The sequence below is a fragment of the Cibotium barometz genome, chromosome 44 (assembly GCF_041138505.1).
Source record: "Cibotium barometz isolate CiBa-2024 chromosome 44, ASM4113850v1, whole genome shotgun sequence".
Lineage (NCBI taxonomy): Eukaryota > Viridiplantae > Streptophyta > Polypodiopsida > Cyatheales > Cibotiaceae > Cibotium > Cibotium barometz.
The window spans coordinates 27,378,417-27,522,595 of record NC_141089.1 but is presented as its reverse complement, the minus strand read 5'-3'; the positions used below and the strand labels follow the sequence as shown (position 1 = coordinate 27,522,595).

At 43.0% G+C, this 144,179-nt stretch overlaps 2 protein-coding genes across 2 annotated transcripts; one reads left to right on the top strand and one right to left on the bottom strand.

The window, feature by feature from the left end:
- Positions 1-33,186: 33,186 nt before the first annotated feature.
- LOC147613143 (uncharacterized) lies at positions 33,187-34,785 on the top strand. Its single transcript, XM_086782426.1, has one exon. The coding sequence runs from the start codon at positions 33,384-33,386 to the stop codon at positions 34,668-34,670; it is 1,287 nt and encodes a 428-aa protein (XP_086638552.1). The 5' UTR covers positions 33,187-33,383; the 3' UTR covers positions 34,671-34,785.
- Positions 34,786-53,048: 18,263 nt separating this feature from the next.
- Positions 53,049-135,365, bottom strand: LOC147613142 (suppressor-like protein). Its single transcript, XM_086782425.1, has 5 exons — positions 133,984-135,365; positions 133,478-133,822; positions 74,167-74,327; positions 54,543-54,793; positions 53,049-53,441 (listed from the first exon to the last, which is right to left on the bottom strand). Exons 1-5 carry the CDS (start codon positions 135,228-135,230, stop codon positions 53,277-53,279), a joined length of 2,169 nt encoding a protein of 722 aa, XP_086638551.1. The 5' UTR covers positions 135,231-135,365; the 3' UTR covers positions 53,049-53,276.
- Between the last annotated feature and the right edge of the window lie 8,814 nt (positions 135,366-144,179).

Sequence of the window (144,179 nt, the reverse complement as noted above, 5' to 3'; positions counted from 1 at the left end):
AAAACAGAGTTTCTATGCAAGTAAGAATTTCCCATTGAGTTTGGTTTCAGGAGACTCCCTTATTTTCAACCCAGGCTTTCTCAATGAAAATCACGAATCTCGTATCTTGGTGATCCACCCATCAATTTCAACAAATTGATAACTTATTTCTTGACGATTTCGGGTCTTCGGGAAAACTTCTCTAAATTAGCCGGTTATCCATTCTTCGTACTGATGAAGAAATGGGAATGGTCACAAGACTTGGTTTAATTTCTGATTCAAGAGATGGGTAGGCATCTTACTGACCCCCCGTTCTCACACGATCATGGTCTATAACCCTGAATTACTCAGATTTAATCCTACATTTATTTCCTAAAGATTTTTCTCCTATTTACGTGATAAAATAACTGTGATTTCTAATCATAATGGTAAAAATCCAAAATTATGAAAATTCATTCTTTCTTGGATATAATAGAATTATAAATAATTTTATTCGTAAATAATAGAATTTAACAAGAATATTTCTTTTTCCAATGATCCTTTTTGTGAATATGTATACATCATTTATTTAAAATGTTCACATAGAATTATACTAAAATTTTCTTTTCTCTATTTGAACCTCGGCATCGACATGCCCTAAATTATCTACGTAAAATATGGTGAAACCTTCTCTTTTGTTACCAATTATAATTTATGCATTTTCTTCATTAAAAGTATGATAAAGTTTTTTCTTTTTGATAAAAATACCCATGTATATACATACCATGAATATACTTATTTTGAAATATGAAAATTATTCCTCTTTTGATATTTAAAATGTTTGTACATAGAATATTTTGAAAATTCCTCTTTTTGCATTTAAATTTTTATGCATGTATATATAAAAATAATTATAACAAAAATTTCTCTTTTCTCCATTTAAATATTTATGCATAAATACTATAAAAGTATTTTCAAAAAATGTAACAAAATCCTTCTTTAAGAATTAAAATGCTTATGCATAGAATATGATGAGAATTCCTCTTTCTGCATTATCAAATTTATGCATAGAATTAAATTCATTTTTAAAAAAAATTACCATAGCTTCGCTGCATTTTTTGAGAGTTCTCAAAATTCTACTTCTAAATATTTATACATAATTATGAAATATGGTGAGACTTTCTCTTTTTAAACTAAAAATTTATTATGCATACCTAAGCATAATTACATTTAAACCTCTTGATTATTCTTAAAAATATCCATTTATCATTCCTATATGAAAATACTTACAAAAATGTTAGCATAACTCTCTTTCAACTTAAAATGAATTAATACAAATTTTCTTAATCATAAACAAGCTTAAAGGAATTAATCCTAGATTAAAAATCATAAATATGCTTAATCTTCTTCTCTAGCTTCTCAAGCCTAGAGTTTTGTTTAAGAAAATGAGATTAACACTAAGATCCATCCTTCCAAGAAGGATTCAACCATAAAGATGAGTAATCTTTCTAAAAGAGAGATTTACTAATCAAAACATTATATTTAAGCATAAAAGATTAGCATTAAACCATTTAAACAATATGAATCACTAGAAGCTTGGTTTTTTTAAGAAAAAAACCATAAAGATGAGTAATCTTTCTAAAAGAGAGATTTACTAATCAAAACATTATATTTAAGCATAAAAGATTAGCATTAAACCATTTAAACAATATGAATCACTAGAAGCTTGGTTTTTTTAAGAAAAAAACCATTGATTAAAATGCTTCCTAAGCATTAGAGAGGTTGGAAAGAAGATTACCATTGAAAAAGATAGAAAAACACCATTGATTTAGGCTTACCCTTGGTTTTTGGCTTGATTCTTTTTAGAGAGAAGTGAATCCCCCAAGAGAAAGCTTTGCCACCAAGATGTAGAGGGTAATCTCCAAGAGAGGATGAAGATTAATGAAGCTCCAAAGCTTCCCAAGAAGAGGCAAAATAGAGGGATAATAAAATTACACTAATTTGAAGATTATAATGGTATGTAAATACACAAAGATGAAAATACAAAGGAATGAGGGTCTATTTAAAAGTGAGGGAGGCCACCAACCAAGTCCAACTAGGATCGAGAGGCTTCCAGCTTCAGTTTGATCCATTTTGGACAAGTTTTGGACTAGTTTGGCTCACTTTTTGATCCAGTTTGAAAGAGAAGAGATGAAATATCGTAATTTTTTTGAATAAAAAATGTGGAGTAATGATGTGAAATAGGCGCCTCCTTCATGAGCCCCCTCCCTCCTTACTGAGGTGTCAAAAATTCATTTTTTTACTAATAAACCTCCTTTTTTAAACTAATAAACCGAGTTCTTAGTCAACTCTTCATTTTATGTGAGAATTTACTCATTTTTGGGGGATTTTCTATTATTCTTTGAATTTTTCTTATTGAAACACTTGGATTAATCCTATTGGCCCTTTTGAACACTCTTTGGATCTTAATCAAAAGTTTTTGAAAATGTGGACCCTTAGGCTAAGGTCCCTAATACACATGTTCATTTAATTTCTAATGCACATTGGAAAAATCTTTTTGAACTTCTGTTTCAGGGGAATTCATAATAAATAAAGGAGATAAATTTATATCCAAAATATCTCAAAACTATATTATCTCTCTCTAGACTAAAACAAAGGAAAACAATGTTTTCTTGCATTCTAAAATAGGGGATTATTATAGGGGACTAAGAGGAGAGCTTATACATCTTTTATTAGGGCTGAGGAGGAACCTTACAACCCCCTCACTAAGGGTGACATCTCCCTTAGTAAGAGTAATATAGGGTTACTCTCACTAAGAGAGACGTCTCCCTTAGTAAGGTGCTGCCCCTATCTCCCTCCCTCTCTCTCTCTCTCTCTCTCTCTCTCTCTCTCTCTCTCTCTCTCTCTCTCTCTCTATCTATCTATCTATCTAGTTTGGGTGCTATGCCTTCTAGATCCATTTTTTATTATCTCTATGGTAATCAACTCTAACGTTGAAATTTTATTATTATCTCTAAGGTAATCAACTCTCTCTCTCTCTCTCTCTCTCTCTCTCTCTCTCTCAAGTTTGGGTGCTATGCCTTCTAGATCCATTTTTATTATCTTTTTGGTATCAACTTTAACGTTGAAAAATTGTTCAATCAAATCTTCATTTCACTTGGAATTTTGTTTACAAAATAATGATTGTTACTTTTGGAAATAATTATTTTATCCCACTCTTGGAATTAATTATGCCTAGATCTCAGATAAATGATTATTAGATCTCACATTCCACTTATTTTTAGATTAATCAAGGTTACAAAAAAAGGATATATTTGATGATATGGAAAGGAAAATTTATTACAAAAAAGAAGATATTATTATTTAAAATTTTATATTATAAATAGAATAGATAGTTATTCAAAATCACGATTTTAATCATAATAATGTGATCATTACGTATAATTATATATATTCATGAAAATTAAAGGTAGTTAGAAAATTAATTATTAATGAGAGTTAGTTATGTAAGTATTTATTATTAAATATAATTCTTGAAAATAGATTTTAGATTTCATACATTAATGATACTATTTATAATGATTAAAAAATATTTTTATGTTTGTCAAAATTAATTATTTTTAAAAAATAATATGTATTTTAAAATTAAGCTTGATATTTTTAGATTTAGTGTTTAAAATTCGAATTCATTTTCATTAGTTTGTTGTTTGTTTGTGAGTTGATTTTGTGAGATATAGTGCTTGACAAATAAAAATCTTTTTCTTTCCTATCTTCTTTTGGTCTATTTTTTTCTTCATTGACACACGGAGAACAAAACTTTCACATTTTTGTAAGAGGTTTGGAGAATGATCCCATTGTTAGAACTATGCAGGGACATTTTTATATTACTAAACCTGATGATTTGAATGGAATGCTATATCTGTATTTTGGATTGAAGGTTTTTGCAATCAAATCACAAGATGATGGTGTAGATCATCTTATATCTATCGAGTCAGCTAGACCCACTAGAGAGGAACCATGTTATATATTTGATAAAGATATAACAACTGAATACCTAGTTGTTCCAATAATAGGAGAGTCAAGCAACACTACACAAGCATACCAAAGCAAGTCATTATTGATCTTACAATGAAAGATTCTCCCACAAGTACACCACTTCAAAAGAGTGTGGTCAAATACTTATTGTATGAGGAATATCATGTAGGTGTTCTTCGTAGAATGTTATTAGAAATCACGTATATTGAGAGGATAGAAGAGATTCCTCAAATATATAATGGCAAAGTGGCTTTTGAGTTAACGAATGTACGTGATCCTTCAGTCTCTCCAATGCAAGGAATGGAGCAAGCAAATGATGGCCATTGTTGGATGAAACCTATAGAAAGCCATGTGAAGTTTCCTGGAGTAGTATGAAATAGTTCTTATGGAGGCTTTGTGAGTGCACTTATGCCATGTGTGGAAGCAGAACTATGAATGGCACACCAAATATAGCATCATGGATTGGTAATATTATTCTCTTGGCTTAATTTTAGTAAATCATGATTAATAAGAGTATTTATTGGGACTTTTGTATTTTTTCCAGATAATAGGCAAGCTCACAGAGAAGCTTCTGTCGTCCACTGGGCTTAACACGGATGGCTATGGATCTCTAGTTTCTTTCTACTGCAAGAACAAACCTGTATGTAGAAGAATGTGTGGTACTATGGTGTACTATTGTATGCCTGCTGACCCACATATGATGAGATTGATGATACATCAAGGGGAACATTTGCATGTGGTGCAAAGAGGCACATCAAGACAGGCATTGCAAAAGATAAGAGAACTTGTGCAAGAGGTTGTTTTAGAGGTGGCTACTACAAGTGGTCCAAGGAAGATACAAATAGATATCACCAAACAACTTATATTGGATGCAGTTTGTCAGGGGGCAGATGAAGGATGGATCAAATATTAGTTGCATGGAGTTGTCGTGATTATTGGAACACATGTATCCCCCAAAGGTAATGCGTATTCTATAAATTCTTTGATGAAGGTCAAAATCTTTAAAATTATGCACTTGTTTTTGGCTGCTTTCCAACTATTATATGATGGCATGCAGCCTGCAAGATCTCATGACAATTGTGACATGTGAAATGAAAGAGGAGGACATAGTGGCACAAGTTCTTTTCTACGAAATGATCAACAATGTTGTGGTGCAAAAAGGCTTTTCCAAATTTGAATTTTTTGGCTTCATGGCTGATGAGGTGGGAGCCAACTGGAGGGCAGTCAAGACAATTTATAATAATGGACCACAGAATATAATGGAAGGTCATGATGAGCATTCCTGCCTTTTTCATTGGGAACAAAGCTTGAACATCCATATAGTACAATATGTAGTCTCGGGAATTTTCAAGAAGAGCACAAGAAACTATGTCGTAGTTGCTTTGTGCATTGAGTGAAGAAGAGGCACTCTTGAAATACAGCACATTAGATCATGGTGGATGAATGGTAAAGTTAGTGATGCAAAATTACCAGCCATGGATTGTTGGCTTATTTGGTGGCATACTAGATATCCCCATTGGAGGAGTCATCTTGTAGGGGGGGTAAGTAAAACTTTCTTGGATTTGAAAACCAATAGCTTGCATTTGGAATCTGGATTGTAAATCTAGTCTTTTGTTATGGAATGTGGATGGAGCTTACAACTTCAATTCTTATCAGTTTTACTATTTTGTTATAGGAGGTGGACGATGCTACTTTGTCATACATGCCGACCACCAATCTAGTAGAAATGAAACATGCAAATTGGTTAGCAGGAGAGGGTTTCAAGGGAACCATCTCTTTATATGATGTTGCTATTTCAGATCTCACTAATGTTCTCTTGTAATCCATGAAGAAGCATGCAGTCATGCAAGGTAAATATAATGGAGCAGGTCCTACAATAACAAAGTTGATGGAGAAGGCCAAAACATCAAAAGCTCCAAGTCCGTCAAGCACCAACAAATTGGTGACGAAGCAGTGAGTGGCACTCCAATGCATGTACAACCAAACTATATTAGTGATAACATTACAGTTAGCCGGTGTCAAAAACCCACAGTTATAAATAAGGAAGAGTTTGCCAAAAGGATGGTCAGATTGCCAATATGGCAAGTGTGTAAGAAGATAATAAAGAACTGCCTGCAAGGTGTTCCAGCTCCATCTTTCTATGGTATGAGAGAGTGGTCAGGGGGCAGAGACATTAGTTCATCTGGTTTTACAACAACAACATGGGTCATACTTAGAGAGTATATAATACCATGTTTCAATCACTTGCCACACCCCCAATTGTATGGCCAATTGGACGAGGTATAACCTTACTGTGGATGAGGTCCGAGCATTATAGGCTAATGGATTTGTGTTTCAAAAGGGACTACGCAAAGAAGCAAATGATGTAGCCAATCGGTCAACAAAGTACAAAAGTGGCATATCGGATATGTAAGAGAATAGATTCATCAATTTCAAATATAGCTATGGTCTTTTGAGCATTTGGTGATTAAGGCTGAACAGATGGAAGTGTTTGTAATTGAGATTGAGGAATCCCTACTATGCAGCAATGAAAAATACCAAGTGACTATGAGAAAAAATACCAGGTGACTATGAGAAAAAATCCATCATGCACATGTCCCAAGTTTCAAATCAAGGTAGGTGCTGGTAGCCCATATTATGCATGCAAGCACCTTTATTTTGTATATTTTCCATCTTTGGATTAGATGTAAACTATAATATGTTTATACATTAACCCACTCTAAAAAACAAGGACCTATTGAGAATGTTCAGCAGGAGAACAATTTAAAAAGGACCTTGTACTGTTGATGACATTATACTATAGTTTTGAAAAGGTCCTTCATGTTGCAATAATAAAATGTCCTTTGTCTCAACTCTCTAGCAAGGTCTATTCACTTTTTGTTTTTTAAATGTTTTAGCAGGACAATCAATATGGTTTTATGTCAATGGCTAGAATATGTTCATTTATTATTTCAAGGTCTTCTCAATGTTGATGTCTACGTAGATTTTCTTGAATATATTACTTATTCATGCAATTCCTCTTTTTACACGCATCACTTATTCATGCATCTACTTTTCTAAATTTAGGGAATAGCCATATATCTACTTTTCTAAATTTAGGAAATATCCATGCAAAATCCCTTTTTGATTTTATCTTTATGTATCTATAAATATGACCCCCCCAGCTCTTACTCTAATCCTCACTTCCAATTCTTATTGCCCTCCCTCCCTCTCTTATTGTATTTCTCTCCCTCACCATCATTCTCTTCCTTAACAACCTTCACCATCATCAACTAACCTTTGTTACAATCAAAGGTTGCTCTTCTTTGGTCTATTCGTTCTACTCGAAAATGACGTCCATGTGACCAAAACGCCCCATATTTGTGATACTACAAATAGCACAAAAAGATTGTTGATGGAGAATCAAACACTGAGACATGTAGAGAAATAAAAGAGAGACATGTAGAACTTAAACACTTACATGCCAATCGCATCCTTTTGTAAGCTCCTCCTCCTCCTCTGTTATAGTTAAACCACCACGTTTGGCTTCTAAAATTGTAGCTTCTAGCCATCTACCTATGGGAAAGTCCGGAAGAGCTTGCATACCTTCTGGATATGGGAGATTTCTTGTAGTGCGATTCCTTCTGAAACTTAAACGATCTTGTACTCGCTGTCGCTTGAGAGCTTCATATGTCTCAATCCACTTCTCCATTACATGAGAGTTCAAGATGCAAAATTTGTTGATTTTTTCCCTCAAATTGTTATCCATCTTTCTCTTAATGCCTTGGCCTTGAGGTTCCTCACCAATGACTCGCCTGTTAGACTCTTGAGACCATAGTCGAGGTATCTCTGGATCTGAGGAACTTAAATATTCAGTGATGTAAACAAGGGACTCTTGTATCAGCCACCCTTCTGACATACTACCCTCTGGGCGAGCCATTTGGCGAACAAATCCCTTTAATGTCTTCATAAACCTCTCCAAAAAGAATATCCATCTTGAATGGACTGTTCCAGCAACTGCAACCTCATCTACAACATGAACTAGCAGATGCATCTGGATTGTTAATAAACTTGTAGGGAAAAAGCTTATCTTCTCTCCATACAAAATTAAGATGAATTTGAACAAGGATGGAGAGAGAAGCTATCTCTATTCATAAATAGCTATTTATAAAAGCCTTATGCAAAAATCTATATGCATAGATTCTGTAAATAGAGCCTACACATTGAGCTCTATATGTAAGTCTTATGCAAGCTTTATGAATAAGGTTTATGCAATCGTATGCATAGTAAGGCTTGTAAGCCTTAAGTATAAGCTTGCATAATAAGGCTGCAAGACTTATGCATAAGCTCTATGCATAAGCCAACTGCATAAGTCTTATGCATAAGCTCTATGCATAAGCTCTATGCATAAGTCTTATGCATACGCTCTATGCATAAGCCATATGCATAAGCTCTATGCATAAGCCATATGCATAAGTCTTATGCATACGCTCTATGCATAAGTCTTATGCATAAGCTCTATGCAAGACTTATGCATAAGCTCTATGCATAAGCTCTATGCTATAAGCCTTATGCATAAGCTCTATGCTATAAGCCTTATGCACTATGCTAACCCTTAATCCCATCACCCAATGGTGTAATAAACATGATCTTGTTTTACATGGATAAGAGATCTTACCTTGATAACATATATAAACTCTATGAGTAAAGAGAATACCTTATGCATAGAAAAACAGAGCATAAGAAATATATGTTATATGTATAAGAGAGTATAAACATTCAAAAAGCTTATGCTTTCCATCCATGTAAGGCACTCTACATCAAAAAAAGCTTTATGCATAAAAACATAACGCATGTGAAGCCTTATGCATAAAGCTCATCCATAAGATTTATACATAAAACATTATGTATTAAGCTTTATGCATAGATCTTAATTCATGCATCAGCTAGATTCATATAGCTCTATGCATAAACTCTATGTATAGAGCTTGCATAAGCTTACAAGCCCTCAGTGTATAGAGCTTTCATAATCTTACAACCTCTATGTATAAAGCCTATACATAGAGCATATGCATTGAGCTTTTACAAGAAGGCTATGCATAGAGCTTTCAACAAGAAGGCTATGCAAGCTCTATGTACAATGTCCATGCAAGCTTTCAAGAAACCTATGCATAGAGATTTTATAAGCTTGCAAACTCTATGCATAAAGCCTATGCATAGAGCTTATGCATAGAGATTTCACAAGCTCGCAAGCTCTATGAATAGAGCTTATGCATAAAGCTTGCAAGAAGGCTATGCATAGAGATTGCAAGCTTATGATAGGTTTTATGCATAGATATTGAATTAATCCTATGTATAAGCTTACAAGAACCCTAAACTAACCCTAAACCATAAAACAGGGATGCAATAATACGTAGAAAAAAGCATAAACAAGAAAAATCGAAAGAGGATCTACCTCTTTTTTGCGAAGCTGAAGGAGAGGATTGGTGAAAGATTGGTGAAAGAGATGCAAACAAAATAATTAGTAAATTAAACACAAGAATAAAAACTAATACAAAACCCTAAAATCTCTATGCATGCATTAGGAGATCTATGCATACATAGAGAGCTCTCAACATGCATATAGAGAGCCAAAAAAACACAAAACCCTAAACGTCCTAATTCCTAAATTAAAAAGTAAAAGCAAGAACATATTAGGAGAAGGAGAAGAGGAGAAAAGAAGAAAGAAGGAGAAAAGAGGAGAGAGGAAAAAAGAGGAGAGGGAGAGAAAGAGACGTTGCATACCTTCTCTGCAACGTTGCGGAAAACAGATAAAATACGCTCTCGGCTGTAAAAAACTTACGAGCGTCGGTATATACTTCGGAATATGCGTCGGTATATGCTACGGAATAAGCGTCGGTATATGCTTTGGAATAAACGTCGGTATGTGCTTCGGTATACGCGTCGATAAATGAAAATTTGAAAAAACCCCGCCCGACTTGTCTCCTCCAACGTTACGACGGGCATTACCGACGTTCGCCATTTGCATCGGTATTTTAGCGTCGGTATGCCCTCAAGCTCTTGTAGTGTATGGCTTATTCTCCTTTCTTTGCATTTTCAAAAGACTCACTATTTTTCTCTCATCTGTGAGCTTCTATGGCGTCCTCACGTCGTCCTTCTCATAATATAACTTCTTGTGATTTTCATAACACCAGAGAGGATGGTGTTTGGAAACCCATGTCTTTTCATGTGAATGATTGGGTAACAATGCTTCCCTCTTGCAAAGGTGCCCATAGGGTGAAAAGAACCAAGCGAAATGAAGTGAAATCCCATTGGAAAGGTCGTGTTCTTGCCTTCAAAGTGACCGACAATGGCTGGCTTGCAAAAGTTCAACATGTCTACATGGCCAAAGACATGGTATTGAACTTGGAACATCCAATTCTCCATTCTTATTGTAATTTAACAAAACTTTATCTATTTGATACAACACAATATTTCTCCTTCTGATATATTTATTGTTTGTTTAATTTCAGTTATCTTTCCATCAACAGCTGTGGAGTGGCAGCCTGTTGAGAGCTTAAGTGGCACATTCAAAGCAATTCACAAGGGGGTTGCAGATGTAATGTATGCAGACAAACCACCTTCATTTTATAAATCACTGGATATATTTGTGTATTTTACAGAATACAGGGTTCCATCAAGAGAAGGTGTTCATGGAGAATTATATGACATACCTATTCCCACATTAATGTCACTGGAATGGGAAGTTCCTGATCCAAATACCATAACAAGCTTCAAATCCAAAATCAAAGATGATATTCTTAAAGCTATGTCTCCTGGAAGGATTTCAAGAAGGATAAAAATTCAATGGTTCTTTGCCTATACATGTCTTTGTGTGGCATGTTTCAATACAATGGAATTGGAGAGGACAAGAACGATGTGGCTTAATAGAAGACTATCTATGACTGATCTGGACACTGTACTTGGAGAAGGATGGAGTACCAAGGAAACTTTTCATATTGGCGACAATATCAGTTGTAGAGTAAGCCCAAATTCTATGTCTATCTCATACCAACTATGTCGTCAATCCCTAGTTTTGGGCTATGACTATAGGAGATGGAAAAGCAAGCTTGGTAGTTGGGTCCCTTTGGATTCTGAAGAGAATTGTCCAGAGTTTGAATTTAACATCATAGTCCATCCATTCATAGATCCTAGGAACCTCATAGTAACATCAAACTAGAGACAACAACATGTAAGAGAGTTGCTTGAGTTTCTGGACGAAACATCACCTGAATATAGATTCAAAGTAGATGATATTGTTGTCAGTACAAGGATAGAGAGTGTAACCTCATGCATCACATGTCTCCCCCCAAAAAAGTTGTATTTGAGCCACTTGTTGCAAGGGGAAGTTTGTAAAGCTGAAAAGGATTTCTCCAATAATGTAATCAATATATTCTGCTAAATTTCGTCTTGACTTCTTCACAAAAATGGTCAACATATTGTTCGCAACACAAAACAAGGTTTAACAGTTGAATATCAAATTATTGATACTGAATTTAAGTACAGAATATAGTCCCAAAAAGGGTGTGTTCATATGGACAAAATGAACAAAACAAAAGCCAATTTGTGGAATCACTCAACAAAATCAACTTTTCTTTTGGCATGGGATGACCCTGGTTCTTTAGAGAATCTTTCTCTCTTCTGTTTGCTTCGATCAAATTTGGCTGATTGAGGTTCAAGTTCCGGTGTTTTGAGCTCTTGAGGTGTTGGAAAGGAAGACTTTGCAGTGGATTCCTCAACTGGTGGTAAGTTGGACTCTTCTCTGAGATCTTTAGGTGTTGGCGAGGGAGATTTGGCAGTGGGGTCTGGTTTTGGAGAAGGTTCTTTTGAGGTTGGCTTTGGAGACTTGGCAGTCTTCTTGGGGAACATGAAAAGGAAATTGAATGGATAGCCAACATTTGCCCTCTTACTTTCTTTGTTGGATGAACGACGCTTCTGAATTTTAAATTTCACTGGTGAGTGAAACGGAAGACCTTTAGTAGCACTCTTCTCTTTGACAGGGGTCTTCTCTTTGCTTGGGGTTTTCTCTTTGACAGGGGTCTTCTCTTTGATAGGAGTCTTCTCTTGAGCTGGTGAAGAGCTCTTCTCTTTGGCAGGAGGGCTAGGGGTCTTCTCTTTGATAGGAGTCTTCTCTTGAGCTGGTGAAGAGCTCTTCTCTTTGGCAGGAGGGCTAGGGGTCTTCTCTTTAGCAGGAGGGCTAGGGGTCTTCTCTTTAGCAGGAGGGCTAGGGCTCTTCTCTTTAGTAGGAGGGCTAGGGCTCTTCTCTGTAGCCTGAGGGCTCTTTCCTTTAGAATGGGTCTTCTCTTTAGTAGTGCTCTTTTTCCCCTTGGAAGATCTGCTCTTAGTAGGGCTCTTCTTTCTTTTCTTCTTCTCTTTGGCAGAGGTCTTTTTCTTTTTGGATGAGCCATCCCCTTGACATGGCTTTCCTTCTCCTCCTTTTTTCTTTTCTTTGAAGTTGTACCCTTGGCTCCTTTATTAGGTGGAAAGGGGGAATCAGGATCAACTGGATTGATAGATCTGTCCAAAACCATAGACACTGCCTTCTCCCTTACCCAGCTTACCCAAGAATCTGGATATTCATGCAACTAAGGCAAAAGAAAATAAGAAAATTTCTTAATATGAGAAAGTCACTAAATGTATTGACCCAATCAATCAATGCTATTATTACATGAACTTACAGTAAGTGTTGTCATTCTAAATCTTGACTCAAGATATCTCCAAGCATTAGCAAGCACCATCCATCCACAAGATGTTGAGTCTTTCTGCAAAGGAACTTCCTGATTGTAGTACTTAAAATCTTCAAGTTTGTAGTCTTCATAGGTGGAACCTAGAAAACTCAAGATAAGTTTGGCAGCACTGCAAGCATAAAATATTGAGGGTCAACCAAACAATTGAAAACATACAAAATATTGCTCTAGAACATAAACCATGGTAAAGTTGATTCTTACATTTTACTTCTCCCATGAATGGATGCTAAAGAATTCATAAAGATTACATCTCTATCCAATAGATTGAAGATAATAAGACTCCAATGGCCTCTGTGATAAGATGAATACTGCAATTAGTTGTGAATATTGTAATGATGGATAAAAGATAATTGAGTGTGAGTCTTACACTTCAACATAAGGGTATACAATGTAATTGCATGTCAGAATATCAAAGTTTTTGAGAAAACTTGCAAGATCCCCTTGCCTATTGAAAAGGCACTGTGTAACAAGGGGATCAAGAATGGTCACTTGCATAGCCATTGAGTCAAGAAGATCCCTCATAAGACATCTGGAGACATAAACAAAACATATCAACAAAATATGGAATTTGAGAAATTCATCAAGAAAGCAAAAGGAAATCCACACAAACCTCAGACAGATGAAGAGGACTGTGTCAGATATCTCAATATTGTGATTCACAAGCATACTTGTGTCTTCAGGGGCAATGTCACAATAAACCTCATCCTCTCCATGCATGGAGACATCTACTATCATTTGACCTGTTACATTCTGATATAGTTCTGAATTGGATGCATGAAGAATTTCAGCTTGCTGAGAAAGAATGGCATCCTCTGTAATCTTCTCCTGCTCTCTCTCTTTCTCCACTTCGTCTTTAATATCCTGAGCTTTTCTTGTACTATAAGTATATGAAATATCTTCAATAACAACTGATTGTTTAGGTTGTCTTGCTGGAGGAATATTTAGAATTTCAAAAGCCCTCATATCTTGACTTGGAATGGGTTCCAAAGCTTTGTCAAACTTGTATCTAAGTCTGGACACAAGCACAAAATCTTTGCTCATAAGAGTGATCCTATGAGCAAATGCAGCAGCAATGTATCATCATTCATAAAGTTGATTAAAAAATCTTCAGCAGCCTCTTAAAGACACATAAGGGCCTGTGACTCCCATCGGACTTTATCAAGATTTGTGTTTCTCATTTTGCCAACTAACCTTTCTGATATGTCCTTGACAACCCGAATAAATGGCAATCGAGGGATGAGAAGACTAGTAGATTTCTGTGCCGCTCTGATCTCTCTTAATGACTTCACCTGATAGTTTAATCTCTTTCTTGCTGTTGCCCTAGCACGAGGCTTTGGAGGAGGCTTTTCTTGTTTTTCATCGATAACTGGCTTTTTGAAAGATCCTGGTTTGTCTTCAGCTTTTTAAGTCTCCAAAGAGGGGTAGACTTTCCTTGCAGTCTGTTTTGTCCTCGCCATTGAAGTTAAATAAAAAAAAGAGACCCGATCGAGGTGATTTGTGTGTTGAGATAAAAAAAACTTACAGTGGCCCGAACGAAGCGATGGGGCGGATCCAAAGTGGTTGGATAAGCACTATCGCTTGATTCGGGCAATGACAAATGGAGATGGAACTAAGCGATTGAAAGCTTCCAAAAGTATTGGAAATGCGCAATCGCTTGGTTCTAGCTATGTCCGAAACAAGGTGAAAATATAGATCTCTTGCTTGATTCGGTATGGCCAAGTGATAGGGGAGGATCCGGAACGAAGCGATGAAGAAGGTTCGATTGATATGGATGAGATCTATCGCTTGATATGTGTGAGAAGGGTAAAAGGAGATTCTGGGAATTTCGGAGGAGTGATCTTGCTTGATACCGTGTCGGTGAAAAATAGAAATGTTTTCAAGAAAATTAACTTTTTATACCTCGAATCCGTCGTACATAGGACCGTTGGATACACGTGTCATGCAATCATTTTTGCCATGTGGCACAAACGGTCACTATTTAAGGTGTTTTTGCCACGCTCCACGTGCTCCATCGGATATTCTCAAAAACTCTCTCTCAAATTTTTTCTAAACTTTTGGACCACTTATTTTCGCTTAGTCGGCGGGCTGTGCCATATAGTGACTTCCAAGCCCTATTTTGCAAAACCCTCTCTTTTTTTTTTCGAACCTTCAAATTGCCAAAGCCCGCACCAAGCGATAGAAGCATTCCAAAACTTTTGGACCACTTATTTTCGCTTCGTTCGGCCTCTTTCATATCAAGACTTCTAAGCCTTCTTCAGAATTATTCTAGCGTTTTTCTCAAATATCACAATGAGTAAAAGTGTTGAGGGACGACATGAACTTGTTGAAGAAAGCCCAAGTGAAAGACTCTTGAATGCTATTTTGCAAGATGGTCATGACATGAAGGTATACATAGATGCAGTGGAGATATTCAATCCAAGGTTTGTTCTTTCAGATGTTTTGATGAAGCTTAAGGACATTCTTGAAGAGGAGTACAAACAATTTGAAATGTCAATTGAAGCTCATTGTTTTCATATCGGAGACAATGACTTTTGTCACCTTACCGATTTTACTTAGCTGTCAGTGGTGGAGAAAGCCAAAGTTACAAAGAGGTTCAGTAGATTTTCAAATAGAATCTCTTTCACATGCCCTTCATCCATTTCTTGTCCAATTCATAAAAAGATTTGTAGCCTTGTCCCCAAGGATGTCTCCTTTCTTTTCTTTCTATTTTTGAGAGTAGAAATACAAGATAAAGAGCAAGAATCAGAAATTGATGCAGAGAAGGAGGAAGAAAACTTAAACGTCACCACAGTCTCAAAGCTAGAGAAAAGTGAGATTTTAGAAGAGAAAATTGATGTTCAAGCTGAGGAGAAAGAAAGTGAGATTTTAGAAGAGGAAGAAATTGATGTTCAAGCTGAGGAGAAAGAAAGTGCCAATCTTGATGTTGCTGAATTTAGGGCTTTCACTGTTACTGAAGAGCCCTCAGAGGAAGCAAGCATATCTGAATCCTCTGTTACTGTTCCAAGCCTTCCTTTCTTCTATATCAATGAGAAAGATTTTATTCCTTTGTCCTATCTTCAATGTCTCTTCAATATCAGGGAAGACTACTGTATTGCAGCAATTTCAGAAGCTTGTGAGGTGACTAAAGACTTTATTGATACAGAAGTAGAGTCAAAGGAAGAGTTTTTGGCACTTGATTTGCAAACATCTGACCACTCATTTATCCCTGCTCCTGATGCACTTGCCTTGTGCCTTAAAAGAGTGGATGAGGAGAAACCTTCCCTTAGAGATGAGGATTTTGAGAACAGGCTTATTGAGTTAGGTGTAGAGTCTTTTGGCAGAGATTTCAAGCTTCAGGCAGATTCTGATAAAGTGGAAAGGGTTGGCTCATGCAACTTGATGAAAGACAAAGTAGTAATTGAGGATGAGTTGCAGAAGGTAGTTTCCATTTAATCTTTTGCAAAATGTTATTGTGATTGTAATTTTTTTAAAGTGACGTTTTTGTCTTGCAGATTGAATTGCTTGTTGATAAGGATGATTTTCTAGGAAGAGCTAAATGCAGCAGAGTGAAAGCTACAGAGACTAGGTCAAGAAGGCCTTCATCTGCTCTCATGCACTACTTACCTACATTGGATAAGGCTGTGTTCTGTGCATTCCACATGAACTTCTCTGAAGATGCTGAGTTTCCAATATTTGCCTTGAAGGTGTTGTCAGGGTTCATGGGATACACTCCCCTTCAAATAAATGCTAACAAGGTCTTGCTTCTAGAGAGAGCTGCTGCTCTTAGAATCTTTGGATATGCTGCAGATTTCAATGCCTCAAGAGCAGGATACTTTCTTTGCTACTCTAGCTATGCAGCTGCAGCAGCTGAGGAGTCAGATATCAATCTTCTTGGAGGTTATAAAAGGAGAAAATTTTTGAGATACAGAGGTGACATGCCAAATAGTCCCAAGAGAATCAAAAACTAATGTACACACAATATTTTGCAAGGACTGATTATAATTCAGCAAATATTTTGTAAGAGGTTGTGTTAGTAAATCATTAGTCTCTATCTTGAGGTGTTTGTGTAGTTTCAGATTGCTGGTTCTTTGATCTCATCCTTTGTAATTGCCTCCTGTAGAACCAATTGAATAATTCTTTAAGTGCATTGCTTCTTCTTTGACCACCTCCTCTTCTGGTACATCTGAAAAAGGAAGTTCTCGCTTGATAGTGAGACTTTTCCATTCCTTGTGTGTTCCATGTTGCAAGGGGTCCTTCTGTAGCAAAATATGGTCCATGCAAGTAAAGAATATGCTACAAAGACAATTCTTTGTTAGTAAATTTAAGAAATTACACTTTAATTTTAACTGTTTTGATAAGTCTGAACACTCACCAAGTAATAAGTTATGTCTTTTTCTCCCCAGGCATCTATGATAGCTTTTATTAAAAACTTTATTGCTTTTTTGAAGTCATCTGCATAAGTATTTGAACCAACTTGTTGTCTTAGGACTTTGAAAAAATTATCGAGTTTTTTCCAAACTTCCATATGTTTGTTGGCTACATCTGGTCTACTTTTGACATTTGTGGTGATGACACATAGATGTTTCTAGCAGTTCCACATTGCATTGACTTGTTTGGTGTCATGGTTGCTCAAAAATCTTCTTGCTTTTGCTCCTCCCATTGAAACATCTTGCAGAACATCACCTGTACCTCTAGAAAGAACAGGATCTTTTTTAAGATGCACTTCGCCACCATGGAAACCCATTTGAGAGAGCAAGGCTTCGCATTTTTCTATGCACTCATCTGCAAGTTTAGTCGGCTTAATAGAATATGCATAGTCCAGATGAAGTCGGAGCAATTTGTCCAAGATTCTTATCTCTACATGCAATGTACATATATGCACATTTTTTAAATGTATTGGTAGAATTGGATCCCAAATTTTAACAGAAGTTGGATAATCGACAACATTCACATTATTTCTGGATGGTGGTTTTCCAATCTCATTTTCTGCAAGCCATTCTCTTGTCCCTGTGCTTGCCATGCAATAAAGACATGGATATTTGGTATTTGCTCCTCCACATACACCAAACATACACTTCAACGCCTTGAGGTCGGCACTCAAATGCCATTCCACAATGAAATCACCTATGTCGTCTACATGAAGGTGTTCACCTGCATTTTGGCTCTGAATAACTGAAGGAATGTCTGTATGTGAGAAGAGCCACTTTAATGTTTCATGACTCTCTACTGGCACATGAGCTGATCCAATCCACCATAGCTCCATTTTTGATTGAGTTTTGTGGTATGGAGAATCAAGCTTACCTTGACTATAGTCCAATGCTTTATTCATTAGGGATATAGATATTCTTTCTATTTTTTGACATTTTTGGATTTGAGCTTCATCTAATTTTATAACAAATACAAGTTTTCCTTCACAATCTATTTCTCGAATGTTGTAATATCTCACCATAAAAGATTGGATTTTCTAATGTTCATCCAAATATTATTATAAACGTTGTATTCAAAAGATGATTTTTTTTTGTCTCTCATATGGCATTGTTCCCTCAATATAGAAATACTCTCCGAAATGTTTGGAAATTTTCTCATTTAACAGAGTTCTATATTTTCCAACATTGTGAGGTCTAGGCAACCCAAAAGCTTTGATTTTGTAATACTTAAGGACCCTGAACCAGGTTTTAGAGATGGCTTTGTATCCCTTTCTACTCACTCCCACTGTGTCACAAACTTCTTGCATTTGGGAAGGCTGGACCAATAAGTCCATATCTTTTAGTAGATGTTGAAAGACTAGTTTTTTTTGAGTTTGATTTTCAGGAAGTTTCAAAAGTTTCAAGATATCCGACCTATCATAAGCTCATTTAAAAATCTTACCCTTTCCTGAGCATTAGACATGTCAAATCCTAGAAGGGTAGTAACATGATCTCTTACAAGTTTTAACCTTTTTTTCCTTTGTCCGGATCTCTCTGTCAAGTTAACTACATCCCGCATTCGTTTTACTCGTGCTCTTAACCCTATTGGAGTTTCTTTTAAGGTTTTCAATTGATCATTTTCTTGTTTCAAAGACACTATTTTGTTTTCAAGTTCTATAATTTTTGTTGCATTCAAAGATAAAGTATTTTGAATTTTGAAGATATGTAATATATTCTGCATGTGATTTCGGATAGTCTTGAACTATAACCAAGTAAGCCATCCACCCCATCACCAACAAATCTAATCAAATCATGTGGTGTGTGAAAAGAAGGATACTGTCCTGTTCTGGGATCCGGTGGATATAGACTTCCATCTGTCCATAGGTCAATATGCTTCTTTCCTTCGTTTTGCGAAGATGTTGAGCTTCATTCGCACATGAAAGGGGTCTTTGGTAGACACTCCGTGTAGTTGCATACTCTTGGTTGAGCTTGATATTCAAATGAAACTTACGATTAGATGTATCACTCATTACTAAACAGAGCTAAAAATATAAGCAGAGCTATTAGAACATTGGAGACGTAGAAGAATGAGAATGAGATGTAGCTTGTGAAATTCTTAGAGAAGCAGAGGAGTGAAATTTTTTGGAGAATGGATGAGAGCGCGTTCGGAGGGAATGGTCATTCAAAAGTAAGAGAAATAAGTATTTGTCGTGAAGTCACTAAAAGAGGACAAATTTCGAGACGAGCCATTAAAGAGTAGCATGAAAACGATATATTTTTTTAGATTTTAAAATATGTACTTAGATACGTGTTCAATCACATAGATACGCTTTAAATATCCAAAACGGCCAAATTTGGAGCCGTTTTGACCGTCAACATTCTACTGATTAGCAAGTTAGCGAAATTCCTTACACACCCCATTTTGAGACGTTTTTGGCCCTAATGAAACTAAGGGTAACAAATCTGTACGGAATGGTTGGAGTGTCAAACCATCTCCGAATTTTAATATGAAGTTATATGGATCTGTATCAGATACCTAATGGTTAATTTAAATCCTCAATTGTACCAAAAAATAGTGATTAGTGCTGATTAATCACTTATTAGCAAATTAATCCTTTATTTTGTGTGCAAAAAACAGAGTTCAAATGAGCTTAAATCCTTTCAAGGCCATCAATAGCAATTAGTCTAGTAGAGGATTAATCCAAGAAAAACAAGATTTGACCAAACATTGAATGCTTAATCTCTATTTTACCAAAGTCACTTGTAGATTTAATGAAGAGCTTGGATCTCACTGTAGACTTGATAAAATCAAAATCTATCTTCACCAGCTTGTAGATCACCCTTGAAAACCCCTAGGGCAAAGAGGAATTAGAGCCACTTTATCTAGAGAAGACAAGATCTCATTTTTCCCTCAGAAAAACCATGCTGGAAAACTAGCAAAAATCAGTAGATGTAGATGGTGGTTTGGCGATTTGTTTGAATGGGCTGAAGCCTTGGGAGTACGACTATGTATGGCTAAGATCTTGGAGGCTATTATTAAGCCTAGAGGGAGATCAAGCCCCTCCACCAGCTGGGGGTACAGAAGCTCTTTGAAAAGAAGAGGTAAAATTTGATTATCTACTAATCCTAATTAGCTAGGTGATTAGCAAGATAATGGGCTCATAAATTTGATGGATTCTAGGCTAGGCTCTGATACCATGTTAAATTTGCAGCAATGTGATGAGCTATGGTGGATCAAATGCTAGAATCAACATCATTAAAAAAGAGATTAAACGATAATCAAGACATGATTAGTGAGCAATTAACTAATAGCTTAATGTAGACATGGATAATCAAAAACCAACAAATTCTCATTAGGCCAATGCCTTAATTTATAGAGTTTACATCCAAGCATCCAAACCCACTGATTTCTCCTTGATTCACTCCACCTCTTTTGCTTGATTCTCTCCACCTCTCCCAGAATATCTCCACACCTCCTAAATCTCCTCATGCTACCCTTTATTCTCTCCCAGTAGATACTTCTCACCTTTTCATAGCTTCTCTCACATTTATAGATTCTCTTTTACAGCCTCTTGCCAAGGGCTTATTCCCGCACACACCCTATTCACTTGTATATTTCAACACATAGATGTTTGTAGCCCAAGAGGATGATGCAATAACCTTTTTGGAATAAAGTGGTCTTTCAACTATAATTTGCCTAGTCTTTTTTATTAATTACCTTATCAAATTTTTGATCCGTTGTTGTTTTGAGTAAACAATATATGATCCAAATGAATTTTCTTTTTGGAGTAAAATTTTCTCTTGCCCACAATTGGCAACTATGTTAGCTATTCAATTTTGTATTATTCATTGTTCTTTATGACATACTAGCTCTTCCCTAAAAAACAAAGAAAAGATGCCTCATTATTGGGGTGTAGGATTTTGAGGGAAGATCCCTTTATTATTGACATTAAAAAAGAAGAAAGGTATCTTTTTTTGTTTGGTGGAAAAGAAGAGCACACCTCTCCCACTAATATAAATATACAGATATCGTATATACAAGCTCTTTGCCCATCATTTAGCTTAGCATTCTTAGTAGAGTACACCACCCACAACCCTCCTTTGTATTGTTTGTGATGGCGTCATAAAAAATTAGCATTGAAGGTGTTGTTGCACATATCACTAGGGAGGCCACCAATCCGGAGCTCAAGCAAAAGACCATAGATGGTGCACAAGCATGGAAATCTCTCACATCCTTACCACTTCATTAGTGATGATGATATTTCTCTAGTGCAGACCAAAGTGGTGGGATTAATTGCTATATGGCAAGCCCATGGTTTTATTGGTGATGTATCCGAGCATCTCTTACTCTTGGGAGGTGCACTTCTAAAAAATCATATGTATCACGTGCGTTCAAGGGGCATTTAAAAAACCCCTTAACTAAAATTTTCCCCCCAATAAAACCACCCCTCTTTACTTATGAACTGATGGATTATTTTTTGAAGTTGACTTAAAATACCCCTCCTGTTATTGTAATCATGTTAAAATTTTTCCAATGTTTGAATTAAAATACCCCTCCTTTTGATCGCACGTGGTATACTAAATTTTTTTGAGGTGAACCCCCCGAGCTCTTACTAGAAGTGCAAAAGGGAACGGACGTCGTTCACTTACTTTGTGCCTACACCACCTGGAAGATAAGCAATGCCCATAGAACTCTCAATGGAACTGAATAATAGTTGTGATAGAAGAGTTGTATTTGGAAGTTGTATGTGAATAAAATTTATTTTATTTGTAATTGAAAGCAGTATTTTTGATCCTAAGGATGTAATGTTGTCATGTTGTTCTCTTTCTCACTCCTCTCTCTCCCTCTTCCTCTTAAATAATTATGCCATGACCTTAATATTAATTGTAAAATTATTAACCTTAATAATTTTACATTGTTCACTATTTTTTATGAAACAGTATGCAAGTCATATTAGATATCTTTCCTAGAATGAAATTATCTTGTATATATAATTGTGTAAATTATTCACTTTGTCAATTGTACTCGCATGCAATGATATGAAGTCACATGCAAAGGCTTAAAATGACGTACAATCACATGTAAAGGTATGCAACACTATGAAATTGACATGCAACACTATGCAAAGGGCAAGTAGTACCATGTAATGACATGCACATGTAATAACATCCAAATGCAATGCCATGTATTGTAATGGCACATACACGCATTGACATACAAAAGGATAATTAAGAGTAGGCAATGTCATGCAAATGCAAAAATACAAATGTAAAAAATAAACTCAAATGAAATGCTATGAAAAGCCACGTGAAGATGAGAGAGAGAGAGAGAGAGAGAGAGAGAGAGAGAGAGAGAGAGAGAGAGAGAGAGAGAGATGAGGTGAAAGAGAGTCAGGGGGAAAAAGGGACAGAGAAGGGTTGACGATGATCGTGAGACATGGAAGAAGAGATTATGCATAGGGAGGGTGAGAGAGAGAGAGAGAGAGAGAGAGAGAGAGAGAGAGAGAGAGAGAGAGAGAGAGAGAGAGAGAGAGAGAGGATGGAGGGGAGGGTGGGAGTGTGAAAGGGAGGGAGGGAGAGGAAAACAAAGGAGAGAGAGAGAGAGAGAGAGAGAGAGAGAGAGAGAGAGAGAGAGAGAGAGAAGGGGAGGGAAGAGGGTGGGAGAAGGACAGAGGGGGAGGGTGGGAGTGTGAAGGGGAGGGAGGGAGAAGAAAACAAAGGAGAGAGAGAGAAGGGGAGGGAAGAGGGTGGGAGAAGGAGAGAGAGTGAGGGTGAGAGAGTGAAAGGGAGGGAGGGAGAGGGAAATGAAGGAGAGAGAGAAAGAGAGGAGAGGCTGGGAGATGGAAAAATAAAGGGAAGAGCGTGGGAGAGGGGGGAGGAGAGAGTCAGTGGGAGGGTGGGAAAGTTATCATGAAGGTCTCTAATATACAACTTTAAGTAAGAAAGGGTGAGAGAGAGGAAAGGAGAGATTATGCATAGGAAGAGTGGGAGAGGGAGAGGGAGAGGGCAAGGAAGGAGAGAGGAAAGAGGGTGGTAGAGGGAGAGGAAGGAGAGAGAGAGAGAGAGAGAGAGAGAGAGAGAGAGGACAGGGAGATAGGGGTTGAAAGGAAGAGAGTGGGAGAGAGAGAGAGAGAGGGAGGGAGAGGGAGATAGGGGTTGAAAGGAAGAGAGTGGGAGAGAGAGAAGTTGGGCTAGAGGGGAGAAAGTGGACTGGGCTGAGAGGTGGCAGTGGAGGTAGTTGTTGGAGGAGGTAGTGGTGGAGGGGCTGGAGAGAGAATGTCCACATTTTAAAGAGAGGAGTTTCTGTAAAACAAAGCTCCCTCCACTAAGCTCCCTAAAAAATCACACTCCACCAATGGAACCTAGTGTAAAGATCAGTTTGTCAGATCCTAGAGAATCATTCGACATAATCACTTATGATCAGGCTATTAGATGCCTTATATGTTTGTGTAGCTCATATCTAGACATTCAATTTGTTTTGTCATCATGCACTTTCAAAGTTTCCGACACCTCTTTTTTTCACAAAAGGATAAATTTTAGAATTCTCCAATTTGCAGGATTTATAATAGCCTTCCATTATACAAGTTGAGGAGCAACTAGATTTAGCAATTCTGACTATGGCTCTGCGTGCTCCTCTCGTTGTTGATTCAATCTGTACGGACAGATTATGAAGAGGATTAGTGTTGAGGAAGGTTGTTTTGTGGTTTTAGGAAACCCACTAATGGTTTTCCACCTAGCTTTACCCTTTGGAAAATAGATTGATGGAAATTGGTTATCTAATGGTTAAAAACAAGTCTTCTTTCAACCATACATAAACATAAATCCATAAGCGTGTTCTTCTACAATTTAAATTCATAGCAAATTTCCAAAATCACTTGTGCCTTTGTCTCTTTCACCTCTTTATCCACAAGTCTTTGACTGCCTTCAAGAAGATTAAATTAAACCAAAGCTCTGATACCACTGTCACACGGGACCCTTTTGTACTTCTTAAAGAAATAATTAAAAACTCATAAAATATATAAAAATTTAAACAAAGACTTGAATTAAATTTAAATCAAATAACATACCATAACACAAGAAGGCAAGGGAAATAAAATAACATCACCATCAAGACAAGATTAGGTACAATCTCCCCCCCCATGCCGTGTAGCTCCACTCCCACAACATGAGTATTTAGAGAATTTTATTCATAAAAATTAGCCCAAGGAGCTAAGAATAGATGTGCGTACAATTTGGGCTTGATTTTTTCACTTTTGGGGAATTGCTTTACATATTTTTAACCATATCAAAATCCCTAAGGTTTGTATAAATAAAAACCTTTGCCCAAATATAATTGCTAATGGGCCTTGTTACATAAAATAACTTTGTGCACATATATTAATCTTGTGCTCATAAAATAACTTTGTGTACATTTGCACATATATTAATCTTGTGCTCACTTACATTCCATTAAGCCGAATCTTGCATAAATTAAATTAAATATATTTTTGAATGATTATTAATTCATCAAAAATATGATAAAATATATACCTGTAGCATAGATATGTTTGAAGCTTTTCGCAATTTGAGGATTGATCACCCACATGATTCCTATATATGTTCCACATCATCACATAGGCAAGATTTGTAGCCATTTATATGGTAGTGATGTGTGGACGAAGGCTAATAATGGGCCATGGCACTTTCTCCATCTTTAGGAGGCTTTTTCCCCCGAGCATATATACGCACTCTTATGAGTGTGTGTAAGTGACCATATCATGTCACTTCACTTGTACTTCACCCATTATCATCAATCTACTTTGAGTGTTGTGCTCCCGTCTATCTCTCCTTGCTTTTTGCATCTATGTGTGTATTGCTCTACATTGATCTCCACTCCAATAGGGTAAGCTTGGCTTGGCCCCATCCCCATTCTTTCTTCTAATTGGATCTAATGGTTTGAGTCGCCATCTCCTTTTCATGGGGTTAGCTCTTTATCTATATTTTTTATGAGATGAGACCGTGTCTCGATTCTTGCCCAAGTTTTCCAGTTATTCTTCCCATGAAGTCCCATAATTCAACCCATTTATGAAGGAAGTAGGCCCATTTCGTATTAACTTTTTTTTTTTTATAAGGGCATGTTCTGTGTGAGTAGATGTACTAATGTGTACTTCAATATGATGGTTATTGGGTGTGTAGAAAACATGGAGGATGAAGATAATGGGAAAACGTGGAGGATCAAGATAATGGGAAAGGTTATTGGGTGTGTGGAAAAAATGTGGAGGATAAAGAAAATGGGAAAGGTTATTGGGTGTGTGGGCAAACCACCCAAAAAAAAGAGGGGGTTTGGTTTTGACCCCTCACTTTTCATTGAGTTTGTTCATCAAAATTTTTTGAAAAGAAGTCTTGAGGGTTTACGGACATGGGCCTCAGCTCCATTCTTTCTTCTAATTGGATGTAACGGCTTGAATCACCATCTCCTTGCCCTGGGGGGGGGGCTAGCTCTAGATTCTTTGTGAGGTAATGTCTCTATCCATATTTTTGAGATAAGATCGTGTTTTGATTCTCGCCCAAGTTTTCTAGTTACTCTTTGTGAGAAGTCCCATAATTCAACCCATTTATGAAGGGAGTAGGCCCATTTTCTATTAACTTTTTTAAAAAAAGGCACGTTTTATGTGAGTAGATATACTAATGTGTACTTCAATATGGTGGTTATTGGGTGTGTGCAAAAACCACATATACATGGAGGATGAAGATAATGGGAAAGGTGATAGACTCACTTTACTCACATAAAAAATAGGGTTTGATTAGCTAATTACACATAGAAAAGTTGGCGGCTTGGTGCGAAACCGATGAAAGGAGAGATCAATGCTCGAAAAACCCGGTTTGTAGTGTATTTTTTTGGGGTGAAATTAAAGATCCCAGTTGCAATTTGACATGGCCTTTATGTCCAAGGGATAAAAATTATACATTTTAATTACATACCCGTATTTATCCATTTTTAAAGCAACAAACAAATCCTGGTTACTTTTAAGAATTACCTTTATTTTGATTGGTGGGGAGTTGCAATTTGGCATGGCCTTTATGTTCAAGGCAGTGTTCAAAGAATATTTTTCTTCTCAGATCTTAAAACTTGCAATTTTAAAATTTACAAGTTTTTCTTCAATAATTTCAAAATTTTCCACTAAAATATAACTAAAATGCTTAAAATTTTATCAATCTTTAAAATTGCAAAAAAAAACAAGTGAAATCATGAATTTTGCAGGTGCGTTGTAAGGGTTTGCGGGTTTTCTGTGAACACTGGTTCAAGGGACAAAAATTATACATTTTCGTTAAATGCCCGTATTTGTCCATTTTTAAAGCAACAAACAAATCTTGGTTACTTTTAAGAATTACCTTTATTTTGATTGGTGGGAGGAAACCTTTTTTTTGGAGCACTTGGAGACAATGCTCACATAACTCGGTTCATAGTGTAATTTTCCCGATTGAAATTCAGAAATCCCGATTGGAATCTCACATTGATTTTAATTTTAAGGGATGAAATTTGAACATTTTAGTTATAAATCCCGGCATCTGTATAATTTTTAGTGATTTTTATGCCTAAATCTTGGTTGAGCCTAAGCATTGCCCTTAATGTTAAGGGTCGAAAAAAAGGTTTTTTTCGAGCAGTGCTTGGAGAGAGAAAGAGATGCTTGTGTGAAAGGGATTAGTTGTTGCCATTGCTTGCTTCCTAGCTTGTCAATAACATCGGCCGTACGTGTGCCGCGTGCATTTTAGGGCGGAAAGTTATATATATAAATATAATACGTGGCTTGTCTTATCTAGACCACATGTCTACATACGAACAGTTTGGAGGGCGAAAAAATCGAGAGATTCGAGTATGCATGTAACGTATTTATAATATATTCACATTAATTCTATGTAATTGCAATTGCAAACTGAAAGAAAAATAACTGAAAAATAAAAAAACGCTAATTTACATATATATATATAAAACCTTCGCGTGCATGCAAGCTCAATTTATGCAACAACTGGGAGTATATATATATATATGTATATATATATATATGAAAAATAAAAAACGCATATATGTATTTACATATATATATATAACCTTCGCGTGCATGCAAGCTCAATTTATGCAACAACTGGGAATATATATATATATATATACATACATACATACATACATACGCGTGCGTGCAAGCTATGTAACGAAACAACAAATGACAATAAAGCTATGTATACCACGCGTTTATCTTCACCACGAAGACAAAATACCTCGTGGCAGAACACTTGCTAATATTATTTATATATTGTTGGAACTCTAATTAATGTGTAGTAGTACACTAATGGAATTTTAATATTTGGAAGTTAAAACAAACTTGTATGAGGATTCCATTATTATTATTATTATTATGTATTCGGTTGGGACTCCAATGTCTTGGAAAAATGGAAAAAGAAGTACTATAAATTAAAGGTTGTAATTAACTGTGTGTAAACCACCTACTAGACAGCCCTAAGTGCCCACAACTTTGTGGAGATACTACCTTTAGTCTATCTTTTTCTTTTGAGTTGATCTTTTGGGTTGTTGTTGATGTTGGACAGGGGTGGTGTTCTTAACCTGTAATTATAATATCAATTAATACTTTATAGTATAAACCTATACGGTCAAACTAGGGTATAATTATTCCTATATGCTTGTTGTCATGAGCACATTACGCGTAACCTTGCCAACGAACTAATTAGAGGTTGCAATTGCTGCCACCTAAGGGTTGGAAAAAATCAGGGTGCTTTTCAATAGCTTTCACGAAACCAAGTTTGCAATAGACTACACTAAGGTTGTCTCATCAATCTCCTTTAAAAAGCCATGGTGCAATTTGCTTTGGATATAAAGAGAGAAAGCAAAGTCTACTTGTGCTTACAGACGCAACCTTTTTTAACCTTTTAAGAAAGAAGTAAAATGTGAAACGAACACCATTGTACCCTTTAAAGTGAAAGGCTAGCCTTCCTTTGATTTATTCATAAAGTTTTAGTGGAAGTAGTTAACACATTGCTCTTATTCATGCAAAATCCATCATGGCTTTGACAAGTTTATCTCTTAAACCTTAAAGTGATGCTTTAAGTCTCCCTACAAGACTAGGTTGTTCAAAGAATTTGGAAAACACACTAAGTTTCATGATGGGTTATGTGACTTAATAAAGGGGAGTTTGATTTTCAACAAAGTTATTAAAGCATATAAAATTGTTAATTGTGCAAAGATTAGGTAGTGATTAGCTAGTCCTACATGGACGTAGAAAGGGAGGATGCAAAGATTAGCTAGTCCTACATGGCAAATTGACTGTTGATGTAGGAAAGGTCAAAGAGAGAGGAGAACAGTTGAGTGGATAAGTCGGCGACATTTCCTCACCAACCCCAACCCCCCCTCCCCCCTGATTTTGGCCTCTCTCTCACCCTCTCTACAAAGGGTTGAAAAAAAGTGTGTGTTCCTCCTCAAAAAAAAAACATGGCATGTAGTGATTGGACGCTATGAAGTGTGGGAGTAATGTTTTGGAATTCTATACACTTTCGACCTCATGAGGCCGAATGCCAAACAATTGTAGCAAAAATCAACGAGCCTGACAAGAATTGAATCCATGCCATTGGCTTGGCAAGCTCACAACCTACTACTATGAAGTGTGGGAGTGATGATTTGGAATTCTATGCACTTTTGACCTCATGAGGCCAAATGCCAAAAATTGTAGCAAAAATCAATGACCCTAGCAAGAATCAAATCCATGCCATTGGCTTGGCAAGCTTACAATCTACTACTAGGGTAGGCCCCTTCTTTGAAACTACTATGATATCAGTATAATTTCAATCTTGATGTGTGGACCAACACTTGAAAGCTTGCATGCACAATGTTGGATAAGATCATGTTGGAAACATGTCAAAATTTGGCTTGGCAAGCTTACAATCTACTACTAGGGTAGGCCCCTTCTTTGAAACTACTATGATATCAGTATAATTTCAATCTTGATGTGTGGACCAACACTTGAAAGCTTGCATGCACAATGTTGGATAAGATCATGTTGGAAGCATGTCAAAATTTGGCCCTTAAACATGGCATATTCTAGTAAGGATGTGATGTGACATAGCAAGGTATTGGTGATGGTTGGTCAGAGAAACCTAGATGGTAGAATGAAGTAGTCAAACAATAGAAACTAATTTTGCATGATTTGTGGGGGTTTCTCGTCGCCCCCTGATGCCCCCTGATGCCCCCTGATGGTGCTACAAAAGAGACATGTCTTGATTATGTTGCAAGAGGAAAAATGGGGCTCTTGGACTACCAGCTAGAGGCATTCTTAACTTTGTATATCAATGCCCATAGTTTCAAAAAGTGTGGTGTCCGACATGATTTAAACACTTACGACTAGGGAGAGCCTTGATGGCACTAGTCCTGGTCATGTCCCTTACTGGAGCTTTACCCAAAGAGAGGATAGTTCTACACTCTTTTTAGAAAATGCATGGTGCTACTTGCTGGTGAATTTGGGGCTTTGAAGATTGTAGGACTTCTCGTTTCTAGGGGTTCCACGATTCCTTCACCCATAACTGCATTTGTCTTATTTCTCCCCAAAGATCCTTGCTTGAGGTAGACTTGAAGGAGTCTTTTCTTCTTTAATAGTAAGCAAGCCCTCCCTTGAGTGTTGGCCATTTCATCGGACCAAAGATGGTTTGGTTTGAGGATATACAATTTGATGCACTATATTCAAAGAGTTTCTCTCATGTTAATTAGTCTCTAGCACTCTGTGAGCAGTTCTGAATGGATTCAAACACATGTGTATACTAACCAAATAACAAAAATTGAAAGTTTTCTTTTGTCAATTTTGGTTTTTAAAACTTCTATTTTTTGGGGGGTTTTTTCGAGGCTGCACTTAGACAATAGGTCACATATAGTAGGTTAGTACTACAATTCTGAGCCATTTACATCAACAAACATAAGCATTAGGTAAAATATGGACTCTCATTTTTTCCCCTTAAGGATTTTCACACCTCCTCTCTCTAGAGAAATGGGCTCATGGTGAAATTTTTGCAAATCAAATCAAAAGTTGATGGAGATTGCACATTTGGAATCTACTCATCAAGACCTTTCTAATGATATATAGTATGATGGAAAATTTTGATTATTCAAGAAGTCCCCAAATTGGTGATGACGTTACATACCACGTCATCACCAATTTGGGGATTTCTTGAATATTCAAAATTGCTTATCATGCTATATATCATTGGAAAGGTCTCGAAGAGTAGATTCCAAATGTCCAAACTCCACTCACTTTTGAGTTGATTTGCAAAAATTTCACCATGAGCCCATTTTTCTAGAGAGAGGACGTGTGGAAATCCTTAAGGGCGAAAATGAGAGTGCATTTTCTGCCTACTGAGTCACTGCACTAAGGCTCAGGATGAGTGAGCTCAAGAAAAATAAGAAATGTAAGTATCAACCGAGTTGGCTAAGTCTACAAACATAAAATATATTTGTGGTTTCTGTTTAGCCTCCCAGCCATCTTGTGGGGTTGGGGAGAAGTAGTTATCTTACAAAGTTTGTGATGACCTTTTCTATGGCTATGATTGTGTCACCTTCCCTACTCGCACTAATCTAGGTCCTAGCAACATTTGTTCTTCCATTGTTGCAAGTGTTCATGCAAGCACCACACCTTTCTGGCCAAGGGGTTATTTGTGATGGAAATATTTAACTTTTAAAAACGTCTCTCCCACCCTCTTTATAATTTTTGCTTACGAAATGAAGAAGAAGAAGAAGCAACAAGAAAATCTTACCAACAAACCTCTCCCCCCTCATCCCCTCCACACATAAAGCCAAGCCCCCACCTCCAACCAACACACCACAAAAAAGAAAAAAGAAGAGAGAGAGAGAGAGAGAGAGAGAGAGAGAGAGAGAGAGAGAGAGAGAGAGAGAGAGAGAGAGAGAGAGAGAGAGATTCTCACCACCGAAACAACCATCCTCACTTGTGTAAGGCACATGGGAAAGGTAAGGTTTACGGATACTTTCGATTAATAAATGAATGATGACACATGTATAACTGATGAGAGATAACTAGAAGACAGCTTTGAGTATTTTAAATATAAAGATATTTGCTCATTTCCATGCTTGCAAAAATCCAAAACATGTAAGATTTCATTTGAACTTGCAAGTTTTGAAAACTAGTGGTGGCTGGTCAACTACGCGTTAGTACAGTGGTAAGGAAGGAGTTTGAGAGTCCTTAGGTGGTGGGTTCAAATCTGCCCCTATGCAAGTGATGGCATCTAGTGTGTGTGAGTAGTGTACTTTAAAATTTCTACCCAAGCTAAAGAAGAAATGGAAAAAAGAAAACCATTTGCTTGTTCTCAAAGATGCGCAAATTTCCCATAAATTTGGAGGGCTAAGTTATTTTGCAAGAGAAAAGACAGCAATATGTTGTATTGGCTAAGCAATGGATAAGGTGAATTTTGGAAATTCAATCTTTAAGCTTTTTTTTGAGAGAAAAACCTCTAGAAATTACACACACACACACACACACACACACATGCACGCACGCACGTGTGTGTGCGCACGCACACACAGAGTTTAGTAGGGAGTTGAAATTTCTCCTCTGTGTGTGTGTATGTGTGTAGATTGTTGCCATTGTCCTTTACCCATTGGCTCTTGAGAGATTTTAGACTTCCCTTTAGTGGCATCATAGGGATTTATTAGCTTGGCTTTCATGTTAAAAGACTCATCATCGAGTCCTCTCTCTCTCTCTCCTCTCTCTCTCTCTCTCTCATGGCAGTCATTCTAAATCTTATTATTATAGAAAAGAAGGCTCAAATTTTTGAGGGAAGGCCTACGCATGGAACTTAAAGCCAAAAAAAGAGAGTGAGGTTTTCCACCTTTATAAAAGGCCCAAAATCTTGCAGCTTTCTGAAACTTGGTGAGTGTAACACTTCTTGTCAATGCATCATTGAGAGGTGCTCTCATTAAAAACACTTCGATCTCTCAATGATGTTTTTGAAAAGAAATTTAGGTGAATGAGTGTAACCATAAAGATTGAAATGGAGACCTTTTCTTTATTTGTAGAACGGGCAACCCTCTCTCTTTATGTGTGTGTGTGTGTGTGTGTGTCTCATCTTTTGTGACTTTATTAAAGATCTAAGTGAGTTTTGAAAATCAGCTAAATAATTTTAGGCCAGATTCACAAACGTCCTTCAAACAAGGTGGGTGTGTGACACGACAAATTAAAATGTACTTTTTCTTCTTCAGCATGTCGAAGCTATACACACCTGGACATCAAAAAAAAAGTTCTCAACATAGAACTAAGACCGAGACCATCACAATGTGCGAGAAAAATACATTTTTCAACCAATCAAAATAAGGACAACCCTTACATCTATTTGGTTTTTGTTTCCAAAACCACCACTATATGCCAATTTTATAACTAGAACATATGAAAAATCATTCCTTAAAATAAGGGTTACTTAAAATTTCAGCCGTTTTTTTAAAATTATGGCTGGTAAAATAAATACACTAGAATGCCGAATGCATATCTTTGTTGTCTTGTATGCTATGTTATCTGAACCTTGTGAAAGGCCCCCAAACGTGCGGCGGAGTCCGGACGGCCTGTAACTACGAGGAGCGCTGGCCCTTACAGACTCACATGAATGACTTGGCAAAGTAGTTTGCTGTAAGAACGTACAGGGGCGTATTATGACGGAGAGGGTGGGTTCTCTTGGTTGGGCGAAACGTTGTGGCGCAGCGGCTGGTTGACAGTTGCGCAGAAGGCTTCAAACCGCGCCAGTCAACTGTTGTCACGTGGACGGTGCAAAAATCCAAGAACCTCACCAGTCAACTGTTGGCACGTGAAGTTTTTCAGAAAAAACTCTGTAATTTTATTGAAGGAGTCCGTTTACAAAGGCGAATCAAAGGGGTTTTGGATCACATCGTTGGTGGGTGATCATCCCTCTTTCAGCCGTGTGGCTGCCCCCCCCCCCCCCCCCCCCCCCCCCCCCCCCCCCTCTCTCTTTTTAAGTCTCTCCCTTGCTTAATACTCCTCTAATCACCCCCTCAATACATAGCACCACCCCCCTCCCCTTAATAATCCCTCCCCCAGGCCTTGCATTTATATCTAACCCTCCTGCTGCATCCCTACCCTTATAATCCCTCTCCTCATATCACTCTGGTCTCATAGATCTTGAAAACAGTGCTATGATACCTTCCACTGCCTTGAACTCTTGTCCGGCTGCTTACTAGTCTCCCATGTCTATCTCACACGAGCCTGCTTTAGAAGCTTCAACAAGCTCATCCGGACTCAGAAGCAAGTCCAATGATGTTCACCTGGAGGCCGATTGCTTTCACAATGAAGCTTGCAGCAAGCTATCAGAAGACCACAAGCCAGGCCTTATGGCCGCAAAAGAGGTTAGTGTTTTAGTTAAGGATCATGTTTATCATTCACACACCAGCTTGGAGAATTCAACCGAGATTAGCGAGGAGATTAAAGAGGTATACAGTATATCCCAAGATCAGAGTGAAAGCCAAGATTCGCAACGTCATACGGTTTCTTCTTCTGATCAGCTGCAACACACACGTGTTGTTGAGGGGCTCACACGCGTTAAACTAGAAGGGATTCAAGATGGGCGACTGGAGGCTAATGATAACACAAGCCCTAGAGTAGTGAAGTTGTTTGGGATAGATGTGCAAGAATCTATGCCGGAGGCTGGTGACGGGTCACAGTCAAACGCGAGCTTGGAGGACGATACTCGATCCTCAAGCAAATGCAGCGTGGGTTATCTGCAGCTAAAGCGAGGCAGGTCAAGCGCACTTGGAGACGAACCTTGGCGTGTGAAGGTTGGTAAAGAGAGTGAATTAAGTGCAGATAATTCTGGACGGCAGCCAAACAATGATAGCGCTGTCACAGGCGACCAACAGAGCGGTTGCTCGGGATCTTCTTCGGGCGCACAACAGCAGCAATTGATGGGAAACCGTCTTGTCCACCCCAAGTATGAATGCCATTTCTGTCAAAGAAAGTTTGCAAGCTCGCAAGCTTTGGGTGGTCACCAGAATGCTCACAAGCGGCAGAGGCAACAAGCCAAGAGAGCACAGATGCAAGCCAATTACAGAAGCAAGGTAAACCCCCATATATTGCCAAATCCTAACCAATTACAAGCTGGCTGCAGAATTTGGGGAGGGCAGGGTGGCGGCGGCTTTCCGGGTTTATATGGGCATCAGCGCCACCGTCTTTCTTATGGAGGTATTAATTCTCCACCACAACCGCCTAGTGGAATCTTGGCGGCGCCACCATATTGTAGTCCTAAGCATGTTAATCGGATTTATCAAAATATAAAGCTGCAGGAATCTCAACCCAGCTCAATGAGCGCCGCCAGGAGGCCAGTTACATCAACGGCGCCCTTGCCTGCAACGCAAAATCAACTGCACCTCCCCAATAACCTTCAAAACAAAGATGATATTTCATGGAGCCCTGCAATGGATGGTGGTGGAAACGATGGCTATGACGATCCGTCATTGGACCTACGCCTTAGCCTGTAAATCTCAGTCCCCCCTCTAAGCCGACGCCTTGTTTGAGAGTCCGCAAAAGTAAGCCTAGGATTAATCCACACTATCAAGAAAATTTTATTAACATGGAAATCACAATTTGTACGAATTCCTGTCGTCTTTGTCGTTTAGAATTAATTTCTCAACTAGTTTCTTGGTGACTGGATTACCGAGAATTCACGCCGCCCACCTGCATGGAATAGATATTACATTTCAAAGTGCCAAAACTGTATGATAAACGCGAAGTTTAACTACTAGCGCTGTCTCTTCATCACGTTCTCTTGCTTTTTCCTTCTTTTTTTTTTGGGGGAATATACTGCAGGAGTCAGGACTAGGAACCTCACATAAATGCTTTTCACTGTAGATTTAAAGATGATAATAAACTTTTGAGAGCATTCTCAACAGGATTTACTTGCTCTAAAGAAAACATTTGGAACCCTACATGTGGTTTTGGAAGGACTACACGATCTTGTATGCATCACCTAAGTGAGAAATTACACGTCCATAAATAGATTAATTGAAGAGACAAAACCAAAATGGTCCATGCCTGGCTCTAAACCTCTCAACATTTGGTTTTTCTCAGTTTTGAGTTTGCACCTATATTATCATCAGTGAGGACTACCCTCAATACTAAATTTGGTTCTCAAAAACTGACATTGTCAAGTCCTTGCCTATTTTTAGGAGTCCTTGCTAAAATTAGTAGTTATTCTCAAAAAAGTGGGTTTGAAGTATCCATTGTGTTGTTGACACTCTAAGAAACCCAGTCTTATTAGGACTAGTTTTGGACAAGTTAAAAGCTGTTTTTGGCTTCTTCTTTTTTAGTAAAAAGCCTAAATTTTTCCAAGTTTGAAACCTAGAAAACCTTGTAGAAGAGCACTTTTGGCAAGGCTATAACTCCTAGTCTAAGAGTCTATTTGCAAATGAGGTTTTGAGCAGAGCTAGTTTGTACTTTAGAGTCCAAGCCTGTCAACTTGCTTTTTTAAGGCAAGATTCTGAGAGCAGCTTACACAGATCAGACAACTACTTCTTTGAGGCAAGATTCTAAGAGCTTACATGGATTAGTCAAAGAAACTGTCAAGTGAGGTCAGTTTTCTTTACCTAGATCTAGAACACAAATTGTGAACGGATTTTTAAAATTGAGCATAGGGCCGTGCTTATGGCACCTTGTCTACACACCAAGTTTAAGCCTCTTCTAAAAACTTGGTATACTAGCTATTTTTATAGCGAGTCCAGCCCTAACTTGGCTTAAACCAGTGTATTTGTAATAAGAGTGAGCTTATAAGCAAGCTAATCTTATTAAGAACAACAGTTTCATAGCTTTGCTATACTAGCTATTTTTATAGCGAGTCCAGCCCTAACTTGGCTTAAACCAGTGTATTTGTAATAAGAGTGAGCTTATAAGCAAGCTAATCTTATTAAGAACAACAGTTTCATAGCTTTGGATAGCACGAAAAACATATAGGTGTATTCAAAATAAAATAACTCGAAATAAAATAATGGGCATCCCTATAGAGGTTATGACTAACATCCCTCTTGCTCGGGTTGCAATTGATCTCAATTGCATGGATAGTATGAGTGGATGAGGCTTTGTTAAGAATGGAAAAACTTTTGTGGCATCCATTTGGCATCTTTAATAGGATGATTCTTGAATGTCACAAGATAGTTAATATAAGTGTTGCCTATGCATGTAGTGATAGTCTCATGGTCAATGATAGACTTAGGTATAAGATATTTTTCTTGTATAATGTTAAAAGGTCCATAAAATAAAGGATATAATTTTAGCATATGTTACTTCCTTGTTATTTATTTGTCCTTTTATTTATTTTTATTTATTTATTTATAGAAGCATATGAGGTGAAACTTTATTTTCAATAGGTTTAGGCATACGTAGATCATTGATTTTTTTAAATGTTTGGAATTACCCTCTTGCTCGTTAGAAAAGTCATCATCATCATGATTGACTCATGCAGAAAAAGATGTCAAAGAAGCGTAAAATCTTATTGCTGAAATTGTCCTTGAAGCTTTGATTTAATGTGCAAAAGAAACCTTCGAGAAAAACTTTTGAAATTGTCATCTTGCTTGTACCTCTTGATTCTCTTGATTTGCTAGAGATCTAGCACTTTGGTTGTACCCCTTTGGAAGCTTTTGAGGGTATAAGATTTCTTAATTTTGAGAAAGAAGTGTCAAAGAAGTTCGAAAAATGAAGGTTGTTGATGATAAATTGCCTTTGAAACCCTTTGAAGAAGCTTTGAGGGGATAAAAATTTTAAGCTTGTATGGCTTTTATTTTGAAAACTTTTAGAAGTTGCCAAGGATGTTGAGATTTTGGAACTTGAGTACTGGGGATTGAATGGCTTTTAAAAAGTTTTTAATGCTTTATAGTTTAAAGATTTTATTGTGAAAGCTTCAAAGCTTTTGTTAGGTGGAAAAAAAGGGTTTTAAGCTTTAATTAATAAAGCTTATGCTAGCAAGGCTAGCTAAGCAAAAGAAAAAACGGCGGCCAAGCGCAACAATGAAGAGGAGAGATGAAAAATAGTCGAAATCGGTGCAAATCAACGAAGTGAGAAAGATGAAAGAGAGGGAGGTGGTGGCAATTGGTGGCCAGTAGCGCACGGTAAAGAGAGAGAAGAGAAGGAAAAAGGAATAACGACGTGATTCACGAAGAGAGAGAGTAGGGGAATATCAAATAAAGGCCCTTGTACCACTCACCCATATTTATATGTATTAGAAAAATCTTGCTTTTCAAAAAGATAACTTTCAAAAACAAAGCACAAGTGCTTTTGATTTTTTTAGTGTAAAATATCTACAAAAATATAGCAAGCTACAATTAAAAGTATTGGGCCTACCAAAAGTATTAAATACTAATTGGTATGTACAAAGGTATGAGGACTTGGCCTTATAAAAATATTAATGCCTAAATGTAAAACCATAAAAGGTATTCACATATCTTCCAAAAAATCTCATAGTGGTCCAACACATGTTCCACACCCCTGATTAAAACATAATCTGCCACTCAATCATCACCTATGTCCAAAATAGTATTAGTTAGTGCACACAGCTAATTAAACACATTAATCTTGACTATATCACATCATACCAGTGCACACAACTGATTAAACACATTAATCTTGGTAGATGTTATAAAAAAAGACGCATCCAAAATAAAATAATATTAGTCAGTGCACACAGTTGATTAAACACACTAATCATAGCTATATCATATCATACCAGTGCACATAGCTGGTTAAACACATTAATCTTGGTAGATGATATATATAAAAGGTGCATCCAAAAAAATTTGTGGATGTCCCCATAGAGGTTATGACTAATAACTTAAGTAGTTCCAATACTTGGATCTCACTTAAATTGGAACCTAGACTCATGAATAGTGTGATTATAGATCCATTGTTTGCATATATAAACAATTTGCATGAGAGTATCCAATTCAGAATATCGTAGTTGATTATATTCCATAGTTGAGCTAAGAGAAACCACCTTGTTAGTAAATTACTACCAATAAACTACTTGGGATTAAGGTTGGGAAGAAAATCTTATGTACATCCAACTATGTTGTATCCTTGGAATTGCAGAGCATACAGAATTTGTTACTACTTGGATATTCCCGAGAGTGGTATACAGAAGAGTACTTTTCTAACCTAAGAGAAACTCCTTTCCAAGACTTGAGTCCTTTCCTTAATTTGATTAATCACTTGCCTTTCTCTTTTGATGATAGCGATAGAGGTACAATTGAATCTTGGAGAAGAATAGGCCTTAGTTACTTTGAAGAAAGCGAAAATAGAGTGAAGGAAGAATAATTCTCAGTCTTCCACCAGCCTAAAAGTACTTGTATCAAAGAATTTAATTGAACAAAGGCCCCTTTGAGTTTAGAATTATTAGAACATTGTTTCTATGCACCTCCATAGTGAAAGAGTCTTAAGTAGCTCTCCGTTTGGTGGATCGGAAAGAGCTTCTCACGCTCCCATAGTTATCGGCAGTGAAACTAATCCTGTTAAGCCTAACATAATTATGCGAAGAACCTAGCCCCAACTAGATTCAAGTAGTGAGTCTGATCACTTATTGATTGGGAGTGAATACTCTTGGTATCAAGATATTACACTTGAAGCCAATGCTACCATTTCCAAGACAAAAGGTGTGATGTCAAGTGGTAATGTTAACCCCTTTGTGAGACCTTCTATGTGGAGAAATTGGTAGAAAATCTCTAAGTGAACCTCCACCCAGAGATGAGGCTAGTAAAGCTTTAGGAACCTCAAATTGGAAAGAGTTTTACCTTTCTTCCATAGGCAAGTATGTGTATACGGTTAGAGAATAGGGTTTTCAATGTGATTCCCAACCAGAACCAGTTTGAGTCCATATCCAGAAAATCCAAATGTCATCTGTGTAGATAGAACCAACTTGGGATTTTATTTCTACTAGGATTATAGATATATTGCTCAATCTTGAAGCAAAGAAATTCATGAAAGAGACAAGGTAGGGGGAGACGGAACCAGCTCTCATCCCTCACCCAGAAACATTGTTCATCTAGCTTTGGCTTAACCTCCATAAATGTAAATGCAAAGATAGGGGATGATGAGGCAACCTCTACAAGAACCTAGGAAATAGAAGCCTCAAGTGGATTTCTTGAATTTACTTTCTACAATAACTCAGTGGCAATGCACCTCCAATTGCACCTCCGCATCCTCATAATTACTTTATCCTTGACAATGGACCCTATGGTGCTAGGTATGATGAAGAAACCTCTAGAGGAACCTAGGAAAAAAAAGCCTCAAGTGGATTTCCTAGATTTACTTTCTACAGTGATAGTCGGGTTACATCATCTTGCTCCCACATATGCTCCCCCAAGAGTGCATGCTATTCTAGTAGGATGAGAAGCTATAGGATTTCTATCTCCTGCACCATTGAAAGACCCATTCCAGTTCAACCACATGTTCATCATCATATGCCACCAATTGGAATGGTGCCAAAACAGATGATGCCATCAAAATTTTTGAAGTTATTGCCAAAGTAGGGAACATGTTATTCCTACAGCTTTGGCACCCCATGGTACTTAGGAGAGAGAACATGACATACAAAACTCTAGCACCTTGAGTGTGTAAGACAATGCAAACGTTTAGTGAGACTGGTGATGCACATAGCCATTTGGAGACCTTTGACCAAGTTTGTGAATCTTTGAAAGTTAATGATGATAACCCCACTAATGTTGGAGACTTTGGATTTGCCCTAGAGCATGAGGCTACCAAATGGTTTAGAACTTTAAAACCTAAAGGAAAAGCAACTTATGAAGATTTGAAACAATCCCTTTTTATTGCTTATTCCAAGACCAGAGCCGTGTACTTCCGAGTGTACTTCCATGAAAATACATTCTTGAATTAATTGATAAGAATGATGTCTTTTTCTTCTTTATCTATTAGGTCTATGGAAATATTCACTAGCTTAGGGTCCTCACTAGCTCCTCACTAGGCTCAGGGAGTGAAACTTGCTTTTCGTCCCCTTGGTCCTTTTGCCTTTTCACCATAGATATCATGCTTGCATATGTTGTAATTTTGAAAATACTTAGGTATTCAAGACACATCATCTTCCAATTCTTCTTCTTCTCGAGTTTTCAAGACACATCCTCTTCTAGTTCTTCTTCTTCTCTCGAGTTTTTTTTTGGGTCTCTTTTTCAGCCTCTCTCAGAAGTTTGTTTTTTTGGTTTGTGGGATGATCTAGAAAAATTTTCAGAGGGAACCTCTTCCAAGTCTGTCACTATTAACTTCCTTAAACATGGTCCATTGTCTAGTGCTCCACTCTTCACCCACCACTCTTCACCCATGGAGTTTTGGTTAGGTGGGTACTCATCACACTGCCCAATGTTTAGTCTACGAGATGGAATAGATCCTTAACCAATCGAAGGATGTTCTTCTCAAGGCCACTGAACAAAACATTGACACACTTAACTACATAAAACTCTAACATTAATACGAGAAGGTTAGACATTAATACGAGAAGGTTAGACATTTAACCAGAAGGTAGAAGGGGAAGTTAATAACATAGCCCAAAAGCTTGAACAACTATTGGGGATGGAAGAGACTTACAATGAGAATCGACAATGTTGGGAGGATAGGAGTGTATGGTGGAAATAAAGGAAATTTCTAACTTGTCAACAATCTTTCAAGAGACTCATGACACAAAGACCTTCTTTTAGTCTATGGGATAGGGGATTGTATGAAAAATACAATCCCCTATCCCATAGACTACAATAAATACCTTTTTGTAGTCTATGGGATAGGGGATTGTATGACAAATACTTTTTAAGTGAAGCTCCATGGCCCCTAGAAATATTTTCACCATAATTAGGATGCTGACAAGATGCTTATCTCACTAAGTGTCTAGCATAACCATGGAAGGTTTGGAACTTTCACATAATTTTTCACACTTTGCAATACCAACTCTTGTGTCTGCTACATTATTCTTGGGGTACTATAGTTGCAAAACTGCCATGACTACCTCATATTCTCATACACCCTCTGCTACTCAATTTTTGGGCATGGACAATGTATGAACTCTTTGGGAATGAAGAACCCATCATTGACTTGGCATCTTTTCCCTTGCATGATACATGTGAAGTTGTTGAATTATGAGGACATGTAGTGCCACCATTTGACGCATCAACAGTTTGGCTCAACATGCTTGACCAAGTCTCACAATAGGCCTACTGTGAGAGGACTCTTGTGGTCCACTAATGTGGAACCCATCTGCTTCTTTGCTTGACCAAGTCTCACAATAGGCCTACTACTACGAGAGGACTCTTGTGGTCCACTTAGTGTAAAACCCATCTACTTCTTTGCTTTTTCCTCTCTATAGAAACTTTTTACTGGTGTATACTAGCTACTCCATCTCATTAAAAATAAAATGCCTACTCACTTCTCATGTGTAGTGGGATTATAACATCTACCAATAAATACACATTGTTTTTCCTTGGGATCTAAGTTAATTCTCACCTTATTTGGTACATGTAAATAGTAATCCTTCGAAACACTTTCAAGTGTGCCAAATTTAGCTTTCTACTAGTAAAATTTTTATTCAAGAAATCATGCCATGAATTGCCGCAATGAGGATCCTATTTATAATATAAGTTATAATTACTATTGCTTTATCCCAAAAATAATGAGTCATCTCTTTCTCATTCATCAATGAATGGGTAACTTCTACAATATGTCTGTTTTTTCTTTTTGCAACTCCATTTTGCTATGGGGTGTACCCACATGTAAACTACCTCTTTATCTCATGCTCTCTCAAATAGTCATTGAATTCATTTGAGAAATATTCTCCCCCACCATACTACCTTAGGTATTTCATGTGTATGCCTTTGTCTTTCTCTACCATAGCCTTTGAAGACGTGAAAGTGAGTGAACACTTCACTTTTCTCTTTCATGAAATACACACCCGCTTTCCTAATCACTTTCCTAGTGTGGTCACATCAACAAGATATACATAATAATGGTATCCTTTTATTGATGATGTCTTTTTTGGTCCCAAACATTAAAATGCACCACACCTAAAGGTCTTTGACTTACATGCTTATCATGCAAAAATGCATGCTTAGCCTACTTGCCCAATTGTCAGTACACTTCAAATACTCTATACATTCCATCCACTTTGAACTTTTGCAAACCTAATAACAATACTTTGGCACTTTGTGCATGCATATTATTCACTCCAACTTCAAGCAAGGCCTTTTGAAGAAGATATTCCTTTTGATTCTACTTCTACCATTACCTCCTGGATAGAATATATCAAATGAGCCACATCTTGTTGGGTGGTGATTGATGATGATGGCTAGTTCTAGTTGCTCTTTGCCTTTTTGTCCTCCGCATGAAGCGAGAGGATTATCTATGTGTGTGCCCTATTCGAATCTTCTCATTCCTTCTCCAAATGTTATATGCTCTATCTTTTGACCTCTTTAACCCTCTGAAACTTTGTTACCTATTCTTCAGCCAACTTCTTTACTTTGGTTTGGTGTAGCTTAGACTTTAGTTCACTAGAATGGTTAGCCTCTACCTTAAACTTCTATTCAATCCTCTTTAAGGCTTTTTAGATACCTCTCTTGTTAGCTCACTTTTAACTCTTCTTTTTAGGCTTGTAGCTCCCTTTGATTAGAGGACATTGAGACGAGTAAGTCTAGTTCAACATTGATGCCTCTCTTTTTGGCTCACTTGTGACTCTTCTTTTAATGCTTGTATCTCCCTATGATTGGAGGCATACATTGAGACAATTAAGTCTAGTTCAACATTGATTGCCTTCAGCTTGTCTTTGTGCTTGTGTTGATGCTCCTTGATCTCTTGCTTTGCTTTGTTTCTCTTTGATCATTCAAGTATAAACTTTTATTTTGTTCTTTCCAACTCCTCTTCACAAGCCTTGAGCTATTTTTTTGTGTAGGTACTAGTTGTGATCTAGAATATACCTAGTTAGCTTATGAGAATCTGATACCAAACTCTAATTATCATCATCTTCCTTGTCTAGATTGGCAACATAAGTTCTTATATCTTTGTATTTCTTACTAAGGCAATGTTCTAATGTAGATATAACTTAAGAAGTTTGCGTTTGTATGGCTTCGAGATAATAGTGGAAATTCTATAAGAAAACTTGGTGTAAGCAAAAGGGAAGTTTCTCCGTAGTAGTTTGCTTGGGCTTCTACACCCTCACTTCTCCCATGTTTTTTTTGGGTCTTTCTATATAAGCTTCAATGGGTTTAGGATCATCTACATGTTCTTTGATTGGAGTATCTCCTTTTAAAGAATTTCTACACTCAAGAGCTCTTCATGTTGCACTTTTATCTCTTGTACTACTTCCTTGGCTTTCTGGATATCTCCTACTTCTTTTGCCTTACCTTATGTTGGTTGTTTTTGTTTTTGTGGGGAGGGCACCTAGGGATCTTTGAGTATGTCAATTTTCTTGGGATATTTTAGGGGATTCTCAGAGTTGCTTCCACTGTGATTCTATATTAGACATAAAAGGTTCCTATTGTTGCACACACCGATTGAGGTGCTCTAATTTCTTGAGCTTAAATGAAGGAAACAAACTCGATTAACCAAGGTTGCCCATCTGATTCCAGTAAAAGAAACCTACTCTGCAATAGTGGATGTTGCCAGAGTCTTCCTCAAGGAGATTTTTAGGCTGCATGGCTTACCCCACCAGAAGAATAGTGAGCGACAGAGACTCTAAGTTCACATCAAGGTTCTGGATTGCATTCTTCGAAGCAATGGAAACTTCCTTAGATCTCAGTACAACTTATCATCCCGAGACAGATGGCCAGACTGAAAGAGTAAACCAAGTAATTGAAGATATTCTTTCGTCATGCTGTGGGCACAAAACCCCAGAAGTGGCTAAGCTACTTACATCTAGTGGAGTTTGCTTATAATGCCTCTTATCACCGAAGTATCAGGATGATTCCATTCAAAGATTTGTACGGACAAGATTGCCTCACACCATTAACTTGGTCTGACCCATTGATCAGGGCCGAGATGTCCAGACAGATGCTTGATGATATGGAGCAGCAAATGCAGGCAATCCGCAAAGATATTAAGGCTGCCCACCAGGACAGACAAAAGCAGTATGCAAACAAGAAAAGAACGGAGAGAGGGTTTGAAGAACCAGATATGGTCTTCATTCGTGTACGACCCCAGAGAAGTTCTTTATCTCTAGGGAAGTACAAAAAAGCTGTCTCCAAGATATGATATCGAAAATTCTTTGTAAAATTCAAAAAAAATTAATTTTATTTTTTAAAATTACCACGCTTTTTAAATAATTATTAGGCTAAAAAACTAGAAAATTTATGCTTGTGAGTGTACAAGTGGTCTAGCAATTGAACATTATATTTTTTTGTGTAAATTATCTATTTTATTTTATTTAGCTAATTAAATTAAATTAAATTATTTTTAAGTGCTTAGATTGAATATATTTTGATAATATTTTTAAAAAAAAGAGAAATCAGATAAAATAAAAAATAATAATCAAAATTTAATTTAATTAGCCAAAAATGGTATACAATTAGATAATTTATACCAAAAAACATATTGTTTCATGTATAAAAATCACAATCTATTACACGTCAATATCAAAATGTGTAGCTTATATTGATTTTAAAAAATGTATTAAAAGTATATAAAAATATGTATTTATACAAAATAATAGATGTTGATAGTATGTACATGCAATTTGTGCTTATAGCTTGAAGAGGATGGAGAGAGAGAGAGAGAGAGAGAGAGAGAGAGAGAGAGAGAGAGAGAGAGAGAGAGAGAGAGAGAGTTGATGAGGAGGAGGAGGAGGAGGAGAGAAGCAAGAGTCTTATGGGGTCTTGGGGTGGGGTGGGGTGGGGGGATGGGGATGGGGATGGGAATGGGAATGGTATTGGGGGAGAGAGAGAGAGAGAGAGAGAGAGAGAGAGAGAGAGAGAGAGAGAGAGAGAGAGAGAGAGAGAGAGAGAGAGAGAGGGAGAGACATGGAACAAGGGGGAAGAGGTAAGAGAGCCAAGGGAGGGGGGAGAGGGAAAGCATAGTGGGGGAGGGGAATTGGTTTGCCACGAGTAAGGAAAGGAGAAGAGGAAGGGGGAGAAGGAACATAATGGTATGAGAGGGAAAGAAAAATGGAATGGTGGTGGGGGGAGGAGAGAGGTACAAGGGAGAGGAAGAATGATGATAATGAGGAGAGAGGGGAGGGAGCGGGGGAGGACATAGGGAGTGATTGACAGAGGTATTAAGGGGAAGGGTTACGGGTAGAGGGAGAGAGTGAAGATAACATAAAGGGGAGAGGGGGAGGGTGAATAGGAAGATGAGAGGGAGAGAGAGCAGATATAATGTTCATGAAGGGGGAAGAGGGAGAAGGAGAGGTGAAGAGAACATAGGAATGGGAGGGAGGGAGAGAGAGAGGGTGAGGAGAACATGGGGGGAGAAGGAGAGGGAGAAGAGAGAAGGTTGGGGGGTTTTGAGTGGTGGTGGTGGTGGAGAAAGAGATAGTATTGGAGGTGGTGGTGGTGGTGATGGTGGTGGTGGAGAAGGAGTTAATGCTAGTAGTCTTAAAGGATATGGGGTTTGAAGTGGTGGTGTTGCTAGTAGTTGTGGAGAAGGAGATGGTAGTGCTAGTAGTGGTGGGAGAAGGACATGATGGTGGAGGTGGTGATGATAATCATGACACAAAAATCTCCCTCCATGATGAAGATCCCTTCTTGATATTCCCCATAAAGATATACTAGAAATTGCATATGAATTTTTCCCACCTCCTTTTTGTAATAATTTTTTTATTAGCTAAATGCTAATTTTTTACTAGCATTTTTTGTACAATTTACACAAGAATTTTATTTTTGTTTATTTTTAGAAAATTATAAACCTTTTTATAAAATTAATGTTTTTTTCATAATTATTTAGCTCAAATAACTAGAAAATTCATGCTTTATGTTTTCTCATTAAGAATGGATGCTTCCTAAATATAAATATCAATACACTACAATAGTATATTACATTAAATGGACACCTTTGTTGTAGTACAAATTGTCAATTATGAATTTGATATCACTTGTGTGGAATATATTAAATTATTATATTTTTTAAAAAATACAAATATCAATACACTACAATAGTACATTACATTACATTGACATCTTTGCGTAGTATAAATTATAAATTATGAATTTGACCTCACTGTGTGGAATGTATTACATTATTGTACTTTTTTCGTAGTGGGTCTTTTATTGTACTAATACTGATATCTTAGAGATGGAGCTAAAAAAGTAGCTAGGTTGCTTTCTTTTTTCAAATTTTTGATGTACTTTCATGCTAAACCTAGAGCTGTTGGGTTAGCAGAGCAGAAGTTGTACTCTTTTATCATGTAATATCATTTTTATTGAAAAAGAAGGATATTGAGCATATTTTATTTTGGGAAAATAGAGAAAAGAATGTGAAAATATTCATAGGAATGCATCGAGAAAACATGGATAAATTTTAATGAGAGAGGAGTTTGGTGAACCGCAACTGTCGTTCGTGAGGATCTTTCCAATGGTCGAGCTCATAACCCTCGAGGTCTCCAAGCTCTACAACTCCTTGAGAAGCAATTCCACCATGCCTCCCGTGAAAGCGTTGTCACACCGCCGTGTTGCAATACGGGTACTCGTCCCTCCTCTCACCTCACTTCACTCACACACACTCACTAGCATACATTAGGAAGAGAGATTAGCAAGAGGATTAGCAAGAGCCATACTGAATTGCACAATGGGAGAGTCTGTTGTATTATGAGAGATATTCACTTATATACATGGCCATAAGTGTTCACACTCATTTAAATTGTAGCCGGGCGGGCACTTTAGGCTCATAAGAGGCCTAATGCTATTACAATGACTACTCTCATAATATATTCATGAAGTACATCACTTAGGAATTCATCCTAACTTGCTACCACACGCTCTTGAAGTAAGAATCGCCATAAATACTCCGTCACACAATTACGGGCACCCGTCCAAGTTGTAGCTGTGGACACCATTGCTTCATATCTTGAATGTATAACCCTTATGTGTATCTATCGTGGCTCCTTGATGTATGATAATGGCAGTAGATATTGTTAACCCTAGGAATGGGTTAACATTCGGACACGTTTTGAACACCGCAAGGTTTCTATAGACGTTCTGGAGAGGTCAATCCGCTCGATTTTGGGTGCTTGGGCTGTGTAGCGGAAAAGATTTGGTGTACAGCAGCATCTACAATGTCTTCAACAGCATCGACCATCATACTTTTGCCACTAGTAACACTCTATTCTCTACTCTGTGTTATTTTTCATACACTTTGCAGCCATCCGAGGTTGCATTCAGTGAATACTAAGTACTTACAATGTGTTGAAAGTTTTTGCATTTGGTACACAGTCATGGCTAGTAGTAGTGATGTATTCAATAGAGATGCACAGGCACATGCATTGCTTGCACTTTTTATGAAGTGAAGCATTATTCCTCATATTCGATCATGTAAGACTTCAAAACAAGCATGGGATGCACTTGTTGCATTATACCATGTGCGTAATGAAGCATGTGTTGCATATCTGCGCAAACAGTTGGAGTCTGAGCACATGAATGAGGGAGACTCCATGGACAGCTTCTTGACCAAGATCAAAGATTGTCAGGAGCAGCTCGTCAGTGTGGATGAGATAGCCATAGAAGAATCTAGGCGTATGCCAAAATGGCTTGTGCAGACATTGAGAGATAGCAAGTTGGCAGCTCCTTTACCTAGCAGAACTTGTGCAAGTTCTCATCATGCACATTATTCTCATGTGGATCATGTTCTCATTTCTACTTTATGTAATGAGGAGGAACTTGTTTCCTTTGAGGAAGCACAGGATGATGATCATTGGATGCATGCTATGTAGGATGAGTATAATTCTATACTCAAGAATGACACATGGTATTTGACAGATCTACCTCATGGCAAGAAGGCCGTTGGTACTAAGTGGGTTTACAAGTTAAAATGTAAAGAAGATGGTAGCATTGATCGCCTACAAGGCCAAACTTGTTGCAAAGGGGTTTGCTCAGCAAAAGGGCATTGATTATGATGAGACCTTTGCGCCCACATCTCGTATGACTACCATTAGGTGTCTCATTGCTTTGGCAACACATCATGGGTGGAATGTACATCAGTTGGATATTAAGACTGCATTCTTAAATGGTCATTTACATGAGGAGGTGTATGTATCACAGCCTCCACGTTTTGTTGTCAAAAGGAGAAGAGTCTAAAGTATGCAAGTTGAAAAGGCTCTTTATGGCCTTAAGCAGGCTCCTAGAGCATGGTATGAGAAGATTCATGCATACTTGGTTGTAAATGATTTTTGCAACAATCCAACAAAGAGTACCCTCTATTTGAAGAGGAGTAAGGACACAATTTTTGTCATTGTTTCTATATGTTGATGACATGCTACTCATGGGACCCGATATAGATCAAATTTCAGCCTTTAAGGCTCATTTGCAGTCATCGTTTGAGATGTCAGATTTGGGGTCCTTGCATTACTATTTGAGGATTCAGTTTATGCATCGCAATAATGGCATTGTTATGCTGCAGTCTAAATATATACAGAAGCTATTGAAGAGGTTTAATCTTAAAGACTATAAACCTGTGGCTACACCTATGGAGACACGTACTTAAGTTAGTCTTCAAGATGCAGGAGACTCTTTTGATGCTAGTTTGTATCAGTAGGCTTTTGGATCCCTTCTTATGTGTGCAACACCAGGCCAAATATACAGTATGCGGTCTCACAGTTGAGCAGATTTATGCATAGCCCAGGTACGAAGCATTGGCAGGCTATTAAGCGGGTTTTTTGCTATTTACAAGGCACTCAATATTTTGTATTATTTTATCCAAAGGGGGGTGACTCACAGTTGCACTTTCAGTGATTCAAATTGGGCTGGATGTTATGACACACAAGTGTCCACTAGTGGATTTTTCTTTCACCTTGGTGATTCATGTATATCATGGCTCAGCAAGAAGCAACCTACAGTGGCCACTTCCAGCTGTGAAGGTGAGTGGCTGATTTGGGTGTCTAACACTATGATTTTCACTGATTAGCCAGAGCACATTAGCATTTGTGAGAGGAACCCATTGTTTCATGCTCACACTAAGCATATTGAGGTGCATTACCACTATGTTAGGGAAAAACTCTCTCCAGTAGAAATCAGCTTGATCTATGTGCCTACATATGACAACATGGCAGATTTATTCAAGAAAGCTCTTTCTCTGAAAAGTTTAAAGCTTTTTGTAAAGCTTTGGTCTTATTGCCTTTTCAGGATTAATCGGCCATACCCTGTACATGTTCACTTCATCACTCCAGGGGGGATTTGTAGCATTATATGGTAGTGATGTGTGTGAACACACTTAGGACCGCCGGGACACTTTTTCCCTCACTAGGAGATTTTTTCCCCCGTGCGTATGTACACCCTCTTATCTACTCATTTTGGGGTGTGTACTTATCTTTTGTATCTGGCACACATTTGTTGATTCTAATCTAGTGAGTTTGTGTGCTCTCAAGCTTCTCTATTTTATGTGTGGGCATTGTTACAACCCTAATCCTAATTCCAACAATTATTTATATATTTGATGGAGTTTGTAAGAGAAATCAAAGACTTATAAAAGTGCATGCAAAAATTATCATTTAATTTGAACTGTGTTACTAATATATACTAATTCTAAAGGTCAAACTAATCAAACTACTTGCTTAGAAACCAATCTTTAATGATAATGATAATGGAGTGTTGTTTTGTATTTTAAAAACTCCTTTTTTAGACTACTTGGTTGGAAACTAATCTTTAATGATAATGGCATGCCCTTTTGTATTTTAAAAACCCTTTTTTATGGATTTTTAAAAAAGACACTCCTTTTGTAAAATTGAAGGTGATAAAGCCACCCCTTTTGTATAAAATATTACCCTCACGACTTCCTTGCTTCATAACCATGTCAACATCCAACTAGCTCCAAATCGAGTCAACTAGAGGACAACAACATGATTGCACTCCACTCTAATTGGTAGAGGTCAAGCATCAAGACAAGATTTGTGTTCATATCCCATCTAATCTCTTTTAAATTACACTCATGAACACTCAAATGACGGTTATGCTCTTGGACATTACCTTTCAATGTGGGGCCTTTCAACACTTTCACAAAATTCTATGTTAAACCTAGTTCCCTTGACTGGTGGAATTGGTATATGTTTATAACCTATAGGGATAATGACCACTTCTAGGAGCTATTCTGATTGTCTTTGGGATTGTTTCATGTATTGAGAAACTTTCTTCAAGAGTAATTGGAGCAAGGATCCATGCCTCTTTCTCTTTGTCTTTGGGATTGTTTCATGTATTCTAATTGTCTTTGCGATTGTTTCATGTATTGAGAAACTTTCTTCAAGAGTAATTGAAGCAAGGATCCATGCCTCTTTCTCTTTGTTGGGGTTAGGGGAAGGTGGAATCATGCGGAGAAGTAAGCTATTGTGGCTCTTCTTGAATTTGCAACAACAAATGGTGTAAGACACATTGAAATAAGCAAGCATTTTGGCCTTAGCAAGTCCACTATCTCCAAGATAGTGTACAAGTTTGTTGGTGTTGCTTTCCTTGTACATTGTGCGTGCTTCACTTATTGGCCACATGGTTCCACACATCTAGCACAAGTGAAGAAGGCCTTCCTCCTTAAAAATTTGTGGTGCTATTAATGTCACCCATATCAATATGGACAAGCCAGAACTCAAGTGTGGGGCTAATTAGTTTGATAGTAATAAGAATTATTCCATAAGTGTGTGCAATGCATAGTTGACATGGATCATAGGTTTATGGATGTATTTCCAAGATCAATAGGAAGAAGGTTGTTATAAGAGGCTCTTTATTCTTCCATTTCTTGGCTACACGTTGCAAGATTGGTGCATGACTCCCTACACTCTTCCGCACAAAAGGCCCTACAAAGGCAATTCAATTATAGGTTATCATCCACACGCATTGTTGTTGAAAGGGAAGCAAGTAATATGATGATATTTGAATGGAAAGATCTCATGCCCACAGCTAAAGAAAATATGCTATGCTTGTAGAAGTTCGTACACTCTTTTGTGTCTACTCCATTAGATGTTTCGAGAACATAGTTTGCAATGGATCAAGTACTTAAATACACAATCTTTGATTTTAAAGAAACTAACACGAATTATGAATTGTGTAATGGATCTTTTTAGAGAATACTTGTTGAATTGTGTTGTGGTATTTTTGGAGTACTTGATTATTAAAGTTTAACGGTTTTAATATTAGAGTATTAGAGCACATTATTGAAGCTTAGAAGGTTATAATATTAGAGCACTAAAAGTTTAAAAGTTGATTTTTAGTAACCAAAGACATGTGACCTACACCTTCATTTCCTGTGATAAAAATGAATGCTTGAAAAAACTAGCTCAAAGCACATCTCACCACAACAAATTTCTTGGTTTTTAATATTAGAATATTAATGCACATTGATACTTAGAAGGTTATAATATTAAAGAACTAGAAGTTTAGAAGTTGATTTTCAACAACCAAATACATGCAACCTATACGTTCATTTCATGTGTTCATTTCATGTGATCAAAATGAATGCCTAAACATATGTGCTCAAAGCACATCTCACCAACAAATTTCTCAATTTGTGTTGTGGTCTTTTTGGAGTGCACTAGTCTTGAACTGAATATTAAAGTTTATAAGGTTTTAATAATAGTGATGGACAAAGACAAAAACAAAGCATTTGAAAGATCAAAAATAAATAAACTAACAAACCTAGCTACTAAGGAGAGGAAATCAAAAGATAATATCAAACGAAGACTTTTAATTAAGACGTTAACCTTTTAAAAAAAACAAAAAACAAAAAACAAAAACAAACAAACAAAAAAAACAAAACAAAACAAAAAACAAAATAGCAAAACAGAGAACTATAAACTCTAGACCTAAAGCACTAAGAGCTAGAACCAAACATTAAGCTAAACTTTAAAAAAGACTTTGACTCAAAGTGCAACCATTAACTCCAATGTCTGTCCAAACGTGAAGTGTGGGTTCATCAACTCTATCATGCATAGCGCGGACAATAAGCTATGACATCCCTACTCACGTCATCAATGCCCAAGAGTAGTTGCAGGTTTGTATAAGGTTAGTCCAAAAGAACATGCTTTATAAAACCAACGAACTGAGTTTCTATCACTCTCTGGAGGTGATGGGCAACGTGAAGATACCTACTTGCTTGAGTCGAGCTAGATTATCCTATCCATTTGCTAGATAAGATTATTTCCATGAAATAGAAATTGGCTTATAATAAACCTAGCTAGATCAAGAATCTTGGTGATGAACTCTTATTTAAACAAATAAGAGTAACATATATTCATATTTGGTCGATCTATGAAACAATACAGCCAGGATCTTTATTGGGTAATTGGACTTAGACTATCTTAAGCCGGTAAACTAGTAGGGCTTGAGAATAAGGTAGATTAAGCGATGAAAGAGGAGAATGCTAAACGCTTTGATTAGTCGTAGAAGAGTTGGGATGTCTCTCTATTTGGAAAAAAGGCACCATGAAATGATTCTGGCTGCTGTTTATGCTCCTAAGATGAGATTTAGGGTAGCTTCTTCTCAGTCTTTCTCAGTAGCTGGTTGGGAGAAAATAGAAGTCTTCTGGAAAAGTTTCTTAGATGTGAACAAGAAATATTCATACTTTTGCATGAGAAATTTTCTGAAAGGTGAGCGCATGCAATCAGTGTGTGTGTGTGTGTGTGAGAGAGAGAGAGAGAGAGAGAGAGAGAGAGAGAGTGAATGAAGACAACACAATCGTCGTGGAAATTTCAAAAAAGAAAACCAGGATGAGCAAAACCATTTTAGATTAGAGGGTTTGATTGTCCAAGGACTTTAGGAGTTAGAACCTTGCAAATGTCATGTTAACAGATTGATCAAGAACATCTTTTAGACATGAACTATACACAAGCACCCCAAAAGGATATCAAACTATTAAGCAGCTATCATATTCTGATCTGGTCTGTACCAGGTTTGTGAGCCACTCTTACCATAGAAACTGACAGTATTTCTCAAAATTCATCTTTTGTCCTTGTCATCAGGCAAATGGAGTCCCATGGCTCCTAGGAGGTTTGAGGCTGGGCCTGGTAGACCATGTTGTGAGGAGTATGACTGCAATAGATTTTGTAGCAGGTTCATGTCAATATTCACAGGTGGAAGTGCTTCCATGTCCTCATCAGTCCCCTGAAAAGGAAATTAGCCAATAAGATATCAATTGTTTTCTCTATCCGTAAGTCATACATAATATAATGACAAATTAAACGCCACGGAGGTTAGACATCACATTCTCTGCTGCAAGCTCACTTTGATATAGTAACTGCATCTCAAAAAATATTAAAGACACCATTATGTTCACTCTGATTGCTAACTGAATGCCTCCATCAGGTTAAGTAGTCATTCCCACCAGCTCACATTCAAGCTTACAAATACATTCTGTCTTGTTGGGAAGTCTGTAGACATAGAAGGCATTGACCAGAAATGCCACCTCAAACAAGATCTTCGATTATGAAACAGTCCGCAGTACACTTTGGGGTCAGGCATGAGCACCCAAACCTTCATGACAACATGTCTGTCAAACTTGTACATTATGCCACTGTAAGAGGAGCTCCATGTAAACATGGCACGTTTAAGACCTCTCCAGAAACTAAGCTAATAGAGTGCAACAATCGTAAGTAGACTCCTGGGAGGCTAGGGAATCAATGGGTGACAGGAAACTAAGAAAGGGCTTCGTTGTCTGCAACTTCTGATGCGACTATCAAAATAGATATTCCTAATTTGACCTTGCTAGTAAGTAGCATTCACTAAATCAAACCTAGGCCTTCTGCTCATTTACATCAATCAAAAGTTATTCAAACCTACAGGCTCAGTCAAGAGGGTTAGAGAGAAGAGAAAGGATGGAGAAAAGAAAGGGGAAAAACAGACCGAGGTCTTTGAAGCGAGAGAGCGGCCAGAACACAAGCTAAGTGATCATAAGGTCACCCGGATGACCTGATAGGTCAACATCTAGGGCCAACCGCTTAGTATAACAAGCAGGCCCCTATCTCTGTTGGTGGGTAACCATCTCACTTCATGAGTGATAAATGTTGAAAAGAATCACAAGAGATACAAATAGAGAGAAATGGATGACACAATGGCATCCTACTTGAGGAAAATAAGACAGTTAAAGCAGACAAACAAAAACAACTATCCCGGTGTCTACAAAGCCTCCACCTAGAGTAAGAAATGACCTACAAAAGATCCAATTCATCTTTCAGCAAAACCCAAAAAGGGAAAAAACTGCAGTACCTTAGTCTCATCAGTGGCTAATGGAGCCTTTTCAGCCCGAACAAAGCTCTTTGCTAGACTCGAAGAATTGAGTTCCCTGCTGAGAGCCTCTGAATACTCTTCCATAAAAGCGTTCTCTTGGCTAACACCCTTAAGGAAATTGTGTGTCCTGCTTTCTTTTGAAAGAGCATGTTTGGATGAGGTGCTTGGGGAATCTTCAGGCATCGGCATTTCTCTTTCCGTGACCTCAGGGATATCATTTTCACTATCGTCTGCAGGTAGAACAAAGCAACAAGAGCAGAAAAGCATGATAAACCTCTCTCTCTCTCTCTCTCTCTCTCTCTCTCTCTCTCTCTCTCTCACACACACACACACACACACACACACGTGCGAGCCAAACATCCCTGCCCCAGAGAACCGAACCCTCTCCCCATCAGTTCCAGATCCAGGACATACTCCACCATAGATAGGCACCGACATAGGAGGTGCACAATGATACTAAGTACTGTCTATGGAGAGTCTATGGGGAGGATAACACATGATGGGATCTGCCTATTTCCTTGTACATACATGCTCAGGTAGTACCTGGCCCTATTTTTTGGTCGACTAGTTTTTTTCCTTTTCCTTTCCATGTCTACTCATGGATCACATGCATTAGGAAAAGCTTCCAAAAACTGGCAAGATAGTAGATTATCGATTCGCCATGTTTTTGCACAAAACGATCCCATTGTTTCTTCAAATCAAGCTGGTAATCCGCGGGAACAAACTGCTTCACGAGAAACTTGTCGCAATCATCCCATGAAACCGATCCCGTCAAGTGGGAATAGACTCCGTTGGACACCCACGCGTGTAATAGCACAACTTAATATCACAATTTGAAATGGACAACTTAATAACAACTGAAATTTGAAATGAAATGAAATGAAATAGATGGACACTAGCACTGGGGCCGGAACGGGCCGACCCCCCCCCCTCAATATATGATATATTATTGAGAGTATTTAACAAATACAATGCTCCATGGGTTCAAAGAACCAGATGATGTCCATGTACAAATGAATACAGTAACAAACAAGAAGTTCGAAGTAGATATTCGAAGCAGAGCGACCACTTGAGTGGTCCAGCCTCTACGGTCCTATGCCTTCACTGGAATCCGCGGAGAGCGCCCCACTAGTGTTCCAGGACCACGCACAAACAGGCGCTCCCGTACTAACACCCGGCGCTCCCGATCTCGGCACCTTTGGACCGTGGTCCTCCAAAAGCTTGGACTACCCGGCACCGAACGGGTGTTAGCCGTAGAGAGAATCTTTTATCAGATTTACAACACAGTTCTTAACTTAAATCTGAATTCACTTACTTGTAGCTTGCAGATGGAAGACCAATACCCGGGAGTGTCTGGGTGCAGCTACTAGTGAGGGACACCAAGGTGCAGCAGCATGTCGAGAGGAATAGCTGCCTGGGGAAAAGTATAGCCTCCTGAAGAAAGGAGATGAAGCAGGAGCCGCTTGTATGCAGGGTACAGCCGTCGCCTGCAGAGTAGGAGAAGTACACACAGTGCAGGAGCAGCCTGTGTGGTCCCCTGGCTGCAGTGGAGAAGAGGCAGCCGTCTGCTGGAGGGGACAACTACCTACTGGAGGAGGCGGCGCAGCCTATGCAGCCTGTGTAGCTTGCTGATGATGGTGGAAGGAGCCGCCTGAGGGGTTGCAGCCGCCTGAGAGCCACGAAAAGGAGCAGCCTCAGGGATTGCAGAAACGATTGCTGGTTCTCCTAACAAAGGGTGGTCGCCTTTATTTTGTAGATGTTGGAGGGGAGTAAACAATTACAGCTGGCCCGCTCCCCACGTTTGCATGGGGGCGGCCAGCTCCATGGTGTAGTGTGGGTTGGTGGCCATGCACCCACCCCCACACACACAAAGGTTAAGTGTGGCTCCCCACCTTGGCCCCTATGTGGGTTCCCAAAGTGGGTGCCCACTTTTAAGAGAATGTGAATATACAACCTTATAAAACAAAAGGTTAGAATTAAAACTATTACACCAACAAGTGCAATACACTTACCACCTGTTCACACACAATAAAACTCGTCAGAAGACAGAGCAAACTTCACGACTCACTGGCAGGCGTCCCCGCTCAGTAAGTGGCACGTCAAGCAGGCAAACACAAAAATACAAGTCATGAGAAAACAGTTTCAAACAAGAAAAACATGAGTGCATGTGCAAATAGTATCATGGACATATCTCCCCTTCATGGAACACGTACAAAATATCTGTCGGGCACAAAAATGGCACGACATAAAACATAAATCCTGGTCTTCCTATGGAGTGACAGTCCCAAAGGTAAAACACAGTTCCAGGCACGAGCCTCCCTATGGAGTGACAGTCCCATAGGCAAGACACGGCACGAATACTGGCTCTTCCATGGCGTGACAATCCCATCATTTGAGATGTCATCTGGGCCACTTGCATTTTTACTCGGGCATTCGACTCTTATAGCGTGATGATGGCATAGTCATGATGCAATTCTAGCTTCTTGGTTCTTGTCATGTGAAGTAGATCTCTTCTTGAAGTAATTGATATTGTTGATCTGCATGGTACACAACTAGATCGATGCATTCTAGCTCCACCACATGGTAGAGCTAGATCGGATGCAATTGTAGCTCCTTGGTTCTCGTCATGTGAAGTAGGTCTCTTCTTAGAGTAACTGGTTTTGTTGATCTGCATGGTACACAGCTAGATCCGGGTTGCTTGCCAGACATTTTTCCATGCATGATTCGAATTTCATGCCTCTTTGGTGCCGTTTGGGCCACGGTTGGAAATTTCTGCCATTTGGCATGCTCATTCATCTTTTTCGAGAACCCGGATTCGGACAGTTAGAAGTTAAGGATCCGGGACCCCATCAGAGAACGGACCACACGGACTTGTGCTAGGGAAGTTGCTCTATGTCCACATCACTCCGTGCATGGATTTGGGCATCGCAATCACTTCTCCCAGTGCGTCAAAGTTGCGTCCTGAGACGAAGATAGTGCAAAATCGCCATAATAGAGTTTCAGATCCGAAATGAGTCCGAATCGCATCTGAACACAACAAGAAAGTTGCGGGTTGCTTGCCACACATTTGTTCATGCATGATTCGAATTTCATGCCTCTTCGGCGCGGTTTGGGCCACTATTGGAAATTTCTGCCATTTATCACGCTCGTGCATCTTTTTCGAGAACCCGGATTCGGACAGTTAGAAGTAAACAATGACACGTGGCAAAAAGTACTACACGTGTCGGATTTAAAGCGCACTTTCCCATTATTTAATGTCATTTTATTTCTTGCAATCCGTGAACGCGTGTTTGGTTTTTTGTCTCAAAAGCTGACTTAAGCTGATTTTGTGTACTTTACACACCTCATGACCAATGCTCCAGCTCAGCCTCCAACACTCTAGCTCACGAACCCCGCTCTAGCTGCCTCACGACAATGCTCCATCTGCCTTACAACCAACGCTTCAACTCAACGAAATCTCTTACCAAGTACCTATTCCAGATCACTTTACCACATATGCTCCATTTCAGCCCTCATTGCATCAGGCTCTTCTTCTAGCATGACTGTCTTTCCTCGAGACAGTTGTCCCTTTGAATCACTATCGTTTACCTTTTCAAGGGGCTTGTGCCTTCCTCGCAGAGCATCAGAACCACGCGAGGCATTTGATGGGCCCCTCGAGTTAGGCACTTCCAAAGGGTTGCCTTGGCTGTCCATTGTGTTAAGTGTGCTAGAAGCGGGGTGTCCGATACACAGATTCGTTTCCCCACTAAGAAGAGGGAAACAACCGTGCTCTGATACCAATGAAACCGATCCCATCAAGTGGGAACACACTCCGTTGGACACCCACACGCGTAATAGCACAACTTAATATCACAATTTGAAATGGACAACTTAATAACAACTGAAATTTGAAATGAAATGAAATGAAATAGCTGGACACCAACACTGGGGCCGGAACGGGCCGACCCCCCCCCCCCCCCCCCTCAATATATGATATATTATTGGGAGTATTTAACAAATACAATGCTCCATGGGTTCAAAGAACCAGATGATGTCCATGTACAAATGAATACAGTACCAAACAAGAAGTACTAAGCCTATTCCAAAGGAGGAAGAACTCGGCAAACTAATGGTACCCTAACGTCGAGCCAATGACGGTGAACGGGAACTATCCCAAGAGTCTGATAAAGAGGGACTCCAAGAATGAGACTGCCCAGTGATGCGAATGGCGTCTCTCCCACTAACTATTCACATGCTCAAAATGACGATTGTCGAACTGGGAGCAAAGGTTGTCTAGTGCATCCTTTTCTACATCCAATTGAGTGAAAAAACCTCCTCTCATCAGGAGGCATGCCACTTCGTCCTTGGATTCATCGAGCCCTTGCTCCGAAACATCATGGTAGACTCCAAATCTAGAATAATAAGTGCTCAAGGTGTATGGTCCACCTTGTCTAGACAGAGAGACGATGTCACCATTTGGTCCCTCACCTGTCTCGACCAGTGTTTTATAATACACTAGAGCATTTTACTCGCATGGTTTGGCCTGAAAGATGACCACACGACATGGCACCATGGGATTTTTATCAATAAAGTGACTTATATAAGTCGGTGTGTTCACATATTATTAAAGACAGGCTGGACATATGATATTTTGGGCATGACAGGTGGACAAAAGGAGACACCTAGATGAAACTTGGGCATCAAGCCAAGAAAAGCATAAAAGTTGATATTTTTGGCTAAAACTTGGGAGTACAAGCCAAGAAAAGCTTTAAATAGATATATTTGGGCAAGTTCAGCTATTTTTAGGTCAACCCAGTTATTTTTGGCAAAAGGAAAAAAGCACGGCTATTCAGGGGCTGGTCGACTCCTTTAAAACCAGGAGGAAGCATGCGCATGAGGAGAGGCTGGCGGGCAGCAGATAAAAACGTTTTCTTCTCTCACTTCCTCTCTAGAGAAACCAACCGTATAGTGGGCAGTAGTGCAGCTTCTCTCTTCCCCTTGCGTTGGCCGTACAGTGGACAGCCGGGCTGGAAGCTTGGACAACCTCCTCTCTCTGGTGCAAACTCTACAGCAACTGGGCAACACCTCCTTTCTCTTTTGAGCTGGACATACAGTGGTACAGCAGCCGGTTTTTGCCTCTCTGTACAGGCTGTACAGTGGTACAACAGCGAGGCACCCTTTTTGTCTCTCTGGCACAGGTCGTACTCTGGTACAGCAACTGGGCCGCTTCTTCTCCTCTCAGATTCGCTGGCCGTACAGTGGTACAGCAACCAGCAGGTTCTTCTCTCTCTTGCACGGGCCATACAACGGCAGATTCTTCTCTCCCTTCACCGCCCCCTCCTAGCCATCAGTTCAAGGGCTCTTTTGGAGATATCAGGGACTGATTTGAGAACTCCTCTAGGGAAGATTTGAGGCTCCATTCTAAGGGTTGTTTTGGCACAGAGTTCGGCATTGGGTTTGACACCGCACCGGGCTACTGATTCGCATTGGTTCTTGGAGCGGTTTGTGCTTTGGTTCATGTGCAAGTGTTTGCTAAGGAAGCTTGTGGAAAATCCGGTGCAGTATTGCACCTGCACCTTGGTTGGATTGTAACCTGTTTACTGGAATAAAGCAGTTCCTACGGAGGGCTGCCCGTTCCGGCTCAGTGTTGTCTTCCCTTTAGGATTAATTATGGTTATTTCCGTTGTGTTTTCATATCTTTGTTTGGCATCTAAAGTGTCTATAAGTTGTTTCGGGACCCCGTCGGGTGTCACTGGTATCAGAGCGCAGCCTCTTGCCTATTCTATCTAGACAAACGATCATATGACTATGGGCAGGACCCAAAGTTGCGAGGAACACAAGGACGGGATTAGAGCTCTCGAGCACATGGTGGAACAATATATCAGGATCATCGATGCATAGCTTGACCATCATAACTCTTTGATGAGGCAGCTTTGTCAAAAGCTTCAGGAAAAGGATGCAAGTTTGAAGATGTACCGGGAAGATCCTCATGTGAGGACAGTTATGGAAAGCAAAAAGGTTATGGAGACCAGTGCTACAGATGTTTTCCTAGACTTGGCATCAATGTTGGAAATGAATCCCAGGAAGTTGGCTTTTCACTATCTTCTTCGGGAAGGGGATAATGTCCTTGATGCATGGGGCAAGTATCACGTAAAGCCGGATCTGGGGTTGGTCGAACCTCATCAATCATTGGTTGCAGAGGAAGCTTCCAGACATTCTTCCAAGAGAGAAAGATGGCTCCTGTTCCGGAACTACCTATCGTTCAAGGTGGAGACGGCATTCTTTTAGAGAGGCGATGGCTCGGAAGATGTCTCGGAAGGAGCATAACAAACAGAAGATGCAAGTTCCTCTGGTGGAAGATGGACCAACGGGTTGTTCCAAGCCTGATTGTTTTGGGAGCCAATGTTCTTACCACGAAAGGAACGAAGTTTCGGAGGAAACTTAGACACTATTTTGGGTGCTATGAATTTGGTTTTCTCCTCGATATTTTTGGGATGTTGTACCAAAAATTTTGATTGTACATAAATTGGTGACAAGCTTTTTATCAAGATAAGTATTTATGTTTAAATGCTTTTCTTTGCCAATATTTGGGATTTTGTACATGTTGAACTCCCTTGCTAACGCAAGTGGAGAGTGTTTCTCGTATCTATTTTGAGATGTGTTTCAGGAAAAATTCTTTTACTGAAAGGCGTTTTCATTGGAAAACATTCTGATTCTGGAAAAGGCTTTCTGTGGTTTTGGTCTTGTGTATTAGAGGCTCCTAGCAATATGGGATAATGGAACTGTCGCCTACACAAGGATCTCATATGGGGAGTATTCTAGTGGTATGGGACGCTAGAATATGGCGCATATGCGGTTACAAAACTATGAATTATTTATCACTATCATGGATTGGTTGATTCTAGTCTATGAGCTATTTGGAGACAACATGGGAGTTTTGTAAAGAAGGATTTCTCACTTCGAGCATGCCATGGCACATCCCTTTTACATGTATGTGGATGAATCCCCTGAAGGACTCCGGTGTCCCACTGACATGTCAACAGGGGTTTGTCTCTTGCATGTATGTGGATACATCCCCAGGAAAGACTCTGGTGTGAGCCCACAGACATGGCAAGAGAACATGTGTTTCTTCTGAGGCTTGACATGACAGATCATGTGTGGCTTGTGAGACTTGACATGTCAGAACGTGTGTGGCTTCTGAGGCTTGACATGACAGGACATGTGTGGCTTATGAGGCTTGACATGGTAACATGTATGGCTTGTGAGGCTTGACATGACAAAACATGTGTGGCTTCTAAGGCTTGACATGGTAATATGTATGGCTTGTGAGGCTTCACATGATAGGACATGTGTGGCTTGACATGACAGGACGTGTGTGGCTTCTAAAGCCTGACATGGCAGAACATGTGTGGCTTCTAAGGCTTGACATGACAGGACATGTGTGGCTTTTGAGGCTTGACATGGTAATATGTATGGCTTGTGAGGCTTGACATGATAGATTGTGTGGCTTCTGAAGCTTGACATGGTAGCATGTATGGCTTGTGAGACTTGACATGATAGGACATGTGTGGCTTGACATGACAGGACATGTGTGGCTTGTGAAGCTTGACATGACAAGACATGTGTGACTCATGGGGCTTCACATGACGGAAACATGTATGGCTTATGAAGCCTAACATAACAGAACGTGTGTGGCTCATGGAACCTGACATGATAGTACATGAAAGGACATGTGTGGCTTGACATGACACGACATGTGTGACTTGACATGACACGACATGTGTGGCTTGCGAAGCTTGACATGATAGGACATGTGTGGCTCCTGAGGCTTGACATGACAGAAACATGTATGTCTTATGAAGCCTGACATGACAGAATGTGTGGCTTATGGAACCTGACATGACAGTATATGTATGGCAGATACAACCTGACATGATGTGCTCTTCTTACAGTACATGTATGGCAGATATAGCCTAACATGATGTGCTTTTTTTTACAATACACGTATGGCAAATGCAGCCTGACATGGTGTGATCTTTCTCAGCACTAGCAACCCTGGACCCTGGTGCTCACTTCGTACTTATGTTTTGGGAAGGATTCAGCATCCCTGAGCATTTAGAAAAGCGGCTTATGGATTTATGGATATTTCGGACACAGTTGGCTCTTGTGCATGTGTCTGGTTATTATCAGAGTTATTGACTCAAGATATGGATACAGTTTCTTCATCCGGTTGGCTCTTGTGCCCCTATCTGACTTCGGATTGTGGATCTGGACTTATGGCTTTAACGTTGGACGTATATAATACTACTGATGGGAGGTGGATCTGCTATTCTTGAAGGATATCTCAGTGTTATCAAGTTTATACACTTGTGGACAACTGCTTTATAAGACGGAGGGAATGTCACCATTTGGTCCCTCACCCGTCTCGACCAGTGTTTTATACACTAGGCGGAACCAAGGTGTGAACGGGGATTTTTCCACAAAAGAAAGCTAGGGCATTTTACTGGCATGGTTTGGCCTGAAAGATGACCACACAGCATGGCACCATGGGATTTTTATCAATAAAGTGACTTATAAGTCAGTGTGTTCACATATTATTAAAGACGGCTGGACATATGATATTTTGGGTATGACAGGTGGACAAAAGGAGGTGCCTAGATGAAACTTGGGCATCAAGCCAAGAAAAGCATAGAAGTTGATTTTTTTGGCTAAAACTTGGAGTACAAGCCAAGAAAAGCTTTAAATTGATATATTTCGGCAAGTTCAGCTATTTTTGGGCCACCCCGGTTAATTTTGGCAAAAGGGAAAAAGCAGAGCTATTCTGGGGCTAGTCGACTCCTTTCAAAGCAGGAGGAAGCATGCGCATAAGGAGAGGGTGGCGGGCAGCAGATAAAAACGTTTTCTTCTCTCTCTCTTCCTCTTTAGAGCAACTGGTTGTACAGTGGACAGTAGTGCAGCTTCTCTCTCTTCCCCTTGTGCTGGTCGTACAGTGGACAGTGGGCCTACACAATTTTCTCCTCTCTCTGGCACAAACTATACAGTAGTTGGGCAACACCTCCTTTCTCTTTTCTGCCGGTCGTACAATGGTACAGCAATCGGTTTTTGCCTCTCTCTACAAGCTGTACAATGGTACAGCAGCGGGGCACCCTTTTTGTCTCTCTCTGGCACAGGCCGTACAGTGGTACGGCAGTTGGGCCGCTTCTCCTCCTCTCAGATTCGTTGGCCGTACGGTGGTACGAAAACCAGCAGGTTCTTCTCTCTTGCACTGGCCATACAACAACAGATTCTTCTCTCCCTTCACCACCCCCTCCTGGCCATCGATTCAGGGGCTGTGTTTTGGAGACATCAAGGATTGATTTGAGAAGCCAACGAATCTGACAGGAGGAGAAGTAGCCTAGCTACCGTACCGTTGTACGGCATGTGCCACAAAGAGACAAAAAGGGTGCCCCACTATACAGCCTATAGAGAGAGGCAAAAATCGACTGTTGTACCACTGTACGGCCGGCTGAAAAGAGAAAGGAGGTGTTGCCCAGCTGCTGTACAGTTTGCACGAGAGAGAGGAGAAGACTACCCAGCCTTGTTGTCCATTGTACGGCCAATGCAAGGGGAAGAGAGAGACGCTGCACTACTGCCCACTAAACGCCCAATTGCTCTAGAGAGGAAGAGAGAGAAGAAAACGATTTTATCTGTTGCCCGCCACCCTCTCCTCATGCGCATGCTTCTTCTTGCTTTTAAAGGAGTCAACCAGCACCAAAATAGCTGTGCTTTTTTCCTTTTGCCAAAAATAACCGGGTTGGCCCAAAAATAGCTGAACTTGCCGAAATATATCAATTTAAAGCTTTTCTTGGCTTATACTCCAAGTTTTAGCCAAAAATATCAACTTTTATGCTTTTCCTAACTTGATGCCAAGGTTTCATCGAGGCGCCTCCTTTTGTCCACTTGTCATGCCCAAAATATCATATGTCCAGCCCGTCTTTAATAATATGTGAACACACCAACTTATAAGTCACTTTATTGATAAAAATCCCATGGTGCCATGCTGTGTGGTCATCTTTCAGGCCAAACCATGCCAGTAAAATGCTCTAACTTTCTTTTGGGGAAAAATCCTCGTTCACACCTTGGTTCCACCTAGTGTACAAAACACTAGTCAAGACAGGTGAGGGGCCAAATGGTTACAAACAACAGAGAGCTACCTAATCTACCATGCAAGTCGCCTGCTCATCCATGTGAGCCGCCCAAGGTTGTTAGAGGCGTCAGAGGCGTTTGGTACGAGGCGGGTATGGTACACGCCTCAAAAGACTCGTATTTTTAGAGACGTTAGAGGCGTGTTAGAGGCGTCTGTTATATATATATATATATATATGTGTGTGTGTGTGTGTGTGTGCATATATATATGTATATATGTATATATATATATATACATATATACATATATATATGCACACACACACACACACACACACACACACACACACATACATATATATATATATATATATGTATGTATGTATGTATGTATGTATGTATGTATACACAGATATATATATATATATATATATATATATATATATATATATATATATATATATATGTGAATATATATACATGTGTGTATATATATTCACATATATATGTATATATATATATATATATATATCTGTGTATATATACATACATACATACATACATATATATATATATATACACACACACACACACACACATGTATACATATATATATATATATATATATATATATATATATATATATATATATATATATATTATATAGTGATAGATAGATATAATATATATAGTGAAAGTTGAGAGAGAGAGAGAGAGAGACTAGAGTGTGTATGTATGAGCCTTGAGGGAGGGAGAGAGAGGGTGTGTATGAGAGAGGGATAGAGTGTGTGCGCGCGCGCGCACGCGTGTGTGTGTGTGTGTGTGTGAAAGAAAGAGAGAAAGCTGTATTAAACATCTGCAAAAGGCCAAAATGACCTATGAGACCAAAATAGTCCATCCTCATCATCTGGATACATCATCAAGATTCAAGGGTACAAAGTAAAATGAAATGAACTGAAACGAACTGGTAGAGTATAGAGAGAGCTCCAAAAGTGGGTATAAAAAACATCATCATCCTAGTGTGTTTGAACTTTGAACTTTGAACTTTGGGTCTTGAGAAAGGCTTAAGGGAGGGAGGGAGAGAATGAGGGAGAGACAGTGTGTGTAAGAGGGGCTGCCTTGGGCCCTTAAAGCCCCCGTCTAAAGACTTAGACCAGCAAAAAAAAAAAGCCCTTAAAGCCCCCGTCTAGAGACTTAGAGCAGCAAAAAAAATTATTTTATTTTTTATTTTATTTTTTTGTGGACGCCTCATTCAGGCAGTCGTACGCCTTGTACACCTCGAACTGTTAGAGGCGTGCCTCGTGACAACTATGGAGCCGTCTACGTGTCCACGGCATAGTCACGACTCACAAGAAACGTGAGAAACGGAGGTGGGAAATGTGGAAACGCGCTTCCGACCCCCTTCACACTTGGAAACGGCCAAAAACGGCTGGAAACAACCATGCTTATCTTGTTACAGAAAACGGGTCCGGAAACGGCAAGAAACAAGAAACACACGTGGAACAATGGGAAACATGGGGAAACACCTGCAGAAAATGTATGCGAGAAACATCTTTTTTTTTTTGAAAGTCCTAAACAAATGATACCCAACGTGTTTATTTATTAAATGTTACCCACGTTTTAGCATATCGTTGCCCAACGAATAAAAATAACGACGTCAAAAAAAACGTCTCAATCATAATTCAATAAGTACATTTTTCCCACTTTAAAATCAACCAAATGGAGACACACACGTAGAGATGCACACAAGGTGAGAGGAGGAGCTTGTGGCCATCCTCCATGTGTGATGTGGCAGCGCGGTAGCGGCCGAGGTGTCAGGTCGACCAGACAAGACTCCGGCAAAGCGACTGAGGCGGAAGTGTCAAGTCGGCCAGCCAACCTGTGGCCGACCTAGTGACTAAGTCTATGTGTCATTTCCTACCCGTTTTCGTTTCCGATCTCGGGGAGTGCCGGTTTTGTTCCTGTTTCTGTTTCTGATGACTATGGTCCACGCACGCCTTCATTGAGAGAAGCAAATCAGTGTGTTGTCAATCCATGACAAGTAACCTAGAACCCGTGAGAAGAGAACCCAAGTAGAAAATTTTTCCAAACCTAGCTTGTGCACTCCTGAAAGCTAGGGACTATATCATATCCAAGCAACCAACACACACACGTGCCAAAAATAAATAAATTTGATGGTTCTCTAAGCTCCAATACCAACTGTAGAACTCTTTTGCCTATGTCCTAGGTTTTGAGAGTAGAATGAGAACACAGCAATGGAATCAAGCATACAACACACACAACAACCCTAAACTAGTAATCTTATTATGTACAAGAAAAAGGTGTTACAATGGAATTTCAAGTACAAGAGATGATTGTGACACTAGACCACAGTTTGCAACCCAATTCTCTGCTGAAAGTTTCCCCTTGGCCAACCCACCCACTGGAGAGTTGCTTTGTAAGGCTTCACCGCTGAGAAATGCCGATAAGAAATCACATGTGTGTATATATAGCACCATACAGTGCTAGTTGGCCTGTAAAAGGCTGTCAGCCTGTTCAAAGGACTCCCACAACCTATATCGACTAGCCGATTGCCATCTGGGATTGTACATACATACATATATATGCTTTATCATTCATGTTGGTGTTGAACTCACACACTCACACACACATAAACCTGCACATTAGGGTTAGGTGCAGGAAGAAGAAGCTCACACAGAAATGAGAGAGAGAGAGAGAGAGAGCCAGAAGTGTGGTAGCCACAAAATGCAAGTCAACCCTTGCATGTGTGTCACATCAATATAATATAGAAGTACAAAATATTATATGTAGAGTGTCCTTTCACACTTGATATCCAAGGGAAAAAACCACATGGGAAAAAGTGCCCTTGGTTAAGCCATGTTCACACATCGCACAACCATAAGTGAGCATATGCCTACAATTCATACATTGTCACATGCACTCTACACTATAGTGCATGGTGACAAGATGGCTCATAATCAGTACATCATTGTACAGCAGTAGGACCCTTTAGGATATGATTTTGTCGTATGTTGAGGCCCCATTGTGAGCCCCAGTCCAGGACATGTCAAGCACAAGCTATGTAGGTCTTTCCTCAACCATAGAGTGTCAGTCAGTCAGTCAGCCAGTCAAGTCCCTTAACCCACTTGAAGAGAATCATTCATGCATATAGAAGTCAGTCAGGCTTTGCATTAGGTCATGGTCTACATTGCATAGCATTCATCTCATGTGCATGTGAACCTTCCCTTAGCATCTCTACCCTTAGCCATAGTATTTAATCCATTTCATAAGCCTTAGCCCTTAGTCTCCAGTCGGCAGCCTTTATACCTAGCCAGCCAGCATTAAAGCTTTATAAAAATAGCATATATATATCATATTTAGCAAGTCGTGTATATGCATATTAATAGCAAGCAATTTCATCATTCATTGAGGGATTCAAGCATTCAGCCAACCAGAAAACGCATCATCATCAGCATTCAGCAATCGTTGTGAAGAAGCGCTTCAGCCTACAGCCTTCTCAGTCTCACAACAGATTACAGCATACATCTAGTCATAGTTTGTTCTCCATCCTCCTGGGTGAAGGAAAAACGCATGCATCTACAGTGTCATGCAGCCTAGAAACAGTCCCAATTCAGCCTACTCTCAGCCTCAGTCTTGCAGCCTTCCTACAGCCCCTTGGAAGAGTGCACTGGCGTCGAGATTGGTCATCATTGGTGCTTCTACAGTAGTGTGCAGTCAGCCCTACTCTTGGTCTTCTCAAGGTCTTGCGTTTGGCTTATCTACAGTCCCAAAGTCAGTCCTACAAGTAGTTCTCTTCAAAGAAATAAAGCAAGTTGACATTGTGAATTTGGGCATGCTCCTGGATTCATCTAGGTATATAATTCAGCCATATTAGCGAACATGCAGATTTCACATTGTGAATTTTTCGTCCAAGTTGCGGCCAGTTAATATTGTGCTTATTCTTTCTATCTTTGGCGGTGCATTTGCCCTATCAACTACTTATTTGTTGTACTAATTCTTTCTATTTGCTACTTCCCTAGTGCTAGGCTTCATTATGGCCGAGTCTGCCCTGCATCTCCGGAGGTTTGACAGAAACTCAGTACGAAGGCCTTTGTGTGAATATATGCTCGTGTGTGTGTGTGTGTGTGTGTGTGTGTGTGTGTGTGTGTGTGAGAGAGAGAGAGAGCATATCGTCATCAGTGGGGATGTCGTAGTATCTAGTCCATACTATGCATAATGGAGTTGATAGTTATATAGTCTTGTGGGTTGACTACCATGAGTATATAACAAGCACCTTCCTAAAAGGTAAATTTGGACATGTTCCTGGATTCATCTAGGTATATCATAATGGAGTTGATAGTTATATAGTCTTGTGGGTTGACTACCATAGTATATAACATGCAAGTTCCTGAAAGGTGAATTTGGGCATGTTCCTGGATTCATCTAGGTATATTATTTTTCTCTCTCTTCTCCAGCTTCTCGATTCATATCTGGGATTGGGTATCCCTCTCGCCAAAAGAGAGTCAGGAGAAAACTTCTCACCTGGAACACATATCCATCAACAAAATTCCACAACTTAGTTAATAGGAAAGAAAGAAACATGTCTGAGAGGTAAGTCCAAGTAGGACCCCATTCCTGATGATCCTCCAAGGTGACATGAAGAAAGTCACTTTGCAAAGAAACTAGGAAAGGGGAAGAAGAGACAACACGCTTGATCTCTAAAATGTTATTATTGGAGATTCGTAGGGTCACTTTGGGTTGAGAGGTATGGAAATAAGTATACATCAAGATTTTGGCTTGGAAGTCATAGCTATGCAAGTGCCAATGGTCACATTGGAAGATTGAGAGTAGGGTTTTAATCTTATTAGGGGAGAATATGCCAAATATAAAAATGATGCTATGAAAAAGAGAGATTGTCCTCTTTCTAAGGAGTTATATGAAGAGGTGAGTTTACTTTCCTTGATACAAAAAATTTCCTATACCTAGATGAATCCAAGAACATGCCCAAATTCACCTTTTAGGAACGTGCATGTTATATACTCATGGTAGTCAACCCACAAGACTATATAACTATCAATTCCATTATGCATAGTATGGACTAGATACTACGACATCCCCACTCACGTCATCAGTGCCCAATAGTGGGTGTAGAACTCTATATCAAGATCTGCTCTTACACACGCACTCCACACACACACACACACATAAGAGCATATACTCACACAAAGGCCTTCGTACTGAGTTTCTTTCAAACCTCCTGTCACGTGCATCCCGCACTTGGATGCCACGTAGACATATCTATACAGAAGATGCAAGACCTGGGATGGTGAACTGGTCCCCTATGAGCCCAGTCCGGGACGAGTCAGCCAGGGATCCATCTCAGTCGTCCGAGGTCAGGTGTGCATTGTCCTGCACATGAGTCCAAGGTCAGGTGTGCACTATCCTACACATGAAACAGTGCCAGTCCGCGTTGTAAGTCTCCGTCTGGAATGATGTCAGTGATTCTGTGTATCTGGTATGGTACCGGTTGCCAGATCACTGTATAGTTAGTTAGGGTTTGCTTTTAATACAAGGGGCCAGCCCATAGGGCTACCCCAAGTATTAGTGTGGGCATGGGGATGGTGTGAAACCAACCTCATGAGGGCTAGGAAGGCCCTGGCTGAACCCACCAGCCATGGAAGGCTGTAGGATAGCCCTGAGGGCAGACTAAGGGAAAGCATACAGGCTGTACAGCCTGGTTATGGCTGTAAGGGCAAGTATGGGGCCAGCCCATACAGGCTGCCCAGTCCCCAAACAGCCTAAAGACTATGCCCCAGTCCCTAAGGAGTCATGCGCATAAAGCCCAGCCATCTAGGAAATGAAGCGCAGCTTTTATGGGATTTTTCTAGCATTAAATGCTGATTTATCAGTCATGGGACAATTCAGTGCTGGCCGACTCTCTCTCTCTCTCTCTTTTCTGCACATCTTCATTCAGTTTGTGCATTAATTCCGTCGCGAAAAGAGTGCTGATTTTTTAGCATTGAAGTTACTGATCTTCTTCGAAGCTTCCGCATGTTACAGTGGTATCAGAGCCTACTTCAAGTGCAAAGATTCAGCAAAGAAACCAGAATTTTTTCTCGCTCGTGTGGTTGGTTTTCAGACGCTGGTGGACTACCCTTTTCGGAGTGACTCCTATCCCTCAAAGGACGGTTGGTTTTCAGCCTCGGACGTCTCCCACACAGATAGTGGATGGTCAGATTGCGTTCCGGAAAGCAAGTGCATTTGCCTGCTATGGCGAGCTTCGACGACGAGAGAGACCAAGAACCATGGGACCAAAGTGCACCACGCAGCCCAGCTAGGGTACCAGGCTTGAGTGTTACACATATGTTCCAGCAGATGATGCGAGCAATCGCAGACCAGACAACAAAGTTGGAGGAGCAGAAGGCGCAGATCTTGGCTCTGGAAGAGCGTACCCGTTCTCCAACGTCGCGTTTTCCATCCCCTCCTCCCTCTCCTTCCGTATCCCAAATTCCAGATCCTCGACACAAGGACCCTCTCGCAGGGTCACAACCGCAGCCAAGCTCTTTGCTTGAGTTGCAGATGCGTGCATTGGAGATCCGACAACGTGAAGACGAAGCCATGCGACGCGTGGAGAACGAGCGTTACCTAGCAGCTTTGGACGCCAGTGCATTCCACCCACAGAGAGACGGCCAGACAGAGATAGACAACCAGTTGGCCTATGATGTGCTGAAGTGTTATGTCCACGATCAGCAAGGTAAGTGGGAATCATATTTGCCTTTAGTTCAAGTTGTTTTGAATGATTCTTTTTCTTCAGCTATTGGCAAGCAGGCGACTGTCAACAGGTGACTGCAAGTACAGGTCTTGTGGTTATGTTTCTTGGCATGGGAGTGATGCAAGCTCGCATGGCTGCGTGCTCATGGAGCAGATTGTTTTCTTCCTGCTAGAAAGGAACAGTGGGACCTTCAGTTATGGGCATCTCTATGTTGCCAGATGTTTCATGAGGGAACAGGTAACTAGACGTATGGAAACAGGACAAAAGTTTCAAAGGGAAACAGGCCTAAGGGTTTCATGTGGAAACAGGTCGTAGGTTTTCTCGAGGAGACATGCTTTTGGGTTTCTCCAGGAGATAGGTCACATGCACGCAGAAGGTACAGGAATGGACACATGCTTGGTACAGCCTTGCTACTGATTAGACAGGGGACAGGGAATCCATGACAGAGATGGATAGTACCCTTAGAAGGTAGAGAGGGTTTGTACAGGTGTGTCAACTGTATGGTATGCTGTGCTGTGATGCGAGTTCTCTTTTGAGAGACAGTTTGGGAGTCTGTGTTGTGATGCAGAAGCACTGGATGTGTCAGGGTGTGATGCTGTTCATAGTGTGAGAGGCTATGGATGGTTGTGGCAGCCTTGATCATGGGAGAAAGCTTCTGTATGCAGACTCAATGTGAGAAGAGTCTTTCGATGTGAACAATGGCTGGACTTGTTTGTGGATGCCGTGTGGACAAGAAGCCAGATGCAGGTTCTTTGCAGGCTTCAGGACTACTGGGACGGTTGAGTTTCCAGCCTTATATTGTAATCAAAGCTCTTTTAATCAATTAAAGAAATACCGCAAGGGGCGCCACTGCGATTTGGGGCCAATCGGTGTCCGTGTACTATTTGTAGGAGCACTCTAGCTCCCCCTGTTTGTTTTCCTTTTCTAGGTCCTCAATGGTGTTGAAGTGTTTTATGTGCGAGTGTTTGTTTCACCGCCCTTTGCTTTCTGAAGGCCGGTTTACAAGGGGTCTGTTTCAGCGGTGCTTAAGAAGAGTACATGCATTACATTTCTTTGGTGTGGGAAGAGACTCGAGTCTCTACAAGGTCATGAGAACTATGGCCGTGTCATGTGCACACATGTACATGGCTAACTATCCAAGGCTAGAGGCAGCAGCAGAACAGACTGTTTAGGGTTTAGACCAGCACCCAGGAACCAAAAGCGCCAGCAGGAGTTCTGTTGGCTGCAGTTCAGGATCGCACGGGTGGAAACAGCAGCATTTACTGCTGCTTTTGCAGGTCGGTAGCTGTGGCCGACTTGTTGATGGGCTGGTCGACTGGTGATTTTGGTGCTTTTTAAGTAACCCAAGGCATAGATTGAGATTCATTCAGTCCTATAGGGGCTGAGTCAGTAGACTAGGACTTTTTGGAGTAATGAACCCTTTTGATGGGGCAGCCTATGGCATGCCAGATTGTACATCTTTTTGTACTATATTAATATACTGAAAACTCAGCTATCTCTCTCTCTTCTCTCCATCTTCTGTTTGCGTTTTGCATCAAGGAAAGGTGTTTGGGGCTGAAAGAAGACTCCCATAGCTTCCACATATGACAGGCAGGCTGCAAAACTGCATTTCATTTCTCACAATCAGACCGGGGGAATAAAGGAGTTTGAATATTTAGGCATGGTTTTCCTACGCCCAAAATTTCAGCAGCAAAAGCAAGATTAGCGAGTATATGCATATCTAACACACCTAGAGAGGCAATGTTTTCGGGCACATTTCAGCAGGTTCATTAAAAACCATCCGTTTCGATTCACTGGTCCAACCCCAGCAGCCATCGATGAAGCATGATTCTGGGCAGTTGACTCCACATCATGACTTTGGAGCTTGATGTAGAGATTGCAGATCATGATGCTTTTACACCTTCCTAGCATAACCACCCTTGATCACAGCAAACCCTCTATTCCACACCACATCATTCTAGCAGAGTGTGCAGGTTGACTGCTCAACATAGATGTCTCATTTCATCTGGTCAATTACGTATGAAAAGAGCACATAATACACGACATCAAGCTGCCAGGGGCTCTCATGGCTCATCAATGCAGTTGGCTCTACAAGAAATAGAGACTGTTGGTGTGTCAAAGCATCCAGACAGATCACACCACATGGCCTTACTAGCATTCTGATACTAAGGGCAGCCACACACAATATGAAACCAGGAACTGCAGAGCATCAGAGGTGACACATGATAGACAAACATCTGTAGGACATGGGTACAGCAAGGGATAGGAAGAGATTGTACCCAGAACTCAGTAGTCCCATGCACTTGGATCAAGTCAGAGTGTCGTCTCTCAAAAACCAACATTGAATCCGGGGAAGAGATGATGTCCATAGAAGAAAAACAAAAGCTGCGCATACGTAGGTTATACAATATGCATGAGATTGGGATGAGGCATGGAGAATGAGGACCAAAGATTTTAGCGCTACATCCCATGAGATACATAGTCAACAGGGATGGACTCATGGGAAGGTCAGAAAACAAGGAAACCTAAGCCAGAAACTCCTCACATCATTCTTCCTGAATGATGTCCAGCACCAATTTAGAGAGACACGTGCTGAGGAAGAAATACCCACATAAAATCGCCACCTAGAAAATATAAAAGAAAACCTACATAAATACTGTTTGACAGCCATTGTTTCACTATGATTCTCTTCTTACTCAAGCATTGACAAACTACAAAAAGCAATACCAGAGTCCATTTCTATTGAGGACGTATCCATTTCATCAGATGAGGCATCTTCCTTATTCCAGTGGAATGCTTCTGCATTTGAGCCGAAAGCTGATTCCAGCTCTTTAAGAAAACTCTCCATCCTTATGGTGACAGGCTCGTCATCTCCCCTAGGCTCGGCACTGCAAAAATCATACTCACCCATCAACACATAAAATTTGACATGAACCACACGTCATGAAAGAACCAACAAAAGAGAGATCTAGGTTGCAATTATTAGAAAAAACATTTGGTAACATTATTGACCATCAATGTAACCATTATGAAAAACTCTTATAGCAAAGGGGAGAGAGAATGTACACACATGCAAAGATCACCATCTACTCGTTCAGAGTATATGTATATTGTTGGAGATGCACAAAGTATTGGCAGAAATTGAAGCTCTCCCTCACTCAATTAAACACACAAACAGAGACTCAAGTTCATGCACAGGAGAAGAGAGATGAACACGAACAAAAAGATACTCTATATTTCAGAATTCTCCATGATTACGTTGCTTTTAGGTAGTTATCACCTTTCATGTGAGCATTACAACTCTTCACATCACCGACATCTATTATTTTTGCACCCTTTGAGATCACTCACACATGTACATTATGTTAACCCTTTGCCTTCACACCCATTACATCTAAAGCCTTAGTCTTTCACACCACCCTTTACATTTTTCACTCATTTAAATCATTCTAAATCCTAGTAAAGTTGAGCATTACAAACATTTACTTTCTATACCCTCCCTTAATGGAAACTTTGCTAGCACGCCACTCCCACTTTTTTTGAGTCGATCATCCAGTCACACGTTATCCATGGAAGTGTATTCCACGCTTCATTTCTCTCCCTTCGTCTTTTTCATCTCCTTGCGAGAAGAGATGAACTTCACGTCACCAACATGTTAGAATTGGCTTGACATGGCCGAGGAGGGATTTCTCCTCGCACACACTGCCTCTTGCGCATCTTTTGATGTCCTCTTGCATCTTGTCTCTGTCACACTTTCTCTTGATCTCTTTGAGATCTTTTTCACCTTTCCTTCTTTAACTTTGCTTTGACCACAACATGATGAAAATTGAAATTCACCACCGTCACTCTGCATTTGGGCTTTCGACTTTGACCTTTGACTTCATGAATGTTGAGCAAATCATAATTTGTTATTTGCATTAAATCTGCACCTTTGCTTTGGCTTCTAACAGCTTGAAATTCATCTTTGATTTTGTTACCATATTGTATAATACATTTATAGGTTCATCTTGACCACTGGATTTATGGATACTTCATTTTTGAACAGAAAATGTTGATTTTCCATTGGCTCAATTATCAGCATGTGAACAAGTTCTTAATGATTAAGATTAAGAAACCTTAAAAAAAGATAAAGATTTTATTTGTAAACGATTTCTACAACGGCTTCTTTTTTTTTCGCTTTTTAACTATTGATTCAGTGTTGGCTGGCAATAGCCTGGAATTCAACCCACGATTGCGCTTTTCGTTTTTGGGCTTTGACTGGCTGCGCGCAGGCTTTAGGGGAGGTAACGACTGTATACGTTGATGACACTATTGCACCCAATGGCCGCCTTGATGTTGTGCAAACTTTCTTGTGCCCCCATGTGGGATGCGTAGAGTGTCTTCCTCCTCTGTATGCTTTTCAGACCATTGCACACGTGGTTCAAGCTGCACAGAGGGTCTGGTCTGCCTCCTTTGTATGCTTTTATTGTTGTTGGGTATTTCGTGTTAGCAGTCATCTCCTGTCTGTACCATATTACTCAGTAGGGAGAGAGGGCCTCTGTTGTGGGTGTGCCCGCCCATTTAGGAGTAGTCTCCATTTTTCCTCATTTTCCATGTTGTTTTCCTAGTTTTGCTAGTCATGGGGGGACTTTTGCAGTTGGCCGACTGTTTCTATGCTGGCCGACTTCTTTTTCTTCTGGCCGACTGGCCTGTTTGCTGGCCAACTGATGATATTCAGTCGTGGGAATTTCTGCTGCTGTCGGCCTGTTTTAGGCTGGCCAACCAGCAGCACAAGATGGTATATATACCACCCTTTCCCCCCCACTTCGTATTGTACCGGATCTTGTGTATATAGCAGAGTTAATACACATGATGGATGTCATGACCCTGTGAATTTGTGCAGCACAAGTGTGAGCATGGTGGTCGGTGAACAAGATATATGTTTAAGTTTCATACTTGGGGCAAATGTCTTATGTAAATAACCAACCCCATGTGTGGAGGGGACAAAAGGGAGCTAAGGTTTATAACATTTATAAAAATAAAAGAACATTCCCTTTTTTTGGAGCATCGTGGCCCCTAAGCTATTTTGGGGCCCTACGCTTCTTTTGCAGAGAGTCGGGTCAGCACGCTATCTCTCTCTTGCTTTTGGGAGGCGGGCTGGCGGGCTGCGCAGGAACACACACAGGCGCAGCTGAATCTCTCGCTCTTGCTTTTGGGAAGGAGGCTGGCTGGCAGGTTGCGCTACAGTACACACAGGCGCAGACTCTCTCTCTCTCTCTCTCTCTCTCTCTCTCTCTCTCTCTCTCTCTCTCACCAATTGGCCGACCATTTGGTCCATTCCTAGTTTTTGCGTCTCGTTCACTTGAGGCCAGGCCGGTGTCTCATGTGAAGAGGCCAGTATTTTGCTGACATGGACGGGAGCCAGACTGGTGCCACCCGTGTGTTAGCAAGATGGTGTCGTATGGACGGGAGCCAGATCAGTGCCACCCGTGTATGACCTGGACTGTGTTCGATCCATGGGACTGTCACGCCATGGAAGAGCCAGTATTCGTGCCGTGTTTTACCTATGGGACTGTCACACCTAGGGAAACTCGTGCCTGGAACTGTGTCTTACCTATGGGACTGTCACTCCATAGGAAGACCAGGATTTTATGTTTTTATGTCGTGCCAGTTTTGTGCCGACAGATATTTTGTACATGTTCCATGAACGGGAGATATGTCCATGTTACTTTTTGCACATGCACACATATTTTGCATGTTTGAAACTGTTTTCGCATGTATTTGTGTGTTTGCCTGCTTGACGTGTTACTTACTGAGCGGGGACGCCTGCCAGTGAGTCGTGAAGTGTGCCCTGTATTCTGACGAGTTTCAGTGCATGTGAACAGGTGGTAAGTATATGGTACATGTTGTTTAATGTTATTAAATTCTAACCCTTTGATTTATAAGGTTAGGGGTCCACACTTATTTAAAAGTGGGCACCCCCTTTGGGCACCCACTTTGGGGCCAAGGTGGGGAGCCTCACTTTTAAGTGAGTGTGGGGGTGGGCATGGTCACCTACCCCCACTAGACCCCCACATGCATGCGTAGAATCTCTAAGGTTATCTTCACTTCATTATTTTATTTAATATGGCTCTCCATCAAGCGTAAACATCATCCCATCGCTTCCTTCTCACGTAGACTACCGGCGACCAGCACTCCGGCTCCTATCAGGTTACGCTGCCTGCCTCTCTACAGGCGGCTGAATCTTATTTCAGGTGGCTGCGTTGAACTCTGCAGGGGGCTGCTTATGCTGCTGCTGCCTGCGCCAAACTCTCTACAGGCGGTTGATTCTGCTGGCTGCTGGCTGCGCCTGACTCTTTACAGGCGACCTTCTGCTGCAGGCTACGCTGCTGCGCTTAACCCATACAGGCGACTGCTTCTACCACTCCCACACAGGCGCATGCTCTTTACCTCTATTGCTGGCGACTGAATCTCTGGATGCTGGCTACGTTTCTGTACAGCCAGGCGCCCATTACATAGTTGGCCTACACAGAGTTGGCTGCCATCACATGAAGGCCACGTAATATCTCTGAATTTGCTTCTCCTAGGCGGCTGTGTCCTTTGTGGCGGTACATCATCTCCACGGGTGTTCTACCAGGAAAACTTCGCATCACCTGAGTGGCTTCATCATTCCGCAAGTTTTGGTCTTTTATCAACCAACTACAAGTAAGTGATTTTCAGATTTGAGTAAAGCATTTAATGTTTAAATCTGGTAAAAGATTCGTCCCGCTCGGCCTACACCCGTTCGGTGCCGGGTTGTCCAAGCTATATGGGCGAACCTCGGTCCAAAGGTGCTGAGATCGGGAGAGCCAGGCGTTAGTACGAGAGCGCCTGTCTGTGCGTGGTCTCGGAACACCAGTGTGGTGCTCTCCGCGGAGTCCAGTGAAAGCACAGGACCGTAGTGATTGGACCACACTAGTGGTCGTTCTGCTCCGAGTTTTTCTACATCGAAATTCGAGCTATTTGTTTAGTACTGTTTTCATATGTACATGGACATCATCTGGTTCTCAGAACCCATGGAGCATTGTATTCTTTAAATACTCCCAATAAATATATCATATATTGAGGGGGGGTCGGCCCGTTCCGGCCCCAGTGCTGGTGTCCATCTTTCCATTTCTGTTTATTTAAATTTCAAGTTGTTTTAAGTTGTCCATTTCATATTTGTGGTTTTAAAGTTGTGCTATTAAACGTGTAGGTGTCCAACTGAGTCTTTCCCACTTGACGGGATCGGTTTCATTGGTATCAGAGCACGGTTGTTTCCCTCTTCCTAGTGGGGAAACGAACCTGTGTACTGGACATCCCGCTTTTAGCAAACTTTGAACACAATGGACAGCCAAGGCAACCCTTTGGAAGTACCAAATTCGAGGGGTCCATCTAGTGCCTCTCGTGGGTCTGATGCCCTGCGTGGTAGGCACAAGCCCCTTGAAAGGGTTCTTGATAGTGAATCCAAGGGTCAACTGTCTCCAGGGAAGACAGCTATGCTTGAACAAGACCCTGATGCTATGAAAGCTGAAATGGAACATATGAGAAAACTTTTGCAGGCTCAAGAGCAAGAATTGAAGTTTTTGCACGAAGATCCTCATCTGCAAAGTGCTATTGAAGCCAGGAAGGCTGATGCTATGGTTGATGTAACCTTTGAATCAATGGCTCGTGAAGTGGGCAAGAAACCAAGGGAGTTGGCACTTGCCTATCTCCTTCGCAAAGGTGATATCAAAGAGGGGGATGACGGAGAGCTGAAATTCAGAAATCCACCTCGTTTGAAGCATGGAGATCCTGCATCCCAGAGGCTGAAATCTTATATGCAAAAGGAAGAGGTGACTGTCACCTCTCGTCATGCATCCTCTCCCCAAGGCACTAAGCCTGACAGATATATGTATGCCAGTGCTCATGGAGGGCACGAAAGTCACATGCATGCAAGATATGTATCTCATGGTGACAGGTCTGCTTCCAGAAAAATTTTGCCTTCTGAGTTGTCTCATGGAGAGACTATGCCATATGCAGGTAAGTCACATGCATCTGAGCTTCGAGTTCATGGAGCACATGCCACCGTGCCCCATGAAGCTTCTATGACGGTCCATGGAGCCCATGCAGATAGGGCTACCCCGTTGGATAAGGGGAAAAGAAAAAGAGAGGACCATGAGCCTCATGCCAGGAAGCTCAAGGAGTTCAAAGCAGGTGATAAATCTGTCAAATTTGATGTCTTTCATGGTGAACATGATGCCTCTAAGGTGTTAGCGTTTGTGGCACAGTTCGACATTGCTTTTAGCGATGAGGACTTTACAGAAAAATCGAAGGTGCGCCATGCTAGCATGTTTCTGAAAGGCACTGCTGCCCATTGGTGGATCACCGAAAAGATCACCAAGGATCCCATCTCTACTTGGAAGGAATTCAAAGATAGATTTTATGCTCAGTTCCTGCCACCCAATGCAGAGCAAACTCTCACTCAAAAGTGGGATAGGCTGGAACAAAAAGACAATGAGAGTGTGCAACAGTATGTTAACAAATTTTGGAAAGTGTTGCTGGAAGTGACTCCCTTCATGCTAATCTCAGAGGATGAAAGAAAAAGGAAGTTTCGTTCTGGATTGCAACCTGCATATAGATCGGGTATTGAATTGCACCCAAAACATACGTTGCAACAACTCACAGCTTCTGCCCTTGCTACGGAGCAATTGGTGCTCAAGATCAAGCAGGATCAAGGAGGTTCCAAGGCGAAGGACAAGGCTGCCCCAAATCAGCAAAAGGGCGGGCAGCCATCTAAAAAGAACTTCCGGGAGCCTTACAAGGGTGGTAAAGCTGAAAATTACACATCTAAAGAACAGGGCCCAAGAAAGAACAAATTTGGATTAACTCCGGAGCAAAGAGAGCAATATGCTAAGGATGGAAAATGCTTTTCTTGTGGTAGCAAAGACCACATGTTTCGGCAATGCCCAGATCGTAAACCAAAGCACGAGGACAAGCACACCAAAGCAAATGTTCATGCAGTTCCTGATGTGCAAGGTAATACAAGTCATGATGCAAAAGAGCGTATGGTTTGCAAGGCTTGGGGGCAAATCAAGGATCAGCCCGCATTATTCATGTTTGATGACTGTGCAACTGACAATTTCATCTCTATGCAAATGGCAGCTGCATTGGGTATTGAGGTTGAAAACTTGGGACCTCAGATTGAAGCTGAAGCTGCATTTATTGGCAAAGAGGTGCAGGTTACCCCTTTGATTGGGAAGTTGCGTATTCATATACAGGGCTATCTTGATAATGAGCATTTCTTAGTTGCTCCTCTGAATGGATGTGATGTATTGTTGGGCAAGCCGTGGCATCATAGGCTTGAGCCCCGCAAAGACTACAAGTCCAATATGATTTCCTTTATGCATAAAGGCCGCATGCACTTTATTGATGCTGGCAAAGAAGGGGATTCTATCCCAGTTGTATCACACATCCAAATTAATAAAGCAATGAAAAAGAGTCTTTCTGCGTACTTGGTTTTTGTGCGTGATAGTCTTGTGCCAAATCATCAAAATGTGGATGCTATGTCTAATGATAGGCTGAATTTTCTTAATACATTCAAAGACTGTTTTGCTGACTCATTGCCAGGTGAATTACCTCCCCAAAGGCCCGAAGATCATCGCATAGATCTTGTGCCAGGTAGTTCTCCTCCTAACAAACCCGCATACCGAGTAAGTGCTGCACAACAAGAAGAAATTATGAAGCAGGTAAACGAGCTTTTAGAGAAAGGTTTGGTTCAGCCCAGTTCCTCACCTTACTGCTCTCCTGTGCTTCTTGTTCAAAAGAAGGACGGATCATTCCGTATGTGTGTGGACTATAGAGCTTTGAACAAGCTTACCATCAAGAACAGATTTCCAATTCCACGTATTGATGATATCTTGGATAAGCTTGATGGTTCAGCTTGCTTTAGCAGACTTGATTTGAAGAGTGGTTATCACCAGATACGCGTGGTGCCACAAGATGTCCATAAGACTGCATTCAGGACAGCCTTCGGATTATATGAATTCTTGGTAATGCCTTTTGGTCTCACCAATGCTCCTGCTACTTTTAATCGTATGATGGATAGGATATTCCGACCCCATCGCAAGTTTACAGGAGTCTTCTTTGATGATATCTTGGTTTTCTCCAAGAATGAGCAGGAACACAGAACTCATTTGGTCACAGTGTTCGAAGAGTTGCGGAAGCATAAACTTTTCGTCAATACCAAGAAAAGTGAGTTTTTCCTTTCAGAAATTCATTATCTGGGACATATTGTATCCAAGGATGGAGTTACAATGGATCCTGCAAAGATAGAGACTATTCGGAATTGGCCCGAATTGCAAAACGTACATCAAGTACGTAGTTTTCTGGGATTATGTTCGTACTACAGGCGTTTCGTAAGGCATTTTGCTATGATTGCCACTCCTCTACATGATCTCACGAAGAAGAAAACTGTTTTCAAATGGACTTCAAAGGAACAGGATGCTTTCTTGCAGCTCAAGCATGCGATCATATGTGGTCCAGTATTGATTGTTCCTGACTTGCACAAGTCATTCGTGGTTGAATGTGATGCTTGTGGTGATTGCATAGGAGCTGTCCTAAATCAAGAAGGGCATGCAGTTGCATACGAGAGCCGTCGTTTGCATGATGCTGAGCTTCATATGGATATCTATGAGAAAGAGCTCTTGGCTGTAATTCACGCCTTAAAGATTTGGAAACACTACCTTCTTGGGGCTGAATTTGTAGTCAAGACAGATCATCAAAGCTTGAGATACTTTCTATCTCAAACCAAGCTTTCAGAGAAGCAAATGAGAATGGCGAATTTTCTTTCCATGTTTCATTTTCAGATTGTGCATACTCCAGGAAAGAAAAATGTCGTGGCCGATGCACTATCTAGGAGGCCTTATATTGCTGCAGCCTCAGTGGCCTCTCATGGAGATCTATCTGCTATGAGAGATTTGTATCATTTGGATGCTGATTTTTGCCATATATGGACTGATTTGATGGCTGGTCACTCACATGCCTCTTATGTTATCAATGAGGGTTATCTCATGAAGGATAATTGCCTATGTGTGGTGAAGGATTTGCGTCCAAAGGTTATGGACGAATGTCACGCTCCACCATATGCTGGTCATAGAGGTATTATGCCTACTACTCGCATGATTGAGAGGTATTTCTTTTGGCCAAGCATGCGTAAAGACATTGAGGCTTATGTGCGTGCATGTATGACTTGCCAAAAGGTGAAATTTGACAGGCAAAAGCCTCCAGGTTTGCTTCAGCCATTGCCTATTCCCTCGCAACCTTGGGAAAGTATCACGATGGATTTTATTATGGATTTGCCTAGATCCCAGCATGGGAATGATGCTATTTGGACTATTGTGGACAGGTTTAGCAAGCAAGCTCATTTCTTGCCCGTCAAGAAAACCATTAAAGCTGATCATATGGTAAAGCTTTTTCTTGCTAACATTTTCAAGCATCATGGTATGCCTAAATCCATTGTTGGGGATAGAGATCCCAGGACTACTAGCCTATTTTGGAGGGCTTTGTTTGATAATATGGGTACTAAGCTTGAGTTTTCATCAGCTTATCATCCCCAAACGGATGGCCAAAGTGAAGCTGCAAATTCAGCAGTGTTGGATTTGTTGAAGTGTTATATGGCAGATCAAAAGAGTGCATGGGAGAAGTATCTTCCACTTGTTGAATTTGCCTACAACAATACGATCCATGCTTCCACAGGAAAGGCTCCGTTTGAGATTATTTATGGCAAAGTGGTCTTGCCACCCATCCTTCGTACAAAGGATGAGATTTTTGCAGCTGATGAATATGTTCGTGACTTGGATGTTGCCTTTGGTCAGGTGCGGACAGCCATTGCAAGATCTCAGGATAAGCATAAAAAGGCTGCTGACAAGCATAGAAGGGACATGGAAGTCAAAGAAGGTGATTGGGTATTGCTGAAATTTGAGAAGGCTAGGCTTCGGAAGAGGCCAGGACGAGAAGGATCATATCCTAAGCTTTCTCCTCGCTATTATGGACCTTTCAAGGTGATTCACAAAATCAATGAAGTGTCCTACAGGCTTGCTTTACCTAGTCATTGGAAGATTCACAATGCTTTTCATGTGAGTCTATTTCGGAAATATGTGGGGCCAGATCCTGATGAGCCTGTCACAGAAGATCCGCCAGAGATTGAAGAGCTTGAGGAGATCCTCCAGCCCGAACAGATTGTTTTTCACAAGGAGAGAAAGCTACCTGCAGGAAAGCTTTCCAGGAGATACCTTGTGAAGTTTAAGAATTATTTGCCTATTGATGCCAAATGGGTAAATGAAGATTATTTTGCGGATTATCCGCAACTGTTGCAGGCATATCTTGAGGCTTTTAAGTTGAGGTCAACTCTTTAGAAGCCCGGGGGGATGTCACCAATTGGCCGACCATTTGGTCCATTCCTAGTTTTTGCGTCTCGTTCACTTGAGGCCAGGCCGGTGTCTCATGTGAAGAGGCCAGTATTTTGCTGACATGGACGGGAGCCAGACTGGTGCCACCCGTGTGTTAGCAAGATGGTGTCGTATGGACGGGAGCCAGATCAGTGCCACCCGTGTATGACCTGGACTGTGTTCGATCCATGGGACTGTCACGCCATGGAAGAGCCAGTATTCGTGCCGTGTTTTACCTATGGGACTGTCACACCTAGGGAAACTCGTGCCTGGAACTGTGTCTTACCTATGGGACTGTCACTCCATAGGAAGACCAGGATTTTATGTTTTTATGTCGTGCCAGTTTTGTGCCGACAGATATTTTGTACATGTTCCATGAACGGGAGATATGTCCATGTTACTTTTTGCACATGCACACATATTTTGCATGTTTGAAACTGTTTTCGCATGACATGTATTTGTGTGTTTGCCTGCTTGACGTGTTACTTACTGAGCGGGGACGCCTGCCAGTGAGTCGTGAAGTGTGCCCTGTATTCTGACGAGTTTCAATGCATGTGAACAGGTGGTAAGTATATGGTACATGTTGTTTAATGTTATTAAATTCTAACCCTTTGATTTATAAGGTTAGGGGTCCACACTTATTTAAAAGTGGGCACCCCCTTTGGGCACCCACTTTGGGGCCAAGGTGGGGAGCCTCACTTTTAAGTGAGTGTGGGGGTGGGCATGGTCACCTACCCCCACTAGACCCCCACATGCATGCGTAGAATCTCTAAGGTTATCTTCACTTCATTATTTTATTTAATATGGCTCTCCATCAAGCGTAAACATCATCCCATCGCTTCCTTCTCACGTAGACTACCGGCGACCAGCACTCCGGCTCCTATCAGGTTACGCTGCCTGCCTCTCTACAGGCGGCTGAATCTTATTTCAGGTGGCTGCGTTGAACTCTGCAGGGGGCTGCTTATGCTGCTGCTGCCTGCGCCAAACTCTCTACAGGCGGTTGATTCTGCTGGCTGCTGGCTGCGCCTGACTCTTTACAGGCGACCTTCTGCTGCAGGCTACGCTGCTGCGCTTAACCCATACAGGCGACTGCTTCTACCACTCCCACACAGGCGCATGCTCTTTACATCTATTGCTGGCGACTGAATCTCTGGATGCTGGCTACGTTTCTGTACAGCCAGGCGCCCATTACATAGTTGGCCTACACAGAGTTGGCTGCCATCACATGAAGGCCACGTAATATCTCTGAATTTGCTTCTCCCAGGCGGCTGTGTCCTTTGTGGCGGTACATCATCTCCACGGGTGTTCTACCAGGAAAACTTCGCATCACCTGAGTGGCTTCATCATTCCGCAAGTTTTGGTCTTTTATCAACCAACTACAAGTAAGTGATTTTCAGATTTGAGTAAAGCATTTAATGTTTAAATCTGGTAAAAGATTCGTCCCGCTCGGCCTACACCCGTTCGGTGCCGGGTTGTCCAAGCTATATGGGCGAACCTCGGTCCAAAGGTGCTGAGATCGGGAGAGCCAGGCGTTAGTACGAGAGCGCCTGTCTGTGCGTGGTCTCGGAACACCAGTGTGGTGCTCTCCGCGGAGTCCAGTGAAAGCACAGGACCGTAGTGATTGGACCACACTAGTGGTCGTTCTGCTCCGAGTTTTTCTACATCGAAATTCGAGCTATTTGTTTAGTACTGTTTTCATATGTACATGGACATCATCTGGTTCTCAGAACCCATGGAGCATTGTATTCTTTAAATACTCCCAATAAATATATCATATATTGAGGGGGGGGGTCGGCCCGTTCCGGCCCTAGTGCTGGTGTCCATCTTTCCATTTCTGTTTATTTAAATTTCAAGTTGTTTTAAGTTGTCCATTTCATATTTGTGGTTTTAAAGTTGTGCTATTAAACGTGTAGGTGTCCAACTGAGTCTTTCCCACTTGACGGGATCGGTTTCACTCTCTCTCGCGTTGCTGTTGGAAGGAGGCTGGCTGGCGGGCTGCACTGCAGTACATACAGGCGCAGCTGAATCTCTCTCTCTCTCTCTCTCGAGCAGAGCTGGCGGCTGCCCCTTTGGTGATTGAGGCTCTTACGAGATCAGTCTCCTACATACATGGCTTGTGGGATCTCCCCCGAGACAGATATGCACGCCTCGCCCTGGAGTCCTCCCGACAGTTGGCTTTACAGGGAGACACGGCTTGTTGGTATGGACAGATGACATCTTGGTTCCAGGCACATGGTTTTAGCATGGACAGATTGCCTCCCTTCCAGTATTCTCTGGAGGCACCCTCTCTCACTCTTACACGGACAGAGATTAGCAGACTCATCCGTCAGGATTTAGTTCAGCTGGACATTAGGAGGACATGGATACAGCCGACTGAGGAGCTGGGCACGAAGATGGCTTTCTACAGAGAGCATTTTCTTCAGCTCACAGCAGATGGTTTTGTGATCAGACCCAGTTACATGGATGTACACTTGTCTCATGCAGTACGATGTGCTATTGGTCAGATTCGTACATCCTCACACCAGCTTGAGATTGAGATTGGCCGATATAGAGGTATACCAGCTGAGGCCAGGATATGCCGAGTATGCCATGGGGAGCCAGAGACAGAGCTGCATTATATATGCCATTGTACTGCATACTATGAGATACGTGGTCGTTTCCACTGTTTATTCAGAGAGGGTTTTGGACCACTTTCCAGAGTCATGGGGTACCAGGACCAGAGGTGTTTGGGATTGTTCTTGCTTGAGCTGCGGAGACATAGAGATAGCCTGCTTAGGCGCACAGAGAGCCAGACTCAGAGGCACATTACAGACTTCTTTAGTCCCGCCATCACTGCGCCAGATGGACCACAGCAGCAGCAGGACATGGATACCGCCCACACCAGGGGTACACTGATTGATTGTGCGATTGAGCTTGGGTGGTCCAGACGCCCACGACTACGGAGGAGGGCATCCCAGCATAGACGGAGGTTGCAGCGGCAGATTCGGATTATTCTTGCGAGGCATGCGAGACACCCAGTCAGGGTGCTGACCACAGAGGATATTGAGGAGATCCGCCAGTGTCCGATGCGGCACATATTATGAGATGGAGGTACCTCCATAGTGTACCTTCCAGTTCCAGTTTCATTTTCTAGGTGCCAGTAGTATCATCTTTATTTTTCATTTTCTGGGGTTTTTTATCCAGACATTGTATCAGATCCACCATGATGTAACTTTTGGTCTCATAGGTCATTATGGCCTTTTGAAGACGTTAATATAACATTTCATTTCATTTCATTTCTCTCTCTCTCTCTCTCTCTCTCTCTCTCTCTCTCTCTCTCAGCCCTGGAGTCTTCACGACAGTTGGCATCACAAGGAGACGGATCATGTTGGTATGCACAGATGAGAGCTTGGTTCCAGCTGCATGGCTTTAGTATGGACAGGCTACCTCCATTTCAGTACTCCCTGGATGCACCCTCTCTCTCTCACACGGGCAGAGATTACCAGACTTATCAGGCAGGACTTGACTCAACTGGACACTAGGAAGACATGGATACAGCCGACACACGAGCTTGGTACGAAGATGGCTTTCTATAGAGATCATCTTCTCCAGCTCACGGAGGATGGGTTTGTGATTAGACCCAGCTACATGGATACTCATCTTTCTCATGGGGTACAGTGTACTATTGGTCAAATGCGCACATCCTCACACCAGCTAGAGATTGAGACTGGCAGATTCAGAGTAGTACCAGCTGAGGCCAGGATTTGTCAGTTGTGCCAGATGGAGCCAGAGACAGAGTTACGTTACATGTCACTGTCCACTATATTATGAGATACGAGGCCGTTTTCACTGCCTGTTCAGAGAGAGTTTCGGACCACTTTCCAGCGTCATGAGATACTAGGATCAGAGATGCCTCGGATTATACTTGCTGGAGCTACGTAGACATAGAGAGGGTCTCTCGAGAGGGAGGGGATCAGAGAGGGAGAGACACCTACAGAGGCAAATTACAAACTTCTTTCGACCAGAGATTGAGCAGTCAGGCCAGCAGGCATTGCATCTAGCCCCAGAGTATAGCCACACCAAAGGTACACTGATTGATCGGGCTATAGAGCTGGGGCGGTCCATGCGCCCCAAGATGAGAGGCCCATCTCGACACCGGCAGAGACTACAACAGAGGATCAGGACCATACTAGCATCCAGTCAGAGTACTCACCATGGAGGACATTGAGGATATCCGCCATCGACCGATGAGAGGCATCTTTGGATAGTCATGTATATGATGCTTACCTTTGTTGCTGGAGTTTTCCTTCCCAGATGTTATCCATTAGGAGCTCCTAGTACCTTACTTTTCCTCATAGTTATTGTTTCAGTTTCAGTTAGTTGTTTAGTTGTTTTAGCTTTTCTTACATTGACATTGTATCAGATCCACCAATTGTTGTAACCTTTTTGGTCTCATAGGTCATTTTGGCCTTTTGAGGACGTTAATATATCATTTCATTTCATTTTCATCTCTTTTTTTTTTCGTGAAATGGTGTTTTATATTATATGTAAAAATGTACATCAGCCACATGGCTCACACAGAACCTATGGCCCAAAAAACCCCCCACAAAAGATCCTCTAAAGGATTATGACCATGCAAACCTGTACACTAATAAGAAAGCCTCCTAGCCAAATAAGCATCCCAGATAAAAGCATCAAAGATGAGCCAACCGAGCCGCCGTAGACCATAACGAAATAACATGTGCATCTAGCTGAGCTGAGAGAAGAGAAGAAAACTGCCAAAGCAGCAAACCGCGGATACATAGAATGTGCCCATGTATTCCAGACAAGGAATCAAAGATGAACCCATTCCGTGTAGTCCAAATATGCCAAAGTCCTGTCCATCTAAGGAAATGGAATATCACAAGGTGACTGTCCGAAGTAATGACTTGAGGACAAATCCCAAATATCCACTGATGAGCCGAAACAGTAGACCTCTCTACTGCCTCCCAAACGCGAGAGACAAAAGACCAAATCTGACGGGCCACTGGACAACTCATGAACAGATGCATAACTGTTTCAGTGCATGTCGTGCAGAAGAAGCAAGAGGCCAATGTAATTTTACGATGGCTGAGCTGATCCCGTGTAGGTAACCCTCCCACCAACATCCTCCAAATGAAAACCTTACCTTGGTAAGGGAGTTTAGACTGCCAACCACGCATAAGAGTTTTCTGCCACCATGATTTAGACTTGTGCAATCCCCACACCTTATTGGCCTTGGCTGAAACCCAATCTTTCTCTGATACGAGCTTATGATAGACCTGGTTAGCTGAAAGTGATATCAAGTCACCAGATTTACATAGTGCCCAATCAAGCCAAGGCTGATCTGCAGATGGCCGAGGCAATGGAGTAAAACGCTCAACTGCATGCATGATGTCAACCCATAGTGGCTGAAATGTCCAAGGAACCCTAAAGTGCTGCCGAATACGACGAAACGAATATGGCCTGTCACGACCAGGTATCACAGCATCTCGGATTCTAACCAAGCCTAACCTGACCATGCGGTTGAGTCGTATGCGTGAAGCATCTCTGTCTGGCCAAACAATGACACGCGACTCCACAAATGTTTCGAACTGCAAAGAGTTCAAAAGTAGTCTTTCATGACCAGGATCCCACCGAGCCAATAGTAGAACTTCATGCCAAGAAAGGAGAATATGCGATAAAATGTGAGATGAGCGAATACGGACAAGATGAGCCACATTCACAATGTCCCACCATGAAGCCTGCACACGTGTCCGTCCATGTGACAATCCCTCCAACTCAATCAAGTCACGAGCCATGAATACCCAAGGCTGCTCCTGCAAACACATATCCTGAAAAAGCGCCCGCCTACGTGCCACCATATGCAAGCGGACATCCAGTAAAGCAGCCCCACCCATTCTTTTGGGCGTCGTAATGTGATTCCAAGCTATCCATGTTTGACCCATAATATTTCCTTATAATTTTGCATTGGCTTCTGGGCTGAAAATAAATTCAACAAAATCAGCCCTCATTGTATGCACGGAATTTGATCTTGAGGCATTAGGGTGGCAAGGCCGTGTGGTGCATACAGGAGACATTGTTCGTCATCTTGGGTATCCGGTGGGTGTGGATGTGGACCCCCAAGTGCTTCTTGCTTGGATTTCTGCTCGGATCTCGGATAAATTTATGTATTGGAAAGGTCAAGGGTGGCCTATGCACGTGTGGGTTAAGGTAGCTCAGGTTATTATGCTTAGCATGATTTCCTATTTTTTGCCTTTGCTACCTTGGACGCACAAATCTCTTCTCCGTTTGGTTGCTCCCATTCGGTTTATGCTATGATTAGAGATCCAGAATCTACTCGCTGAGCTCTTTCCATAGATATGTCACATGATATGGTTTTGCCCAAGCTTCCATTGCTCGATCTATATTGGCTTTTTCGGCCCTGAGAAACATAAAAGTGTCATCCGCAAGGGCTTGAGCAACCAATTGCTTGCCATGAGGGAGATGCAAACCAACCACTTCAACGTGCAATGCCATAGCATCTAGGCGAAATAACATAGGATGAGTGGCAATGGCAAAGAAAAGAGGGCTAAGAGGACAGCCCTGCCGGAGAGAACGGGTGAGAGAAATACCATCCGAAAGTCCTCCATTGAGCATAATCCGCGTGATAGAGCCAGAGCCAAGTAAATGCACCAAATTAGCCATTTTGGGACCAAAGCCCATGGCTGTCATTAACTGAGAAAGGAAAGACCAGCTGACATGATCAAAAGCTTTTTCAAGATCCAACTGCACCATCACAATCTCTTGCTTCTTTGCCTTGGCATAATCCACTCCAATTTGAACATTAAGAATATTATGCAAAATATTCCTACCAGGCACAAATCCATATTGATATGGATGAATAAGAGTAGGAAGCACCTTCTGCAAGCGATTGGCAAAAATCTTTGTAAAGATTTTATACATGATACCCATAAGTGAGTTTGGGCGCCATTGAGCCAAAGAAGTAGGCGAAGGGACTTTGGGCAACAAACGAAGTATGCCCAACTTCCAATCGGCAGGCATATATCCCTCATCCCAAACCCTTTGACAAATAGTGTCAAAGGCTCTGCAAGCTGATCAGCATATTTTCGGAAAAACTCATTTGTCAAACCATCCCAACCAAGGCTCTTTCCCATGGGAAGTTTGGAGAGAACAGCTTCCACTTCCCCCTGAGTAACAGGAGCATCAAGCTGAACCGCCACATCAGGGTCAACTTGATATCGTACTTCAGCAAACAATGACTCCCTTGCAGCCAGGACAGCCGGCGAGACATCCTCTAGAGGGGCAAGCAAATCTTCATAAAACCTGATGCAATGCTGAATAACCTCAGAAGGTTGAGTAACAAGGTTGCCTTGGGCATCCATCAGCCTAACAATATTCTCACGCATATGTTTTTGATGCAACTTATCATAGAAGCGATGAGATTGACAGTTACCATCCCGCAAAGCATCAAGACGTGCAAGTAGTTTAAAGCGAACATATTGTGCTTCCTGCACCCTAGATAGCTCCTTTTTCAGCCATTCTATGGCATCCACAACTTCAGCATCCATAGAGTCAGTAAACATGAACGCCTGCAAGCCCTTTAAAAGCGACTCAAGAAGAGCCACATGCTGTTTTTGTATAGAGGCATTAGCAAGACCATAATGCCGCGCCAATTTCCGAGTGTTGGTAAGGAACACTGGCCAAGCATGATAATCAGCCATGGACACTCTTGTGGAGAAATGTCGTATCAACTGACGCATATAAATATCAAAAACTTCATGCTCCAAAAAAGTGTGATTTAAGCGCCAAGGCTAGCGTCCCAACAAGCCTTTATATGCATCCACAGGATGATAGACCATTTTAAACACAAGCGGCCAATGATCCGACAAAACCTGTTGCTGATCAACCATCATAGTAAGAACCTCTGGCAAAAAGAGATCTTGATGTAAAATATACATCCTATCCAATCTAGCATAAGTGCCCCGAAACTGTTGTGAGGCATAAGTGTAACCCCTTTCATCTGGATGCAACCAAGACCACATGTCTTGTTTTAGCGACCTTGCTGCAAAAGCTTCCCACGCCATTCTCTCCGGGCCATCCATTACAGAATGAGGCGACGTGGCTTGCTCCTCGGAGACACACATATTAAAGTCTCCCATCACAAAGCCAGGATGAGAGATTGAAAGAGCACACAAGTCATTCCACAGCAAACGGCGTGCACGAGCATTATTTGGAGCATACACCCCTAATAACCATAAAGGCGTATCATCCCAAACAAACTGTATCACTAGAAATCTTCCATGAACATCTTGAATCACAAGAGAAGGCTGAAACTGCGAACGAACAGCAAACATAACACCTGATTGCGAAGCAGGATGTCCGCTGTAGAAAACATGAAACCCCTTATATACATAGGCTTTGCCAGCCAACTTATGCTGCTTATGTTCAACTGCACACAAAACATCCCAACCATGATAAAAAGTTGTACGCCAAAGCCTGAACTGCTTTTGGCGCGAAGAAATACCCTTTACATTCCATTGTACAATTTTCATAAGCCTTCCCATAAAAGGAATCAACAAGGCCGTGTACTAGGCCCAGGACAATCTACCAAATCACGAACCTTTTGAAGCATTGCATTTTTAGACATGGTATTTGTGATCTCAGACTGCCCTTGGAGTTCCCGAGCACGTGCCAAAGGGTAATGACCATCCCATGGCGAGATGACCTCACCCTTCGAACCAAACATAAGAGGCAATTGTTGTTGTGCTTCTTTTGTTAGGCGACTTCTAATAGGATAGCGTTCTACTCTATCCACCCCAAGAGCCCCTGAACCCTGAGAAAGTTGGCCTCCCGGCCTCTCAATCCTCGTCTGTTGTTGGGCACCTGAACCCAAAGGGCGACGAGCATATGTATGTAAGGGCCCCTGATGAGTACGCAAAGGCCCCCGCCAAACAGCATCTGAGAAATCCCCCCGCGGGGCAACAAATCGTGTCTTTTTACCACGTACTTCCACCCATGGCTGCTCAACCTCATTCTGAACATCCACATGTACATCCATGTGCTGGGCATCATGTAAAGGAGCATCATACTCATCTTCCACGGGCAACTGCCCATCAACGATATCCTTGGTAGCAACAACTTGTTCTTTCTTAGGACATTCGGAGACAAAGTGGCCCATCTTACCACATTTGAAACAGTGGCCAGCAAATGTATCCCACCTAAGTCATACATTAAAGGTTGCAGCCCAGCCATATTGACACGCAAATGTGTCGGCCTAGGTCTCCCAGTATCCCATAACATGCATAGACGATTTCGGTTTCTAGATGTCATTCGAGGTACCACCAAGACATCACCGATACCTCGCATGAGATCTGGTAAAACACGCCAAAACATTGGTGGGAATTGTTTCACTTCAACCCAAACTGGGCAAGCCTGGCGCAACATATCTTGGTACTCTGCCATAGGCTTCCACGGAACCACATGAACCAACTGCCCATCCAAAAAGAGTGGCACCTGCTCCAAGACTACCCTACGGGCTTCCGAAGTGCGAAAAAGTATTTCATAAAAGCCTCTCGGACCATCATAAATCTCCTCAAGTGCCTCAGGCGACACCAAGCGGCCCAACCATGCTCTAAGACGAGGCAACAATGGAATACGCCCAGTAAAGAAGAAGATTGCAGCACGATCATGAAAATCTGCTAGCTGTTGTAGCAACAAAGGAGTCTCCATGCATACATCAGCCACACCATCATTATCTACTGCAGCCATTTGCATGCTATTTGCCTTCACATATTCTTGCAGAAGCTCACCAGTGATCTGCAGCAAACGTGCAAACTCTGGAGAAGGTACCTGAGAACTTTCCTCTGCATTCTCTCCAACATTCACCAGAGTGTAACTTGCATCAACATCAAGCCTTTGACGTTTTTGTTGCTCCGAGGCATCTGAAGCATAACCCACATCCTTCTCGATCATCTCCTCAATAAGATCCATGTTAAGGCTATTGGCAGCCATGCCACCAACAGAAGCAACCGGGTCATCCAAATCCATGTACAAAAGCAAAGAAAACCCTTTCTCTCAAACCCTAATTCAGCACCTGAAAACCCTAATTCAGCACCTGCAAACCCTTAAATAGTTGCTTGAACCATTGCTGCACCCTTGAGAAAACCTGCAAACCTGATTTTTTCATTTTTTTATCTTCTTCCACTGCTGCCTAAAACCCTAGAGCCGGAACCCTTCAGAAGATTCCGTCATTTGCGTTTTCTTCTAGAGATCACACAGACAAAAAACCTCTGTTGCTTTTGTGCTTCTTTGCTCCTGTGCTGTGTACAGAATAAAAAAGGAAGACGAGACGAGAACCTCCACGCTCACGTGCGCCTTCTCTCTCTCTCTCCCTTTCTTCGCTGCTGCCTGGTGTCGCCCCCCGTTTCCCACCCGCCCTCTCTCTGTGCGCGCCTTCTCTCTCTCTCTCTCTCTCCCCCTCTCTTCGCTGCTGCTTGTGTCCCGTGAGCAAGCCGACACCATGGGAAGCCTACCTCATGCAAGAACTGAAGAAACTCCAGGGAGAATTAGCAGCACTGAAACACGAGACTATCAAGAAAGATGAACAAATCAGCGAACTGAAAGTGCAAGTGCAAGCCATGAAGATGAAGCAAGAGGAAGCACGAGAAGGACCCATACCTACAACACTACAAACAAAAATGACAAACCATGTTTCAAAGGTAAATTTAGTTAACTCACAAGATTTTGTTAAAGAAGTCATATCAGCGGTCAAAGAAAAGGAACGAATGGAAAGTAACAAAAAGGTAATCAGAGTCGGTGGTCTTCCTCAAGGCTGGGATAGGGCAGACATAGCTCAAGAGCTTCGAGAAGACTACATATTAGATACAGATGTACTTACAGCACAACTGAGCAAAGTAGTTCCCTTCGTGGACTTAGGAGACCCTACCTCTATTATAGTAAAGGGTACACAGGCAAAAGTCTCCTATATGGACAACAATGAGAAAATAGCAGTGATGAAGCAAACAAGGTCTCTCCAAGGGACAAAGGTATGGATAGCTGATGAACTCACCCCGCTACAACTCAAGAACAAATCGGCAGAGCTGAATAAAGTTAAAGAAGCAAGAAAGAATGGCAAATGGGCAATATACAGAGGAGGACAAGCAATCATTAAAGAATTCCGTACCCCACCCCCCTCAAGAGCAAATCCATCCATGGATGAAATATAGCTATTTTTATTTTGAACCTCAATTTCGAACTAGATGCAATAGAACCCATTGTAATTTAAACTCTTAAGAGTATTAAGAGTTCATTTTGAGTTATTTTTTTCCCAGTTTTATGCCTCTTTGGCATCGATACCCAGAGTGGAATGTAAATGGATGTACCTGATCTGTCCCATAGGTCGGATTCGGCCTCCCGTGGACGTTAATATAACTTTCTTTCTTTCTTTCTCTCTCGCTTTCGGAAGGCTGGTTGGCAGGCGGCACTGCTGTACACACAGGGAGTGCAGGGCTGGACAGCAGGTTCACCCACGCGTCTCTCTCTCTCTCTCTCTCTCTCTCACGTGGAAACAGATGCTGGACTGCACGCGGCTGCAGGACAGAACAAAGCTTTTCTCACGCCTCCTCTCTCTTGTGAAAAGCGACACAAGGACTGTAAGTTTCTCTCCCTCTTTGTGAGCAAGTGGGACTGCAGGAAGTGTCAAACTGAGTCTCTCTTTTCACTGGCTCGTGACTGTTTCGGAGTTGTTTCTCTGGCCCTTTGTGAGAGGAAGGGTTTGGCAATTTGGAGGGTGGAAACAGGGCAAGTTTTTGGACTGATTTGGAAGAGTTTGTGGACTGTTTCATGGCTGAGTTTGTGGCTATGTGCATGGACAAGTTAGATGCATATTCAAGGCCTCATGGATGCACTGTCTTGGTAGATTAGAGGAGATAACAGTGTGGTGTTTTTGGGACACAAAGCTCTGTGTAATCTCTATGCTAAGAGGTCCAGAAGATTGGCAGATTGGACATGCAAACATACAAGCCATCAATGGCCATGATGTATTCATTTAAACTATTCCATTGAATTTGAATAAAGAAATACCGAAAGGGGCACCAAGCTTTGGGGCCAACAGGTGTCATTCTTCTTTTCGTGTTGGAGTACAGCTTCCATATATTTGTTTTATTTGCTGGATTACAACTGGTTTGGGTGACTGCTAGTCTACCACACTTTGGTTTCTACCAGAGGCCGGTTTCAATGGAACCCTTGCCCGGACACTAGACAAGTGGAAGAAGGCATGGGGACACGGACCATAAGGTTTGCACATGGAAAAGCGCCTGTTTTGGTCAAAAGGCAGAGAAAAGCAATAAGTCAAACTAAGTTGACCACAAGCCAAGAGCACCACTGGCAAGACGGAACTGAATTGGACCAAAAAGCAAAAAGTCAAACTAAGTTGACCACAAGCCAAGAGTACCACTGGCAAGAGGGAACTGAATTGGACCAAAAAGCGAAAAGCTACTTTTTCAAAAAGCATCTCGAGGGCCAAAAAGCAAGCCCTAAAGCCGTAAAAGCAAAGCACAAAGAACTTTGGAAAAGCTTGTTATATTTGAATAAGTATTTTATTATTAAAGGTAAAAAAGAAAAGCAAAGTGAAAAAAGGCAAAGCAGAATCTTGGATAGATTTTCTGGCAAAAAGCAGGGCTCCCCTCTAGTGTAAAACTAGCATGAGCCTCCCTTGAGTACCATGGACAAGGCCTGAAGTTCTTCATCATCATCATCATCCTGGAAACTTAAGCTTATCATCGCTGTCGTACCACCATCGCCGTCTGCCAGTGCCGCCGCCACCACCTGTTGAGCGCCGCCTTCGCTACTGCCGCCTAGACTGCCCATGCACCGCCACCTACTGAAAAAGCGCCACCTACTGCCTGCGCCGCCTATGTTAGAAGTCATCTCCTGTCTAGATATATACACCAGGGCCTTTGTTGTGGGTGTGCCCGCCCTTATGAGGTGTTTTATCATTTTTCCCCACTCTCCGCATTTTTCCCCTATTTTTTCCCATTTTTTCTGAGGCTTGGGAGGGCTGCCAGAGGGTGCCAAGGGCAGTACAGTGCTGGCCGACTGGGTGTTTATCAGTCGTGGGCACTCTTGCTGCTGGCCGACTGGTTTTGATCAGTCGTGGGCACCAGATAGCTGGCCGACTACATTTATGCAGTCGTGGACCTCTTTTCTTCCATCGTTGGCACTCCTGATGCTGGCCGACTGCCCTCTAGGGGGGTATATACAGGACCCCAGCCCCCATGCCTTATTTGTATCATTCCTCGGGATCTTCTTGTGTATATAGAGCAGAGTTACACGCCTACATCTCTCTCTCTCTTGTGCTGTTTTTTTTGCCTGCGTTTTTGTTCTCGTGTTCCCAGATTTAGTCATCATCTCCGCTGCGTATTCTGACATGGTATCAGAGCCCTAGGCTCTAGATAGGTCTTGGGATTTGTGTGAGCAAGAGGGGGCTTTTTTGTAGCTGATTGGTGGACTGTTTTGGGCTGATCGGGAAGAGGAGAAGCAAGAGGAAGGCGGGCTGATTTGCTGGACAGCCACTTGCAGGTATCAGTTCTTCTTTGTTCCCACCCACCCACCCTTTTCAGAGGACATCCCCGCTATGGCAGATCTGTTTGAGATGGCCGAGAGACATGTGAAGATCCCGACACTCCCCATGTTCCCGGTGGACCGTCAGTTAGACGGGAGCAACTACGGCATATGGAAGGTGATGATGGAATCCGTTCTGGAGTCTTACGACCTCACCGATTTTGTCGTTGTTGGTGTTCCACGGCCGATTTTCCTCAACTGCACACCGCAGGTAATCAATCATGTAAAGCATATGACGCTGGCCAGAGGTATATGGCAGCATTTGGCCTCACTTTACAACAGGGTATCGCCCATGAAGAGGATTTCCTTGGAAGTACAGATGCGGGTTATGAGCCCTGCAAAGTCGTCGACGATGCGGGAGCATATTAACAAGCTGCAGGCTCTTCAGCAGGAAGTTCTCCAGGCTGGGAAGGAGATATCGTCAGAGCACATGGCCATAACGTTGCTGTCACATTTGCCCTCTTCGTACTTAGCATTTTACTCCTCTTTGATTACCAGTGGCAGGCTCAGCACCATCACGTGGGAGGAGCTTGTGCCCATGGTCCTGGACCAGGAGGAACGATTCACGAACCCTCCTCAGGGTGGAGGTTCGGAGGCCTTTATTGGCCAACGGTCGAAAGGCCGTAACTCGAGCAAAGGGAAGGCTTCATCGGAGAAGTCTTATGAGAAGATGTCCGACGCTGACCGCGAGAAGCTAAAGGCAGAGAGGACTTGTAATGATTGTGGCGAGAAAGGCCACTACTGGAAGCAGTGTCCCAAGCGGAAGACCGAGAAGGGTGAAGACTTCTCAGCAACAATCATGAAGACTCCGGCTTTTGTGCACCTGGAGGTGATGGACACCGATGCTTCATTTTCTTCAGGCAGGGAGGAGATTGGAGGATTCTCCGCAACGGATACTCGGGAGTGGATTCTCGATAGTGGTGCTTCCAGGCACATGACTCCTTCCCGTTCCGGTTTACAGGATCTCTGCAGGTGTTCTGGTCATATTCTTACTGGGGATACGTCCACTATCCCAGTTCACAGTGAGGGCAGGATGGAGATAGTTCCCGATGGCAGAGGGGGGAAGCATTCCTCCCAGGTGTTGTATGTTCCGGCACTTGGTTTTCATCTGTTGTCAGTGCATCAGGTTTGCAAGACTGGCATACGGGTGGAGTTTGATGAGCATTTTTTTGCTCTCCGGGACAAAGCAACGGACCAAGTAGTTTGGGAAGGTGGAGTGGAGAATGGAGTCTACAGGCTTTCAGCACTCTCTCTCCCAGGTCCTCAGGATTGTGATGAGTGGCAGTCTGGTAATGGCTACTCAAGTGTGGATATGCTGCAGGTGCGAGCTTTCCGAGACCAGGTGGTGGATAGCTTGCCAGTAGATGGCAGCAGTTGACAGGAACTTTCCAGTACAAAGGTTGGTAGTTCTTGTGTTCGTGAGTCAGAGGAAGCTGAACAGGTCACTTATGCTCTGATGTCTCGTCGTGTTCGGGACATAGAACTTCCAGTAGTTGAGGATGTTCTTTCCACGGGGACCTTTCGGAAAGCCAGGCAGGTGACAGGTGATTACTTGCAGAAGAAGGTGGTTTCTCCAGGCTTTGTGGTTCCGGATTCAGAGGGGGTGGTTGACAGGTTTCATCAGGCTTTGAAGACTTGCTTGTGCACCGTAACAGGTGTTGATCCTTGTGAGCAGTGTGATGTCTCTGAGATTCAGAAGCTGTATGGTTCATGGATCTGGTTGATGGACACCGGATTGGACGGGAGCTTCCTGATGAGGCAGTTGAGCTCATGGTTGCAGATGTCTCTTTGTGAGGCAGGATTGCGAGCAGGAGGAGGTTGCATGGCAGGTTTGGGCTTCCACTGGAGGAACCCATGGTCATCCAGAGGCACTTTGTTCGTGAACAGATCGTTGCTGATGACATCTTGCTGGAGTTCTGTTCGACGGAGGACAATACGGTGGACCTCTTCACGAAGTCGCTCTCAGGATTTGCTCAGGCGGCACCCCAGCTCCCAGTGGTTGGTTACACAGCCAGGAGCTGAGAGGGGGTGTTAGAAGTCATCTCCTGTCTAGATATATACACCAGGGCCTTTGTTGTGGGTGTGCCCGCCCTTATGAGGTGTTTTATCATTTTTTCCCACTCTCCGCATTTTTCCCCTATTTTTTCCCATTTTTTCTGAGGCTTGGGAGGGCTGCCAGAGGGTGCCAAGGGCAGTACAGTGCTGGCCGACTAGGTGTTTATCAGTCGTGGGCACTCTTGCTGCTGGCCGACTAGTTTTGATCAGTCGTGAGCACCAGATAGCTGGCCGACTGCATTTATGCAGTCGTGGACCTCTTTTCTTCAGTCGTGGGCACTCCTGATGCTGGCCGACTGCCCTCTAGGGGGGTATATATAGGACCCCAGCCCCCATGCCTTATTTGTATCATTCCTCGGGATCTTCTTGTGTATATAGAGCAGAGTTACACGCCTACATCTCTCTCTCTCTTGTGCTGTTTTTTTTGCCTGCGTTTTTGCTCTTGTGTTCCCAGATTTGGTCATCATCTCCGCTGCGTATTCTGACAGCCTAAACTGCCCGTGCGCCGCCGCTTGCTCAAAAAGCGCTGCCTGCGCCTACTATCATCAAAGCCGCCGCCACCAACTGACAACGCCACTTGTTCTACGCAACTGCTTACTACCGCCACCGCCAACTGGCTGATGTGAGCCATATAGCTGCTATTGTTCACCGTTTCACACCACCTAACAGCAGCCGTGCTATTTCGTGGGCTTGATCCGGTTCATAGTCCTTTGTGCGGCCTCTTTGTGGGCTGTTTTTCTATTCCAGATTGGGCACTGAATCTACAGTTGACCATCATAAGCTTCATCATCTACTCATATCATTGGTGTACTTCGTATACAAGATTGGGTTCGTGGATTTGGTACTAGCCCGGTGAGAGATTCTTGTGGGCCATCCCCGTGGTGTGCTCGGCATCAGGATCTCGCGCTTCGACATCGACATCAACTTTGACTTGGGTTTCAGCATTGGCATATTTTGTTTGCCTTCGTATTCATTGATGCATTGATCCTGGCTTGCGAGCCTGTAGATTGTTCCTAAATAAATTCAAGAAAGGGGACGGGGCCTTTTCCTCGGTCAGTGGGTGTCCTGTGCAACAGATTTCTCAATGCACCCAAAGCAAAAAATGCGAGTTCTACGCTCGGAAAGAGGATGAGTTATACCGACTTTTCTTAGGGCAATGTGTGGCCAATCATGATTGTCCTGTAATTATTAGAATCAAGTGGATCTCCAACTTTGAGGATGGGGGTGATGGTGTTGGTGGACCAAGAGGGTGGAAATCCTTCACAAAGGGCTCTATTGAACATGTAGGGTAGTTGGGGCACCAGGGTATCATTGGCATGCGAGATGTGCTCAACAGTGAGTCCCTCATGATACTGGGCTCGCCCATTACGTAGTCTACGAATGGCCTTGAGGACCATGTCCTTTGTGAAGAAGGTGGAGGTGGTGGGACGGGAATCTGGCAGTGGGGGTAGGGGTGGTTGATAGGGAATATGATAGAGGGAGCGTGCATAGGAGTGCCATGTGTCCGGGCAAGTGATAGGTGTGGGGGCAATGTTCTTGAAGTTTCCTCAAGGCCTCTTTGCAGTTCCCACTGGCCAAACTCTATGGATCGATGCTAGAGGCAGAGCTCAGTTCATTTGCTGAGAGACACGGATGCAGAGCCTCAGGACACGCAGGCTCTCGAAGGAGCTACTCTACCCTTGACTACATCTTCACCCTCTGTGCCATCATCGAGGAGGGTAGAGCACGACATCAGAGGATTTACTGCTGCTTTGTGGATTTCCCCAAAGCTTTTGATACTGTACCGAGGGCCCGCCTCCTACAGCGTCTATAGAAGATAGGAGTCCCATCTAACATGGCTTCCTTTGGTAATCCCTTTCAAATCGAAGTAGAGGAGCACGCCTTGCCTCCCTTACAAGCAAGTGTCCAGGGGGACCCAACTCCCAAGGTTACTGCCATCCCAGCTTGGCGGGAGGCTCCTACCTCACCATGCGTTCCCTTGGGGAGGGTGTGAAGCTAACAGAACAATGCAAGAAGTGTATAATGCAGCATAGAACCCGCTAGGAGTGGCAAGACTACTGATCAACGCAAGTGAACTGTGCAACAACGCTTCGTAGAGACACACCATAAAGCTGCTGTATTATTACGGGCCAATAGGCACTCTGTTGGCGAAGAATGAACCGGAATGTGATCTGGGACACGATGGGCCTCTGCGTGCCCTGATCGGCAAATGATCACCGGAGTATAGCACAAGATCTCACGAACAGACCTCCCGAGGGGAGCTCATTAGGTTTACCTTGTCGACATGTTGACTTTATTACAAGGAAAAGCTGAATCTGGGTGTGCAATAAGTACAATGAGTGGGGGAGGGAATGGAGCTCTACTACTAGGAGAATGCAAAGCTATATGCATGGAGTATACAATCATGATATGCAACCTAGCTAGCTCCATCTTGTACCATACTGGGGGTATAAAATGGTATACATCAATGAAGGGGGTGTCCACACCTCCCTGAAGAACATGCCTGGGTCTGCTCTGAAGCGAGCCAGTCGCTCCGCACCCTCTCTGTGAAACTGAGCTCTAATCTCTGTCATCTCTCTCTGGTATAGGCATGGTGTCTGAAAGCCAGGTGTCCTCCGTCTCCTGCGGGCTCTGAGTGTCTGCTCTCTGGAGAGTAATTCCCTGCTGTGTAGGGGCTGGGAGTGGAGTGGATCTCTGAAAAAATGTAGTGATCTATGTCGGTCGTCCCCCCCTCAGGAGCTGTCTGAGCCTGTAATGATGTCTCTCTGTGACGCTGTATGTCTAGAATGAATCTCCCCAGTATGCGCTGGTCTGCTGCCTCAAAGAGCTGGCGTAGGGAATGTGGCTCTCTGAATAAAATGGGATATCTCTCTGATGGCTGTATATGCTCTGCATCTGCATACATAATGCTCCTCACTCTCCACCTCCTCTCTGCACAATCTGCGTACCCTCTCCTCTCGAGGGATCTGTGCTGCTCTACTAGTCTCGATCTCCAATCGATGTGATGAGACTCTAAGCTGACCAATAGCTACTCGGGAGCCATGTGGTAAAAAGCCCTCCATGTGTCACCAAGAGGTGAAACTTTTTGCAGTTGTTTTCTTTATTTACATTTCTTTATAAATATATATTTTTCTTTTCTCTCTCTTTGGTTGCTGTTGTTTTCCCCCGGGATCTCTTGGAAGGGCTTGGGCCATTGCAATGTCAGAATGGGTCAGCCAGTGGGACTTTGGACCAGTGGTTGGCTAAGCCTAAGAACTGCACTGAAAGATGAATGACAGTGTCCAGGACATGGGCACTGAAAGATGAATGACAATGTCCACGACATGGGCACTGAAAGATGAATGACAGTGTCCACGACATGGGCACTGAATGAGGGCATAGGTTGGTTTACACTAGTAAGTGGCCGCCACCGAAATGTGAATGTATCTTGAATTCTAAGCAAATTCTGAAGTGACCATAGTGGTCAAAGATGGTCAGGAGACCAGAAGGAATGCAGATGACATCATCCCTAAAATCTAGGGAACTGCTATTTTGGGCAGTGTCGGAATTGAAAAGTGTTTGCGTCAGTTTGTGCAGAATGCCAAGGGGACCAAAAGCTGGCAAAAGACTGTTGTGAGAATGTGAACCAGTCAGGAGATTTTTAGCTTGGAAGATTGCATGTGGAAAAGGCTTAAAAATGTGCCAAGTGTCAAATTTATGTGCATTTTCCACTCTGGGAAGAGGGAAGCGTGGGATTTTGGGCTGAATGAGGCTCATTTGCAGCCATTATGGTGGATTGTTGCAGGTTAAGAGCTATTGTGGTGCACTCCCTTGCCCTGCAACTCATGTATTGAGGGTTGAGCTTGCTCCCCACAGCCTCTCTCTCTCTCTTGCAGACTATGGTAATGCTCTCATCAGATAAAATCAGGTACAGTTGTGTGAAATTCATGTTTATATGCAGAGGCTAGTTGCCTCCTTGAACAGGAACCGGTGTAGTTAATTCCTACACCAAAGCAGGGACGGAAGAGGGTAATAACCTCTTCAATACAACGCTGTTTCAGCACTGTTTAGGTGCTGTTTTTGGGCTGTTATGTTGCCCGGTTGATGCCAGAATGCAGTAGGACTTTGCTAAAGTCTTCCAGGACAATACAAGGGTTAATTTGGGCTGAAAACAGGTCTGTGCAGAAAATTACAGCAAGCTGAATTGTGATGTTTTGGACTCCATTGGGTAGTCTGATGCCTATGGAAGTGAGCCTGTCAGTTGGGACTCATTCTGAGATGTTATGGAACAGTTTTAGTGCAGTTATGCTGGCAAATTTCTCCCATAATTTGTAAAACTCAGCTGGTGCAAGTAGAGTGCTCTGTTGCACTCGTACTTTGTATTTTCCAACTTTTTAACAATAAAGAAATACCGCAAGGGGCGCCGGACTTCGGGGCCAATGTGTTGTTGAGCGAGGGAGCGAGGATTCTGTGATTGTGTGTCAGAGTAAGTCCAGGTTATTTGTGAATGAATTACCGCTTTGTGTGTCCATAGACCGGTTTTACCATGTATCTAGGCCTCTCTATAAATCCATCATCAGTGATACTCGTGAAGTGATCTTTGTAGTACAGCATCTTCGGTGGAAGAGGCTGTGTAGGCGATATCCATGTCTCTCGTGTATAGAGCTGCCATAGGTCCTGTCTCAATACTCTGTTCCTCTCACTATGAGAGACGGATATGTGGTGCATCCCTATCATACTGGAATGGTGGTAGATGATCCATGTCTAGGCCATGTTGTGAGAACCAATGTGTGACCTATGCATACCATGATCCTCTGTCTCCTGCCTCAGCCAACTGTCTAGATGCCTCAAAAGCTCTGTATGACAATCTATCCTGTGGCATCTCTCTGATTCTGTCTAGCAGGCATATAGTCTGGAATACGGCCTCTACCATCATAGGAGGCGAAGCAAACTCTGCTCGGATAATGTCATGAGGTACTGACGGTTTGCTGCATATCATGCGTGCCATCATGAGGGCCTGGCGCCCATACCGCTGCTCCATACATCAGTGCCGGTGTGACTAATGTGTCAAATAGCCACCCCTTCGTCCAAGACTCCTGAAAATGCACCTGGTGGCACTGTCTCTCTAGCATAGCCAATGCTGCATATCCTCGTGTCAATCTAGCTCTGGCTGCTGAACCCATGGTGAAGCGCGTGGCTGCTGTAGAGAAGGTAACCCCTAGGTACACGTATGATGTCACCACCTCCACTTGGCGTCTTGCGAGAGTGACTGTCAGCTGACTCTTGCCCTGTCTCGATGTATGAAAGACCATAACCTTGGTTTTCCCAAGGTTCACAGTAAGACCTCTCTGTGTGCAGAAATCATCAAGTGCATGTAGATGCTGCTGTAGACCTCCTAGAGACTCAGACACTAATACAATATCATCAGCATAAACCATAATATGTACTGAGGTACCTGCTAGATCAAATCCATCTCCGTCTCCCCGTGTAATGAAGTCAGCCACCTCATCAGTGTATAACCCAAATAGCATGGGGGAAAGTGGGCATCCTTGCTTCACACCAATGGTGCTAGCAATAATCTCGGACATACCTCCTAGGCATCTGACTTGCCCAAAAACCTGCTCATATAATGCATAGATGCCCCATGTCATATCTGCTGGTATGCCAAGAGACTGCACGCGCTGAAAGAGCCTCTCTCGTGGTACTGTGTCAAATGCCTTGCAGAAATCCACAAAGCAGCAATAGAGCTTTCTCTTCCTCACTTTGGCCTGATCAATCATACATCTCAAAGTGAATACATGGTCAGTGGTAGAGAAAGCTCTCCTGAAGCCTGCCTGCCATGATGAGCGTAAACCTGCTCGCTCAGCATATAAGCTAAGCTCTTGCTCCAACACTGCACCATAGAGTTTGGCCAACACGTGGCCAACCATAACCGTCCTGTAGTTGTTCCGATCGAGCATATCCCCTGTTTTGTGGATCGGCACAATGGTGTGCATCGTCGTCCACTCCACAGGCAAACCCTCTGCTAGTGCCTTGTTAAACAGGTGTGCAAGAAAAGGAGCCAAAGAATCTACTGCATATATGAGATGCTTGTTAGAAGTCATCTCCTGTCTAGATTTATACACCAGGGCCTTTGTTGTGGGTGTGCCCGCACTCCCCGTATTTTTCCCCTATTTTTTCCCACTTTTTCTGAGGCTTGGGAGGGCTGCCAGAGGGTGCCAAGAGCAGTACAGTGCTGGCCAACTGGGTGTTTATCAGTCGTGGGCACTCTTGCTGCTGGCCGACTGGTTTTCATCAGTCGTGGGCACCAGTTTGCTGGCCGACTACATTTATGCAGTCGTGGGTCTTTTTTATTAGTCGTGGGCACTCCTGATGCTGGCCGACTGCCCTCTAGGGAGGTATATATAGGTCCTCAACCCCCATACCTCATTTGTATCATTCCTCGGGATCTTCTTGTGTATATAGAGCAGAGTTACACGCCTACATCTGTCTCTCTCTTGTGCTGTTTTTCTGCCTGCGTTTTTGCTCTTGTGTTCCCAGATTTGGTCATCATCTCTGCTGCATATTCTGACAATGCTCACCCTGTAGGCCCATATGGTCGGCGGCCCGGCCATGCTGTAGGCAGCGGATAGCTTCCTTTACCATCGAGTGGGTAAAGAAGCTAGCTGTGGTAGATCTAGGCTCTTGTGGCTGATGCATAGGTGGCTGCTGTGGGGCATGGTATAGGCCCTCTGCATATGTGTGCCATGTCTGTGGGTCTCCAATGGGTGTCGGTGTCCGGGGCTCTCTGAAGTGCCGCCATGAGAGAGAGAGAGAGAGAGAGGGAGAGATACCCCACACAGGTAAACTGATTTGTCTCATAGGCCGAGTTCGGTCTTTTGAAAGACCTTAAAATCTCTCTCTCTCTCTCTCTCTCTCTCTCTCTCTCTCTCTCTCTCTCTCTCTCTCTCTCTCTCTCTCTCTCTCTCTCTCTCTCTCTCTCTCTCTCTCTCGGACTTGTGTGCATCTCTTGTGTGTCTATTTTCTGTGCAACCCTAATCCAACAGTGGAATCAGAACTCGGTTCCTATTCTCGGATTCTACAGTTTCGTCCCCGACCAGCTGCCCGCGCAATTGCAACTTCCGTCCGTCGATGCCTCCTCGCTTTCGTCGTCTGCCATATCTCAGTCCAAGCCCCTACCACCTCTACTCCGCCCGCCTAGCAGCCCTCAACCCTTTGCAGCCACCATTACCAGCGGTGCTAGTGGGGAGGGCTCCACCACCGCCCACAAGAGTAGAAGAGATGGGATACTCGTGATGCCCAAGAGATGGCTTTGATTGCTTTGTCGGTAAAGTGATCAATCATACCACATATTTGGTCTTGCAGGACCTCACGGCAAGCTTGGGATGTACTTGAAACCATGTATCAAGCAAAGAAGGAGGCCAAGGTTGCATGTCTCAAGAAAGAGCTTGAGAACTTGGACATGAATGAAGGTGATAGTATGGCTGATCATCTTACGAAGATCCAGGATCTTCAAAAGCAGCTGCTCAATATTGATGAGGTCATTTCCGAAAAAGGAGCTGTTGTCCAGGACACTATCATCTTTGCCAGAAACCTACTTGAACTTCCACACATGGCTCACTCTATCTATGTGGGGAAACCTTGAACCAATCTTGTTTGAAGAGTTGGTTGGTTTGTTGCTACAGGAGGAGCAGAATCGGAAGAACAAATATTCCACATGCGTGGTGATGGAGCTTTTGCTGCTGAAGACAAGGGCAAAGGAAAAGCCAAACATAGTTTTCAACCAAAGGCTGATTCAAGACAGCCTTCGCAAAAGGCTAAAAATGATGCAAGCAAGCCCAAAAAAAAGAGCAAATGTCATTACTGCAAGAAGCCAAGTCATTACTTGAATGAGTGCAGAAAGAGGCTTGCAAAGGAGAAGAAAATGGAAAGCGGCATGACTGTAGATTCTTCATCACCTACAGGGAAAGATAATGCATCAATAAATCTTGTGCAGGATGAGTGGACTTTCCTTACTTGCAGTTATGATGCATCATTGGAGCATATGTCTATGAAAGACACGACACATGGTACTTTGACAGTGGTGCTTCTAAATGCATTACCTCACGGAGGGATTTGTTTAAGAAGCTTATGGCTTCCCCTTAAGGCAAGCGGATAACATGTGCAAACAATTCTTATCCAGTTCAGGGTGTTCGTGAGGTGCTCCTCACAACAGCAGATGGTGCAGAATTATGTCTTCCAGATGTATTGTATGTACTAGGGATTAAGAAGAACTTGTTGTCCGTTTCCTCTTTTGCTAAAAGAGGATATGCAGTCCACTTTGAGAACGACAGATGCACAGTGAAAGACCGTGAAGGTGGCTATGCATTGGTCACTTCCAGCACATTGTACCATGGGTTATATCAGCTTGACAGGTTTAACACGAGAGAGCATGATACTCATGTGGTTACCACTCTTACACCTGCCATGCATGAGGCAGAATTAAGGCATGCCAGGTTTGGGCATGTGCATTATGGTAGTTTGATGCTATTGCAAAGGCATAAAATGGTAATGGATATGCCTCATGTAGAGCTGCCACCAAAACATGTATGTGAAGGGTGCATATTGGGTAAGATGCACAGAAATGCATTCCCAAAAGATAGATCAACAAGGGCTGTCTGGAAATTACAGCTTGTGCACAGTGATGTGTGTGGTCCTATGCAAACACCATCTTTTTTTTTTCCCGAGAAAAGATCCTTTCATTAGTTATATAAAAACGCCCGAAGGGCTACAAAAGATCTCTCCTGCTCCTAAGAGAGAGAGAGCAGCGAATACATCATGGCAGCCCGGGAGACTCTCCCTAGGTGCTGCAAAATACAAGCATCAGTACAAAGAACTGAGCGGCTAAATCATACAATAGGGGGGGGGGGAGAGCCAAACAGGTGGCCTGTAGTGCCAACGGGGGGATCCCGTGTGTAAGGTGTAGAAAGGGCCACAGCGCCAAGTGGTGTGAAAGGCCTGGCGCCGTAAGATCGCCTCATCCGAGTCTCCCCGGATGCGGTCGTACTGTCCTCGCAGGGTGTGGATCAACTCCTGCCAGATCCCCCGTACAGTCTCTGCTGGTGGCTCCAATCTCCCCTCAAAGGCCGTAAAGCACCGGGCCCTCCAAGTGAACCAGATGGTGAGGCTGCTGAGGAGCTCCCATCGTAAATCCCTCTCCTGTGTCCAGCTGGCGGACGAGAAAGAGAGAGAGAGAGAGAAATTAAATGATATATTAACATCTCTAAGGGCCATAGTGGCATATGAGACTAGATTTGACCGGAACCAGGCGAGGCTGGCCCCTAATAAATCTGATCGCCTGACTGCCCTGCTCCATCTCATAGCCCATAGCAGGCCCTGACGAAGTTGACCAAGCAGCGGCACCCCACGTAAACATACCCTCTGGAGAGAGGGGGGCCAGAATACGCAGCATCCGCAGTCAAATCTGCTGTGCCTGAGGGCAGTCCCAAAGGCAATGTCTCTGTGTCTCCATAGGGTGGCCGCATCGGACGTAGGCCGCCGGAAGACCGCTGTAAACAAGCCAAGTGCCAACTGCTGAGTCCCTGTGGGCGACCAGCCACTGAAAAGCCGAGATCCTGCGGGCCTGCCGACTAGCCCAGAGCCGAGCCCAGAAATCCTCCAGGAACTCCTGTGAGAGTCCCTGTAGTCGCCAGTGCCCCGCTGCCGCTGGAGAAACCGTCCTCCTCGCCGTCAAAATATGCCGCCCCAGCCGAACAGTATACTGGAAAAAGGTGATCTCTGTGGCCTCAAGGGATGCATAAGGATCATGCCACTCGTACTCCCCTGGGTCCCACTGTAGCCAGGCCAAGGGGCGCGCTGCATATGCCCATATGCGCCAATCCGGGAGCACATCAGCAGGGTCGGGGTCAATATGCCACTTCCGAGAAGCGGCGGCCACTACCCGAATCCTCTGAAAGGTGCACTCTGCAACCAAAGGCGACTCCACCTCCACTCTCTGGAGTCTGCCCTCATCCTGAATCTCATAGTAGAGGCATCTGCCATCCTCAGTGCTAGCTCTGACAGCAATCAGGATCTCCAACTGTGTAAAGGCTCCCATCCACCGTGGGGCCACTGGCTCGAGAGGCGTGAACCACTCCTCTGTGAGTGCCTCCTGTATATCATCCCTCATAATCAACCCCCCTCTGAAGTGACTCAGCCTCTCCACCTGGATCTCCTCTGGTAGACTGCAGAAAGCCTGCCAGTCTCCAAAACTACGAGCTGGGCCTGCCCGCTAAAGGTCCCCAGGCTAGACGAGGCCGAGAACCCAGCATATGACCCTGCTCCGTGCGAACCGCTGGGCTCCAGATGAGCGGCTGTCTGGCCCGCTCCTCAACACAAGAAGGAGGACGCTGAGAGAGCCCCGGTCTCAGCAGCTCCCAAGCTCTCAGGATACTCAAAGCAAATATGTCCTCCCATCCTCTACTGAGGCCTGTCCTCCTCATCTCTATGAAGATCCAGCGAATCTCTGGTGCCCAAGTACCCCCTGCTGGGGGCGCCCGAGCCTGCAGTCGCTGCAAGAGGAGCTCTTTCCAAGGCTCAGCGCCTGGCAGCAACCCCCGAACAGTAAGCTTCCCCAATAAGGCTCTACTCTGCTCGACTGGATCTATAATGCCCAAACCGCCCTGAGCCAGCGGAAGTGTAATAACTGCCCATGCAACCTTTGCCCGAGCTGGCTGACCGTCCCTCCCGGACCACAGAAAGTTCCTGATCAGCCTCTGTACCTGGCTGATGCAAGAGCTCGAGAAAATCCAGCAAGACGTAATGTACCACATGGTCGCTAATAGCACCTGATTTGCCACCACCACCCTCCCAGCCAAGGATAGTCGAGCTGTACTCCAATACAATAGCTTCTTCCGAATGCTCAGAAGAAGCGGGGCAATCTGCTGCTCAGGTGACAAATCTAGGCCAATCTGGCATCCCAAATACCGCACTGCTGTGCCTAGAGAAATCCATCTAAAACCGGGGTCCGGGCTCCATGCCGGAGTGGGAGCACTACTGATCCAAAAGGCCACTGTCTTGCGCCAATTGATCAGTGCTCCCGAAGCTGCACTAAAAACCTGGTGCGACTGCTCAGCCCGAATAAGATTGGCCTCATGGCCATGCAAAAATAAGCCCGTGTCGTCTGCAAACTCAGCATCAAGCAGGTCCTCCCCCCGGACTGGGAGCTGCAGTCCTCTCAAACCAACCTCTTCTGCCATCAAATACATACTCATAGCCTCCGCAAAGAAGAGAAAAAGGAAAGGGGCGAGAGGACACCCCTGACGGACTGATCTGGTCAGCTCAAAACTCGGCCCCCGTCCTCCTGCAATCAGCACCTGGCTGCGAGCTGTGGAATACAGAGCTGCCACCCCTCTGATCCATCCTGGCTCAAAGCCCAGGCGAAGCATAGTGCCCTCTAAGAAACCCCAATCAACTCTATCGTATGCCTTCTCAAAATCGAGAAGCATCACGACCAAGTCCTCGCCAAGAAATCTAGCTCGGGCCGTCCCCTTCCAGAAAGTAAAGATGATGTCAAGGATACTGCGCTCCTTGACAAATCCTGTCTGAGTAGCATGAATCAACTCCCCCAGGAAGGGCTGGATCCTCAAACTCAAAGCCTTTGCTAAGACCTTGTAGACAGTATTGAGGATCGTAATAGGCCTCCAATGCCGAATGTCATCTGATACTCCCTCCCCCTTGGGGATAAGATAGATGAAGCCCTCTGAAAAGCTCTGCGGCATCACCCCAGTGTCCAAAACATGCTGAAAGCCCCTGCGGAGGCCTAGCCCCAAAAGGTCCCAATAGCGCATAAAAAAGGCCGGCGTCAGTCCGTCCTCCCCTGGGCAACTATGTCGCGGCAGGACCCTCAAGGCCTCGGCAAGCTCAATCTCTGACAGAGGCGCACCTAGAACTGTACGCATATGGTCTGTGACCCTCCTCTGCACATGGGCCCACACAGTCTGTCTGCAAACATCTCGATCCTCAGTGGCTGGCTCCGCTGAAAGCAGGTCACTATAAAATGCAGTAGCAATGGCTCTGATCTCCCCGAGCTCAGTAGCTACCGATCCATCCGGTCTACCAAGCTGGCGGACTCCTGCTCGCGCATGACGGGGTCCAGTGATCTCAAAAAACTCTCCAGTCACTCTATCACCAAGCTGCGTCCACTGAGAGGCCTGACGACGATAGTAAAACTCATGTCTCTGCTCCTCTACCTCTCTAACCTCCTGGCGTGCCTGGCTCAGCTGGGACGCCACCCACTCACATGCAGGCTGCTGCTCCTGAAGGCGCTGTAGCGAAGCAAGGCTGCGTCTCAGCCGTTGCTCCCGCTCGCGAATCTCTCCCAGTCGTGTCAAAGCTGCAGCGTGTAGAAAAGAGCTAAGATCAACGAGTCCCTGGGCACACTGGCCCGCTGCATCCTGGTCAGAGCACTGACTATCATGCCAGATCCTCTCAATGTCCTCAGCGAGACTGGGATCTGTAAGTACCCTCTCTGGGATCCTCAACTGCAAGCTGGGCTCCCGTGTCCCCTCCTCCAATGTCAATATAACTGGCGCATGATCTGAAAATGAGGTGCCAGCGAGAATGCCGACGGAGCCCCCTCGCTCCCCTAACCAGTCGCCCACATAAAAGCGATCAATCCGTGATAGATTAGTCCCTCCCTGTCGACGATCCGACCGAGAGAAACTAAGACTGTCCTGAGACCGAGAGAAAGCCCCATGCTGCCATGCATCAGTGATCCTCAGTGACATGCAAAACCGGTCCCAAGCTGCAAGCTCCGTGCCGTGCACTGTAACATGACTGCCTCCCACCCTATCTGCCGGGTCCTCAAGCATGTTGAAGTCTCCCCCGACACACCAATGTGCGGCCTCTGGCAATGCATCTGTAACCTGAGTCCAGAACTCTGCTCTGGCACTAGCATGATTGGGCGCATAGATGTTGAGCACACCCAATAGCTCATCATGCATCCTCAGAATGACATACTGTGCTCTACCAGGCACAATGATCCCTCAATCCACAATGGCCTGCCGCCATACATCTGCAATAACCATGCATACTCCTCCCTGTCCACCCAAAGGACCAAACCCTGCAGACCAAAAAGTGTCCCATCTACCAGGCATCACCGAACCATATCTCCGGATCCTGCTCTCACCCAAGTGGTGCTCCTGCATCATCAAAATATCAATGCTGCCACCAACCAAGCATCTCTGAAGCTCCTGCCTCAAGCAACCTCGATAGCGTATAAAGTGTGCTCCGCCAAGGCCCTGTACATTCCATGAGATGATCCTCATGGATGCCCTGCTGAGGTGGATGCTGTCTCAGCCGTACGGCGGGCCTTCGCAAGCGGCTTGGATGGAGAGTAGTCCCCATCCGAACGGCTGCGAATCTGTCCACCCGGTGTACTGCAAGAATCCCGGATCAGGCGCCAATGGTTGTGGCCCATGGCGACTGCCTCCTGCTCTGACAGAGCAACCTCGTGTATACTCACATATCCAGGGTCGCGTGCCAAGTCTGCCACTATGCGCACGACCAAATGCCGAATCCGTGAGGTATCCACACTCCCGGGATCCAAGAAAAAATGAGCCAACTCCCAAAGTCGGCCTATCACATCTGTCACCTCCAGATCGCTCATGTGATGAGAAAACTCAACTGCCTGAGTCTTCAAAGTGCTGAGAGCGAGCTCTAGAGTCCACTCCCGGTCACAAGGTCCACATAGAGGGAACGAGAAGGCCACCGCCGCCGCTGAGTCTAGTGCCTCCTCCCCGCGGGCCGGAGGTATCACTACATGAACTCGGATGGGTGCTGGCTCATGGGGGCCCTCTGCTCCAAGAAGCCGTGTGAAGGTATAATCAAAAGCCTCCGAGCGCTGTCTAATGCCAAGGCGACTCAGCCGACTGCGGATAGATGAAATCCGTGAGGCCCTAATCGGCATAGGTCTCCTCTATGATGCTCGAGCGAGGTCAGTGCTCAGCGCTCTCCGGACTGCAGGTGAGCGCCAGGGAACTGCCAGGGCCTCCCGGGAAGGCGAGGCGGGCGGAGGGGGAGGAGGGGGAGGCGAGGGAGGTGGAGAGGGAGCCGCTGCCGAAACCGGAGCGGAGACGGGAGGAGGCGAAGGTGGAAGCGAGGCGGTGGGAGGGGACGGGGGTGGGGGGGGTGAAGGAGGGGGTGCTGGCATTGTTGGGGTAAAGGCGTTATGCCCACCCTTATAGTGTGTACAAGCCCATAAGTTATAGTACATAGTACACTTAGTACTTTTAATGTACTAAGTGCACTATGTGTACTAGTGCAATATACATGTGTGATAGGGGAGTCACACACTCATGCTTTTCATGAGTTGACTTATCCCCACAACTCTCTCTCTCTCTCTCTCCCTTGTTGTTTCTCTGTGTATGTCTCCCACATGACCTAACCCTAATTCACCATCTCTCCCACACAACTGGTATCAGAGCCATCTTGGTCCCTCCCTCAGTCTGCTGGTCGCCTACTTCAATCAACTGTTATCATCCTGCGTTTTTTTTTCTTCTGTGTGAGCTCCGCTGCCCCAAAGCCTACTGCTGCCAGTACAGATAAGCGCTTGGCTTGGCCGGAGGCGCCCCAAGCGCAGGCAGGTTGCTGGTGGTCACTGGGTCCGTCAACAGAGGCCAGCTAGTGGCCCTGCATGGAAGCGCGCCAGCACTGGTGACCTGTAGAGTGGCTGAGGCAACGAGCGAGTGGCGAAGGAAGGCTTGAGCGTGTAGACGTCATCAGCCAGGCGAAGCGTGAGCGAAAGCAGGTCGTAAGCGTGGAAGGAGTGTAAGTCTAGGCGTAAGTTGAGCGAAGGCGCTAAGCAAAAATTTCCATCGAATACTAGCGCGAAGGCGAAGGTAGCGAGCACGCTTGCAAGGGCGTAGACGCGCTAGGTTGAAATCGAATTGCTGGAGTTGTTCTCTTCTCCCGAGTTCACGAAGGACTTCCTGTCCAAGTGCCATCACACAACATGCCGCGTCGGCCAGCAAATGCCACTCCCAAGCGGGTGGCTGAGTCTGGTTTGTCAGAGTCTTCTAATTCGGCAGCAGCTCCCCTGAAGTCTCGAAGATCGCCTCTGGTTTCTGTCTGCCTAGTGTTGTTTCACCAGCATTAGAAGTGCCCCCCCCCTACCTACACAGCTGCAGGAGCATCAGCATCAGCATCAGCATCAGCACCAAATTCGCCTGCAAATCAACAAAAATCAGAAATTACAAGGTATTTGCCTCAATTTTTTTTGGGGATTTGCAATTGAGCAAGTACAATCAACAATTGAGCAGGTACAGGTGCCCAATTGCTCAATTTTGAGCAAAATTGGCAAAATTGGGTGACATTGGTCACAATCAGGATCAATTTGCAGGAAATTGGTCAAATCAGGATCAATTTGCAGGAAATTGGATGTCGAAATTTGGGGCTTTTGATGTAATTGTGCAATTAAGCACTCATACATGCTGTATGATGTGAAAAATCGCACATTTGGGCAAAATTGCAGCAAATTGCAGCAATTTGCAGTGCAAATCAAGGGGCTTTTGTGCCGAGTTGGTTGATTTGCATGCAGGCAATCGCATTTGATGCTGTGGATAATGTGTTGATGCCTTACAAGCACTCAATGTGCCTGTAAATCAAGGGGCTTTCATGTATTTGATGTATATGTGGCCAGGGGGAAGCATCGTGAACACACAGGATGCCTTCATGTGCGTCAATGTACCATGCATGATCAGAAATTGATCTCAAATCAAGGGGCTTTTCAAGTTCGTATGCTTGTTGAGCTTGGCAAAGCAGCAGGCAAGCCATTTATGCCTTGAATCCTCAAAAATCAGCTTGCAGTCAAGGGGCTTTTGCCCAATTTCTGTTCGGGACTGTTGTATGCAGTGTACGGGACTGTAAAAGTCTGATTTTCACTCATTTGAACAGCCAGGAGAGCATTTATTGCTATTGTACCTGCTGGTACAGATTTGGCACAGCTTTGTGCATGTTTTGGCATGGCTGTACACTGTTTTGAGTGATCAAAAGGTTCAAATTCAGCTGCTGAAATTGCCGGTACAGGTTTGGTACATCATTGGTGAGCGCTTAGTACTGCTGTACAGTACTTTGGAAGGGCAAAAGAGCACATTTGAGGTGCTGTCCAAAATCTGCAGCAACCAGATTTTGGTGTTTTCATCACAAAAAGTGGGAGAAAAGTTGCATTCTTGCTTCCGCAGTGGGAGATAAAGCTTGGGAGAACATTTGTGAGCACTTTGTGTGCTTTGGGTGCAGTGTTTGCACATCTTGGGTGCAGTGTTTGCACATTTGCAGGGAGTCAGGCATTGACAGGTTGCATTTTGCTATGGCAACCACAGGTGAGAGCTCTTCATTGCTTCACATCAAGAAGCTTGAAGGCTCGCAGAATTATGACATTTGGCAAACCCAGTGCTACAATGTGTTGCTCCAGAAAAAGCAGCACAAGCCTATCAAAGAAAGGGGTGTAATGCCCGCTTCTCTTACGGCTGAAGAGTGGGAAGATATGGATGAGCTGGCAAGATCTACTATCATGTTGTCTGTGTCAGACTCATTACTTTTCAGCATTCGTGAAGAGAAGACAGCTTGGGGAATGTGGCAGAGATTGCAGGACTTGTATGCCCAACAAAGTGCCTCAAGCAAAGTGTATTGGTTGAAGAAACTCATAGGTCTTCAGATGAAGGAAGGGGCATCTATGACAGCCCATCTAAATGAGTTTAATGGTATTGTCAGCCAAGTCATTAATCAAAGATATGGATGAGCTGGCAAGATCTACTATCATGTTGTCTGTGTCAGACTCATTACTTTCCATTTTTGTGCAGAGAATCCATCTCTGACTTCATGGCACGCTCCCATAGAGCTTTGTCTGCCCTCTGTAAAGCCTCTTTGTAACATGAGGGCTCCCCACAGTCAGTGAGCATCAAGTAGTCAACCCCTGGAACAAACCTGTCAGGGACTCTGGAGGGTCTAGTGGACCTCCGTACCCAATGACCATCATTTGCAGGTTGCTGTCCAGCCTGCATATCACCCATTGGTGGCTCCTGTTCCATGCCATAAGGCTGAAATATCATGCCCGGTATCTCCTCCAACTGTGGTATATCCATAGGGATATCTTCTGCCATGTCTGGCTGTCCATTTGGACCATTTTCAGCACCATTTAAGGGCTGGTTTTCCTGCTGTAATGGCTGATTTACAGCCCTTTGTTGTTGTCCATGATGTCCATCATCATCAAAGATGACTCTGCCAGGCTCCTGTTGCCTTGCAGGCTCCTTATACATGCATGTTTCATCAAAAATGACATCATTGCTGCGTATGATCTTTCTATTCATGGGATCCCAAAGTCTATACCCCATTTCACCTCTGTCACCATATCCTAGGAATATGCATTTATGAGACTTAGGATCAAGTTTGGTGCGCATTTCCCTGCGTATGTGCACGTACGCAACGCAACCAAACACTCTCAAGTGCTTGTATGACGGAGGCTTCCCTGTCCATACTTCTTCTGGCACTTTCCCACCAAGCCTCGTGTTAGGTGACCTGTTTATAAGGTGAACGGCTGTCATAACAGCTTCAGCCCAAAAACCATGAGGTAATGCAGCATGTGACAACATAGAACGGACCTTCTCCTGTATGGTCCTGTTCATCCTCTCTGCTGTCCCGTTTTGTGGAGGATCATAAGGAGTAGAGAGCTCCCTCTTGATGCCTTTAGCATCACAAAAGTCCTGAAACTGTTTGGACGTATACTCTCCACCATTGTCGGAACGCAAAGCCTTCAGTGTTTTGCCACTTTGATTCTCAACATGAGCAACAAACTTCTGAAACACTGAGAATGTATCACTCTTCAAACGAAGAGGATAAACCCACACCTTGCGTGTGGCATCATCAATAAAAGACACAAAATATTTTGCCCCTCCCAAAGAAAGCTGAGGCATCTCACATACATCTGTATGCACAAGCTCTAACTGAGCATCTTTCTGTCCAAGAGCTTTCTTGTGGGGGCACTGTAGTTGCCTACCATATATACAATGCTCACAAAACTGAAAACTTGAAAACTTTAGAGAAGGCAAGTAACCCAAACGAGACAATTGCTCCATTCCTTTGACACTCATGTGTCCCAACCGGCTATGCCACATAGAAATTTCCGGCAGCTCGGTTGCATTTACATTAGCATGGTGACAAACACCTGCATGCATAAAGTAAAGAGTGTCCACCTTAGAGCCTCTGGCAACAACCAGTGAGCCCTTACTAATCTTCCACTTTCCACTACCAAATGTGGTAACATAATCAGCATCATCAAGCTGTCCAGTAGAAAGCAGATTCTTCTTGATCTCAGGCACATGCCTGACATCATGGAGCATAAGCTGTGAGCCATCTGAAAATACAAGCCTCACATCACCTCTGCCAAGAATCTTGCATGCATGGTTATCACCCAAATAAACCACTCCTTCATTGCCAGCAGTATACCTGACAAACAAGTCTCTGCAACCTGTGACATGAAAGGAGGCACCTGAATCAATGATCCATGAGTGCATACCATGACCACCTGTAAGAAGTGAATGGGCATCAAGTGAAGAAGTAAATAGGACCTCATCCTCACTGCCACCTGCATGTGACACATTGATTTCTTCAATCTTGACTCCACTTTTGCCCTTTGGCTTTACATCTTTGGCTTCATCCTTCTCTTTGTCTTTGCCTTTTCCCTTTTCTTTTTGATCATTTTTCCATTTGTAGCATTGCTTTTTAATGTGTCCCTTCTTGCCACAATAATGGCATTCCAAATCCTTTTTGGAGCGAGACTTGCTCCTTCCCCTTTCTTGGCTTTTCCCCCTTTGCTGGGATCTCCCACGTGCATTCATTGCATTAGACTTGCCAACAGAGTTGTTTTTCCTGTTCATCTCTTCTTGAAGAAGAGCACCCTCAACATCTGCATATGACAGCATAGCATTCGAATTGCTAGTGGCTGTCCTGAATGTGTCCCAACTCTCTGGCAAAGTGCATAACAAAAAGGTGGCTTTGAACTCATCGTCCATTGCCAACTTTTGATTAATGACTTGGCTGACAATACCATTAAACTCATTTAGATGGGCTGTCATAGATGCCCCTTCCTTCATCTGAAGACCTATGAGTTTCTTCAACCAATACACTTTGCTTGAGGCACTTTGTTGGTGCATTTACCTGCAGGCAAGAAGGTTTTGCCATGCAAGTGGGTATACAGGCTCAAAGTTGCACCAGATGCAAAGCCAAGATACAAAGCCAGGTTAGTGGCTAAGGGCTTCAAGCAGGAATATGGTGTGGACTTTGATGAGATCTTCTCTCCAGTGGTCAAAATGACCACACTTAGAGCTGTGTTGGCTTTGGTTGCGCATGATGATCTGGACTTGATTCAGATGGATGTGAAGACTGCTTTTCTTCACGGTGATCTCCATGAGGAGATATATATGCAGCAGCCAGAGGGTTATGCAGAGAGTGGAAAGGAGAAGCTTGTATGCAAGCTGAAAAAGAGTCTTTATGGGCTCAAACAGGCACCAAGAGAATGGTATCATAAATTTGATACATTCATGAAATCACAGAAATTCAGGAGAAGTGACATAGATCATTGCTTGTACACCAAGAAAGCTTTGGATGGCAGTCTCTTGATTCTCATTTTGTATGTTGATGATATGTTGATTGCCGGGAAATCTCGTAAAGAGATGGATGCTTTGAAGAAGAGGCTGCATGAAACCTTTGATATGAAGGATTTGGGTGATGCAAATCACATTTTGGGTATGCGGATACTTCGGGACAGAAATCAGCATGTGTTGTATTTGTCTCAGAAGGAATACATTGGCAAAGTCTTGCAGAGGTTCAATATGGACGGGGGGAAGAAAGCTAGTACTCCTCTGCCTCCATATGTGAAACTCAGTGCTATGGACAGCCCACAGTCGGATAGTGACAGGGCTGATATGGCCAAGATTCCGTATGCTTCAGCTTGTGGCAGTCTCATGTATGCCATGGTTGCTACTAGGCCAGACATTGCATTTGCAGTGGGAGTGGTTTCTAGGTACATGGCCAACCCTGGCAAGAAGCATTGGGAAGCAGTGAAAGGTGTCATGAGATACCTGAAGGGCACACAGGATTTGTGCATTTGCTTTGGCAAACAGGATGCATTAGTGCATGGTTACACGGATTCGGATTATGCCGGTCATCCAGATAACCGGAAGTCTACTACCGGTTATGTATTTACATTCACAGGAGGTGCTGTGTCATGGATATCCAGGATGCAGAAGTGCACTGCCTTATCTACTACAGAGGCCGAGTATATTGCAGCCACAGAGGCTTGCAAGGAGGCATTATGGCTATCTCGGTTAGTGGTTGATTTGGGATATACAGGGGATATTCCATTGTTGCATTGTGACAGTCAGAGTGCCATCCAGTTGGCAAAGAACCCTGTCTTTCATGCAAAGACGAAGCATGTGGATGTGAAGTATCACTTCATCAGAGAGGTGATAGAGAACAAGCAAATTCAGCTTGTTAAGATTCACACGGATGACAACCCGGCTGATCTGTTGACGAAGAGTTTGCCTCCGGAGCGGTTTGCTCATTGCAGACACTTGATGGGCATTGGATGAGGCCATTTTCAGCCTTGATATGGCCTTGTATATTATCATGTACATGCTGATTTTTTTTTCTTTTCCTTTACTTAAGGGCACTTTGCCTTTAAGTGGGAGGTTGTTGGGGTAAAGGCGTTATGCCCACCCTTATAGTGTGTACAAGCCCATAAGTTATAGTACATAGTACACTTAGTACTTTTAATGTACTAAGTGCACTATGTGTACTAGTGCAATATACATGTGTGATAGGGGAGTCACACACTCATGCTTTTCATGAGTTGACTTATCCCCACAACTCTCTCTCTCTCTCTCTCCCTTGTTGTTTCTCTGTGTATGTCTCCCACATGACCTAACCCTAATTCACCATCTCTCCCACACAGGCATCTCATGGTCCTCAGTCGCTGCAGGGGTCTCCTCCTAAAGGGGAGCAAAGCTGTTCCTCACGGGAACCCAGTGAGGCTGAGACTGTGGCTGCTGCTGCAGCGGTCTCTGGGCGTGCTGCTGTGGCTGTCTCCCTCAGCGGCGCCCCTGTCCAGGCTGCCACTCCGAGGTCTCTATGGCCTGAGCAGGTGTCCCGGAGGTAGCCTGCCGAGCCGAATCTGTGGGCGGGCCATCAGTAGCCTGCTGCTGTGGTGAGGGTCGAGGTCTCCTGCGAGGGCAGGCCTTGGCCAGATGACCGACCTGCCTGCAAATGAAGCACTGGTTCGGGAGCCCCGAGAACTCCACTCTCTGATCTATCCACCCCCCCCCTATCCTAGGTAGCTGAATGACCTTAGGAAGGGAGGAGATGTCAGACACCAACACTCTGACCGAAGGTAGCCCAGCTGCTCTGGCCACCACTGAAGCTGCTGAGGGGCCCGTCTCTAGTACCGAGCCCACCAATGCTCCGAGCCTGGAGAGGAGCGCAAGATACTCCCGGCGGAGACCAGGGAAACAAACTGTAATATGGAAGAGGCGCTCTCCCTGCTCCGCCGCTGCTGGGTCAATGTCCCCGGCCTAGGAGCTGTACATCCAAGATCTTGCCCACATCTGCAAGAAGGCGAGCCTGAAGAAGATCCCTGATCTCCCCTCTGCTGGGGCGAGTGCCGACTATACGGCAGATGGTGGAATGAACCTGGAGGCGTTCCACCTCTGCGGTGAGGCTCGCTTCCTCTTCCGGCGAAAGAGAAAGCCTGATGGGGATGTCCTCGGGGGCGGGCAAGGGGGCTGCGGATGAGTCCCTCTGAGGCGAGGCGGGAGGAGTCTCCATCAGAGTCTGAAGCTTAGGCGAAGGCGAGGCGAAAGCGGAAATCCTGCAAGAAACGGGCTGCACACAAAGAGGCGGAAGACCGGAAGAAAAGGAAAAAACAAAACCCCCTGGGGGTGAAGAACAGCACGAAAGAGGAGGGAGGGGGCGAAAAATCGAAGGAGAAGCCCTGGGGGGGGGGGGGGGCAGCAACGCGAAAGGGAGGGGGGCGGGGCGCTGCTAAAGGGAGGCGGGCGCGAACAGGCGAAGAGGGGGGGGCGAACAGGCGAAAAAGGGAGGGGGGGCGAACAGGCGAAGAGGGGGGGGGCGAACCGGCGAAGAGGCTAGGAGGGGGGGGGGGCGAACCGGCGAAGAGGCTAGGAGGGGGGGGGGACGAGATGGCGAGGAGGGGGGAGGCGCAACAGCGAGGAAGGGGGGGGCGCAAGCGGGCGAGAACGCGAGAAGAAAGGGGGGGCGCAACGGCGAGAAGAAGGGGGGGGGCACAGAAGCGATGGCAGGCGGGGGGAGGAAGGAAAGGGACGCGAGGGAGGGAAGGCGGGGGCGAGCAGCGCAGGGGTGAAGGCGGGAGCTTCAACGAGTTATATTTGTGGGTTACAACAATGGCAGTAAAGGCTACTGTCTCTTTAATCCTTCCACACAAAGAATTTTGGACAGCAAAGATGTTGTATTTACTGAAAATTCAAACCAGCCATTGGCTAAATTTTTTGGACAGCCACCTTCAGGCCCACATAACATGTTTGAAGGACTTCTCCCATTGTGAATTGATGGCACGACAGATCAGCCATCAACTTTGCCTAATGGACGACATTTGGGTGCTCAAAATCAGACCATGAATGAGCTCATTACATCTCACAATGTGGAGGAAGCATTGAAGCAAGAGCGGACAGCAACAGAGGAGGCTAGAGTTGTGCCCCGTTGGCTGCTCCGTACTTTCCAGGAGAGCAAACTTTCAGCTCCACTTGGTAGCAAGACACGGGCTGGTTCACGTAATGCAAGAGAACACGCAAATGTTGCTTTCATGAGTACACTTTGTGATGTAGACCAGCCAGATTCATTTGAAGAGGCTCATGAGGATGAGCATCGGATGCAAGCCATGCAAAATGAGATGGATTCTATCCATAAAAACAGCACTTGCAATTTGGTAGACTTGCCTGTTGGCAAGAAGCCCATTGGCACAAAGTACGTTTACAAGTTAAAAAGAAAGTCTGATGGTACTATTAACAGGTACAAGGCCAGGCTAGTGGCCAAAGGATATGCCCAACAAAAAGGCATTGATTATGATGAGACTTCGCACCAACTTCTCGTATGGCCACAATTAGATGTGTTGTTGCATTGGCTGCCCATCATGGATGGAAAGTGCAACAGTTGGACATAAAATCAGCTTTTCTCAATGGGGATTTGCAGGAAGAAGTGTATGTAAATCAGCCCATTGGTTTTGTAATGCATGGTCATGAAAATAAGGTATGCAAGCTTCAAAAAGTACTTTATGGTCTCAAACAAGCTCCTCGAGCTTGGTACGAGAAGATACATACTTATTTGACCACGCAAGGATTTCACGCTAGTCCAACAGAGAGCACCCTCTATGTGAAAGAGGATCATGGCACTTTGATTATGCTCATTCTTTATGTGGATGACATGTTGCTAACTGGGAATGATATGGATAAAATTTCATGGCACTTTGATTATGCTCATTCTTTATGTGGATGACATGTTGCTAACTGGGAATGATATGGATAAAATTTCAGCACTCAGAGCTGAATTGCAAACGTCATTTGAGATGATAGACTTGGGATTGTTGCATTATTATTTGGGCATACAATTTGTGCAAACAAATGTGAAGATTTATGTACACCAATCAAAGTACATTCAAAAGCTGTTGCACAAATTTGGCTTCCAAGATTGTAAGCCCATCTCTACTCCGATGGAGCCAGGGCTGAAACTGAGCATGTATGAGCCTTTTGATATGAGTGTTTACAGCCAAGCAGTGGGCTGCCTCATATACTTATGCAACACACGCCCGGATATTCAGTTTGGGGTTTCCCAGTGTAGCAAATTTATGCACAGCCCAAGTACAAAGCATTGGCAAGCAGTGAAGCGGATCTTCCACTATCTTCAGAGCTCCCTAGATCTTGCGTTGGTATATCCTAGGGGGGACAGATTGCAGTTTTGGCCCTTCATTCTCACCTTTTTGGCATCTTCTTTTTGCCTTTGTTGCGCCATGATGAGGAACAATCTTCAAGTTTGAGTTCTTTTAACTCTTCAACTGCTTCCTTGGCTTTTTCAACCTCCTCTTTAGCTTTTTTTCCTTTGGCTGCTACTTCTTTAGCCTCAATCTGTTGCCTCAACAATCTATTTTGTTCCAAGATTGCCTTGACGAAATCTTCATTGAATTACGAAAGCGTTTCTATCATGGTGGTGTCTTCTTTGTTGATCTCTCCTTCCATATCTTCTTTGTGGCTTTTTGAAGAAGTCTCTCCTAGCATTGTGGAGGCCTCGATGGTTTTTCCTAACCGAAATTGTACCATCCACGGAATGCTCACTTTTGGGTAGCTAAGTTGGATCACAACTTGCAACTCTAATAGTCACAACCTGCAACTCTGATACCAATGTAACATGCACTGCCTCTTTAAACCTGTGAGTTTATGCAATCCACTTTACTTTGAGAGAGAAGAGTAGAGAGAGAGAAGATAGAGAGGCGACACCAGTCCCAATTACCCACTCAAGGGCCCCCCTTGCAAGCAAGAGTATTTGCTTGTATTTTTTTCGAGAACTTTGTACAATGACAATGAATGATGACTGAGGACTGCCCAACGCAAGGGCGAAGAAGACCGAATGCAAGCTGAGCCATATGCTGTCCAAGACACTTTGAATAACTCTTCAATGACCACTATGCAGGCCAAAACTGAGGGATGCACATATGTTGGCTGAATGTTCAAGAGGATCTTCACGTAGGCTTTGGGACTATACATAGTCACAAGGGACGGGGAACGGTGACGGGGGACGGAGACAGGGACGGGACGAGGGACGGCCATAAGTAGGGAACCGGGACGGGGGAGGGAACGGCACTCAAAAAATACTTTTTTTTTTAATTTTTCTACTCTACACTTATTCTGCTTTGGAAGTACATCAAAATGAGCACAAATTTATACTAAAATGGTAAGCTTTTGAGTCATATTAATAATTAAGTAGATACAAAATGAGTCATGACTCAAGAGTCAAGACTAAGCCTTAAGGAGGCAAAATACATGGACGGACTCAAATGAGTCAATGACAAAAAAGTGCTGAACTTTGAAGACTAGAGGCTAGAGGCTAGAGCTAATAAGTAGTAAGGCCCATGAATCATGATCCATGAATGATCATCCACGTGAAGTGCTCGCCTCATGGTCATGGGTAGCTTGTGCCAAAGAAGCATCAAGCTCATCCTCAGTCTCATCCTCACTGGCATGCTGCTCCTGCACCTCATCCTCTTGTTGCTCTTCTTGTTGACTCATCTCCCACTCGGTGAAGGAATCTGCCTTCTTGGTCACGCTCTTGCAAAGCATTCGCAAGTTCGCGCTGACAAAGACAAGGTCATTGGCACGCTCTACCCCAAGTCGGTTCCTCTTCCTAGAGGCAATGTGGCTGTAGGTACTCCAAAGTTGCTCCAAGCAAGAGGAGCTGACGGCCTGGCTAAGTATGCGGATGGCAAGTTGCTGCAGCTCCGGTCCATCTGAACCAAAGTCCTCCCACCATAGAGCAGCACCAACTTTGGAGCGGTCAACCTGTGCATCATGACAGCCATAGGAGCCATGAAATGACCTGTACATCGAAAGCTGGTCCCTGACCTTGCGCCTAACCGATGCATCAGACACAAGATGATCCAAGATGATCCTCCATCCAGCGCTCACCTCTCGGTCACTCTCCTGCTTTTGTTGCCTTGGAATTCTGGGTCCACCACATAAGCTGCTGCATGCAATGGAGAGTAGTAGGAATTCCACCTTCCTAGACACAAGGCATGGATCTCCTCGTATCTGTCTTCGTCAGGCACGAAGTCTTTCAACTTCTCTATCATGCGATCCATGGCCTCGTAGACCTTGCCTATGCATGGTTGCATAGCGTCTACAATCCTCAATAGGTGGACTATGGGCCTCACCATAGCATCTGTGGTCTTCACACGCTCCCACCAAGAGGCGTCATCTGCCCGTAGCCTACACTCTTGGCCAGTGTTTGTATGGGACTCTTGCATGGCGACAAACTCGTCGCTAAGGAAAAGCCCTCTCAAAGCACCGCTACAATCCTTCAACCGGCCCAACATGAGAAAGTTGTAGGCAAACCAGGTGTCGGAATATTTGAGGAGAGAGAGACAGGACCTCTTGTTGAACTCATGCCGAAGTCTTTGGTGGTTGAGGACAAAGGAGACCATGGTGTTGGCCTCCTCAATGAGCGGGCTGATTCATGGTAATGCCCCGATGTCCTTGTCAGAATACGCAGCGGAGATGATGACCAAATCTGGGAACACAAGAGCAAAAACGCAGGCATAAAAACAGCACAAGAGAGAGACAGATGTAGGCGTGTAACTCTGCTCTATATACACAAGAAGATTCCGAGGAATGATACAAATGAGGTATGGGGGCTGGGGGCCTATATATACCTCCCTAGAAGGCAGTCGGCCAGCAGAAGGAATGCCCACGACTGATGAAAAAGACCCACGACTGCATAAATGCAGTCGGCCACCATCCAGATGCCCACGACTGATGAAAACCAGTCGGCCAGCAGCCCTGAACCCCACGACTGATGAAGATCCAGTCGGCCAGCACTGGGGTGCTCCCGGCATCATCTGGCAGCCCTCCCAAGCCTCAGAAAAATGGGAAAAAATAGGGGAAAAATGCGGAGAGTGGGGAAAAATGGGAAAACACCTCATAAGGGCGGTCACACCCACAACAAAGACCCTGGTGTATAAAACTAGACAGGAGATGACTTCTAACAGTCCTTGAGGAGGTTGTTCAGGCAATGAGCCATACAAAAGGACACCGTGACATGTCCATACATACTTTGGAGAATAGCTCCCGCTGCCCTATTGGAAGGCTCCCCATCCGCAACAAAGCCCACTACATGCTCGGGGCCAACGATCTCCATGGTAGTAGCCCACTACGCCGCAAGCACATCCGCGCTCTTCCCAGTGCCGGATGCATCATGAGATGAGATGAAGTACATCTCTCCGCGGGAATATGCAACCATGCCGTGAATACTCCTCTTGCGGGTGTCACTCCATCCATCCACAATGAGGGAGACTCCGTTCCTCTCCCATTGCTGCTTTGTGTTGTCGGCCGCTTGCTCTACAATGCGCTTCTCCTTGTCGAGCAATGTAGTGCGCAAGCTCTCGGATGAGGGGGGCGTATAGGTTGAGCCATACTCCCCAATCTTCTTAACCATGACCTTGAAGTATTCCGACCTATTCAAGAAAGTAATTTACTAATGAGAAGGGGACTAGGATGATGAAAACATGAATGATGAATTGGCAATGATTGATTGCACTTACCTAGCCGCTTGAAAGGCAATGTGGTCGTGGAAGAAGAAGCGGGCCACCGCCATATCCACCTCCTCCTTCAACTTGGGGTTCCAATTCTCCCCAAGTGTAGATTGTCGCCGTGGGCCACGTAATGATTGAGAAGCCGTGGAGATGGAGGGTGCCGGTGTCGTGGATGGAGTAACATTCCGACTTGATGGTGAAGGTGATGGTGTGCATGATCCCGATCCACTACATGACTCCATTGTAGAGGCTTGAGTTCCTCTCCCCATCGTCGCGGGATTCACGGCCACTCGTGGTGTCCTTCTTGTCGCTTCGACCGCTTCGTAGACGCTAAGCTTGTTAAGAAGTTCCCGTCTCTTCTCGGGCGTGACATTCGTGCAAACCTCACCTCATGCCCACTCTCATGCAAGAGGTGGGCTCGCACTTTGTCGGCGCCACCCGTTCGCCGGTACGGGCAAAGCTTGCATACCCATGGCCGAGAACCGCCTCCATGAACGGATGTGGTGTAGTTAACCTCCTCCCACCATGTCCATCCCGTTGTCCTTCTACGAGAAGCCCCGGCACGTGAGGAGGATGCCATGGTTGAAGATGGCTTGACTCTTGAGCCTTGAGGAATGAGAGAGAGAGAGAGAGAGAGAGAGAGAGAGCCTTGAGGAATGCGAGAGAGAGAGAGAGAGAGAGCCTAGAGGCTTGGAAGTTGGAAGACTCGAAGAGTCAAGACTCAAGAGCCTTGAGGGAGAGGTGAGAGCCTAGGCCCTAGAGCTTGGAACTTGGAAGTTGGAAGAGAGAAGATTCAAGAAGCTTGAGCAATGAGCCTTGAGAGTTGTGAACTTGTGTGTGTTTGTAGCCTTCTAGAGGCTTGTTCTTATATAGATAGGCAAGAGAGAGAGAGGAAAGCCTCAAGGGCAAGAGAGAGAGAGAGAGAGGGCCAAGCCTCAAAGAGCCAAGGCCCAACAGCCATAAACGGCTCAAAAGAAGCAGGCAAGCGGCAGGTAGGCGCAACGGCCAAAAACGCGGCAACGGCAAGCGCAGCGGCTCTCTGCCGTCCCCGGACAGCGCCTTCCCTGTCGCCGTCCCCTGTAAGAAACGTCCGTCGGGGGACGTCCGTCCGTCCCCGTCCGTCCCCGTCCCTGCGCCGTCCCGTTTCGCGATCCCGGCGTTCCAAGGCTCCGTCCCCTCCGTCCCTTGTGACTATGGGGCTATAGCACAATAAAGTGCTAGTTGATGGAGTATGCACAAGAGGCCGGAGGCTCTATGCACACATAACTGCTCTTTGACTGCTTGAGGACTGATTTGTGTTGAATGATTTATGACATGGACTGGGCTTTTGATTATATATGGACATTTGCTGCTGGTCGGTTCACTATTGGGGTTGTTGGCCTGTTTTTGGACAAGGAAAAATGCTACTATTAGGCATTAAATGCTGCACTTCTTTCCATTCGTGTCCCACATGCTGGCCGACTGATGTTTGAAAGCCTATACAGGCTGACGACTCGGTGCCCATGCTATCCATGATGCCTAAATGGTGGCCGACTTGCTAACCATGCTGATTATGCTGGCCCACATGATCATGAGAGGTGGCATAGGGTTTCTAGACCCATATGCAAGGCAACCCCCATACTGGGGTTGCCTTATGGGCTGGCCCATGTGCATATATACCCCTATGATGCTTACTAATGCAATACCTATTGCTAGGGTTGACCTCTACATGTACTTATATGATGAATTCTCCAAGTGGATAAGAGGACTGACACATGAAAACGCTCTTTGGCTTTGGAGACTGACCTACGTGGCTCGTGCCTAACATGTCCCGGACAAAGCTCACAATGGGGTCACGGCATGTGACAAAATGTTCCTAAAAAGGTAATCCTATTGTACAAATGTTGCACTGATGTAGAGCCAATGTCACACAACACTCCAAAGCAAGGTGCATGTGACAGTGGAGCTGAAATTTTGCTAACTTGCAAGGTTTTCAACAACCATCTAGGCACAGATTTGGCTCCTTGTATGGCTGTTTGCTCTTCCCTGACAACATCTTCAACCTCTTCCATAGAAGGGGGCTGATTTGCTGGTTGTTCCATACATCTTACATCTTGTTCAACGTGAGGCATATCTTGAATATGGGCTATCCCCACTAATGGCTATGGGTGAAAAGCCCAGCAAGCACGTCATGCGAGCTTGTATCATGACTTTTATACAAGCTGAGCATGGGCTGAACTAAATTTTCAGCAAATAACACCTCTCTACGGACAAAAATCCGGCGTGTCATTGGATTATTCAGATGGTATCCCTTACTCTCATTACGGTAGCCCACAAAGATGCACTTGATTGCTTTATCATCTAGCTTTGTTCTAAGTTTCTCTAGCACACGAGCATATGCCAAACACCCAAATGTACGCATATAATCCACATTTGGCTATTGTACCAAGCCTCAAATGGTGTTATGGTCTTCAACGCTTTTATTGGGCACCTGTTAAACACATGGGTTGCACACATGATGGCTTCCATCCAAAAAGTACGAGGCAACTACTGTGATGTCATCACACATCTCACTATCTCCTTGAGAGACATGTTCTCTCTCAGCTACACCATTCTATTGTGGTGAATAAGGCATAGTGCACTAATGTTTGATGCCCTTCTCAAGCATATAATCCTTGAATGCTTTAGACATGTATTCTCCCCCTCTATCTGATCGGAGTGTGTGTACTTTACATCCAGACATATATTCAGCCATTGCCACAACATGTTGCAAGCATGTAAACGTATCTATTTTTGCTTTCAAAGAATATACCCAAGCAAACCTTAAGTAGTCATCAATGAATGCGACAAAGTAAAGATGCCCCCACATGGATGGTGTCCACACCGGACCACTTACATCACTATGTATGAACTGTAATTTATTTTCAGCACTCACAACTCCATCCTTGGGAAATGGTTTGCGGTGCATCTTTCCCAAAATACACCCCACATACATGTCTTGTTGGAGACTCAAGAGGCGACATATTGTCAACCATATGATGCTTCTGCAAAAGCATCAAACTCCCAAAGTTCACATGCCCGAAATGAGCATGCCATAATTCTGCATCATGCATAGCACGAGTGTGTGCAGCCACGGTATGTGCATCATATGAGCACTTGTTACAGTTGTCCAACTTATACAAGCCATTGCACCATGTTCCAAAAGTGACTATAGCATTACCCCTTGAAGGGTCCTTGACTAAACACCTCTTATCTACAAATTCAACCGCCAAACCTTAATCACTTAATGGCTAAGACAGAGAGCAGATTTTTCTTTATCCCTGGGACATACAATACATTAGTCATGCACACATTTGCACCATTGGCTACGACAACCATGACCTTGCCTATCCATTTCACTAGATAAGTAGAATAATCTATACATGATACAATGCGACCATTAGAAGCATAAACCAAGTGCTGAAATACATCTTTGCAAGAAGTGATATGGCGCAAAGCACCACTATCAAAATACCAAATTACATCCTTATTATGCAATACAATCAAAAACATCTTGTTTTATAGCACTTGGTGTGTCACTATCACATGTGACCAAAATGGTCCACTCCTTATGGACTACATTAACAGACTGCTCTGCTTTGTCATTAGAAGTGTCAGCTATTGTATTACCTCCATCTTTCTTCTTCTCTTTTGCCATCCACTTTCTACGTTCATTTATGTAGTGGCCAGGCTTATGACAATAGTGACATTTGCCCTTCTTTTTGGGTTTGCTGGCATCCAGTTTTTCAGACATATCACCTCCAGAAGAGGGTTGTCCATGACCAACCTTATTAGACTGGTGTCCTCCATGCTTAAAGCTCTTGGCTTTCCTCTTGTCCTTGGCTGAAAATGTCCTGTCACCACCACGGTTGCTTGAAAGATTTTCTCTTGTTTGTCGTCATGCAAGAGCAAACCCACCAACTCTTCAAAAAGAAGAGGTTCAACACCTCCTCTCAATCTCTCATAGAGAGATTGAGAGGTGTGAAAGCCCAAATACAAGGGAGGTAAAGAATGTACAGTATTGGTGTCCAACCGTTTGTCTGGGATAACCTCATCAATGTTTAGCAACTATTCCTGCAAATCTTTGACTTTGGTGAGGTGATGTGTCATAGTCACCCTCACCCATAGAAAGAGTATCCAATTGCCTCTTCAAGTAGGCAACCCTTGCCTCGTTGCGTACTTGCTTCCAGAGTGTCCCATGCAAGCTTTGCTATCTTGCACGACCGAGTGTGCAGAATGATATACCTGTTGTTGACAGAAAGGGCTATCAAAGACATGGCGTGTGCATCCCTAGAATCCCATCTTCTCTACTCTTGTGTAGGAGCAAGATGTTCTACCTCAGCTCTTTGAGCAGCTCGTGTAGCTCTTTGATGTGTTGCGGCTGCAAGGTAGGTGGACGTGTGCCATCACCACACACAATGCCCCAAAGCCCTTTGGCTACCAGCAAATTCCGAATCATGAAACTCCATAGGGAGTAGTTTGATCCATCTAGATTATCCTCCTGGGATAGCACATAAATACTTCTGTAGCATTTTGAGCCATGATGTCAAAATCCACACTACAATACCTACAGGCAAATCAAAAAGCACTTACGTGTACAGCTAGGCAACCCAATGTTCCTGTGCAAACTTTCTCCCTTCCAAAATATGTCAACCTCAAGCAAGAGTTCTTACAGATTCTCTGTAGTGTCCAAATAAACACTCAATGTGTGTATATATGTTTCAAATCTCTTCCTTGTAGCCCTGATACACGCTCCAAACAAAGAAGCCCCAAATTTTGCATACAATATTGGCTTCAATTTCTGTTGAATTACATGAATTTCAAAAAAAAACCAAAAGTTGTATACAAATTTGGCTTCAATTTGCACTGAATTGCATGGATTTGAGAAAAGCCCCAAAAGTTGTCACTCTATACTATAGTACCTACAAACTTAAAGCCTCATGAAATTAAAAGATTCAAAGGTGCAGACTTGTACATCTTCGATGAAGGCGTGCTGGACAGAGAAGCACCGCAGTAGGAGAAGCAGTGACGGCAACTGGCCGATGAGGGCATGGTGACTATGGGTGAGTCAACGAGGACCTAGTCGTGGAGATAGGACGATGGCAACTACGACGGGGACAGCGAGGCACGGTAGCGATAGCAAGGCGATGGCCAAGGAATGAAGAAGCCGACAGCGACCTACCGAGACAGAACACAAGAGCCCAAAATTTCAATGTAATGGGCCTTTGCCACGTAATCCCCAAAATGGGATTTTGGGGCTGAGTGCCACCCCCTGGCTAGGTGGCGGTGGTCCACTCAGCACTACCGGTCAGCTAGCAGCAAGGGACGGTAGTAGAGCACTGCACACTAATGTCGCCAAGGGGCTGAGCGAAGGGGTGGCAAAAATTTGCAGGCACACATGGGCGGCGGGCGTACATAGCAATTCGAAGGCGGGCAGGTCCAAGCTATTCAACGGGCAGTTCCCTCCAGGACAGACCAGCTCTGATACCAAATGTTGGAAGGCCACAACCAGCGAGAGAGAGAGAGAGAGAGAGAGAGAGAGAGAGAGAGAGAGAGAGAGAGAAAGAAAGTTATATTAACGTCCACGGGAGGCCGAATCCGACCTATGGGACAGATCAGGTACATCCATTTACATTCCACTCTGGGTATCAATGCCAAAGAGGCATAAAGGTGATGGAGTCAACCATCCACATATATCCATCCATCCATAATAATATGAAAGTACAAAGCAATAGATAGAGTGTCCTTTCACACTGAATATCCAAAGGGAAAAACCACATGGGAAAAAGTCTCCTTAGTTAGGTCCTATTCACACGTTAGCACTACCATAAGTATGCATTTGCCTTGAGAGGCTTATAGAGTCATGTTTCAGTTTTCAGTTTTCACATTCTTTTTTAGTTTTTCCATGGCATTGTACACCCATGGTATCATTGTACTATTCATGGTCTCATAGGCCCTTCGGGTCTTTTTTAGATGTTAATGGATCTTTCTTTCTCAGAACTCTTGCACAACACAAGTAGTCTTACAAGGCAAGTAGAAATGGGCACCTAATGTGCTTCCAGAGTGTAGATTAGTTTACATAAAGATCTTAAATGATCATGAATATAAAAGATCACAAATTGTTGCTCTCCTTTAGTGACCCTTACAGCTACGTAAGAAAGATTGTAGGAAAAAAATTTATAAGGGCTGGAGTTTGTCGACAACAAGAGCACCAGCTATAGGTACATTTTAGACCATTTTATATTGGGACGGTGTGTTGATGGTTGCACTCTTGGAACAAAGGTCTATAGAGGTCTTAAGGTGAGTGCTGCCTTCATTTGTGTGAGCTTGTTTTTGGGTGGTCTATGACTAAGCTTAAGCCTAACACCTGGAATGGGTGGGCTTGAGTGGAATGAGATGCCAAGGCTATGCTATGGGCAGCTTGATGTTGGTCGAGCCTCATATTGAAGATGCTCCACCATTGAAACAATGGCTGAATAGAAAACTTGCTATCTGCTCCGTCTCTAGATTCTACAAACCTTAACACACAAGGAAAGTAAGTCACATGAAAACATGGAAAGGCAAACAGTTTGCAACATACTTGTCACTTGTTGGGAACTCTACTCCCTCATAGCTTGACATCTTGTTGATAAAAGAATGCATGCTTTTTGCTACTTCCTCAGCACTGAAATCGTTTTTTGTTCTTTTGCCTCTTGACGAATCCTGATTGTGTTTTGGTTGAGACTTCTTGCGGCTTGCTCTTTCAGATTCATACATATCTATTTCCTTCTGTCTCTCAAGCATGGCATTTTTAAGATCATCTTCTCCATTGTAAAGCCATGAATCATCATCACTCTTCATGTCCTGTGAGCTTGGAAAGTCATGTGCCGAATATGGTAGTGCCAGAATATCTGCGATTCGCTGGATGGGTGCATTCATGGCTGCACTGCAAATGGGCATGTAAGCAGTCAGATTGATACAACCCACTCCCCACATATATTGAACACACAACCTCCTATCTTTTTTGAAGAACATAAAGACAACAGGAAAAACTGAAAAACTGTGCTAAATCTTTTCAATTGCAAAAAAACGTGCCAGGCAGAGTACCTCGCTCTTGTAAACAGGCTTGTCTGCCGATAACGTTCTACAGCATGATCCATCAGCTCACGATATTCCTTTGAGCCATTGAGTAGACCCCTAAAGTAACCTGTCTGCTGTAAGCTGGCTAAAAATGTTTGCCAACCGACATCCTTGTTCAGTACTGTATCTGCACCAGTCTGCACTTGTGAATGCAACTCGTAGCCAGCGCGCTCCCAGTACATCATCTCAAAGCCACAAGTCAGCTTCATGCCCAGCTCCGCTTCACTGTAATGAGGATCAGAAAGAGGAGGCATAGGGTAACAGCGAGGAGCTTGGAACACCTGCTGCATAAGCTGTGCATACATGGCTCGAGACATCCGGACAACCACATCTACCATCTGCACCTCCTTGCCATTAGGTAAAAAATGCCCCATCTGCGATGCAGCTTTCATGGAGTCCAAATCACGGTCATAGAAGGCCCCCACTGCCAGGGCCACCAGTTGAGGTTCATGCTTCAGTATTTGTGCCACAGGCAAAGGCACTCTGCAGACCACATTGTGCATGCTGTTCTTGGAGTTTTGTCCATAACCTGACAACCTGCGCTGGATCACAGCCTGGGCGGAATCGACCGCCCTGGTATGAAAATTCCCACTGTTGATAATCCTAAGAGCATCTTTAATGGATGGCAACACAGGCAATTGGTAAAGCTCCGCAGGTGATGAAGGTGAGGGCAGAATATGGAGATCACCCTGTCTGATAAAAACCCTGTTCCAGCTGTTCTCAGGCTTCAACCATCGCGGGATGGAGTAAGCTGCCTCGATAAGAAGAAACTCACCATCGGTGTCCCAAACCCTAATGGACAGCTCGGGAAACTGTCGAGATATCGCAAAGAGAAGGTAAACAACAAACCATTCATCTTCAATATTGTCACCATATTTGAGCTTACCATGAAGGTGAGGGGGCAAGGCAGGAGAAGCCATGGGGGGGAGCTCGCTCTGGGCATGTTCGAGCATGTGGGGAGGGACGCTGCAATGGCATCTTATGATGACGTTGCTGGTGGTATTGTTCGCGTTGTTGGCGTTGGCAGGAGCGAGGTCAAAAGGCTCGTGTTGCCATATGTAGCCTTCTGCGAGAGGCAAGACCACGGCCAAACAATCTGTTCGCAACCGATGGATCTCCTTCTGCTGCTCTTCTGCATCGTCCTCGCTCGGATTTGGGGTATAAAGGGCGAAGAAGACTGTGTCGTCCGGTATGGGGGGGCGCTTTCCCGCCATACTCAAGGGCGCAGAGTAGCTTGGAGACCCTAAACCTCGCTAAGCACAAGTCAGCATTGCCACGTGGAATGTGAGAAGAGTCCAGACTGTTGTAAGGGATCCCACTAAGCATGAATAATTATTATTATGTGTGCTGCGTAGATTACTCCAATAGATCAGTATATATTCACAAATTCGTTTAGTGCACATATTTCACAAATTCGTTTATAATTAGTGGGCATGAATTAATATCTACCCACACAACTTAGCTAAAGCTAAGGTAGTGAACCATACATAGACATGTGTCACGTAAAGGTAAGGTCGTAGAACTACAAATCATGAAAATAAAAATCTTATCTTATTGCAACCAAAAACACTATGGCACATATTTACAACATTGTCAGCCACACACGTGGAAGACACTCATTCGCTTGCAGTCAACACACTCATATTATTTATTCACACCCTGATGTCGCAAAGAAGCAATGACTACATGAACCCTCATCATTGAGATCATGTCGTGGAGGCACAGCTATGAAGGCATCACCTTCGCTGACGGCTCTGAGGAATTATGCAGCTCTCTCCGAGGAGGAGTTTATATAGGTTTCATTCAGATCTACATCCAATAGGCTTTCTTTGACAGCTCTCTCCTCGGAGGAGTTTATATAGGTTTCATTCAGATCTACATCCAATCAGCTTTCTTCGATGTTTATGGGATTGGCCTGAGCACCTTTCTGGCTGCTTCCGAGCTCATCATTTTGCTTCTCCAACAGTCTGTCTTCTTGCTCTCGCTGCTCCTCTTTCTGGTGAGACTCGCTGAGAAAGTACCTTGCACATTCACCTTCTATGTAATGATCTCGAAAGAAGACCTTTCTAATGTCCGAGATATCAGCAAACTTTGGAGACTTCAGGCATTTCCAAACAACATGAGCTGTGCTGGAATCCATACCGTTGCCAGCTTTCGGGATTATCGACTGTGCACTTGGGAAATACTTCCTGCTTCTCATCATTTTTAGCTGGGTGACCTCAAGTGTGACGGACCACTTGTTGAGAATATAGTTCTCCATGTAGACGAAAGCGCACTCAAAGACATTCATTGGTGTTAGGCACACTCGGTTCTTGAGGTCGCCGTGAGCAAATTGTGCATACAAAGTCCTACCTCTCAACATCTCGTTTATAGAAACATTATGAGCATGAAATTGGAAGTGAGGCTTATGTAAATCCTTCAGACAGTACCCCACCATGCCCTCAAATGTGTGCATTTTAATTTGGCATTTTAATTTGGCGTAGTGCACGGCACATCACAATCGCCCGTGGCAGCTTGTTCACATTCCACGTCAAGTGTTGCTTGACAGACTTTCCATCTGCAATGATGGATGTAGACACTATATGAGCAACCATTTGAAAGTGCAAATGGTAAAGGGTTCCACCTCTTTCGAGGGAGAAGAGAGCTTGCCTACACTAGTGGTGGACAAACTCCACAAGGTTATCCCACAAAGAGGTATCCACGTCATCGTTGTCGATGCCAGTCATCACAGATACCTCTAGCATCTTTAGATTACCACAACTTTTTTGGAAACTTGGGGCATGCAGCCGCCACATCAAGTGCACGAGCAGCACATGAAAGCAAGTGATCATCTACCTTCTTCCTCTTTGTCATGGCACAAGAGGTCTCAAAGCTCCCTGCAATCCACAAACATCAATGAACATAAACAATGACAACATTCAATGAAAACAATATACGACGGTACGAAATACATCACCTAAAGAACGAGCTCTTCGTTTCACACCCTAGAGATTCTCCAAACCAACCAAACCTTATGGTGGTGTTAGGATGTGAGGAGGGATATTCTCTTTGTTAGATTGAGATACCACGGCTCTACAAGGCACACCGACAATGCTCACAGGCATGGAGGCGACAGCAATCACAGGAAGTAAAGCTAGTGGCGGTGTGATGAAACCATGCATACAAGAGCATACTTCCCCTTTCTACGAGGACGCTTGCATGGAGCCAGAAGATGACAGGACTTCGACATAGTGAAAATCGCATGCAGACCAATGCCGCCTAGTTGCAAATATATGCTACTGAAATCGATAGCTACCAAACATAGCAAGACAAGGGCAAGGCAACGATAGTCGAGGCAAAGACACCACATCATCAACACAGAATTCAAGAAGAGCCCAGAAGACAACCGTGAGTATGAAACTCCATACCAAAAGTGGCAACCCGACGTGGTGAAGTGATGGATGTCCATAGCATACAGCACGCACAAAAGGTCCACATCCAGAGAGCTCCAAACAAAAGCCAATGCTCATGTAGCACGATCAGATGGTTCTACAAGCCGTCATGGCAAACAATACGCGCTAGCAACATCACAACAACATACACACGAAACAAGCATCACGAGCTCCACAATATTACGTAGGCAGGAAGACCCATATTCAGAGACCTCCACAAGAAACCAAATGTCCATGTAGCAAGAGGAGACGTTTCTCCAAGGCGGAATGGCGAAGAACATGGATGACCAACATGCAGAACGTCAGAACTATAGTCTTCAATAGTTAACTATCCAGGAAAAAGACACATGTAAAAGAACCATGCAAAAAAAAAATCAAGGCATGCCCCCCTCCGTTATTAATAAATTACATGCAGCAAAAAACATTTCGCACATATTAGATGTACTTTTTGTAAGAAATTTATGAAGTTCAACAATTTCAAAGCCATGGTTAAAAATCATACAATATTGCATGTTAAAACACTAAGGAGTGATTATAGTAGTGATGAGTAATTCTCGTTCAAGCCAAATCATAGGTATTTAAAAATTTCAACAATTTCAAATCCATGGTTGAAAATCATACAATCTTGCATGCTAAGGAGTGATGACAGCTGTGTATTGGCACAACCAAGAGCATACAATGAATTTCCCTATTAACTTTGCTAGCCCACTAATTTAATGTCACGGAACATAACTACACCACCATAGAAAGAGAAGGACTCTCAATGGTCTACATTGTAAAAAAGAAATACCACCATTATCTTTTGGCAAAAAATTCATGGCTTTTGTAGACCATTAGGCACTTTTCTACCTAGTCCATAAGCCATGCACTACAGAAAGGATAACCCAATGGCTTTTGATATTGCTAGAGTTTGATTTCATCGTTTTGTGATTGTGTAGAAGGGCTCATAGCAGGTGCATTCTTACCACTTATCACGCATCCCTAATGGAGAACTACCAGTCAGAGTGGGATGATGAACTACTAGAGATGCCCCACTATTTAAATTTTGCATTATTCCATAATAGATTGAAGAGATCATCCACTATTTAACTAATGGCCTACCCCAAGAGAGACCCATTAATCGAGATAGAGCATGATGCCTTATTAAAAAGGCATCCCCCTACCAGTTGATTACGGGGAAATTGTACAAGCTAGGCCAAACAAAATCATGAGGTGATGTCCTCAAGAGTTCAAGTATGTTGCAACGTCCTTAAGCAAGCCCACTCTTCGGTGTTGCTGGAGGATTGATACCACCGCAAAGAAGGTCTTATTAGTAGGCTTTTTGGTGGCTTACCTTATTTGGAGATACAAAAGAATTTGTAAAAGGTTGGGATGAATGTCAGCATTTGACTGGGGTTTATTGGGGCTTATAACCATGACAGTATGCCCCTACACCCCATAGTGTCTCTTACAACCATTTGAGAAATGGGGTACTGCATACCAATTAGTCCAACTACTCAAGGTACTCAAGTACAACCATTTGAGAAATGGGGTACTGCAGACCAATTATTCCAGCTACTCAAGGTACTCAAGTACAATTTATCATTGTCGCTACTACAGACTATTGTACCAAATGGGTTGAGACGTGCTACCACAAAGGCTGATGCCAGGGCAACATCCAAATTCCTTTAAAATAATATAATTACTAGATTTGGGTGCCCAATTAAACTAGTGAGTGATAAAGGGACTCATTTCATCAATGATGTGATGAGTTCCTGTTGAGCAAAGTCATGGGAGTACACCACAAATCCTTATTCAATTAGCCCCAAGCTACCAGGCGCGCTGAAAGTACCAACAAGATTATTTGTGCTATCTCGTCCAAGACAGTTTAAGCCTCACGTAGCAATAATGAATGGGAAAAGAAGTTGCTAGCTGCTCTTTAGGTTTATAAAACTTCATGCAGAGCAAGGTTGCCATCCACATTATACCTTTAAACAAGACATATGGAAGAAATGCCATCCATGCCCATGGAATTATTAGTACCAAGGTTAATAATAATTGTCATCAAGGAAAGGTTGACACGGAATATCTGTACCGATCGATTATTTGAGCTTGAACACTTAGATACTCGACTGCGTGCACTCTCAAAACAATTGTCGAAAAGCTGAGGCATAAGCAATGGTTTGATGAGAAGCTCAAAGACAAAGAAATCAAAGTTGGGTACATGGCCTTCATTTACAACACAAAGAACCAAAAGCGCAAGCTAAAGTATAAAGGAATGGGACCATTGCTAGTGTGCAAACTCACACCTCAATGATCCACATGCATCAAAACACTTGACATCATGGAGATGAAAGGATTCTTTAATGATAGCAAACTTAGACTCTACTATGGCCCTTTAACTGCAAATGCTTTGGAGGCCATTCAACAAAAAAAGAAAGAGGAAAAAAGAAAAGAGGTTGCAGTGAAACCAAAGCCTAGGATTCAGGCTGGTCTCTGCACCCTTTGAGTGTACGGGAAGCTGATGATTGTTTGGCTTTGTGAGCACTGGCTCTCCTCCTATTTTGCATTCTGGTCACAATATTGAGAGGAACTGCTTATATCAGCCCATCCCTAATGCTTTAGCAAGTTAATGCTTACACTTGAATTATGCTCATGGGCTAGTCTTGGGATGGATGCTCTTGATAGGCAATCATGTGGTCGAGTCGATACCACAACCATTGTAGAGTGGTACTAGTAGGTTGGTTGGTGCAGCTACCATAGCCTTCTTGATTGGACATTCTACCACCTAGTGAGGTCCCTTGTAGTGTGTAGCAGCATACGAGATCCTAAGGTGTTGATGTCTCACCCCTATTAGATTGCACTACATCTATATAGACATGGTAGACACTATCACCATCTTGAACATAGTGACTTAGGATCTGAGTTGAGGATCTGACTTAGGAGGCTTTGAACCTCTAAGGGGTTCTAGGTAGATAGTATCCCCTCCTATTCTCCTTGAATCCCATCGGCGGAAGCATCTTTTGGCACAATGCCTTCAAAGATTGGTGACAAAGGGAAAGAGCCACAGGCCGCACCACAATCGTAGAAGACCTAGCGGTTGCACTTATGTGACAAATGACTGAGCAGCAGAATGTTAGAGTACGAAAAGATAACATAGGGCAACTACATCTATATCCTACACATGAGTTAGTGTTTGATATGCCATGCCAACCACATAAGCATGGAATGCCCCCACCTAAGACCCAGACAAGGAGGGATTTAGTGTGCATACTGAATAAGGGGAGTAAACCATGATACAACCCATTGCTATAAGAATCAACCTTAGAGGCAGCAAACTACTAGCCGCACCGGCTCATCACTTGGCTTTGCTTGCTCCACTAGCAAGGCCCATGCTTGTAAACGCACTTCACTAGGGACAGTACATGCCTCAAAGAGGAATGTTAAGAGTTATAGAGTTACCTCTACCATCTCCACGCTGGTGGTGGAGTTGCATGCAAGAACTATTGCTACCCCCTCCCTATTTGGGCTACTATCTTGAAGATATCTTATGTGGTTATGGCAATAGGTAGTGGTGTAGGTGGTGGTTGTGCGAGATAGTACAGGTATTGGAAGATTGGTGGCAGTGTTGCATATGGTGGGTATTGCCCAAGGAAAAAAATAGGGGCTAATCTTTGCCAATTGGCTATTTTTGGGGTTTTCTTGAAAAAAAAATCGCCTAGCATCTTAAAACATTCGCCCAAATTTTGGCCATTTTGAAGGGTCTTAGAAAATATTCTCCCAATTTTAGACATTTTAGGGATTTTTTTCAAAACAGTCGCCCCATTTTCTATAATTTTAGATTTATAAAGGAGGAACAAAATTGCCAACCCACGGTACTACGAAGGGTAACGGTGCGTTACTATCTCTACAATCATGTTGGGTTCTAGGAAGGATTGTTGCTTTTTGTTCATGAACTAGACTACTTAGGGTCTATATTGGGAATGGACGCCTCCATGTTTGGCCTTTCGAGCCGGTGATCTCTTACTTTTGTTGGGAGGTTTGATGATTCTTTGTCTCCCACTCGACCTCCTATTGATAATATCTCCAATCAAGTCCTCAAAACTCCTTTGAGTGGTTGTAGGGGAGTTAGGCACTCTAACAACTTGGTCCATATACGAGGCTCAAAAGAGATAGGTTCTCAGTAATAGGCCTCATGGTGGCATCTTTGCTATCGCTTAAATACTCTCTATCTTGCTCACACTTTTTTTTGTATGAACTAGGCTCACCGATTTGTTTTTATGAAATAGGCCAACTTGGGAATGAACTTTTATGAAATAGGCTTATGGCAAGGTTGATGTGTAATTATTGAGTAATAATTATACTTAATGTCCCAATAATTACATTGCTAATTGTATGACATGAAAATCCTTAAAAGACATGAGTAGGTATGTCCTTACAAGTCTTCAAGGACATGAGTAGGTATGTTCTTAGAAGTCTTCAACAAGGACATGAGTAGGTATGACCTTCAAGTCTTCAACAAAAACATGAGTAGGTATGACCTTTAAGTCTTCAACAAAAACACGAGTAGGTATGTCCTTCAAGTCTTCAAGGTAGTTTTAATTGCTAGGTACAATATTAAGTATACCTACCTCTAGACTCATGTCTATTAACACATGTATGTTGACTCACATGCCCAAACTCATGGTGATGTCTCTAGACTCACAACTCACATCTCCAAGCTCACGTGTGTTGACTCGCGTCTTTGCCTTGTATATTTTTTTACGGGACCATGTGCTCACATCTCTTGACTTGAGAGATGGTTTAGCCTGGATTTTAGGGCTTATAGTATTTAATGTGTCTCATGAATCATTGGACATCCTTCAAGAAAAAAAAATCAAGAATCAACTTCACCTTGCTATCATTCATAGAAATGCCATGTTCTGAAATGCCGTCCATAGAAATGATATAGTATCTAATGTGTCCCATGAATCATTGGACATCCTTGAAGTTTGTGGGTGGAAAAATCTCAAGAATCAACTTCACCTTACTATCATTCGTAGAAATGCCATGTTTTGAAATGATGTGGCCCAATATTACCCCATGTCTCAACCAAAATTGGCATTTAAGTGGGTTAAGGGATATCCTATACACTCTTCATTTAAGTGGGATATCCTATACACTCTTCATTTAAGTGGGTTAAGGGATATCATGTACAATCTTCATTTAAGTAGATTAAGAAAAGTCCTGTACACTTTGGATTTTCCTTAGGCACCAGAGATGTGCTTTCCATTTGGAATTGACGTAGAGGTTATCCACCATGAAAACCAAGGAACTCCCTAAGGCATTCCTTGTGTACATAAGAATTTGGAAAGTGCCTGGGGCATTGGATAGGCCAAATGGCATAATTATATATGCATAAGTGCTCCATTCCATGGTAAATGTAGTCTTATGTTGATCGTCCAGTCTATCTCCACTTGGTTATAACCCGAGAACCACCATTTAAGAAGTTGCAGGCCTCTCTACCCGCTACTCATTTTAGCACATGCTCAGTGTGAATTGCAACGAGTAATGGTCTTTTATCGTGGGGCTATTGTAACCTTTTTGAGGTTAACACCAAACCCGGATCTTTCCATTTTTCTTAGGCACTATGACTATCGGGGATAGCCACACTGTATGCTCTATATCGTAAATAAATTTAGCATCAATTTCATCCTTAGCCATTCTAGAGTATTTTGGATTTATTTGGGCCCTATTCCTTGATGGCTTTACTCCTTTAACAACGGGAAAAGTGTGTTTGACCACCTTCAGAGGTACACCCTTCATGTCAATGTATTTCTAAGCGAATAGTGTGTTTGTCCACCTCTGGAGGTACACCCTTCATGTCAGTGTATTTCCAAGCAAAGCAATCTTAGAACTTTGTGAGTAGGTCAATAAGGTCTTTTTCTTCTTCTGGAGATAGGTCTTTCCCAATGTATACCAATTTTGGAGAAGTCTTTTTCTTCTTCTGGAGATATGTCTTTCCCAATGTATACCGATTTTGGAGATAGGTCTTTTTCTTCTTTTGAGATAGGTCTTTCCTAATGTATACCGATTTTGGATCTTTGAAAGATCTTGCTAGGTTGACCTCCTTAACTTCAGCCGGTCCATCATAAGACATTTGACGCTCTCAAAATGTACAAAGCGATCACCATGTTATACGTTTTGAAATGCTCAGGTATCTAAGATTTTGCAAGTCGGCACCCTCTTGCATGCACTTAGCTTATTTTACAACCTATGCTAAGACTTTGTTCCTTGCTCTTCTTGTGGAGCATGAGAATTTTATCGAACTTGAGGGTTCATCTCTCTCAATAGCCACCATTAACCTAGCTAAAAGTTCAAAAATATTGAGCTCCATCTATTGCCATTGATGGCAAAAATCTACATGGGAGTCTATGGCCTCGACATATGGTCTCCATTTCCTCCCTAGAAGAGATATAAGTCTTCTCTTTTAAATCACTTTGGGCCCCAAGCTACCACCTCCTGGTTGCAGATATTGCCTTTAAATTTTGGTCTACGTTGCATTGCTTAACATATATATCGAGGCAATTTCCTTGCCATCTGTTGTGGCATATCTCATGCTAGGTCTAGTTTGGAGGATATCCATGGTTGCAAGAATGTGCATTCAATTCTTAGAGTCTTCCTGCTTTGAAAGCTAGGCTCTTAGCTTTCACATTCCTTGTCTAGTGTTTTATGAACAGATGAGGCACATATTTAGTTCAATGGTGTTATATG

Excerpts from the sequence above, each read along its gene's own strand:
- LOC147613142 (XM_086782425.1), bottom strand. The coding sequence starts at position 135,230 with ATGGCGGGAAAGCGCCCCCCCATACCGGACGACACAGTCTTCTTCGCC. Across the intron at positions 133,823-133,983 it reads AGCCTGTTTACAAGAGCGAG|TGCAGCCATGAATGCACCCA; the intron begins GTACTCTGCCTG and ends GCCCATTTGCAG. Across the intron at positions 74,328-133,477 it reads GAGTTCCCAACAAGTGACAA|TGCCGAGCCTAGGGGAGATG; the intron begins GTATGTTGCAAA and ends TGATTTTTGCAG.
- LOC147613143 (XM_086782426.1), top strand. The coding sequence starts at position 33,384 with ATGTCTATCTCACACGAGCCTGCTTTAGAAGCTTCAACAAGCTCATCC.